We start from the raw sequence: 144,179 nt of genomic DNA on the forward strand, positions 1-144,179 counted from the left end.
CAAATTCAAACTGCAGGATTCCTGCCTGTTCAGGGAAATGCTCTCAAGACTCTTGTCTATACCAGTTTCTGCTAATTATTATTATTTATTTTGCTTTTATTCATGACCTCAGCTGTTCATTTACTATCTTATTGATTTAACAACCTTTACTCTAATATGTAGGCATCCTTACGGCCTCACTCCTTTTTATTTACCATGGAAGCTATGAAAACTCGTGCTGATTGTATCAGAAAACTCTGCTGTGTTTCCTAAGAGGGTGCTGGGGCCCACACTGAACCACCGAATTGTCTGTTTTGATGGAACTGACTCATTCTTTAAGGTAAACTTCCATTCCTTTTAGTGAGATAAGTAGATTTTGCTTATTTTTTAAAAATTAATTAATTGAACTACTGGTTGTTTGGATGGATTGACTTGTGTTTTGGGTTTAGGATTTAAGTCTCTGGTTTCCCATTTTATCAATAATAATCAGAAATGTCTAGGTAGCAGTCATCACGAGGAGCTCGGTGGGTTTTATTTAACATTTAGGAATTCACTACTTTCTCTCATTAGCATTCTTATGCCCCCGTGAAATGCGCCTGCCGTTTAGGCACAGGGTGTTGAACAGGACTCCAGCGTCAGGCTACTGATTCTGTTCCTTTCTACCTGGCTGTTGAGCCTCAGTTTCTTCATCTGTAAACCTTGAGTAATATCCATTCACAGAGTCATGGGGGATGTAGCAGATGCAGAGCACCGATAACTGTCTGGTAGAGGGGAAACACTCACTAAATTCTGGCTATCTTCCCTATTTTCATCCTATAAATGGTGTAAAATAGATGGAAAGTCAGGAAAAGATGTCCATTTTGACCTCACCAAGAGCCATTTCTTTCTGGGACTCCTCTGAATCCCCTTGGACTGTTTGGCTTTGCTCCAGGCTGCTGGGTTTCACTCTTCTGACTCGTTTAGGATTTTGCTGTTGGTGGCAGAAACATTGCAGAACCCCCTGCTGTTTGGGAACTATGAGCAGTAGGGTTTGTAGCAAGGGCATCAAAAGGTGAAAACCACTGCCAGGCCAGGTAGAGGTGCCAGGCCCTGGGCTTTGCTCTGGGGACTGCAGCCCTTCTGCCTCCTACACCAGGGAAAAGTGTGTTTCCACCCCTCATAGTAAAGCAGATAAACTCAATAGCCCTCAGAGAAGGCTGCTCCCAGCATCCCTAAATACAAGAAAATCATGATTTCTTGTACCGATAAAGTACCAGGAAAAGTAATAAAGGAATAAACAGAAGACAAAAATCTCCTGTTTTGATGGAATTGTTATAGCCTAAATTTGCTGATGAGCACATCTTATTAAGAGGAGCATGGAGTAGTGGAAACGACACAAAACCAAACATTTAAAGGAAATAGACCATGCAAGTAGCCACTCAGTGCACTCCCTTCTTTGAGACTGAGTCTCTATACCTGTAAAATTAGGTGCTGATTTATGATCTCTCAATTCTTATTGCTCTGACATTCCTTGACTCTAAAGCACAAGAATGTGTTTGTGTTACGGCAGGAGGTCTCTCTGGAAAGGCTTTATTAGATCAATGGTGGAACCCATTCAGCATCACCGTTGGCAGAAACCATGATGAGTATGATTTAGCCTGCTTCCCAGAGCTCCTGCAAAAGATGTTCAGTCAAATTCCTGGGGCATCTGAACCAGTGCCTGGCCTTAGGTTTAGCCTTCTTCCAGAGCTGCTAAGTGGTACCTTTGTGACCTGTGTTAATCATGAGTTTGGCACTTCGGGAAGCATATTAGCTCACTGATACCTCTGTACCAAGACCAGGTTTGCTTTGTGAGAATAAATGGACATGGGAAAGAAATATATTCTTCATTTCATGCAAGTGTATGAATCACTGTCTGCCACATAAGTATGGAAGATATCAAGATCAAATTGTGTCCCTGAAGCATCAATCGGTCAACCCATCAATCAGTCAATCAATGTATGTGTATGTGTGTGCATATGAAGAATTCTAAGTACATAATTAGACAATATGGTAGATATTAGACCAGCTCCGTGTCAGCAGCATGCCTAAGGAATTAGACATTCAGTCCTACTCCGTGGGATATAAACCAAAATACGTTGACACTTACCCTGTGCATACACTCTAAAAATACAGGGTTTTTTTTTGTTGTTGTTGTTAGCATAAGAGTGGCCTAGAATTTCTCTCTAGATCCAAGAAGACACGACTTTCTTATAAGGAGATAGAGCTTCTGATAGGATTATATTAACTTTAAAAACACAGGGCAGCCTCTTAAGAAATGCCACAGGGAAAATCTGTTTCAGATGGGGAGTTGACACTACAGATTTGCAGAGGAAAATTGCCTTCATCTAAGTTGCTGTATGGTTACCACTCTCCCAACACACACACACACACACCACACACACACACAAGCTCAAACACAAATGAACATGCATACACATGCATGTAAATGTACACATATGTTCACATACATACTTGCTTAATTTGCATCATTGTATAGCAGCCAAAACCAGGCTTTGGCAGTAGACAGACTTAAATTGAAATTCTATGACCTTGATTTGGTTAGTCTCTTGGTAAATCCAGAATGTCAATAGTATTTACATTATAGAGTTGTTAGAGTGCTATGTAAGATATCACATTGTATTAGGGTTCTTCAGAGAAACAGAACCAATGGGATGTGTGTATGTGGAGAGAGAGAGAGAGAGAGAGAGAGAGAGAGAGATTAATTTAAAGGAATTATCTCATGTGATTGTGGAGTCTTGGCAAGAACAAAATCCACAGGGTAGGCTGACGGGCTGGAGACCAAAACAAGAGGTATATAGTTTGAGACTAAAGGCAGTTCGCTGGCAGAATTCTATCTTGCCCAGGGGGTTCAGTCTTGGTTCTATTAAATTTTCAACTAATTAGATGAGGCCCACTCACCTTAGGGAGGGTAATCTTACCAGAAGTCTACTGATTTGAATGTTAGGTTTCATATAAAAAAATACCTTCACAGGTACATCCAGAACGATACTTGACCAAATATTATGGGCACTGTGGCCAAGTTGACACATAGATTAACCATCATGTACATGTGAATAACTGCTTAACAGTGTGCCTGACACATAGTAAATACTCATGAAGTGTTAGCCATTACTTTAGGTTGTCACAAAAGGGCTTCATTTGACAGCAATTTTGTCTCAGACTATATAGGACTACCAGAAGAATCAGAACCAAAAGATGTAACTTGAATTAGAATTGTTAAACTCCTTGAACTCATAGATTAGAGTTTTTTCAGGCTTGGCCTGCAGCGTTATAGCAGACTGAGCAGGATAAATTGGAGTTTGGGGTTCCCTTCCTGTCTTTCTGCTACTAATTACTCTCTCCAAAGGTTTTTAGATGTAATTGGATGTCAGTTTTCTCTTTCACTTGAACCTTCTCTTGCAGTTTTGGACTTAGGTCTCCAAACAGGCTGAAAGTTTGGTTTTTTTGTTTGTTTTTTTAAATATGATTGCACTCACTCAAAAATATCAAAAGATAAGGTAATTAGCCAAAGTGATGATTACATCTTAATACTCTTGGAAATTACCTTGAAAATATGTAGATAACAATTATATCCCTGTTTTTTTCACTTTTGTTGAATCGGATCAACAAGAGCAAAAATAACCATTGAAAATTGTTGATCTTGTAATTTGAGCTTTTTGAAGGTAATGTTCAGTAACCTGTTCAACTAATCAAATCACCGAAGCGGACATCTATTTCTAAGGCAGCTGCTAAAAGTAAGAAATTAATTATTGAAAAGCTTATCTTGGGCTCTTTTCATCATTGTGCGGTACATCTCTTTATTTTTAGCTTTTTGGTAAAGAATGATGAAAGTGACTATTTTTTCAGAAGATTTGATATCGACTCCCCCCCAAAAAAAAGCATTCCAAGGCCTTCTTATCAAGTGTCTGTACAACAATAGAGCAAATCAAATTCACCATTTTTACTGTACTCTTAGCATAGCAAGATCTAAATCACTTTATTTAAAAGAAAATTATCAGAACCTTTACATAATAAAGACTTTGTTGATGTGTAGACTTGACATGAAAGGAAAAAATATGGCCAAATAGTATATATTCTGTGGATAATGCTTTACATATGTGGATGATGGTCTTCAGGATGAGTGAGCAGTTCAAGCTTAAAATTAGGCCCTCGAATGGAATTAAAGAAAAAAAAAATTAGGTAATTTCTCATGGGTAATGAATAGCTACAACGCATGGCAGAGTAATCACAAATAACACGTTTCACATGCAGGACAAATTCTTAATTGTGCCACTCTTAGGTCTTCTGGAAAGATGTGGCAGTGTGGAACTTTACCAGCTCCTGTTCAATCTGCCCACTGGGTAACCTGCTTGGGCCTGATGGAATCTCCTACTCAAGGGAGAACCAGCTCAGAGAACTATTACGATGAAGATCCCATGGGCTCTAAGAATGGGGTAAGCAATGTTTTTATGTAGAGCTGCTAAAAATGGAGTGAGCCAGAGGATATAAGGATGCTTGAGGAAGAGAGTTGGGGTGACCAGCTCAAAGAAGCCTTATTCAGGTGGGGTGGGTGTGGCCAAGTAGCAGAAAATACTTTCCAGGGAAGTTAAGATTGAGGGAAATAATTTTCCAGGTGGCTAGGTAGCATTGCATAGAATGATATAAGGGTTGGAGAGTTCTGGATCTAAAGTATTTTGGGTGCCAGTGCTGTGAAATTGACAGGTTGCAGGGATGAAGTGTGCAGTGTTCGATCAGACACAGTGAGAACCTAATCTTACTTTAATTTATACTTACAACTTTAAAGACCATCAATAATTCATGGTTTTCATCATCATATAATCCAGAGAGACACTAAATTTTTTATAGTTTCCCTAGTTCAAAGGCAGAAGAAGTAATGAGTCCATTTGACTTTTTAAACAATGTGAAACTATAACACATTCCATAATTCATTTTTTTAATGTGTAGTTTCATATATATGTGAAGGTATGTAGTTTCATATAAGTGAATATATATTCTATTCATATAAAATGATATATGAATATAATATATATAAGATACAAATATATTTCAATATGTAGTTTCATATATATATTTCAGGTAAATACTTGTTCTGATGTTTTGCTTGCTTTTTCTTCTTTGGGAACACGAATTATACATATGTTGAACCTTCTCTTTCTACCTATTATATTTGGTATTTTCTCAAAGTATTTAATATTTAAATTTATTTTATATTTTTATTTAAAAAGTTTTTTGTCAGCTTCTATTTCCCTTGAAACATTTGTTTGTGTGTGTGTGTGTGTGTGTGTGTTCATTTTGGTTTAGACTTCATTTTTTTAAAAAATCTGTTTTTTATTGATTTCTAAAACCCATTTTTGAATTTTACTGTTTATCATTTATGTTGTACTTCCATATTTTGTATGTTTTTTCTTTATATATTTCTATATATTTGGAAATATTGGGTTGCAATTTTCATCAATTTCTAGGCAGATCTTGCTGGCATGACTTAATTGTAGGGATGTTATTCTAATCCTTATTCTCTTTTGTTATAATACCTTTTAAAAATATTTCACTGCAGATATTTCTGTTGATTATTTTTTAATTACATTCTTTTATCCTGTTTCCTTTAGAAGGGAGAAGTTGGTCATAAATGCTCTTTTAACCTCTTCTGTTATTTTGTGAAGTCTTAAACCATATTCTCATACCTGAGAGATTTCCTTATTATTTTCTCCACTTTTATTTGGACATTCTGTCTTTCTTCTTCTATTGCCTCGGTTTTGTTCAATTTCAAATCAATTTCCAAAAAGTTTCTCTGTGGCTGCTGTTTGTCCCGGGGCCTCTGGCAGATTGGTTTAGAGAATTCTTAATACCCAGATGGCTTCAGTCCTTCAGACTTTACCACAGACTCCTTCTACTCACCTGTGAGCATGTAGAACCACTCCTTAGTTCAGAAGGTTGGCCCACTATTGAGACTCTACTGATAATTTTAAGGTTTTCTGATACTTTGGTTCATCAGACTCAGTTTCTTCCCTGTTTCCTCCCACATGGATGTTGATACCATGCAGGCATTACAGTTGGTGATGTTTTTTGCCCCTTCATATTATTGAGTCATGGGGATACTTTGCTCCTTGTCTTTAATGTAATTTTTTATGGGTTTTTGGTTTTGTTTTCCTAGTTGCTTTGATTTTATGATGAGGTTCCAGGAGATTAAAAAACTATACCACCACTGCTATTTTCTCAGTGTTGACTGAATATATCAATATCTTATGCAAATAGTGTTCTGCAGAACACTTATTGGGAAATAATAATGTCAGTTACTTCAAACTTATTTTTCAAAGTGATCTTTCCAAGCTCTTTATTTTCTTGGTGAAGACTTCCCCAACTACCCTAATTGCTTTCTGGGAGTTAAGAGGCCATTACAGAAGAGAGTTTAGAAAATAGATCTGTATTTGGATCTTGGTTTTACTCTTTACAAAATGTGTAAGGTTGGGCCACTGTTTGAGCTGTGCCTCATGAAATAATAAAATGAGATTATTTCCCTCAAGTTTCTGGCATAAGGTGTGGAATGTACGAGATATTCAACATATTTTATATTGTCTCTTTCATGTTGTACTCTTTCCTTTCAATATTATTATGATTGCTTTCATACCTGAGTTAGATTGGATGCCTATGAGGGCAGAAAATGTATCTGTCTTATTCTTTGCTCTATTCTCATAGACTTACATAGACTGGAACACAGCACTCAGAATATATTGAACAAATTAACCGAACTTGTAATTATTTTGTAATCTTTCTTCTCTTATACTAAAAATAACAGCTTATATTTAATGAGTGCATATTAGGTTGCTAGAGCTGTTCTTAACATGTTGTGTGTAGTTTCTTATTTCAATGTCACAATGCACCTACAAGGTAGGTACTGTTATCATCTGTACTAGATAGCTGAAGAAATTGGGACCCAGAGAAGTTGAGAAACTCACCTTAAATTAATAAATTGCCTAAGCATGTGGTTAAATAGTGAATTCTTTAGATGCAAGGTGTGTGTCTTATTATATTTTGTATATACAGTGCCTAAGTTAGAATATGCCTGAATCCTTGCATAAATGTCTGAATGGATCAATTAGTGGAATACAGTTCCATTACAATAGAATATATTGGCTGGGTCTTAATGATTTTTTTTAAATTAATTAATGAATTTTTATTTTTTGGCTGCGTTGGGTCTTTGTTGCTGTGCACGGGCTTTCTCTAGTTGCGGCAAGCGGGGGCTACTCTTCGTCGTGGTGCGTGGACTTCTCCTTGCGGTGGCTTCTCCTGTTGTGGAGCATGGGCTCTAGGCACGTGGGCTCAGTAGTTGTGGCATGCGGGCTCAGTAGTTGTGGCTCGTATGCTCTAGAGTGCAGGCTCAGTAGTTGTGGTGCATGGGCTTAGTTGCTCCGCAGCATGTGAGATCTTCCCGGACCAGGGCTCGAACCCATGTCTCCTGCATTGGCAGCCGGATTCTTAATCACTACACCACCAGGGAAGCCCAATGATTCTTAATATTCTTAATGCATCAGATTATGATTTTCTCATGATATTGCTATGAATAGTTAGAATTTTTACCTGAAGGTTATAACGTGATGCCTATTTGATATAACTTTGGGTAAACTGAGCAGGTACTAAGCCACTTTTAAAATTGCAGTGTTGAAAATTGCATAATCTTTATTATGAATTACTAAGCCCTACCTCATTAAAACTACTAAAGTATAGTAATGATAATGAGAGTCATATCCTGCATTTCTGTGCTGTTTTGTACTCTGCATTGTTCAAAGGAGCAGAAACTTACAGTAAGATGAATGACATAACACAGTGGTAATCTTATATAGGAAACAAGGTACAATTAGCTCAAACTTGTATAATGTGGTACTAAATGGGGCATAGCCGAATACGTCGTGCAAGTATTTAATATGAGGAAAATTTACTCTGTGGAAACTGTGGGCATTAAAAACTAATATTTCTGATTAAAATTTCCTCTCCCTTTTGTACCCCCAGCCAGCTAGTACTCAGCCAAGTAGAGGTGTTAGAGAGAAACAAAAAGGGGTGGGGAAGGTTTGTGCACAAGATTTAATCATAGACAAAAGTACATTTAAACTTCTTTGAAATTTCTTTTGTGTGTTATTTTCTGATGTTTTCAAAATAAAACAAGTGACAGGTATTGTGGGTGTTGTGGAGATGGAATTTAATGTTAGAAAGGAAATAAAATATATGCAGTGAATAACCAGCCTGCTAAATACAGGCCTTGGAACTCAAGAGTGGTACTGTAGTGTATGTGATTTTTCTATAGAGTTATTTGTCTAATCCCCATAGGTCAAATCTGTGACCTTCGTCCCTAAACTGATTAGGTAGTAATTAGATATAAAAAATAGTGAGATTTGAGATTAAACTGAAATAAAATTTCACTCATTTGCATGCTTGGTCTCTTTAAATAATCCATGCTAATTTCTCCATGGTATAATGGTTATTTATTTTTTTGCCTCCCCAGCATGCATTTCTCTCTAGGACCATGGTCTTCCTTTTGGATGTCTCCCTTTCTTCATTAAACCATTTGTTTAGGTGGAATTAACCTCACTCTACTTCCAGGAGTTGACAATGATTTAGTCTACACCATTTGATGTACTCCCTCCTTTTAACCTAACCAATTGCTGTATACAAATCAGCCAATGAGTTGTGAGATGTATGTTGAATCTTTTGAGAAAGAGGAGCTTCCTCTCTTCCCTTAGGTGCTAAGAGGTTAGGATTTGAGGTTGAGAACTTCTATAGTCATTTTTCTACCCTGAAGCAAGAGTGGGGACAGCTGTGTTGAGCCTGGTTTTGTTAAAGGGGAAAGTTTGTAGAGCCTGAAGGCAGAAGAGAGAATCAGAGAGAAACCAGGCTCCTAGCTAATGTAATTAGAGCACCTAGATTTTGTGAGCCAATAAATTCTCTTTTTTCAGTTGAGACTTTTACTTGCAACACAGAGTCCTTCATGATAGTTACGGGCAGTATGAAGGAATATCATATACAATGACCAGGAAACCAGGGAGAATCAACCTCAGTGGAGATAATGTTTTAGGTGAAAATCATCTTGATATTTTAAATTCTGATTGGTTAACTCACAAGGATGTAAGTTGAAGTAGCATAGTGTGTAGATGCCTACACATCACAGAAGGAAAGAGTAGTGGTATACTCTGCATTGAATGAAGTAACACAAAGCCTTAAGTTTGCATGCCATTCTTCCCTTTGTTTGAGTATAGACACATTTTGTGAGTAGTAACATGTCTGTGTAAAGACGTGATGTGTCTCTTTAAAATAGATGGGATAAGAATAATAGAATCTCTGGCTAATGGTTTTTCAGTGCCTAAGAAAGTTTGGCTGCAAGTAAAAGAAATCAAACTCAAAACAGCTTTGTTATCTTATATAATAAATTAAGTGATTCCAGGTTTAATTTATTCAAAGACTTGGTTATATGATCAGGGACCCAGGTGCTTTTCATTTTTTCTCTCTGCCAACTTTACAATGTTGGTTTGTTTTCTTAGGTTAGCTTCTCTTGTGGCCCTAAGATGGCTTGTTGCAATTCCAAGCATCTTGTGCAGATAATTTCATCCAGAGATAGGAATAGAAGTCTCTCTTTATATATCTCTATTTAAAAGTAAACAAAACTATAGGCTCTCAGCAGAATCACATTCATGGTTCAGAATGGTGTCACATACCTTATTTATAAACCAATCACCAGCAAGAGAAAATAAATTATCTTGATTGGCATAGACAGATGCACATTTATTCCCCATGCTGGGGAGAAACTTCTTCCCTCATCAGTGGCCATATGGAAAGGAACTGCTCTTTAAAGACCTGGTTCTGCCTGCAAGGAACAAGGCGAGGCAGAGATAATAGATTTGTTTCTATCACAGGGTTTTGGCCTACTCGGTAAAAATCATTTGAATCTAATTTCTCTCTGGTTCTGTGGCAACAGCCTCAGTTCAATTTTCTTTGATAACTGCCTATCACTTGCTGCTGAAATTGAAAAGAAGCATGCTTCTTGTGACAGTTTTGTTATACACTTGTATTGTCCCAGAAAGCACAGGAGTACAATCTTTCCAGAGCATATATTGCTTTAATCCAATCACATTCTAACTGTCCCTTTTGTCTGGATTGATAGTAATGAGGGAAGAGGTTCAGCCATACTAATCATCATAAACCAATTAATTAGCAAATTCCATTTTGCAACTGACCCAACAATTCCCTTATCTTCCCCTCCCCCTTTGATAAATGGGACGGTTATTTGAATATATTGACTTAATCTTTTTTCTTTCTTTCTTTCTTTCTTTTTTTCTGAATCATTGTACCTCCTTTGCTAGGCAGGACTCACGAAGAGATATAACTTAGAAAGTAGTCAGAATTGCTTAGGAAAGATCTGCACTAACACTTTAAAAACACTGAACATGAATGTATCTAAATAAAATATGATTTAATTCTCCTCTACATATTGATATTTCTTGTCCTTGGCAGGAAGACTGGCAATGTTCCCCAAGGTAATTTTAAAGTGATGAGCTTACAAACCCTATTAAATATATACTTGTCCTTGGCATTCTTATGGCCATCATATATTACAGTAGAGATATTTCTCAAATAAATGTAGTTAAGATCAGATTTCTATCAATATGTATGTACTTAAAACAAGGTTGACCTGGCATCCTGGCTGCAGATTTTGCTGATGTACCTGAAATAATCATATCTACTTGTTTATATAAGATTTGAATTTGATTAGAAAGCACCCGATGTTATTCTTTCAAATGTGCTGGCTTATATCCCAGGTTCTTTCAGAGTAGTATATAAATGGCAGTGAGCGGGCCTTAGTTTAGTCAACTGGTTAGGCTTGTTGAGTCTGGAGGGTCAAGGGATGTGGCTAGAGACTGAATATTTTTGTTGCCCAAAATTCACATGATGAAACCTAATTCCCACTGTGATCGTATTTGCAGGTGCGGCCTATAGGAGGTGATGAGGTCATGAGGGCGGAGCCCTCGTGAGTGGAGCTAGCGTCCTTATAAAAGAGATGCCTCCATGCTCTGTTGCTCCTTCTGCCACGGATGGAAACAGCAGTGAGAAGACAGCCAGCTGTCTCAGAGCCAGGAAGAGTGATCACACTAGACGCCTAGTCCACCCTGTTGCCTTGACCTTGGGCTGCCCAGCCTCCAGAACTGTGAGAACTAATTGTTTGTTATTTAAGGCAGCCAGCCTATGGTATTTTTGTTATAGCAGCTAGAACAGATTAAATCTTTCACTTGAGCAACTCATCTGTTCACAGGAACTAGGGCTACCTGTTGCTAGTAGATGTTGGCCAAAGGAAAAATATCTGCATTTGAAAGGCTTTACTACTTTATGTCTTCTTTCTTCTTTTCAGTGACCCTCGATGCCCAAATTTACCCTTTTTAGATCTCATTATCTCCAGTAGTTCTTCCCAAACTTTGATGTGTACTTGAAGCACTTGGAGATCGTGTTAAAACAATTTTAATTCAGTGGGTCCGAATGCGTTCCAACCTGAGAGTTTGCATTTCTAACAAGCTCCCAGGTGATGTTGATCATGCTGTTCGATGAACCACACTTTGAGTGGCGTGATCTAACACCCCTGTACCCTTCCTTTTTCATATTGAAAAGAGAAGGGTAACTTTCTTATGGAAGTTCCACATCCCACTCCCTCAGAACTTTGCTAAATGACTAATAGTTATGTAGGCATTAGAGGTGGGACTGTGCTTATGTTCAATTAATGCTTTGAGTCCTTGAAGTTTCCTTTACTTACATTCAGTAGTGATTTATGATATGGTTACGGAGAGTTGTTTTTGCCCCAGTAAAGGTCTGCTGCTGCTTAAGGTTTGTTCATACTCTACTTTCTCTTGTCCCCAGAGAAGAATCATGTGAACAACACAATAAGAAAAAAGGATATTATAAACAGATGTAGACATAGTATGTCGTAGTAACTTTTAACCCTATCGCCACATTGCAATGCTCCAGAGAACTCAAAAAATAGAACAGCTAGATAAAATATAGGATGCCCAGTTTACTTTGAATTTCAGACAATGACTTTTTTTTTAGTATTCGTAAGTCCTATGCAATATTTGGGACATACTGTATAATCTTGGTAATGATTAGTTGAAATGAATTGATTATATTAATGGCTAAAAATCATTTTGTCTGACTCAATCTAAATGATCTAGCCAAGGCTAGAATTTAGGCTGTTTTAAACATGTCATCAATTGGCTGTCATGTGTGAACCCTACACTTTTAACGAGCGTGTTTCCACCTCCTCAAGGCGAGTAAATGGGTTTGACAATAATTTCGTCTACCTCTTCTCTAGTTCTTTGCAACTTAATTGACTTGTGGCTGAAACCAATTGTTAGTTCTGACCAATTGTCAGTTGAGGCAGTGATAGAATATAAAATCCTACTAAGATTTGCTACATCAAAATATCTTAAGTTGGGCTATGGCCTACATTCCCAAAATACAGAGAATTCAAGTATTTGGGGGGAAACTCCTTATGGTGTTTTGAAAAACCCTGAAAAATCATCTACTTGTCCTAGATTTCTTTCCTCCAGAAACTTCTATAGGTATCAAGAATCTGTGTGGGATTGTTACGCTGGGAAGAAAAACTTTTCCTCTATCAATGTAGGTCTTGTGGTTGGCGTCCTATGAATTAACTGACAATGGGCAGATTAATAGGAGAAAAGTTGAATACCAACGTGGGACTACTCAGTAGTGAGTAACTCGAAATAGACAGAGTTAAGGGTTTATGTATCAGCATAACAAAAGGGGTGGTGGTAACTAGGACTTCATTGGGGAAATATGGAAGGCTCTATGGGGCCTTTTCATCTTGTTGCTAGTGAACAGTCTCCTTAGCTGGAAGCTCTCCTGTAGTGGAGGGGGGTTTATGGCAGCTAACCCTACACCTCTCCTGCTGAGGATCAATCTCCCAAATAGGAAACTCGGGCTAGGCTGGGGGTGACAGTAAGGGCAGCTGTATTTTCAGGATCCTCTGCTTTAGTAGATATGGGAAGTTCCCATAAAATTTCTTTCTGCTGATCCCTTCAGTGACCTTACATTATGAGCAAGTACACTCTTAGGATGACCACAAAAGAATATTTCAGGTAACAGATCTTAATTAAAAAAGAATTCCAGAAGTTAGATATTATGTAGTGTCCAAAACACTGTGTGGGAGGTAACTTTAGGGATGATGTAAGGGACAAAGAAAAGGATGGGAGAAAATGCCATTTTCTCCCTTAACTTTCAGGGTGTATTTATGAGGCTTTAAGGATGTATAGCAGGTGTGAGGGACTAGATAATCAATGCATTCTGAATGAAAACCAGATGGTACTAAATGGACCCTTGCAGCTGTACCCTATTTCATTTCTATCTCCAACCATCCATGGCTTTCAGCAAGCACAATTTATGAAATTAAGTAGATCTAACACAGAATTATTGCAGCTATGATTTAAGTTTGTATGAAGATGCCTCCTAATTACAAGAGTCCTTGGGTATTAAGGAAGGTCTGAGGCAAGAAGCAGTAGGAAGAGACATTTGGATATAAAATTTAACTGGAAAGAAATATCTCTCCATTTAAAATGTGGTTTATTTATTCCTTCTTTATTGCCTTGCACTAAAGTCTTAGGAGAAGCTTTGGCAATAATTACAAAACAATACATATTCTTACCCTACATCTGTACTATCATAAAAAGATCCTTTGTTTACAATGTAAAGTAATATTTTCACATAAACACTTTATCTTTTCTAGCAGCATATCCAATAATGTTTTAGCATATTTGTAGAAGTACACAGGAGATAAAGGAATGTTCTAAACAGGTAGGGACAGCTTGGTGGAATTGTAAAAGTTGACTTTAGCCTTATTCACCTTGGTAGGAAAAGAGGGAAAAGAAATCACCTTCTCCCTGTAATCTGATTGCACTATCATAGGCTGTTTTGCTGTTCATTTTATAAAAGTCAGATTTAAGTGGGACATATAGACTAGATGAGAAATATTTTATTAAAAAATTATGAAAAGGTTAAAATTTGAATTGTAAATCATTGGAAAACTATCAAATTACTGACAGTATTTTGGATCATGTATTAAGATGTTTACTCTTGAAGGTAGGGTATGTTCTAGTCCTAAGAACTCTTTGTATACATCATGTATTATCTGTTGGGGGTTTGATCTTTGAGTAATATAATCCTGCAAGTGTAATCTTTTTTTTTTACCTGAGTAATTAATTTGTTCTCATTAACCTACTCCATACCCCCCAATTTGACCAGATTTTCTTAGTATTTTATTGAGACAAGGTTTTTTTTCCTTTCCAGATTTATACCACTTTTGGGGTATGATGCCTCTTTAGACTTAGATTTTTGTTTAACTCTATCATTTACATTGTATTTACAACTATTTACATAGCTTTATATTGTATTGGATATTAAAAGTAAGTACAGGGATCTAATAGACAGCATAGGGAACATAGTCAATAATATTGTAATAACTTTGTATGGTGACAGATGGTAACTAGACTTACCATGGTGATCATTTTGTAGTATATAAAAATATTAAATCACTAGGTTGTATACCTGAAATTAATATACAGTTGACCTTGAACAACACGGGTTTGAACTGCACAGGTCCACTTATACACGAAGTTTTTTCAATAAATATACAGTCAGCCCTCTATATTCATGGGTTTTGCATCCTGGGATTCAGCCTACCATGGATGGAAATTTCCTTGAGCATCTGAGAATTCTAGTATATGGGGGACTTTTGAACCAATCCCCAGCAGATACTGAGGGATGACTGTAAATCAATTATAGTGCAATAAAAATAAAGTACAGGAGGATTGTGTAGGTTATGCAGATACTATGCCATTTTAGATTAGGGACTTGAGCATCCACAGATTTTGGTATCTGCAGCAGGTTGAGGAGGTGGGGTGCAGAATAAATCCCCTGCAGATACTGAGGGATGACTGTATAGCCTGATGCTGTGATTCAGGGAGTTTTTCAAACAGAGGCCCATTTTAAAGATTCTGATTGAATTGGGTTAGGGTACCAATTAACCTGAGAATCAGGACTATTAAAAGCTCCTCAGGTGAGTCTAATAGTGTGGCCAAAATTGAGAATCAAATAGATGATTAAGAACCCAGGCTCTTGGCAATCCGCATAACTGTTCTCTCCCCAATTTCCTCTTCTGTAAAATGGGGAAAACAATAGAGCCCATTCCATAGGCTATGAAGGGATTAAGTGAGGTGATATATGTAAAGCACTCAGATCTTTGTCTAGCGCACGAGTGCTAGATATCTGTTGGCCTTGTTGTTTGGTAGATTACAAATCAATTGTTAAAATAGCTAATCTTTATTAAACATTTGTGCTACACATCATTCTAAGTGTTTAATTATTGTTTCATTGAACCTTTCCCACCATGTGAGGGCGATACTGTTGTTATTCCCTTTTTACAAATGAAGAAACTGAGGCACAGAACTTTCAGTAATTCTCCCAAGGCCTAAAATTCCCAAGGATTTTCCAAAGATTAAATCTCACGTGGTCTGAATTAATAGTAAGAACCATAAATCAAATTACAAAATAAAATGTGCTCTGCTAAGTACTAGACAGTTAAATATTTCAAATGCAATAACATAAATGATTTAATATCAAAACAGCTCCTGAGTGCACCAATTACCAAATCTGTATATAAACACCTTATCCCCCTTCTATTTCTTGCCTTGATATAAGAATTTTCAGACTACTACTGGCTTTTGACAAACATTTTATTTCCAGACAGTTGACTCTATGTACTTACCATATTTCCACCACTTTCTCTTCCTTCTGTTATGTTACTAGAGATATGTGCATGAAAATATTCAGCTCATATGAAATCTTATTTATTTCTTACCTTTCTCTTACCTATCTTCTGGGGACATAATGATTTCTACAGATGTGAAATTCCAAACAGAGGGCAATTTCTTCAAGTTGATAACAATACAAAAAACATTTGCAATAAAGTTTTTCCGCAAATGTTCATCCTCATGTTGAAAGAAAGGATAGTTTCATGGAGTTGTTACTGAATTGGTCATATGGAACGCCTCTTGTGCCCTAGCCCAGCTGAGGCCCCGTGCCTTGGCCAGGAAAGTTCGTTTTCCCATCTGGATTCATATAACCAATAACAAAGTCAATACTGAGGCGCCAAGAGCACAGTCTTTATTCAATGGCCAAAGAATGGGGAAACGGGAGCTTGGTTCGCAAATCAGCTTCTCACTGAGGGGATGATTAAGGGAAGATTTTAAGGGCAAGGTTAATGAGGGGGAGGCATATGCATTGATTTCCTGGGAATAGTTTTCCTGGAACCGGGGTGCCACCTCTTTTCTGCCCTTGTATGGGCCTTTGGCATCTGGATCAGAAGTGGGCTGAACCATCATGGTTGGAGGAGGGGCAGGGGAGATCTTAATATTCCAATGAGATGGTAATGAGCTGCCGGGCAACTTTGTCCCACTTTTGGAGCTGAACCAGCTTGCACCAGTTTCCTTGTGGTTAGACTCTCTCATTCCGTGCTGTGAACACGGCTAGAGGATATGGTTAGTTGTGGTTTTCTGTAAGTTCACCTGGAGGGAGGGGCAGGGATAGGGTTCTGAGGCAACAGAGTAGACGAGGAGATGTTTGTCAAATTTTCTAGTGAATATGCTATTACAACTGCTATAGGCTTATTTTCCAGGGTCTAAATAGTTTATTTAAATTTTCCTGTGTTTCAGTTACAGGGAGAGCCTTCATTCCCTTCATTTCAGATTGAGTTTAGAGTGTTTTCTTATGAAGTCTCCTTTCCATAGCAGTAATGACTCATGACAATTTCACTCTTCTTTGGCCTTCGGTGATCACACTTCCAAAGTCCCTATTTCAACAAATTTAAAGGATATTTAAAGCTTTCTGGTGCTCTTTGGGTTAGAGTTGGTCCTTGAATGTTGTACTTTTGACTTCGGTACACTTGGCACATCCATATTCTTTATTGAAGCTCTTTTTGGCTCTGATTTGACTTTTATATATTGGCTCATGCAGGATGGCACCAACTGTGGAATCAGTTGTTCAGTTTCAGCTGTGTTGCTTAAACTTTATTTGCGTTTATTGCATCTTGTCTTTGTTTTATTAAAATGGGAGGGAATGGAAAAAAATCAAACAGCTAATATTAATGGTAGTATGATAGAAATAAAGAATGAAAACATTTGGCATCATGATTGTGGTAGATTTTAGCCTCAGTCTTATTCAATTATGAAAAAAACAAAATTAAAGAAACTATCAGAAATGCTGGAAATCTATCATGAATAAGCAAGAAAAGTTTATAGGGATTGCAGACCGCTCTTTATTCCATATGGCACAGAGCCCTTCCTACCTGCTTCTAATCATGCAGTTTCTTTGGACATTTGCACTTTTGGTATGTACACATTTTCAGGAAAAAAACACCTAGAATGGTGTTCAGCTCTTAATTAAAGTTTATTGACTTTAGTTGACTGTTGCCATAAGCTGTCTGTAAGAAAAAGCCTTAGAATTTATTATGCAGAACAACTCAATGGGTATTTATTAATCAACAGCTATGTGTCCAAAACCAGGATCTCCAGCCTCCAAAGTGTGAATGGACAGTTAAGAGTGACCAGGTAGGGCTTCCCTGGTGGTGCAGTGATTGGGAGTCCGCCTGCCAATGCAGGGGACATGGGTTCAAGCCCTGGTCCAGGAAGATCCCACATGCCGCAAAGCAACTAGGCCTGTGCACCACACTACTGAGCCTGCGCTCTAGAGCCCGTGAGCCACAGCTACTGAGCCCACGTGCCACAACTACTGAAGCCTGCATGCCTAGAGCCCGTGCTCCACAACAAGAGAAGTCACAGCAATGAGAAGCCCGTCAACACAACTAGAGAAAGCCTGTGCGCAGCGACGAAGACCCAACGCAGCCAAAAATAAATAAATAAAATAAATAAATTTTTAAAAAAAGCAGTGCCAGGTAGTTTATTATTGGACATTCTAGATCAGGGATCTCTTTCTCAAAGCTGTCACTTCAATACCCTTTGCTACCATTCCACACTGCCTTTCAGTCGTTCTAGTGAGGATGCTACAGGGAGGACAAATATTTCCCATGCTGAAACAAACGCTATCATTTTCTCTCAATCTTTTCTACAGTACTTGGGAAACAAAAAACTAGAAATATTTCCACCAAACTACAAACTGATTTCATATGTCACTAAAGCTTTCTGCCTTTTTCCATCAAGATGACATGGGATCATAAGAGAATTCTAGCCATACACAAAATCACAAAGCAACAGATTATCAAAAATCGCACTGCTGTTAATATTTTTATATCCTTCCAGATATATCTATTTGTATGTATGCATATAGAAACAGATGTGTGTAGAGATAGGTATATATAGATATATTTTTTAAATTAAGTTTTTTCACTTGAATTTGGCAGAGAGAAAAAAGCATTTGAAATGGAAAAAAAAAACTAATGAACCTTAGATTTTTTCCTTCCAAAAAAAGATTCATTCCTCTAAGTTTTCTATATGAATAAGAAAAGAATATTAATTGGTTGGGATCTCTGTGATCTTTAGCATCAGTGTCTTCTCTACTCTGAAGGAAAGGTGATTAGCGTTCTTACACTTTTACTTCTCCACCTCACGTCATACTAGTTTGTGTTAGTTATAATATTTAAACTGTTAGAATTTATAAAATTTACCATCTGTTCTGCAACCACAATTCCCCAGATGTTCAGTCATAGCAAAACATTTACTAGATTTAATGGTCATCACCACCCCTATTAGGCATTTTCATTATTTTTATTGATCGCCTGGTTTGCTGGATTCCATCCTTTTTTTTTTTTCTAAAAGAATTCATGGGTACTATATTTCTAGCATTCTGGAATGTTTGAGATGTCTGTCGTCTTTATATTTGAATGACACCTTGAATGGGTAGAATATTCCTGAGTGAGATTTTTTTCTCCTTTCAGAAATGTGTCCCTAACAACTTTATTTTCTGTCATTGAATGTGGTTGTAGGGAAGTCTGAGGCCAGTCTGATTTCTCTTGTTAGTGATTTGCTTCCCTTGCCTGTATACTTAGAGAAATTTGTCCTTTATTCATGAAGTTTGATAACTTAACCTGGTCTATTTCCCAGTGTTTCTCGCTACTAACATTTTGCTGTTGTTGTTATCACATGCTCTGATGAGGTGCTCACTAAATTCTTGATCTCAGGGGAGATTTCCTGTAATATATACACACATAGGTATTTATCCCCAATTTATATCATCTTTTTTCTAATTGCTTTAATCTGTATCATTTTTCTCTGCATATATGTTCGGCCTTTTATCTATAACATTAATTACACTTTCAGACACCCCAGTCTCTAAAATTTTTTTTCTTGTTTATTCTGATAGGCTTACTTTAAACATTTCCTTAGCTTTGCTGTCTGACTTTTTGTGTAATTCTGTGGTTAAAGTCAAGTCATCTTTGATCTCTTTTTATTTTTTAAAATTTATTTTTAAATTTATTTTATTTTATTTTTGGCTGCGTTGTGTCTTCATTGCTGCACGCAGGCTTTTCTCTAGTTGCAGCGAGCGGGGCCTACTCTTCGTTGCGGTGCTCGGGCTTCTCATTGCAGTGGAGTCTCTTGTAGTGGGGCACAGGCTCTAGACGTGCAGGCTTCAGTAGTTGTGGTATGTGGGCTCAGTAGTTGTGGCTCACGGGCTTTAGAGCACAGGCTCAGTAGTTGTGGTGACGGGCTTAGTTGCTCCATGGCATGTGGGATTTTCCTGGACCAGGGGTTGAACCCGTGTCCCCTGCATTGGCAGGTGGATTCTTAATGACTGCGCCAACAGGGAAGCCCCCGATCTCTTTTTAAACTTTGTAAAAATCTTCGTCTCATTCTTTTAAAGTTCATCTAGAATTTTAAGCATTGCTTAAATTTACTTCCTTTCCTTGGGCTATGTTTTTCCTCAACTGTCTTTATCCGTATTTTGTTCATTATATTTCCCTTTCTCCTTTCTTTCCTCCTGTCTCCCTTCTTTCATTTTTCCCTTCTCCTCCTTATTCTTATCTTTTTTCGAGTTCTTTATTTTATTTTTATTTTTTTGTGGTGCGTGGGCCTCTCACCACTGTGGCCTCTACTGTTGCGGAGCACGGGCTCCGGACGCAGAGGCTCAGCGGCCATGGCTTACGGGCCCAGCTGCTCCGCAGCATGTGGGATCTTCCCGGACTGGGGCACAAACCCGTGTCCCCTGCATCAGCAGGCAGACTCTCAACCACTGCGCCACCAGGGAAGCCCTCGAGTTCTTTTTTTTAATTGAAGTATTGTTGATTTACAGTATTAGTTTCAAGTGTACAACATAATGAATCGAAACTTTTATAGATTATATTCCATTTAAAGTTATTATAAAATATTGGTTATATTCCCTGTACTATACATTACATCCCTTATTTTATACCTACTAGTTGTATCTCTTAATCCCCTCCCCCATCTTGCCCCTCCCCCACCCCCTTCCCACTGGTAACCAATTGTTTGTTTTCTGTATCTGAGTCTGTTTGTTTTTGTTATATTCATTCATTTTTTTAAAAATTTAGACCCCATATATAAGTGAAAACATGCATATTTGTCTTTCTCTGTCTGACTTCACTAAGCGTAATACCCCCCATGTCCATCCATGTTTTTTTATGGCTGAGTAATATTCCATCCTGTGTATGTGTGTGTGTATACACAGATATAGGTGTGTATGTGTGTATGTGTATATATATATATATATATATATTATTATACACCAAATCTTTTTTAGCCATTCATCTCTTAATGGACACTTAGGCTACTTCCGTATCTTTGCTATTGTAAATAATACTATTATAAACATTGGGGTGTATGTATCTTTTTGAATTATTGTTTTCATTCTCTTCAAATATATACCCAGGAGTGGAATTGCTGGGTCATATGGTAGTTCTATTTTTAGTTTTTTGAGAAACCTCTATACTGTTTTCCATAGTGGCTGCACCAATTTACATTGCCACCAGCAGTGCACCAGGGTAGTCTTTACTCTGCATCCTCATCAACACTTCTTACTTCTTGTCTTTTTAATAATAGCCATTCTGATGGGTGTGAGGTGATACCTCACTGCGGTTTTGATTTGCATTTCCCTGATGATTAGTGATGTTGAACATATTTTCATGTGCCTGTTGGCCAACTGTATGTCATTTGGAAAAACGTCTATTCAGATCTTCTGCTCAAAGTGGATTAAAGACACAAGTCTGAGACCAGAAACCACAAAACTGCTAGAAGAAAACATAAGCAGTACACTCTGACATAAATAAGTCTTAGCAATATTTTTTTGGATCTGTCTCCTCAGGCAAGGGAAACAAAAGCAAAAATAAATAAATGGGACCTAATATAAAAGCTTTTCCAGAGCAAAGGAAACCATCAACAAAACAGACAACCTACTGAATAGGAGAAGATATTTGCAAATGATATGTCTGATAAGGGGTTAATATCCAAAATATATAAAGAGCTCATCCAACTCAATAAAAAAAAAAACCTGATTAAAAATGTGCAGAAGACTTTGTTCTTTCTCTTTTTTCCTCCCTCCCTCACCAACCCTTACCAAACTCCATTTCTCATCTCTGCGTCCAGGTCTAGTATGTTTGTATGATTGTCATGTTCTGTCTTATCAAGCTTTACCATGGACATCTCCAGATCTTCAGTTTTCCCTGATGTAGTTTGGGTAAATTTACCATAATTGCTTTCTACCTTTTTTAAGGATCAGTTTGTCTTTGGCCCACTGAATGTGCTTGCCCGTGTGCTTTCTCTCATATACATATGAGAGATACTATATATTTCCTATTAGTTGTATTTCTCCAGAGAACCCTGACTTAAGACAGATGTATAACATAAAGCTTAGGCATTAGCTAAGTACATTTCTATTCTCTAGGATACTTTGTCTTAATCTTTGGTAATGGGTTCCTTAAGACTATGACTATTTTCTACTATTTTTCCCCCTACTGTACCTGATGCAGCATTGGGGCCTCTAAGAAAAGAGATGTAAATTCAAAAAGATTATTAAAAAAAAAATTGATGTTCTTAGAAGTATTCCCTTTGTTTTTATTCTAGATTTCTAAAGGAGTGGGCCCGTATGATAAGAGAAACCTTTTTTAAAGGTAAGAGAAACCTTTTTTAAATTTTTTTCCTCTCTACCTTCAAGCAAATTTTATCAGTGCTGATATTTTAGTCTTGAAGGATTATTAGGAATATGTTTTCAAAAGCTGAGTAGTGCTTTCCTTATAGAGGAAATAGCATGTGTGAAATCAGTGGTAAAATAGAGCCAGTTGTGACGAGGCCAAGAGAAATAATTCTTAGGCTGGATTGGCGGCCACTTGCACCCGAATCTCCCAGAGTGAATGTTAAAAATGCAAATTTGGGGGCCCTATTTTAGACCTATGCAGTCATCATAGCAGAGCATGCTGCCTAGGGTTTTACATAAAAACAAAGGAGATTCACATGAGAGTAGGTATTACTCAGTTGCTCAAGTTTGGGAACAATTGCATTAGAATTCTGAGATTGTATAGAGTAATTTGGAAGGAGCTTGATTATGAAGAGCTCAGTTTGCCATGGTAAAGAATGTTCAGCTTGTCCTGTGGGCTATGGAAATCCACGGAGGGGTCTCAACAGATAAGAGATTCTCATCAAATTTGCCTTTTGAAAAGCAGGATGTACAGACAAGGACTGGAGGGTTCTCTCATAAGGCTTTTGGTACTTTGATGTTTTTGTTTCCTTCTATTTTATTTTAAAAATACGTATAATGTTAAAATATGTATTATATATTTTTTATAAACCTTGTCAAGTTATCCTAATTTCAAGTGGTGCAACAGACATGGGACAAGAGATAAGTAGGCTTGAATAGGTGAGGAGCAGAGAGCAGAATCTCAGGCAAGACAAAGAATCATCAAAGATAGTTTCTAAACTAGTTTAACATCCCCACTACAATGAAAGAAGATCCATCTTATATGTGAAGAAATATTTTGGGAATGGTATATGTGAAAAAGAAAGTCAGAAGTTACAGACTGGGAACAAAGGGTTGCCAAATTAAAGTCAAGAAATCTTCTGAAACTTAGTACCAAACACGAGCAGGGGATTATAGGAAAAAAGAAGAAAAAACCTTATTGGATCCCACATACCTAGTGTTACTTTTGCTAATGAGCAGTTGATCTAATTCCTTCAAATGCTACTTGTATTTGTTTCTCTGCAAGCTGAAGAGGAGTTCATCAAAGCTCTAGCAGGAATAGTCTTGGGGGCAATCAAGCTAGAAAAGGATGAACACTCCTTTGCAAGGAGTTATGAAGTTAGTGTGTCTGTGAGATAATAAGACAAGATGTAAAACCATGCTTTTCACCCTCATCTAAACAAAATGTGTTGCTATCACATTAATTATGTACTTGTATTCTTGACGGAGAGGGCATGTCAGGAAAGAGTGTGTTTGGATTAGTAATAACCATTCATAATCCACTTGAACCTATCTTCATAAAGTTAACTACGTCTTTAGATGTCAAATGCAATTCTTTTCTTTTTCTACAACCAAAAGTCAGCTTACTTCTCTAGGCTATTAGCTCTAGCACAATCAGTGCCACTGATTGGATGGGATTTCTTTGTATTTCCTCTCCCTAAGAAACAATTGATTAATTGTTGGTATGATCTATTTTCTGTTATTTTTCTAAATCATCTTAGAAATCTCTTTTGCCAAATATTTAGGTATTGCAGGATTTACTAAATTTACAGAGATAGTCTCCTAACAGTAAAACACTTGAATCAGCAATTCAAATACTAAACCATATTTATCAGGTATGCTTGAAAAATCTAACTTCCAGCTATAGTCAAAATTTAGCAACTAACTCCAGACATTAATGTACAAAAGAAAGTTATCAGTGACAGTAAAGAAAGAAATACATGAGCTTGAAGGTTGGAAACTAAAACTAAATCTAAAAACGTGTGGTGTTTGTGAAATTTCTTTATCGTAGAAGGGAGCTCTCTAGGTAGTTGCAATTTGAAAACTGACATTTCACCTTATACAGAACAATTATAGTAGAGCTAACTCCAAAAATTCTTGGTAGAAAGAATGGAAAATGACACAAAATTATGTGCATGTTCATTACTTTGAGTATTATTTTGAATTTAATATAAAAATGACAATAGATTGTAAGTAATAAAGCAGTCAAATATAGCAGTGACTTTTTTGACAAAGAAACAGTTTCAGCACTAGAAGCATATTTATTAAAAATATATGCTACATTTGGAAGTAGAGTGAAATGTGGAAAATGCTTCCCTGTGTGAGCTGGTGAAGTCTAATTCATATCGAGTCCCCATCTTCCTTCACGTTGCACTGAACTGGTAGAGATGTATTCCCAGTCCCAATGTAGCTTACACTTAACACACTCCATAACTGAGTCTTGATTCGTTTCTTTGTAGGATTACTTATAATTGCAGAGGGACTCAGTCATTTTGTGGAGACCTAAACAAGAAACCATGCATCCGATTGAATTAAGCAAAATGTGCAATGGCAAGAAAATTAAGTGTAAGAGTTAAACAAAAAAATGGATAGAACATTTTATTAATGCTGTGCATGCACTCTGGGTTTAGGTCATTGTACAAATGACAAACTTAATGAGTAACACCATAAACGTATGAGAAAATAGAATAATTGGCTGCTGGAAGATAGCTTTCCCTGGTATATATCCACATCTTTGGGCTTAAAATTGAATTTTTCTAAGAAAGACTGCATTTTGAAGTGAAAGCAACATCTTTATCATCCAATGCATGAGATGTTGCATTCACTGTGTGAAATTCTATGTGTCTGTTGGAGGTCAAGACTGGCACTCTATGCGCATAAGTTTGAGCAATCAGTCTTGAGAACAATGCCTCTTTTCTGTGATTCCTGCCATCTGCTTTCAGTGGTAAGGTGTTCTGCAACTTTCTTCCATTCTCACCAACATGAGAAGAAAATAAGGCTTTAAGTTAACACTTCCTGCTCCTTCTTAACCAGTCTACTTAAAGCCACAGATGGAATGAGTATCTTTTTACTTGTTCATTTAGCATATGTTTATCGATGTACCATGGATGATGTTCTGTGCTGGGAACTAGGGTCACTGACATGAAAGGCTGCCTCAAGTTCTCACAGGATCTAAGAGCACGAAGGAAGCTCATGGAACCAGCTTCAACCTGGACTGCAGGTGTGGTCACCTTTGTTGAGGCCAAGTGATGATGCAGCCATTTGACTTTATTTTGCTTTTGTTTGTTCCTTGAATACAGCTTTATCTAATCCCATTTTTGTGGAATCACTCTTTAAGGCTAAGTTGGAGTCACTAGAAAGTATAAGACTGCCCAGACCCTACACAAAAGATAAAATGCGCCATGTGAGGAGTCAGATAATACAAGTCACAGGAATGCATGTAAAGCTATCTGACCTGGTGCAGTTCTGATGGAGACATTCCATTCTTTTTCTATTATTTATTTTACTAGGCAATCAGCATTGCATGTTTAGCTGAATTAATTCATATTTTTCAGGTAAACAAAAGCCAATATAGTCCTAAGCATAATTGAATAATTGTATTAGATTCTTTTTCCAGTAAAAAAAAAAAAAAAAAACAACACACACAAAACTGGACATCACAATAAGGTAATTCTTTCCAGATGTTGACCAATAGGCCACAAAGAAATGTGAACCTTGAGAGAAGGCAAGTGCTGGATGAGAGCACCACATTTTCTTGTTCTCTCCTTGGGGACATTTTCTAGCACTGTCCAATATGGTACCCACTAACCATATGTGATAATTAAAGTTAAAATTAATTAAAATTAAAATTATAAATCCAGTTCTTCAAACAGGTCACATTGCTAGTGCTCAATAACTATATGGGTAGTAGTTTCCATATTGAACAGTGTAGATATAGAATATTTTCATCACAGAAAGTTCTTTTGGGCAGTAGTATTCTAGCCATTGACACAGGGAGTTGAAGTCTAAGCAGAACACAGGATTCACTTTTAAAGTGCAAGGTAGTAAGTTCTAGGGTAGTATTTGTCGAGCATTGTACAGAAAGAAGAGAGCTGGGTAGAGAGGGACCCCCAGATGTATGCATGAGGGAGAATTGCTCGAGGACTGGGCTGTGCTGAACATACACAGAGCAAGACTCCATGAAGAATGTGAACAGAGACACCAGAGGTCCTACAGTGCTGGGAGACCTTAGAATTATATCCCAACCAGGTTCTTGGTGAGAACCTCAGGCATTCAGTTGAGGCTATAGAAAATCACCACTTTGAGAGTAAGGACCACAGTCTACAGTAGGGGCTATGCTCTCAGGACTAAGGACATAATCAATATAGATCCATATTAATAAAGAATAAAAAAATCTGACATGCTAAACACTTTAGGTGTGAAGGCTAGTGATGTTTGCAACTCACTTTGAAAAGCATCAAAATGTATGAATAGATGAATATATGTAATCAAATGAACATAGCAAAGTGATGACAATTGTAGAATCTCGAAGGTGGTTTATGAGTTTTCTTTGTGTAATTCTTAAGCTTTGTATATGTGAAATTTCCATAATTGCTGAGGAAAGACAAAAGCATGAAAGGATGAAAATGATTTGCTAGGAATGTAGCTGTCTGACTGAAACACAATACGGTCTGAATGAAGACCATTATGACCCAGATGCCCCCAATGTATTATCCATATTACCAAGTATACAATAAAAACTGGTAAGCATGTGAAGAAGCAGGAAAATATGACAAACAGTCATCAATATAGATAGACCATCTGATGGGATTAGAAAACTAGGAATCTACAAAACCCACTGTAAGTGTGTTTAAGGAATTCAAGGAAAAGAAACTAGAAAAAACAAAATCTCTATTAGTATTAGTAGGGGAATGAGTAAACAGATTGTGGTATATTCATAGAATAGCACTACATGTAACAAAAAGGATAAACTACTGACAGACGTTCTTGAGACTTCTCTGTGGGGTTATATTGGGGAGAAGGGTTATTCAAACAGGAGCACATAATGTGTGAATCCATTTATATTAAATTTGTGAACAGGCAAAAGTAAGCCATTGTGATGATAAAAACAACGCTTTTCTTTGGAGGGTGGAGATTGAGAGGAAGGGCTATGAGGGAACTTTCTGGGATGATGAAATATTCCACATGCTCTTTGCAGAATTATTGGTTATGTAGGTTTATACATTTGTCAGAACCATCAAATTGTGCACTTAATATTTGTGATTGTCACTATATGTAAATTCTGTCATAAAGTGAAACCACATATGCATGTATATGCTAATAACGTCAGGTAGAAAAATTGATTTTTTCTTGATTTATTTAGGTAATCTTTTCAATATTCAAATTCAATGGCATTTCTTATCTAGTATTTCTTTTTAAATATGCTACATCATAACTGACAAAGTGATCTATGCAAGGAGATCCATATTGATATAACAGTGATGTTGACATTACTGTACCCTTACTATATGCCTATGGAAAGTACTAATAACATTACATGCATTATATCCTTTAGTCCCTTCCAACTTTATAAAATATATTCTCATCTTACAGATTAAGAGACTGAGGTAAAGATGTTGTTCAGCATCACACAGCTAATAAAACAATGATGCTGATATGAAATCCCCAGTTTTCTGATCCTCAAACCCATACTCTTAACCTAGTAATTTCATGTTTTCATTTTTTATATGTACCCCTTCAATGAGGCTGAATTTACTTTGTATGGAATGAAGTGAGGATTTTATATTTCTGTAGGAGAACTAGATTTTTCATCCAACTTTCACATCCTGTTGATTTTTTAAACACTGAGGACCCCAGGTGACTTCCTTTTTTCTTGGTAGCAGGACTACAACTAGTGTCTACACTGAGTGAAGACAACATAATAAGAATTCAGTTAAAGGTTGGTTATAGTAATAATGATATAAAACTATCAATAACAGGCTTTTGGGTAGTGGTAAGCATGCACCTTTACTCAGAAGCTATTTTTCTGTTTTTAAGAGCTATCTCAATGTGATGGGATCTGCACATTTTATTATTATACGATTCCATTAGATGAAATTATGGTCAAATAAAACTGCTATGTCTTGTTTTCTTAATTGGAGGTCAATTTTCTTTAAGTATTTTAGTACTTAGGAAAGATAAGTTCTTTTGCTTATCTGGCCATAATCTTTTGCTCTGGCCATAAATCTTTTGTCTTTCAGTTTTCTCTAAAAAGTTATTGTATTTGTAACTGGAATACCTTTGGGTGATAAATTAGTCTCAACTTCTTACCTTTTTCCAAGATTCTGACAGAAAGTGAATGTTTCTAAAGATGTGCTTCAAGCTCTTTGAGACTTAGTTCATCTAGAAAATGTCCTAAGTAGAACATGCAGCTGTTGGTAAACACAGTCTACCAATCTGACTTTCTTCCACTAGTCACACAATCTTGGTATATACAAAGTAGCTAAATATTTGCTTAAAAATCAAATGCTTAAGCTATGGGAGCATCTGTAAAGAGTAGGAAGATTTTGAAAATTTTTCTCAAGGAAACCTTTATTCAAATTCTGTACCTTTTTCCTGATATTACGTTGATAAAATTATTTTATCTTTTGGAGCCTCAGTTTCTTTATTTGAGAAATGGGAACCAGCATTACAGGGTTTTGTCAGGATTAAATCACATAAAATATGTGATATATTTGATGGCAAATGAATGTTACCATACGTTAAAATATGCCATGATGTTTTATTACTAAAGAAGCAGAAGGAACAGTGTTTAAGAATATGAAATTCAATCTGGAAACAGGCAATAAACAAGTTATGTTTATCAAAAGCTAATGACAACTTCTGTACTTCTTCATGTAATAAGTGTCAAATTCTCGCTTTAGCTTTCAGAACTCACTGTACTTTACACGCACTTTATGTGTCTACCTTTTTTTCCCCCGTACCCAAAGACTCCAGCTGTCTGCCATTCTGTTCAAACCTGAAGTTTTCCCCAGGTTTCTTTTATTCATTCATTTACTCAAAATGACTAATTAACTCATTGACTTATTCATCCATCTGGTCATCAAAGCATCTGTTATAATCCAGCAACTCCGCTAAGCAATATGGATAAAAACAGTGAAAAAGATAAAACCAATTCCTGTTTTTATGGAACTTACACTACTAAGAATGAAAAGAGATAGCTTGACTGTATTTAATTATGTAAGTATTTGCCATGAGGGAGAAATTCCGGATGTTATGATTACAAACACCAAAGGGAATTTGCGTACTATCAGGACTGGCTACAGAACTTGCAGAGACCTATGCAAAATGAAAATGCAGGGCACCTTGTTAAAAAACCAGTAAGAATTTGAGGGTAGTGACAGACCAAGCATAGGACTCTTGGCAGCTACACAGGTTGCATGCCCATGAAACCAGCTCTGCATACTATGGAGGAGCAAGGAAGGATTTCTTGAGGCGGTGTTTATTTTACTGGAGATGTGAGGATGAGCGTGTGTTAAGTAGACAATTTTAGACTTGCGTTTTCATTTGCTATTCCCTGTGGGGCCTAATGTATTATTTCCTCAAGAGCCATCAGCCTCTTGTGTTTATGCCAAGGAATGATGCAACTCTTTCAGTCTTGGTTAGGATGTTGGTGGAAGAGGGATACAGTTATCTCTTGCCAGGTTAGTTTCATCTCCCATATGAATCAAAAAGCAAAAATTAAGGCCAGAACTTTGACTCATAATTTTTAAAAATCAAAATGTATCAATAATCCTTAGTCATTCTTAGATATTTATGGGAGGACCCTGGGCTAGGAATTTGGAGACCTGGGTTCTTGTCTTGAATCTGCCTCTGACAAGGTATTCTTTGGATCATAGCTTCCTAATCTGGGAAAAAAGAAATATTTAAGTTTCCTATCAGTCTGAAGCTTTAAACTACTGACAATAGCATTTTCTAATTTTGTTAAAAAATACAGTAGTTCATTTTATCTTGGTCTACTTTCTTGGAACATAAAGTCACAATGTTGGCTGAATCACTGACAGCATAAGTACAGCAATAGCTATCAAAGGCCGCCTTCCACACGCCATCTCTTTTCTTAAACAACCACATTAAATCCCTAAGGTGACCAGTGCTATTCCATTCTTCTGTTAGTTAAAGGTCACCTCTACTAGCAACCAATTTTTGTACTTCCCTAGGGTAGCTGCTTAAGACTACATTCACTGTCCATATTAACTTCTCTACTTCACCTGTTAAATATCAAGGTAATTAAAGATTTATAGAGACATTGAGTCACTTTATTCTCAAGAAGACATTTTATTTAGACCAAGAACTTTCAGACAGTATAGTTTCAGAAAGGTGAAACTAAAACACTTTGACTTCTGAAAACTTTCTTCCTTGTTAAGTTTATTAATGCATTTGGACAATTTTAATACGACGTACATTTTCTATTAACCTCGATAGTTTATGCTGTGATAACAAAGAATCCCCAAATCTCAGACTTAAAACAACAAAAGGTTTATTTCCTTTAAAGTCCCCTGTAGATGCTCTGTGGTGACCTACGTGGGAAGGAAATCCAAGGAAGAGGGGATATATGTATACATGTGGCTGATTCACTTTGCTCTACAGCAGAAACTAACACAACACTGTAAAGCAACTATACTCCAATAAAAAAATAAAGTCCCCTGTAGGTATGGACAAATGTCCTCCATGACGTCGCTCAGCAGTACAGACTAACAGAATCTCTACCCACTATGTAGCTGTACCATCTAGATAATGGGAATTCCTTGATATAGCAGAGAGAAAAAGCAATTGAGGGTCTCTTGCTGAAATTATTTGACCTGAAAGCAACACGCATTATATTTGCTTATAAGCCATTGACTAGAAATAGATGTACAGTCCAGTCTGAATGCCTAGGTTCAGGGAAATGTAATCTTCTGTGTGTTCAGAAGAAGTAGTAAACCTTGTCTCTCTAACATTTCCATACAATAAGAGGCTATTTATCAAAGAAAAGTCTGTTTTGTTTTTTTAGAAGTAAGTTTAGACTAAAGTATTTTAACCAAGATGGATTCCAGCATTTGAGACGAACAAGAACACACACATCAGTACTTCCAACTCTAAATTTGGTGTCTTTGGTTTAAGATCATGGTGTCTAATTTAGTTGTCATTATTTGTGTATGTTTTTCTATTTTTGTATTGCCATTATTCCTCCTTCATTATCTCAATGTTGATTGATTTCCTACTGTTTGTCAAGAGACCATAATTAAAGCATTATCCTGTTCTTCAAGGAGCTTACAATAATCTTTGAACATCATTTAGGCCCATAAATAAACATACTTCTCAAAATCACACATCCTAAAGGAGTCATATTCAGTTGTAGCCATACACAAATTGGCTTTTTGATAGCACGTCTTAAAATTTTTAGTTAGGCACAAATTATACTTTCCACACTTTACAGTATATGAATATATCATCTCAGATGAATATTTGCCAAGATATTAGAGCTAATTCAGAGATCTTGAATGAGAAAATAAGCTATTAGCATTATTCATAGGTAACTCTGCAACCCAGAGCCAAGAACAAGTAGGATAGTTTTATATCAGGGCAAAATTTCACAACTAGATATAATTCTGCCAATACTAAATGTGGTATCTGAAGCACATGAGGTACTTTTTGATTAGCAGTATAGACTCCTATCTCTTTAGGAAATCAGAAATATGGAATACAAGCTGTTTAGGGATTTGCGTGCAAACACATCTTTGCATTATTCAGTTTATTATTGTTTGAAATCTTACCTAAGCCAGCTGTAACTTGAAATAGGCTGTCTATGGGATGTATTAATGCACTTCCTCTCTGTTTGTTCTTTTATTGTGTATCTTCGTAATAGCTACCCTGGAGCAGGCACTTTTATAGGCATTCAATAGGCAATTGGAAATACAATTCCTAACTTTTTCGAACTTTCTGTCTATTGGAGGAAATAAAAATTTATAACATAGCATAGAAAGTTCTATGCTAGAGGTAGTAGAGGCTGCTGCAGAAGCTCAGAACAGGGAAACTTCTTCATGGAGAACAGGATGTGGGTGTGTGTACTTACGTGTGTGCATATGTGTAAGAGATGGTCATGGAATGCATATAACTCAGCCAAATTAATGCGGGGAAAGAGGAAGGTGTCCACAAGAAAAAACAACATGTGAGAGGCCTTGATGCATGAAAGAGTAGGACATGGTCAAAAACTGAGAGAAATTCAGTGAATATTGTAGAATGTGAAGGGAGGATTGCAAGATGGGAACACAGAAACAGAGGCAAGATCACAAAGGCTTTTTTTTTTTTTTAATATCTTTATTGGAGTATAATTGCTTTACAATGGTATGGTAGTTTCTGCTTTATAACAAAGTGAATCAGTTATACATATACATATGTTCCCATATCTCTTCCCTCTTGCGTCTCCCTCCCTCCCACCCTCCCTATCCCACCCCTCCAGGCGGTCACAAAGCACTGAGCTGATCTCCCTGTGCTATGCGGCTGCTTCCCGCTAGCTAGCTATCTACCTTACGTTTGGTAGTGTGTATATGTCCATGCCTCTATCTCGCTTTGTCACAGCTTACCCTTCGCCTCCCCATATCCTCAAGTCCATTCTCTAGTAGGTCTGTGTCTTTATTCCTGTCTTACCACTAGATTCTTCATGACATTTTTTTTTCTTAAATTCCATATATATGTGTTAGCATACGGTATTTGTCTTTCTCTTTCTGACTTATTTCACTCTGTATGACAGACTGTAGGTCTATCCACCTCATTACAAATTGCTCAATTTCGTTTCTTTTTATGGCTGAGTAATATTCCATTGTATATATGTGCCACACCTTCTTTATCCATTCTTCTGATGATGGACACTTAGGTTGTTTCCATCTCTGGGCTATTGTAAATAGAGCTGCAATGAACATTTTGGTACATGACTCTTTTTGAATTATGGTTTTCTCAGGGTATATGCCCAGTACTGGGATTGCTGGGTTGTATGGTAGTTCTATTTGTAGTTTTTTAAGGAACCTCCATACTGTTCTCCATAGTGGCTGTACCAATTCACATTCTCGCCAGCAGTGCAAGTGTTTCATTTTCTCCACACCCTCTCCAGCATTTATTGTTTCTAGATTTTTTGGTGATGGCCATTCTGACTGGTGTGAGATTATATCTCATTGTAGTTTTGATTTGCATTTCTTTAATGATTAATGATGTTGAGCATTCTTTCATGTGTTTGTTGGCAGTCTGTATATCCTCTTTGGAGAAATGTCTATTTAGGTCTTCTGCCCATTTTTGGATTGGGTTGTTTGTTTTTTGTTATTGAGCTGCATGAGCTGCTTGTAAATTTCCGAGATTAATCCTTTGTCAGTTGCTTCATTTGCAAATATTTTCTCCCATTCTACGGGTTGTCTTTTGGTCTTGTTTATGGTTTCCCTTGCTGTGCAAAAGCTTTTAAGTTTCATTAGGTCCCATTTGTTTATTTTTGTTTTTATTTCCATTTCTCTAGGAGGTGGGTCAAAAAGGATCTTGCTGTGATTTATGTCATAGAGTGTTCTGCCTGTGTTTTCCTCTAAGAGTTTGATAGTTTCTGGCCTTACATTTTTAGGTCTTTAATCCATTTTGAGCTTATTTTTGTGTATGGTGTTAGGGAGTGATCTAATCTCATACTTTTACATGTAGCTGTCCAGTTTTCCCAGCGCCACTTATTGAAGAGGCTGTCCTTTCTCCACTGTACATTCCTCCCTCCTTTATCAAATATAAGGTGACCATATGTGCGTGGGTTTATCTCTGGGCTTTCTATCCTGTTCCATTGATCTTTCTGTTTTTGTACCAGTACCATACTGTCTTGATTACTGTAGCTTTGTAGTATAGTCTGAAGTCCGGGAGCCTGATTCCTCCAGCTCCGTTTTTTGTTCTCAAAATTGCTTTGGCTATTCAGGGTCTTTTGTGTTTCCATACAAATTGTGAACTTTTTTGTTCTAGTTCTGTGAAAAATGCCAGTGGTAGTTTGATAGGGATTGCATTGAATCTGTAGCTTGCTTTGGGTAGTAGAGTCACAAAGGCTTTTTAAAGTCATTTGAACCTAAATCCAAAAGGCAGTGGCTCTGAAAGTCACTGGAAAAGTGTTTGAAGGAGTAGGGTTATGTAATCAGATTCGTGTTTTGGAAACATTCTGGGTACGGTGGATTGGAGAAGAGAAGAGTGAAGGAAAGGAGATCAGTTGAAACACATTAGTGCAGAAGAAGAATGATTACCCTGCACTGGAGTAGAGGTTACAAGGAGACCTTCAGGAGACAGAATGAGCTGGACTTAGTGATTGATTTTCTGCAGGGGTAGAGGGAAAGAAAAGCAGAATTTAAGAATGGCTCCCAGGGTCCTAACATGGGCAGCTAGGTAAATGGTAATGAGCTTACCCATATGAGGGCAATGGGAGTATATGGGGATATGAGGAAGGATGGGTAAATATAATAAGCTTACTTTTGAACAAATGGAGCTGGAGGTGCTTCTCATAGCCAAATGTCCAGAGGCTCAGTGAGGAAGGTTTGGCAACACCATGTGATTTGGTAATCTTCAGGATGGTTCTAAATCATACCTATTCCCGATTAAAAGAATTTCTTGTTCTTAGTTGTTTTGCATTTTTAGTGAAAATTTCAATTCTCATTTAATATTTTTAAAATATTAAATGTAAACATTATATCTCTGTTTAGAAAAACAAATCAGCAATCATAATAAATCCACAACCAGTAAAAACACATAAGTTTTGAGTATAGCTTATTGAGATATTTCTCAGTATTGGTATTCAGAAATACATTAAACTGATAAGTGTTGTTTCAGGGTGATGTTGTCTTTTAGATTTCCTAAAAAGAACTCATTAAGGTGGTGATAATAACATGACCCCATTATAACTGATCTGGTAGAAAGTAAAACAATTTATCTAAGAATGACAAACTCTTCTGCTTTGGTAATGTAAAATGTTTTATTATTTTAGTTATTTAAATGAGCTTGATACTTGATGTCTCTTATGTAAAAAAAAAAGAAATTCTGAACAAATATTACAATAGGCTGTTAATATTATAGTATTACAGTGATATTTAAAGGTCATAGAAATTTTGTAGGAAAATCATAATATCTTTTGTTTAAACAGAGAAACCTAGGAACAATGCCATAATAAATACAATAAAACAAGCAAATGAGAATACTTTAAGCTTCCTTAATAGTCATTGTCATAATAAAATGTGAATCTTATATTATGGAGGTGGTAATATGGTAGCCTTGTATACTGTACACAAGACCAAATACATCTTGGGTCAAAAAGAGGCAGCCACAGTGGAGGAAGGGAGAAGAAATGTATCGTTATTTAGTGATCTAATCTAACTGGACATTTAAATATGCTCAAAAGATATATTTGAACAACTGGCTTTATACAGAGGTTTATCTAGTTATGTAACTTATATTTGTAGGAGTTATCTATTCCATTGGCTTCTGTTCATTTTATTTAAGAAACGTCTTTACACATTAATGTATTAATCCAAGTCCATCTTGGATCCATGGAAAAGTACAGAAGTGAAACATTGTCAGAATCAAGGTCTCGCAGTTCCAGAATTCTCCAGCAGCTGCTGTGGCATTCGCTGAGAACACAGCATCTCAAATAATTTGCCCTTTGATCTTCTTGACCTTCTCAGTATGTTTAGTTTCGATGGTAAAAGTACTACATTTTGTAAAGAAACATTTGTGTTGATGGCTATATTAAAATTAAATTAAATTCATCGTGACTCTAAAATCTGCCTTAGCTGGATGGATAGGTCCTGGTTGGTTTTCAAACTCAAGGTGGAATTTTTATTCTTCTTTCATGACAGTAAGTAAAATTTGCATGAGTCGAATGCATTTTTTGTTCACTTTATGATGAAAAGAGTAGCTCACAAATTAACATATTCAGTGTGTTCCTTTTAAATATTAGGTTCTTTCAATCAGTAACTGCAAGCCCAAACTGACTATTTTATAGCACATGACAAGACCCTTGTAATACAAATGAGCTTTGAGGGCTGGTTGGAGAATGGAGAGAAATGTTTATGTACAGTATTTAATAGTCTTGGCTTATTTTAGAAGGTTTTGTGATAACTGCACTGTTATTGGTAAAATAAAAGAGACTGATTCAAATATCCTGTATAAATTAAATTCTTCTGTATAAATAAACTATGTCAAATATAAGATATAAATAACAGCTATTTAATTGCTAATGATTCTTTGAATCAGCAATCTGATCAGGGTAACTCTTTTCCCAATCTGTCCTGCTGTGCCTACCCATGTAGCTGCAGTCATCTGGCAGATTGATGAGAGGTTGATGGATCTAGGATGATCTCACTCACCTGTGCAGGTACTGATGCTAGTTGTTGGCCCTAGTGACATTAATGGCCGAACTTTCTTTGCCTAATCTGTGCTTCATCACATGGTGAATGTTAGGGTTCCTTAGGAGCAGCAAAACAGGGCTAGCCCCAATGTGTAAGTTTTTTCAAGCCTCTGTGATTGAGTCACTTTTTAAAAAAATGTTCCATATGACAAAACAAGTCAAGGAATGGAGAAACAGACTCCACTTTTTTACTTGGAAGAGCTTCAAGGTGATATTGCAAAAGGGCACATATACTGGATGGGAAGAGTTTGCAGCCATTTTAGTACTCAACCGCAGTCCCTACTAGGACCTAGCATCTCAGCATGTGTGAGTCCAGTTTTTACCCATCTTTATCAACACTAGGTAGTGTTAATTTTCTTTTTTTTAATTATTTTTTATTTTTAAATATATATATATTTTTAAACTTTAAAAAAATTTTTGGCTGTGATGGGTCTTCATTGCTGCACGTGGGCAGTGAGCGGGGACTACTCTTCGTTGTGGTGCGCAGGCTTCTCATTGCGGTGGTTTCTCTTGTTGTGGAGCACGGGCTGTAGGCGCGCAGGCTTCAGTAGGTGTGGGGCACGGGCTGTAGAGCGCAGGCTCAGTAGTTGTGGCGCGTGGGCTTAGTTGCTCTGCGGCATGTGGGATCTTCCAAGGACCAGGACTCGAACCCGTGTCCCCTGCGTTGGCAGGCAGATTCTTAATGACTGTGCCACCAGGGAAGCCCGGTAGTGTTAATATCCAATGTTAGTCAATTGAGTGGCAGTTTAGTCATATTTCATGGTGGTTTTAATTTGCACTTCTCGGATAAGTACTATTGTTGGGAACCTTTTATATGTTTATTGACCATTTGGATGTTCTCTTTGAATTCTCTAAATTCAAGGTCTTTCTCCCATTTCTGTGTTGAGCAGACAAGCTTTTAATTTTTTGGTTTCTCTCTCTCTGTCTCTCTCTCTGTCTGTCTCTCTCTCTCTGTCTCTCTCTCTCTCTCACACACACACACACACACACACACTTTAGATGCATTGCAACTACTATATTCAACCAATTTGTGTCTTGCTTATTAACTCTCCTGTTGCCTTTTATTTTATCCATAGTTATCCATCTGACACAGTATCATTTATTGGACAGGTATCCTTTTGTCATTGACTTACAATGTGTCTCTGTTGTGGTGTGTGTTGTGTGTCTGTGTACTTTGATAAATAAATTAAAATATTTTAAAATGGCAAAAACAGATGCTTTGAATAGGTTATAAGATTTGCCCATTCTGTGTGCTCTTTCTCCTTTTCCAGCTCAACGTTTAACAATCCATGACTCACACTTTATGCAATACTGGACTATATGCGATTTCTCTTCATACTCCCCACCTCATACGATAGTTCACAATTACCCCCAATCCTACAATCTCCTCTGCCCATCTGCCCCCAATTCTAGTCTCTCTTTCCCCCCCTTCTACCTCTAACCACTATTATCAGTTTGGTATAAATCTTTATTTTCTAGAGCTGCCATACTACAAAGTACCCAAAACTAGGTGACTTAAAACAGGAAGAATCTATTGCCTCACAATTCCAGAGGTTGGAAGTCCAAAATCAAGGTGTCAGCAGAGCCATGCTCCCTCTGAAATTTATAGGGGAGAATCCTTCCTTGCCTCTACCTAACTTCTGGTGTTTGTTGGCAATCTTTGGCACTCCTCGGCTTGTAGGTGTATTGCTCCAATCCTGTCTTCAAATCATGTTCTCTCTGTGTCTGTATCTCTTTGCATGCCATTCTTTTTATGACACCAGTCATATTGGATTAGGGGCCCACTCCACCCACATAAGACCTTAACTAATTACATGTGCAGAGACCCTATTTCTAAATAAAATCACATTCTGCGGTGTGGGGCTTTAGGACTTCAACATATGCTTTCATGGCGGACACAACTCAACCCATAACAATATCCTTCAAGATTTTTTCTCATCCTTTATCAAGAATTGATTAAATGACTAAAAAGAAAAATATAAAACATAATGACAACAGTATATGTTTATTATTTGGGGGAAAGGAAGATTCTTTTGAATAAGAAAAAAGCCATTATGAAAAAGGTTGATAAATTTATTCAAAATCAAAACTTCTGTATGAAAGAGAAACTCTGTAACATGTGTAACAGATAGGGTATGTTCATTTCCAGGAAAAGACATCCAAGAATTTAATACAAATTAAGGCAAACAGAAGAGAAATAGGCAAGAAAGATGAAATATCCGTTCACAGGGAAATACAAATGGTTAAGACAATGTGCTTTCTCTCTAGTGTTTACTTGTGTAGTCTCTTCCCTGGGCAGGCCTGTCCATCTCCCTGCTTTTACTCCTCCCTTGCTCCGACACCTACAAGCAATTCTCACTCTGTCTCGCTAACTATTATATCTTTTTGATCATCTCAGGGACAGCTTCCCGAACTTCTCTCACCCCCACCCCATCCTCTATCCCAGGGATGCCCTGTGCACGTCTCTATCATTGTGCTTTTCTTGTAGTAACATGGTATCTTTGTCTTCCTTCTTAGATTCCTAATGCCCTGAGAGCAAGGGTCATGTGTATTTCATACTTTAATGATCAGAACAGACCTTAAACATGAATGAACCCAGATGACATTATGCTAAGTGAACTAAGTTAGACATAGAGAAACAAACATTGTGTGATTTCTCTTTCATATTGAATCTAAAAAAGCAGAACTCAGAACCGGAGAGTAGAATGGCTGTTGCCAGGGGCTGGAGGAGGTAGGAAGTGAAGAGATGTTAGTCAAAGGATACAAACTTTCATTTATAAGATGAATTAGTTTTGGGGATGTAATATACAATATGGTGACTATAATTAATAATACTGTATTGTGTACTTGAAATTTGCTTAGAGAGTAGATCTTAAGTATTCTCACCACACACACACACACACACATACTCACAATGTTACCTGAGGTGATTTGTTAATTAACTTGATTGTGATAGTCACTTCAGAACATTTGCATATCATAAATCATCACATTGTATACCTAAAATATATACAATTTTTGTTTGTTAATTATACCACAATTAAGCTGGAAATTAAAAAAAAATGAAGTGCGTGAATCAAGCAGGCAAAAAAACCCAGAACGTAAATTCTTTGATATAACTGTTTTGACTTAATAAATACATTGTCCACTGTGTTACTGAAAGTCTCATGTAGGGAATAAATACATTTACTTAAATTTTGGTGCCAGAATAATGTACAGAAGTCATTTCATTGGACAGAGAACTGGAGCACCTAACTAACTTCTTACTTCCCCTCATTTGCCAAGAAGTTCTGCATGTAATGCTGCATGAAATAGTTACCAACTTATTCCAGGCAAGATGTATTTCTTAGGGACTTTCTAAAGGAAGTGTTTAAAAATATTTCTTAATATGTGTCTTCCTTTTTACATTCAATTTAGAGTGGAGTGTAGTTATAAACAAATAATTATAATCAAATGTTCTACAGTTCCACAGCTTCCTACATTCTGGATTTTTTTTTTCTTCTGAAAATAGGTATGAGATAGAATTGATGTTCTTATCAGGGTTCTACAATTCATTTTGGCTAGCAAGTGTATTTTAGTATCAAAAGAGCAAAATTAGAACATCAAATGTGATTTATTAATTTTTCAGGTAAAGAGAAGAATAACAAAGCAAATGTGTAAAATGTTTAGCTCTTTTCACTGAATTAAGATGAAAAACATCTGATTAACTCCTTGTTCTGTACCCAAAAAGGAATGATTTACAGACATCTATTTCTGCTCTGAAATTCTTTCTCTCCTCTTCTTTCTGTCCAGGCTAGGAGTTCCGCATCCTAGCCTGGACAAAGTTGGGCATTGTCTCCTAGTGCCCACATAGGTGTGAAATAGACTTGTCAAAAGACAGTCAATGCCTTTTGAAGTCATATTAGCATCATGCAATATTTATTCCTTTATCTCTGTAAACAAAGTAAGTTCCATTGTGAGATCCCTGGGAAATTAAGTTGCTTTGAACATTTTCTAATACTTAATATTGAAGGAACACCTACCTAAAGAGATTTCTTTGTCATGGTGTTTCAGAAGGACTACTGATACTCAAGGAAACACTACCAAATGTCACACATTCCAAAAGAATTGAAGAAATGAATATGTCCCATCCCAGTGTGCACCAAGCCATAAAATATTGAGGCATATGATTCATCAGGGTCATGTGATAGTCACTGCTCCCATGATTGACAGTTGCTGCACCAATTGCAGTATAAGAATTTCCTTCTTGGAAGGACTGTTGGTTGTTGTCGGATTTTCTTTTCTCGTATCTAAGGGAAAAAAGAATGAACACTTCTTCCCTTTTCATCACTAAACTTCTTAATTTCAAGAACTCATTCCAGCTAAGGTATCCAGCTAGGCTACATTGGATGATAAGGCTTACACGAATTCATCTGAAACACCTTGATAAACAATCGTTAATGATGGATGAAGCGAATTTAGTTTTTACCTGACACCAGGAGCAAATCTTCAGGCTGTTAATAAGTGCTACACAAGCTAAACTTCAGTTGGATACAACCAGGAAAATAATGTTGGTATATATAAAAGAGCCAGCATTTTCCTGGAGACATATTATAGAAAAAGAAATCCTTTTTTTTTTTTTTTTCCGGTACGCGGGCCTCTCACTGTTGTGGCCTCTCCCGTTGCGGAGCACAGGCTCCGGACGCGCAGGCTCAGCAGCCACGGCTCACGGGCCTAGCGCTCAGCGGCATGTGGGACCTTCCCAGACCGGGGCATGAACCCGCATCCCCTGCATCGGCAGGCGGACTCCCAACCACTGCGCCACCAGGGAAGCCCATGTCAGCTTATTTATCTTACAACTAGGTCTTACTGAATATATCATTTTTGTTTTTCTAACACACAATGGCAATACCTTAACTGATCTCTACATTTAAGCTTTTCCTAAGCCAACATGCCAGTTCATTATAGAATCTGTTTTTCTACCAATAAGTGTTTGCCCTGAACACAAAATCACCAACAAGGAAACAAAAGCAAACAATAGATACCAATTTAGCATTTCAAATATTTCCAGTATTTAAACAGGGAAATGGCCCTATGTGCCTATAAGAAATAGACAAAATTTCAGAGATTTATGCCAAATACTTTTCTTTGGCTTTTCTTGTTAATAAAAAGTGAAAGGGAGATCTGCTTTTCCTCTTTCTTTGAACTAATGGTGATACTTTTCCAGAATTTTTCTCTTGAAAATTTAGAAAATGACTTTTTAGTTAATATTTCAAATTGGGGCTTAAGGCTTTTTACAAAGAGTATCCCACTATTCATGATTCCAGTTTAATAAAGGGAAGATATATATTTTAAGAGTATCAAATTATATATGTGTGTATGTATTTATATACACACTCAACTAACTACCATAAAAATGATATTTTCTTTTATGTGACTATTACAGATCCTGGCCACCAAGATTATTAGTTTTATTTGTTTCCAATTTCAATCTAAGTTCACAATTTTCTTTATAGAAATAATTACATAAACACATGCTTCCTAAAAATCTGAGATTCCTCAAATAAGAACAAGTGGATAAAAGTTGAATTTAAGAGCGTATAAAAGGTAAGGTCATTTCCAATGAATGCAAGAAAGATCCAGTCTTTCACTGAGTTTATTCTAGCGTAGTGGGACTGAAAATTACAAAATTACATAAGAGACGAGCAGATTATATAAGATGATAAGCACTACAGAAAAGATAAAAGGTAGAACAAGAGGAGGTAGGAAGCTTTTGAGCCGTGAGAAACAGAAATGGGTCAACTGCAGTTTAGAGACTGGAAGCAGCACAACTGCAAAGATGGAATTTTTATCAACTGAGATGATGAAAGGTACAAATACAATACCTTTTTCAGGAAAGAGAAGATCAAAATTTCAGTTTTGGACATGTAACATTTGAAGTGCCTATCAGACATGTACATGGAGATGTGAAGTCACCAGTTGGTTTTATGAGATTGTAGATGAGATTGTCTTTCTAATTTTATCCCAGAAACAAACCCTGAGACAAGAATTCAAGTGCACTTTTATTTGGGGAGATGAACCCAGGAAACACTAGAATGGAAGTGAGGAAGTGAGAGTGGGAAGGGAAGAGGGCCAATGAAGTATACAGCATGTATTTCAGAATACCCAACCTAAAGATGAGACAGCTGGGCCTTTATATGCCAACTCCTGTCTGTAATTGGTTGAGGCAGTTCTGACCTGCTATATGTACAAACGGAACAGGGTCAGAGGCTAGAGAAATTTCTTTCTTTGGTGAACAGACACAGATTTAGGCAGTTGAAGCTCTTGGAATATCTTAAAATAGTAAGGCCTGAGTCGATATGGTTGCAGTGGAGACATCATCTTATTCAGAGAGGGAATAAATCTGGGAGCTCTCAGCAATTAGGAAGCATTAAATGCCATGAGACGGGGTTAGATCCACAAAGTAAGGTGTAAAAATGGAGATAAAGACAAGGACTGCTATAGGAGGTATCTCAATATTAAGGGACCAGATGGAAGAGAAAGGACATCACATGAATCCAGACAGGAATGATCAGTGAGACAGGAAGGAAACCAAGAGAATATTATGGCGTCTTGGAAGCAAAATGAATGAAATATATTGAGAGAGAGTTATTAGCTGCATCCCATAATGCTGACAGGTCAAAAGATGGAAAAAAGACTGGGATTTTACATTGGATTTTGTAACATGAAAGTCATTAGGGACCTTCACAAAGCAACGTCAGGTGTTGGTTGAAGTCATACCAAATAGGTTTTTAGAAAGATTGGGAGAAAGGAGTGGGGAGAGGGGAGGAAAGGGGGAGAGGGAGACTGGCCGACGCATTTGAGGGTGTTGCTTGCAGTGAAGAGAAAAGAAATGAGGCAGTAGGTGGTAGGATTATAGGATTGTAGGAAGGCATTTATAGTGCCTGGCTACACTCAGTAATGTTTGGTGAATATATATTAGAATAAGTGATGAATTAAGTAAAGACCCCTGTGCTTTCAGGAATACAAAGAAGCCATGTGGACTCTCATTCCTCCTGAGACACCCCCTCCCTTGGCACAGTGAAGTTCAAGTTGGAGGTGTATCAATGACCTTTGAGGGATCCTCGAGTGTACAGTCTCTCAGAGCTCAGAGATGAGGGGTAGTAAGGTACTAGGAATGGAGGCATGAGCACCTTGGAGATTCCTGTAGAGGCTGGAAGAGACCACTGTGGATACATGCCAGTGTTGGGACACTGAGGGTGGAGGCCCGGTGACGGGAGAGTGGGCCAACAGATGAGTCAATGAGGCAGTTGTCTCTGTAAGAAAGGGTAGGTACAAGGCATTGGTTTGGGGGCTGAAGAAGAGCTATAGCTTGGTACCTAACAGAGGTGTCTCCATTGCCAAGCTTAGGGACAGGTGCTCTGTTGTGTCATCATGGAGAGCCAAGACCCTTGATGCCCAAATCTGCACACTGGCCACATCTGGCTAAGGGAAAGGCTGGCCTTTCCCTTTAGTGAAGTATGGTAGACGAATCAGAAAAGCTCACCACGTGGAAGCCAGGAGTGAAGGAAGAGAATTGCAAATTTCAAAATGGAGTACTTTGGCATTTACAGTCTGGCCAGGATGAGAGATCAGAATAAGCCTTGCAAAAGGAAGTGAGGGTGAGTGGAAAAGGGGCGATCTTATTGCGTAGTCATATCCCGCTGTGTTCTTCCATCTATTTTTAGAGTAATAAAAGAGCTTGAGGACAAGGAGACCTGGTTCTAGTGTTTTTAGTCTTCACCTCGATTCTTATGTGGCCTTTGGGGAAGTCATACAACTTCTTTGTTGCTATAACATAGAGAAGAGGAAAGGGAGAGGGAGGAAGAGAATTTTCTTCTTTTTTTAATATGAGATATATAACAACATGCTTATATGATGATGGAAATGATCTCATGAAGGTGAAAGTTATTGTTCTTTTTTTTTTTTTTTTTTTTTTTTTGCGGTACGCGGGCCTCTCACTGTTGTGGCCTCTCCTGTTGCGGAGCACAGGCTCTGGACGCGCAGGCTCAGCGGCCATGGCTCACGGGCCCAGCCGCTCCGCGGCATGTGGGATCTTCCCAGACCGGGGCATGAACCCGTGTCCCCTGCATCGGCAGGCAGACTCTCAACCACTGCGCCACCAGGGAAGCCCCTATTGTTCATTTTAATATATGCTGCAAAGTAACTGACATAAGAGGCAATTTTAGAAAATTTTATTAGACTCTTTTTTGAACTAAACATTTTTATTATCAAATCAAGTTACTTAAACCTTAATTTCCCCCTTTCCATCCTGCCTGCCTTGCTCCCTCCCTCCCCTGTCTCTTTCTTTCTGTAATATTATATTCAGTGCATACGATGAGGCAGGACCTTTAGTAAGGACTGCTGCGTAAAAGAACAACTATGCCATTTCCTTAAGGAGTTTGAAGTTCTTTAAGAACAGGAAGCAAGCAAACAACTGAAATGAGTGATTTGTGGTCTGAAAGCCAGAGGATGAAAAACAAGTCCATTCAGAGTACAGGGACTATAGAATTTCTTCCTAGAGGACATTACTTTTTAAACAATAATATTTAACACTAGATGGGAATTACTATTGATCATCTGTCAAACCAGATTTCTTTCTGCAGTGTTTCTGGATAAATGGAACATAGCTAATATGGGTTTTGCTTCGAAGCATCTGCTGATCTCCCATTGTAATTTGTATCCAAACTTAATGAGATAATGTGATTTGAATGACCTCAGTTTGCAAAAGACAAAATTATCATCTTCCTGTGCAGCCTTGACTGTAATGCCATGCTCTCAGGATATGAAAAGGTATATTCCACAGAGTAGCATTTTAAGTAAAAGCATCAAATTATAACCAAACAACTTCCAGAGAAGTCAGGCAAGAGACTGCACCAAGAGTCAATTAAAGAAATCCTTGAAACCCCTAGGTACTTTCAAAAATTTCCCAAACAGCCCTTTTGTGGAATGGGGATGATCTAAATGACTATTGTTTCACACTCAATTTATTGTGCATAGTTTATTGGCATTCCATACCAATTAGATTCCAAAAACGCTTGTGTGCAGCCTGGGAGAGGTATAAACAAACTAAGTGCAGGTTTATTGTACTGTATGGTAATTGGAGCTTTGCACCTCACACAGGCCTCATCATGGATGTGCCTAGTTTCGAAAAGCTTGCATTTTGAATAGACCTCCCATTCTTTTTAGAGGTGGCATGGACATGTACTTTATTATTGTCAGATATGAAATATGTGGTTTCAAAAAGTAGTAGGTTCAGAGAAAGAGAGGCTTTTTAAAAAAATCTCGATTGCATGGGGACGACGAGTTGGTGATCTAGAAGGCTTGTGATCATAGCGCAGATCCTAACTATTGAATATTTTTCAGTTCCCGATTGTAATGATATGGCCAGGAAATTAGCGTGTTGTATTAGTTTGTGGCATATTTGCCTTTAAGTCAAATGCTAATAATCTATCCAGCTGGTGCCTTAACTAAAATAACTATGTAAGTTCTAATAAGTACTTTTATTAAAAGTAATATTGTATTATTATATCAAAGCGCATAAACTTTTTGAGAGATAGGTGTTTGCTCATTTTGCTTAGTGCTCCTTACTATTGTTTTCCCAATGCCTAGTACAATTTTGAATAGTGGAAAGAGTAGAAATTTTGCCTTGTTTTTAGTCTTTGAATAAAGGCTTTCAATGATTTGCCTTTTCTTTTTTTTTTTTTTTTTTTTTTTGCGGTACGCGGGCCTCTCAATGTTGTGGTCTCTCCCGTTGCGGAGCACAGGCTCCGGACGCGCAGGCTCAGCGGCCATGGCTCACGAGCCCAGCCGCTCCGCGGCTATGTGGGATCTTCCCGGACCAGGGCATGAACCCGTGTCCCCTGCATGGGCAGGCAGACTCTCAACCACTGCACCACCTGGGAAGCCCCAATGATTTGCCTTCAAGTGTAAGTTAGCTTTAGGTTTTTCATAGATATCCTTCATCAATTTAAGGACATTTCCTTCTATTACTACTTCATTGAGAACTGTCTTCATGAATAGGTGTTGAATGGTTTCAAATGCTTTTACTCTATCTGTCGAAATGATTATATGGTTTTTCTGCCTTATTCTATTAATATGGAAATGATACTGGTTTCCAATCAATAGAGGAACCTTGTATTGCTGGAATAAGCTCTACATGGTTATTATGTATTACTCTTTGTACGAATTTCTGGATTCACTTGCTATAGTTTGTTAAGGATTTTGTGTGTATGTTTATGAGGGATATTGGTATGTAATTTTCTATTCATATAACGTATTTATGTATTTGCCAAGTTTTGATATCAGAGATTTAGGAGAAAACTAGCCTCCATTTTCCGAGGCTTTTTGTGTTATGGATATTTTGTCTTCCTTAAATAGTCAACAAAATTCACTGCGAAAGACACTTAAGCCTGAAGATTTTTTTGTGTGTGAAAAATTTTAATAACAAATTTAAATTCTTTAAGAAATATAGGGACCCTTGGATTTTCTGTTTCTTCTTGGGTCAGGTTTGGTAACTTGGTTTTTCAGAGCATTTGTACATTTCCATGTATGTTGTCAAATTAATTGACGTGAAGTTGTTCACAATATTCTCTTATATTCTTTTAATGTCTGTAGGATCAGTAGACAATAAATATTTGTTGAAATTTGAATAAAAGAATAAACCACAGAAATTTACCCAACTGTTTTCTAACTCAACCACTGACTTTTAAACTTTTTTTTTTTTAAGTAAAAGGAAACTCATTTGACTGGACAGAAAACTTCCTCAGAAACTTTAAAATAGGTTAGAAAGGGGACTATCAATGTGGATAAAAGGCAGATAACTTGAGAAAACATGAGCTCCTTCAGCTTCCTCCCCTCCTCACCCTATCCCAATCCTCCTCCTGTGACAACCCAGGAGATGCTTCCCCATATATGAAAACTTAGGAGTTCAGTTGAGCACATTTTCATTTACCTAAGTAAATGAAATGACATAAGTCACTGAACTACAAATAAATGCAGAATGAAATTTTATTCATCTTCACATTCCTGACAGTACTAAGTGTAGTGCTTTTCATGTACTTTTTTTTTTTTTTTGCGGTACGCGGGCCTCTCACTGTTGTGGCCTCTCCCGTTGCGGAGCACAGGCTCTGGACGCACAGGCTCAGCGGCCATGGCTCACCTGGGGCACGAACCTGTGCCCCCTGCATCAGCAGGCAGACTCTCAACCACTGCGCCACCAGGGAAGCCCATCATGTACTTTTCAGTATGTTTCGTTAATGACTAAATTGAGACAAGTGTCTTTGACCCATGTCAAAGAAGTAAAAATAATTTATGAAATAAGCCATCCTTTGTGGCATACATAATATCTAAGTTAGTTTCCTTGTATAATTTCCAGTGTTTAAAGAGAGCCCAGTGTGGTGAGTCTACTTTGATATTTATATCTGTATGAAGAATATTGGATGGAGTAGAATATTTATGCCTTGAGGTATGACCTATATCCATGCTAATTTCCAGACTGTAAAACCAAGCCGTAATTAGACAAGCAGGGGGGCTATTAGGGTTTCTCTTTCTTCTCATAAATTTCTGATGTAATCAGTTTGTTTATTGAATGGGAACCCAGAGTTTGCTGCATTATTAATGTCCTGTCTCATGCTTTGTATCTCAGCGTGAACCTTCTTTCCTTTAGACATATGACAATGACTGAAGAAAATGCTCCCAGTTGTAACAAACAAGATATTTTACGCTTACCTTTCGGCATGGTTACAAGTTTGGCCGTGTTCCTTAAAAGAGTTCATAAAGATATTTCCGGCTCTAAAAGATACTTTCATTTTCATGAGGACTATCAGCTTTCCTTTAAGTTCTCTTCATCCTCTATGACAAAGAACTATTCTTTTTGAGCTCTAAAACCGGAGTCAAAGATCCCCCAAATTTATTCATCTTTCTTTTCTTTTGACTCTATTCTCAAAATGAAAGGTAAAGTGAGATTTTCAAGTATTCTGCAGGTTAACATAAATAGGCAGTTTCAGACGACAAAACGTGTAGTAAATATGTGAGAGAGAGGTCCCTTCTACCTAGTCTATGCTTTTGACATGTTAGCTCTATTTTAATTCAAGTATATCTGAGAGACCACCTTGCTGATTCAACTTTTAAAAACTAAGCTCCAGAAAAAAATGTTGGCTGATTTCCTCATCCTTTTAAACCATTTCCTCCCAGAATACTAAATGTGAGGGAAGAATTAAAAGAGCCAGACAAGGCAATTTTTGTAGCAGGCTTTTACTAGATCAGTAGAAACAAAATTTCACACCAAGTTCTGTAAGCAATGACAGAGTAGAGTCATTAAAGAACTTAATCAGTGTTATTAATTCATGATTGACCTTATAATTAATGTAAATACGATTATAGTGGTAGAAATACTATTTGCTAACGTGTCTCCTCTATCCCTAAAAAACTTCCCTGATCTTCCCTTTCCATTCTATTCCTTCTTTGCTTCCTGTCTCTCTGGTTTTCTCTTTCCCTAATTCTACTCCCACCCCATTTTAGGAAATAGATATGAATTACTGGAAAGGAATCCAGGTTCTTCAGAAATGCCAAGACTTTTGTCTTTGGAGAGCAGAATCTTTATATCACTGGTCAATACCATGGTACCGGAAACCTGAAGTTATGTTATATGGCTTTACTTTAGCTATTTATCACGATTCTGCAATATTCTCCCAAATCATATGAGTCTTTTCCAAAGAAAATCTGGGGGACCAGAGGAATGCTACCTGTACTTAGCCTGTATCAGTAAGTGTCATCTGCACTACTGATACAAACTCTTCAAACTCTGGGTGGATTCAAACTCTTCTCTGATTTCTCTTCCCCTAAGACACGAATCTCCTTAAAGGATGTTTCTCACTGCAGAGCCTCTGTTTCTGCCAGGTAGGCAGCAGTCTGACCCTGACAGCTCCTAATGAAGAGGTTTGTATATTTCTTCACTGATTTGTACCGATGTGATCTAGTCCCACAATCAGTTTTTCTTCTCTTTAAGAAAAAACATTCCTGACCTTGACGGTAAATAGTCAGCCAGCAAGGGTTGTATAGGGAGATATTTATATGGGAAAGGAGGCACAGGTATGTGTGGATGGGAGATATGGTGAGGGTACGTAAAGCACCTGATCAGATTTATCAAGCAGATGAACCTCATAATATTTTTTCCTAAAATTAAAAAGTAAAACATTTTTCTCATGGTGAAAGTATATGTTTAATAATTGTCAACAGGCTGTAAGATGGCCCCAATTTCCTTTACATCCTGTTATTCCTGACCCATGTAATCCCCTCCCCTTGAGTGGAGGTGGGACCTGTGACTTGATTCTAAGCCACAGAGTATGGCAGAAGTGATGAGATTGCACTTCTGGGATTACATTATGCAAGACTAACTTCTGTCCCAGTAGCAGACTCTCTCTATCTCTCAGCTGCTCAGTCTGATGAAGCAGACTGTCATGGTGAGATGCTCTATGGAGAGGTCCACATGGCAAAGAGCTGAGGGTAGCCTCTGGCTGTTGGCTCACAAAGAATTTAGGCCCTCAATCCAGCAGTCCTGATTGACCTGAATTCTGACAACAACCACACGGTCTTGGAAGTAAATCCTTCCTCGATTATCCTTTCAGATGAGACCCTAGTCCTAGCTTATGCCTTGATTTCAGCCTCGCTACAGACTGAATCAGAGGACTTGGTTAAGTCATTCCTGAACTCCTGACCTATAGGAAATGTGAGACAATAAATGTAGGTTGCTCTAAGCCACTAAATTTGTGGTATTTGTTTAATGTCAAATTCCACTTGTTCATCGCTGATATATAGGAAAGTGATTGGCTTTTGTATATTAACCTGTTTCCTGCAAACTTTCTATAATTACTAATTAGTCTCAGAAAATGTTTTGTTTATTCCTTTGCATTTTCTACATGGATAATCTTGTCACTTGTGAACAGATAATTATATTTCTTCCCTACCAATTTGTATGTATTTTATTTCCTTTTCTTGTCATGTTGCAATAATTAAGACTTCCGGTATCATGTTGAAAAGATGTGTGAGAGTGAACATCCTTGCTTTATTCCTGATCTTAATTGAAAAGCTTTAAGAAGCTCCCTTTCTATTTATAATTTGCTGAGAGCTTTTTATTATGAATGAGTGTTGAATTTTGTCAAATGCTTTCTCTCCGTCTATTGATATGATCATGAGATTTTTCTTCTTTAGCCTGCTCATGTGATGGAGTACATTAACTGATTTTTGAATATGAAGCCAGGCTTGCATACCTGGGATGAATACCACTTTGGTCAAGGTGTAATTTTTTTTTATACACAGAATTGATTTGCTTATATTTTGTTGAGGCATTTTGCATGTATGTTCATGAGAGATACTGGTCTATAGTTTTTTTTGAAATGTTTTGTCTGGTTTTGGTATTAGAGTAGTGCTGGCCTCATAGAATGAGTAAAAAGTTTTCCCTCTGATATCTCCAACTATAATCGTGGATTCATCTGTTTCTCCCAGCAGTTTTATCAGTTTTTGCCTGTGTTTTTAGGAGCTCTGTTTTAGGCACGTACACTTTAGGGATTGTTTTGTTATGTTTCCTTGGAAAATTTACCCCTTCCTCATTGTAGAATGCTCCTCTTTATCCCTGCCTTTTTGTTTGTTTGCTTCTTTGCTTTTAAGTCTGCTCTGCCTGAAATTAATATAGCTACTCCTACTTTCTTTTGATTAGTGTTAGAATGGTATATATTTTTCCATCTTCTTACTTTTGACCTTATATATATCTCTTTGAGTTTCTTATGCATAATATATAGTTGGGTCTTGTTTTTTGATCAGCTCTTGACAATTTGTTTTTTATTTTGTGTATTTAGACCATTAGAGTTTTAAAAGACTATTGACACAATGGGGTTAATATCTACCAAATTTGTTAGTACTTCTTATTCATTCCCCTTATTCTTTGTTCCTATTTTTATCTTCCATTACTTTTTAGTTTTGTGGTTTCAACAGGGCAATATAAATAAAGAGAGTGTGTCTTTTAGTAAGCCTGTGCCTCCTGACTGTCAACTTCAGAGGGCTTCCCTATCTCCTTCTCCTTCCCCCCAGTTAGGATAGGATGGCTACAGCGGCATGGCGTTGAGTATTTCCCTTTCCCCATGTGTAAGTCTAGAGTGGGCTAGAGTGGAGTGTTCTCCTTCCCTTAGGTAGGTTAGGCTCTGAAAAAGCCCCAATAGTTTAGGCTCTGATAAAATAATTCCTCTTGAGGGAGACCTTGTTAAGAAGAGGGGAATGCTTTGGTGTCTTTCATTTGGTGTTTTTTCCTCCCCTGCTGAAAGCATGACAAGATTTTCCTCCAGTATTCACTATGAGAACCTGGTCACGCTCCAGGAGGTAAAAGTCACGCAAGTGTGAGGGTCCCCTGTGACTGGGTCCCCTTGTCGTTTTTAACTCAGACTTGTCCATACTAAGCTTCTAGGAGTGTCAGTTACAGTTGTTTCCTACCGCAGCACTAGTCCTCAGGGGGTTTTTGCTTATGGGGTTTGCTCATGTGATTCTCTATCCACATTTCTCTCTCTCCAGTTTGGGGGCGCAGCTCTTTGCCCTGTGACCTGATATACCTAAGAATTGTTATTATTTTGTTCAGCTTTTTCTTTATCGTTAGGACATAATAGCAACTGCCAAGTGTCCTCACATGTCAGAGTAGAAAACTGAGGGAGGGGCACTTTCCCAAAGATGTGGAGTAGGGGAAGGAATCTAATGACTGTTTCCAAGACGGCTTCCATTCAGCGCTCTTTAAGTTAGCCCCCTCTCACTTCCATTTCAAGGGTATCTTACGTGCTGACGTGCCTGAGCCTCTAGAGGGTTCTTTGATAAAAATTGATTTGCTTGTCCGCTTTCCCCACCAAAGATCTAGGATTTGGCTCTCAGCCTACAAAATCAGTTACCACACATCCATCTACTTTCCAGCTTCCATGTTTTGTGGATAGTGTCTTCTTTCTTTTTCTCTCAGTCCTGTGTCTTTAAAAATTCTCTTCAGTGTAAATTTAATAAAGGTTCAGGAAGAAGCAAGTTAAATGGGTATATGCAATCTGCCATTTTAACTGATTCCTTGAGATCCCTTGGAAGAATTCCTCAAGTCTGTTGTCAGTGAAAACGGAACAGTTGCTCACAATTCTCTCCACAGGCTTTTCCCTTGTGTTTGGGAGAGATTTACTAAATTGCCCATCATACCCTCTTCTCTTGGTGAAATATAATAATAAAAATCTTCTTAAGATTTTCAAGGGTGGTTCCTTGAATCATCTTTGTAAACCATCAACTAAACATTTTTATAGTTCTCAGATGCCCATCAGTGAATGGATGGAGTAAAAAGATGCATATATATGCAATGGAATATTATTCAGCCATGAGAAAGGAGGAAAATCCTGCCACTTGCAACAACATGGATGGACCTCGAGCACATTATGCTGAGCGAGTTAAGCCAGACAGAGAAAGACAAGTACTCTATGATATCACTTATATGTAGAATCTTAAAAAAAAAAAAAGAGTAAAATGGTGGTTACCAAGGGATGGGGGTTGGAGAGATAAAAATTGATGGTGTTTAAGGGTACAAACTTGTAACAAGTGCTTAAGTAGCCATAGAGATTTAATGTACAGGTTATTGAACATAAACAATAGCCTTGTACTTTAAGTATGTAATGTGATAAATACCATCACAATGGCAACCATATTACAATATATAAACACATCAGACTAAGAAGACATACACTTAAACTTCCACAATATTACATGTCAAATTTATCCAGTTAAAAGAAACCCAAACCTTTGTATGAAGGAGTTCTTCCAAGGGAAATGGAAAAAATAAGGACATACAAATAGAACTTTAAAATCTTTAATGTACCAGATGGGTAAACGTTATAAGCATGAACTTCAGGTCAGGATTTTATTGCCATGTAATCCTTTAATATTTCCTTAGAGTTAGGGATTTGAAAGGCAAACTTGTAAAGATAATGAAGTTAAGGAAGCCTCCTCTTTTTGAGTCCTTCCAGTGATCCAGAAATCTGAAGATTTCTCCTCTGTTCTGTAGTTTCACCTCTTCTCTTCTGTCTGTGTCTTTGGGTCCATGTATTTCTAGGACTGCATGTTCATACAGACAGAGAGAGAGAGAGAGAGAGGAGGAGAAAGAGAGAGAGGTCTTAATTTGGAACAAACTCAAAAGTCTGTACCTGAGATCCTTTGTGATTGATGAATATGACACTCAGACAAATGGCTGCTACAATAGAACCTAAGTTGAGGAAAGGGGGGGTGGTCCCTCTGAAAACAGCGAAAGGACCACATGGGTGTATTTCCTGATATGAGCCTTTGTTTCTTACTTTGAGAAGGATTGAGTATAGAGTCTACTCAGTGATGAAGGACTTAAAAACTTTCAGAGCAGGAAAAAATAAATCCTGGCACGAAATGCTTTATAATAGCCACGTTGGGGGATAAAGGTGACAGTGGGGATGAGGATGAAGAGAAGTTTAGGATTAGGGCAAAGTAACTTCAATTCTTAATTTTAAATACACTCTAAAGTAAATACAGTTATTGGTTAGTTATATTATTTTTCAAATATAGAAGAAATCTGTTTTTCCTAGCACTTTAGCAGTCCCTTTGAGGATAATGATTGTATTTTTGTCATGGTGATTACGTGCCATGAAAACAAGATATTCATCCATGAAACTTCTGAAAAATAAAGTTAGGTAATATGTGAATGAACAAAAATGAGGCAGTAACAGATGTAAGTATTGTAGAAGTCAAAGAGTTGAGATGTAAGGAATTTGTGATAATCGGGGCCATCTCCAGGGAGATGTGAGATTTAAAAGATGCCTTTAAGAGTCAATGGCCTGGGAGGAAAGTCCAGATCAGCAGGTAATGAGAGCTAGATACAAGGATGGAGGTGAGTTAAGAGGGGCCAGTGGAAGAGTGACTTTTAAAAAACATGCACAGTTTTATGGTGCACCTTTAATAACAAATAAATGTTGGTGGGGATATTCTAAGTTTCCTGAAACAAACAAAACAACAAACAACAACTAAATTATGAGTTTGAGCATGTCCAATTCCATCACTCATTGAAGACAGACTGTAGGTCACTCACTCTCCAGTGACCAGCAAAATGTCTCTTCCATAGATGGTTGTCAGAAAAAAAAAAACTGTAATAAAATAAAATAGGAGGAACTGATCCCTGCTTAGCACTTAGCATTGTAAGTGCTCACAAGCTATGTGTCAAGTAATTAGAGTAATCAAGATACAGTCACTGACTTTAATTAAACTTCACAGCACTGAGTGAGGAGTAATAAATTTATGGGAAATAAAAGTGGACGGGATTTAGGGCCAGTCTGAATTGCATATTGATTCAGAGGATAGTAAAATGTACGCGTATGGACACATCAGTAATTAACTAGTGTAAATCCTTTCCAATAAGTCTTCTCTCTCAAACACATACTCACAAAAAATACAGGGAAAAAATGCCCAAACATCTTATTAGTTTCAGTCATGAAACTAGACATCTGGGAACTTCTGAAGAGCTGCAGGTAAAGCACTGCACGGCCATGCTTAACGTAATGAAGAATGAACATATTAGTTTTTACTTAGAATTAGAACCAGAAGTCTAAATCCTGGAAATAAAGGGTCAGGCAGACCGAGGATGTTTCTCGTTTATCCTTTTAAAAAAATCCCTTGAAAAAGAAACTAAGAGCTTTGTTCTAAGAGAATTGAGTTGTCTACTCATTCATTCACCAACCATTTATAGAGTGTCTGTTACGTGCTAAGCCTAGGAAACCACTAGGGAAATACGAAGTTCTTATTCTCATGACACAGAGTCTAATGGAGGAACAGAGAGGGAAAAACAAATCTTGTGTAAACTGTGTTTAGTACTAAGATGGAGAAAAAGAAAGATGTGTTTGCATGTGGGGGGCAGGGAGATGCTTACTTATGATAATGAGGGAAGACCCTTTAGAAAAATAACCTTTAGAAAGATACTAAAAGGTTAAGAACTTGGCAACTAAAAGAACAGGGGACTGGTAGAAGGAGGGAGTAGAGAGGAGAGTATTCCAGGTAGAGGGAACAACATGTGAGAATGTCCTGCTATAGGAAAGAGCATGGCATATGAGTCACTTAACAGGACGCCATAGGTTTGTAGTGATGTAGGCAAGAAGAGAGAGAAAATGAAGTGGAGAGAGAGGAAGCCTGCAAAACCTTGATCAAGGATATGGATTTTAATGAATATATAATAGAAGACAATAAAATATTCCAGTCAAAGAAGTGACATTCATTCATTCATTCAGCAGATATTTATTGAGAGCCTTGATCTACATCTGGATGGATAGGTTCTAGGTCCTTGGTATACACTAGTGAGATAACTCACACACACATTCTAACTTAGGTTAGACATGCGCTTATATCCTAGTTTGTGTATGGGGGGTGGAGACAGACAATAGCAGGCATAGTAAATCATTAAATTTTATGATGTATCAGAAAGACTGAATTCTATCGAAAAAATACATTTCAGAGCCAAATAAGGAAGGTCAAGATGCCAGAGGCAGGGAGATGTGGAAATAACCTACAATTTTAAATAGAACAATCAGGGCGTGCTTTGTTGATTAGGTTATGATTTTAAAAGATTACTTTCCTTCAACTATTTGGATTTTTGTTTTAGGCTATGACACTGAACTAATGGAAACACATTTTGCTGTCCTTGACACTACACAAACTCTGCCTTTTTATCAAGATTTTATGTAAATGTGATTGTATGTAACTGGGACCATTGCTTTACAGACACTCAGCATCCTGTTGGATTTTGCACTGCTGTGTTCCATTGACCGAGCCAGTGTTATGGTTCTGTATTTGTGTTTGGTTCTTGCCACACCATTTGAATGTGACAAGAATTTGAAATATATGCTTTCAGTACCTTTGTAGGAAAAAAGTTTTGTTTTTATAGACTAGGTCTCAAAAAATTGGCTAATTCAGGGAAATAGTAGCAATGGGGGAAGTCAATTGTTTGGACATTTCAGTATCTTTTATTACTCTAGATTGGCTGTGTAGTCATGAATTCAAGCCTGATTAAGAAACAGCAAGACTGCTCTGAAGAAACTTTAAGCTAGAAATAGTTCCCTAAATTTGGATCAGTTCCTATCTTGAAGTCAGTGTCTGGTTAAGAACTTAATTTTCCATATTATTTGGTTCCTCCTTCCCAATTTCATGTGCTTATTATGATTTTTACAATATAGAAATTATTCCTTGGATCTATTTTAAATGTTTGTGTTGTCATGGTATTAGAGATATTTGAAGTGAAATTCTCTCTGATAGGATTTATCCATTTAAGCCTAGCTTGAATTTTAAGTCAATAAGTGGCAAACATTCTTTATTAATTAATTCATTCACTCATTCAACAGTCATTTATTGAATTTCCATTATTGGATAAGTTCAGGGCTAGGTGATCAGGAATAGAGATAAAAAGACAAAATCCTTTACTTTAGGAGGCCTACTCCAAGGAAGAAATAGAAATTCTTTTCTTCTAGAGATCGTTTTCCATTGATCATGTGAAACCCAATGCATTCCAAAATTTTTAAAATGATGAATGAAGGAAAAAAGAAAGAAAATATATGTGACTGAAGCAGGGAGGAGGGAGGCAAGATCAACTCCAGGGTCAATGCTCTTGGTTAGACAAGTTTTACTCTATATAAGCATGCTCAACTAATAGGGTGACTGTGGGCTGAAATCCAGTTCATGCTCCACTAATGGAGTGCTACACTTTGACCCACTTTTGCTTCCCTTGCGAGAAAGGGTGCCTTCTTCTAATCTTCAAAAAGTTCTGAAAGGTTAGTGGTGACCATGATCAGCTCTCACGTTTGATAATATTGATGGCTAATATTTACAGCCTTAACATGTGACAGGCAACATGCTTCATGCATAATCCCTCATCTATTTTATCTGAACAACCCGATGAGGGAGACACTCTACTGTCCCTGTTTTGCAGACAAGAAAACCGTGGCTTATAGAGAATGTAACTTGCCTAAGGATAACCGGCTGGTAGAGGCCGATTTGAAGCTAGGCTGTTTATCTCCAGAAGTCACATATTTTAACCACCGCGTTGAAGCATAATAAGCACAAATACGCATAAACACACTAACTTGAATTTGATTATCATTTGCAGTAAAGAGTCTTTATGCAACATCTGTAGACTAGCAGAGGATTCAAATGGCCAGGAATCTTGTATTTGGAATTCAGGAATACTGAGCAGGGATAAATTGCTGTTGTGGAATTCTTGGTTACACTGCTCTATTAATTTAATAGCAGACTCTGACTTTATTACAGTAAATAACATATTCATGAAAATGTTTAAACACTCATGAATGAAGAGAAGAGGCATTAGAAATGCACTCTGCTGGCATAACTAACAAAGTAGTGAAGTCAGTTCTCTGCATTAGGGAATTCTGGGGAGGTGATCTGCATGTGCAGTCTCAGACTCTTTCCGTCTGTTTTGTGTTGGGCATTCAAGCCTGCCTTCCATTACCATAGAGGCCAACTAAAGAGAGCTATCTATTTGCGAGAGGAAAATCAGCAGCCTCTCAGTGGAATCAAACGATTACAAAGTAATGTAGGCCTTCACAAAGAAAAAGTTTGTTCTGGATTGGTTTAGGCTAATCCACACAGGGAAGTGCTGAGCAGTCCTTCATTCCTGTTGCATGAGCGAGACAACTGCATCCTGAGCAGGGAACTGAAAATGCAAGTGTTTTATGAATGTCAGGTAAGGCCTGATGGGCTCTGCAGATAATTTTGTTTGCGATTCTAATTTCATAGGCTTCAGATCATCTGCTCTAGTGAAGGATAGCTCCTGGGTGTTCCTGACATCAGAATTTTGGGCACTTATACCAATAAGTTAAAAGATACAATAGGGAGTTATTTTCAGAAATGAAACATTATTTTTAGTTAATTATTAACTCCTTTTGGAGGTCTTTGAACAGGAGCCATGATGTTAGTGCGGCTTTAGGTGCACAATGCTTTCTATGTGGCAGTGAACATTGAGGTTGTTGTAACGATGTGGACCATAAGAACCCAGGTGATAACAGTGGTAATGAGAGGGGGGAAGACAGATGGGAGAGAAATAATATCACACATTGACAGGACTTGACTACACTTAATTGAATATAAGAGGCAGTGGAGAAAAAAGAGCTGGTCATTTTCTGCTGCATACATTCACTTATTTAAGAAGTAGGTATTTAGGACCTATTAAGTCTCGGGCATAGAGCAGTGCTGAGTATACAATGATGAAAATATAAAACCCTTGCTCACGTGATGGTTATCTAGGTAGAGATACACAGAGTACCCAGGACTAAGTCTATGATGGAGACATCTGACTGAGTCATGCAAATAAAGGAAGGCTTGCTTCAATAAGTAAGTCATATACGAGCTGAGGTGTTAAATATGAGACAGGGGTTAACTTGGTGAATAACGGGAAGAAGATTGTTTTAGGCTGGGAGAAGTCCCAGTATCAGGAGAGAGGATGACGTAGAAGAGGAACTGAGAGGCCAGTGTAGAAAATGACAAAAGAATATAGGCATGGGTGGAAAGAAATTAGGTTTAAGAAATAGGTAGAGGCTGGTGGCAGTCATTAATACTCAAATATCCCAGTTATCCAACTTAACATGTATAATTTTGCATTTTCCTGCTGTCCTGAAATGAGATAGGGAAACTACTTCATAAATCAAAATAGTACAAGATAATATTGAGAAATGCTTTGGAAGACAGTGAGATTAAAATTCAGCCTTGTGGCAAGAATCAAATCAAGCCATTACACCCATGGTGAAAACTTTCAAATGGATTAAAATTCCTCTGAGCAGAGGTTTAGCTGAGAATGTAACCTCTAGAAAATCCTTCCAATTCAAGAAAAGTGGCTCAGAGAAAAGGAACCAAGGGTGTTGTTCTTCCAGCTAAATTAAAGCCTGATAGCTGCAAAATAATTTCTGTTAAAAGACTCTGTGTGAGAGAAAGAGAGAGAAAGAGGCAGTGAGAGGAAGAGGAAGATGAGGCGAGGGAAGGGGAAGAGGAGGTGGAGGGGGGAGAGGGGAGGGGGGAGGGAGAGAGGGGAGTGGGGGGAGAGAGATGGGAAAAAAAAAAAGAAAACCCAAGAGGTTTATTGAGTAGCTCTGTTTACAATAGCCAGGTCATGGAAGCAACCTAAATGCCCATCAACAGATGAATGGCTAAAGAAGATGTGGTACATATATACAATGGAATAGTACTCAGCCATAAAAAGGAATGAAATTGGGTCATTTGTTGAGATGTGAATGGATCTGGAGACTGTCATACAGAGTGAATTCAGTCAGAAAGAAAAAACAAATATTGTATATTAACACATATATGAGGAACCTAGAAAGATGGTACAGATGAACCGGTTTGCAGGGCAGAAATAGAGACACAGATGTAGAGGACAAACATATGGACACCAAGGGGGGAAAGCGGCAGGGGGTGGGGATGGTGGTGTGATGAATTGGGCAATTGGGATTGACATGTATACACTGATGTGGATAAAATGGATGACTAATAAGAACCTGCTGTATGAAAAAAATAAATAAAATTAAAAAATTAAAAGAAAAACACTACGGAATTTACTGGAATCAAAGAGGTGAAAGTTTTGAGCTGCACTACCAAACAGTCTGAACAACAACAACAGCGACAACTACAAAAAAAACAAAAGCAAAGAGCCTGTTACTGTTGGTCCTACCTTTTATGGAAAGGAAGCAGGCTGGAAAATACCTCAGTGGCCAGGGTGAGCTTCTATTCTAATTCCTTCCAATGTGAAACTTAATGAAAAATAGAAGTTCCCAGAGGCAGAGTCAAGGACAACAAAGAACTGTAGCCTGGGCAGCTTTTCTCAATTAACAACATTTGTGTTTAATCAAGGATCATTTCTATCATAGGGTAAGTGTCCTGGCAATATCTGACCAGCAGATTTCACAGTTGTTACAAAGCAGTGATTTGTGTATGGCTCGTAGTCTTCTGCCTTCTGAATGGAATTGTTTGCTGTGATTATCCTGTCCCAGTCTTGCCACTGCATTTTTGGGTATGTGTGGGTCAAATAACATATTTCAGTTCATAGGTCTTTGTACCAAAAGGACCCATGTCCAAACACAATGAGAGACTACTGGACGAGAGTCAAAGATATTGGAGTTTGAGGTGGATGCAGTGATTGTATGGGACTTGGGTTTTCTTCTCTGGGGAAGAAGGATGATAACAGATGTAGGAAAGAGAATGAACTGAATATTTGACGATTCAGAGTGGACTGCAGAAACTGTTGGTCCTGTCCATCAAATATTTCCACTTCTCCTGATCACATGGTGTGATTATATTTCTTCACTTCATGAAGTTAAGTCTGACCGTATATTTGATGTACACTGGTTAATGAAATGGGAGTCATTCACCATACCCTCCTTGGAAATAACCAGCACAGCTTCAGATGTTTCCTTCAGAAAGGATTATGTGAAACCTCAGCCAGCCCACAGTGGATGTATAGTAGGAGGGAGAAAGAAATCACTTTTTAAAAATAATTTAAGCCTGAGAGATTGATAGGATGTTTATTACTGCAGGATTACCTAGATTATCCTGGCTGATACAGGGCTACATTATATAGAAATTTTTAATCAATATGAATTGCTTTTATCTTTATCCTAAGAGCAACGGAAAACAAATAATTTTAGATACGGTAATTAATATTTTCACTGCCATATTGTTAGCCAACTCATCTTTGGTAAGGTCAAGTTTATGCATTACCTCTATACCTGATGCTCTGGACAATTTGCATATAAGCTCACTGAACAAGCCCCAGGTGACAGAAAAGATATCCACAAAATTGATTTGGTATCTTTTCCTCCAATTACTGAGATGTTTCTCTACAGTGTGTGCCCTCAGAAGAATACTCGTATTGGATGTGAATCCCCTCACATGGTGCTCATTAGAGAAGGTTCATTACATACCTATTCCCTAGACCTCCAATTTTCCAATCTTGTCCTTTTCAGATGCCTAACTTTGCAGTCATACCATAAACCTTTACCCACGGACCATCAGCATTCCATTTCACTGGCAATGAAGTGACCACTGTGTTTAAGCACAGTCAAGTTTGGCATTTAACCCCAGATTTCCACCTTAGAGGGACCTCTCATCATACCAAGTACTACATTGGTCATGGTTCTGTCAGGAAGGGGTAAACCACTTTATATAGTTTAAGCAGAAAGGGAGTAAATGCAGGAAATGGTCAGAAAGGTGCGGGAAGACCTGGAGTAACAAATGGGAGAATATTGTTGACCAAAGACCAAGAAGCTGCAACTGCCCTTTAAAGGAAACCATGAGGGGACACTTTTAGCAAAATTACCACCAATGATGCTACTTGGAAATATACTATTACTGCTGAGTAGGAATACAGAAGTCTGTCCTACTACTGAATTTCCTGAAACTTCCACTGATACAGCTGGAAGCTGTTATGTGCCATTGTAGACAATTTCCCTGCTGATACTGTAGCTGCTGTCTTAATTGCCCCCATAATTAGAATAAAATGGCCCCTCCTTTTTTGTCACCTTCTATTCTCCTTTCAGCGCATCTCATTAGACGAATCCAACAAAAACCTGGATGGTTGGGGGAGTCTGGTATGCAGTTTGTAGGTATTTAGCCCTGGTGATACAAGAGCACATATATAGAGAATGGGAAACTGAAAGCCAGGGGGCACTTTTGGGCACAAAGGTACTGTGATCCCATTTCAACTTAATGGAGATCACCACTCTCTTAATTTTCCTTCTGATCTTGGGTGGCCTTGGCCTGCAGCGGCTTGAAGCAGGATTTCGGTTCCCTGGCCAGAGACTGAAGTCAGGCTGCAGCGGTTAGAGCACCGAATCCTAGCCACTAGACCACCAGGGACCAGTGGCCAGTGACAAGGCCCTGGCTTGTTGGCTTTGTAGTAGTAAAGTTTCACAAAGAGACGGAAAGTAGTGAAACAAGTAGAGTGTTTATTAGGAGGAAAAAGAGTATGTGTGGATAGACACATGGGTCGGCTCAGAGAAAGAGCTGCGCCCTCGTGGTTGTTTGAATCACTTATATGGGGCATTTCTTCCGGGTTTCCTTTGGCCAATCGCCTTGCTTTGCCTGGTTCCGAGTCCGTATTTGGTTTATCTCAGGGTCCTCCCAATGTATGCATGTGCATCTCTTAGCCAAGATGGATTCTAGTGAAGAGACCTATGGGTAGGTTGACATCACTCCCTTTTTGTCCTCCCAATGTATGCATGTGCATCTCTTAGCCAAGATGGATTCTAGTGAAGAAACCTATGGGTAGGTTGACATCACTCCCTTTTTGACCTCCAAGGCGCCTCTCTGTGCATGTATAGTCGGGAAGGACTCCGTGACCTCGAAAATGAGAGTACGTGGTCTCTTTTATCTGGGCAGGGCTCAGCCTCTGTTATTATTCTCCTGCTATTTTCTTCATCTTGGAGTATTTATCACCAGGAGACAAACTCCAGCTGCTCAGCCTGGGGCCCATCTACCTCCTGCCTCATTCCTACTTCATTAGCTGTTTCTCCTCAGTTCTCTTTGCCACTTTCTTCTCATCATCCTGATCTCCAATTATTGTAGTGTGCAAGGCTCAGACCTCAGATCTATATTCTTCTTTTTATACATTTATTCTCAAGGGTATCCTCTCTAATCTCATGATATAAGTCTGTAGACTGACCATGTATTATCTTCGGTTCCAAACCCTCCTCCAAATTCCAGACTTCTACATCTAATCATCCACTTGAACAGTTCTCAAGACAGACTAACTGGTATTTAAAACTTAGCACATACCAAAACAGATCTCTTGATTTTTCCTTTTCCCCTACCACCCCCCCCCCCAAACAAACAGCAGTAGCAACTTAATAACTGGTAGTGTCATCTTCCCAGTTGTTGAGACCAAATACCTGATGGTAATTTCTGAGCCCTCTATTTCCCTAACACTGTACATGTCATATATCCAGCACAACTTGTCTGCTTCATCTTCAAGATAAATTAAACATATGTCTCCCTTGACTTCTCCATCATGACCATTCTAGTCGCAAGTATCATTTTTTCTGGACTACTTCAGTAGATCCATAACTGGCTTTTTTCTTTCACCCTTAATATCCCCTACAGAGTCTATGCCACACAGCAGCTGGAATAACCTTCCAAAAATTTAACGAGGTTAAGTAAATTTTCTGATCAAATTCCTTCGAAGGATCCCCATCTCACTCAAAATAAGTTCCTATGATTGTAATGTGGTCTAGAAAGCCCTGCATCTTCTGTCCCTTTGCCACCCTTCCTGCTCTGATTTAATGTCTTACCAGTAACTCTCTATCACTCAGGATGTTTCAACACATTACTTTCTTGCTGATCTTCAATGTAATAAGCACATTCAGTGCTTTTGTACATATTCTTTCCTCTCCCTGGAATGCTCTTCCCTCAGGTGTCTTGTTCCATCAATTTCATTAGGTATCTGCTCAAAATCACCTTATTAGAGAAGCTTTTCCTGACTATTGTACCAAAAAAGCTTTTCTCGGTATGTTCTGTTTCCTTCCCCTGATTTATTTCATACCACTTACCACTCCTCTCCTTTTTCTGTATAACTCTTTGTTTATATAACTCTATATCTTTGTTTATTGCTTGTCTCCTGCCACTAAAACATTTAGCTTCGTGACAGCAGGTACTTGGTTTTATTCACTGATATCTCCCAGTGTTTAGAACAGTGCCTGGCCCTGGGTTGGTATTCACCACATACTTGTTGAATGAGTAAATGGATGGATGGATGAATAAACAAATGCAGTATGAAAAAATGGACTGGACTGGAGAGATTCCAGTGTGCTTACAACTTGGGATGGGAAATTGTTGATGTATGATGGTAGCTTGGACGAGGGTGCTGGTGGTATAGTGGAGGGAGGGCAGCAGATGCTCTCAAGGGGTATTCATAGAATATCAGACAGCATTTCTTGGTCAGTTAAATGTAGGTGGCGAGGAAGAATTCAATGTTAAGGATACTACCTAGATTTCTGGCTTGTGCACTGGATTAATGATGGCACTATTCTCTGAAAAGAAGGAATAGAAGGGAAACTGATTTTAAGGAAAAAATCATGAATTCAGTTTTGAATGTTTAACTATATGCATCCAGACCCAACCTTTCTGAGGAGCGATTGCCTGAATAATTCAAATCCCTAGATTCATTTCACAACACTTAGAATGAAGAAGATATTTACGTTGCTGATCTCTAGGGTTCTTAATGAAAGTATGAATAATTACTAGAGGGGGTAAGGACTAGAGTTCCTTACCCCCACTATAGGAACTATATTTCTTCTTGTCACCCAAGGTGCCTTCCTCTCTCAAGTCTGCTGCAAGGAAGTATTGATATCTAAAACAATTCACTTACACCATAATGTGAATTTGAGTCCATGCAGCATCATTATGAAGTCAGCCTCATTTCTGACTGTGTAATAGAAGTCTCCACCCCTGTCCCCACTTAAAGAGATTTCAAGCAAGAGTAAGCAGGCAGGCCAGATTACTGCAGGAATAGTAACCTATCTGTTATACACGATATTATATAGATCAAATGATAATCTAGACCTTTTTTTTTTTTTTTACATAGGATAAATTCTGGGTTCATTTGATAATGTCAGAAAGTTGAGTAGCTAAAACATTTTAGCCTCATTTCCATTTGCCAAATAAATGTATCCTCAGCCCCAAGAATTTCAAGCCAGAATAGGCAGGTAGGTAAAATCATTATAGGAATAAAGACCTATCTACTATCCATGAGATTTTATCGATCTTCAGGGTAATTTAAACCCATTTTTTAAAAAATGGGATAAATCCTAGGTTTATTTTAATAATCTCAGCTATGTAAATGGCTGGTTGCCTGGGAGATATATTATAGCTTCTGTAGGCATGTCAAGAAAAGAAATTGCTTAGCAATAAAAACTTGAACAGGATGAGCACTGATATAGTGAAGCTTTTATGATAAATCTACCTTTGCAATGTCTTTCTGAAATAAGGAGTTGCATCCCAAAAGAGGTATTTATGCTGCCTATGACAACCACCACTGATTAAAATAGCAGAGTAGAGAAAATTGAGTTATTTAAATGTTAATTATGCCCCAAATAAAAAAGTGTTCACATGACAAAAAAGGAAAGAGTTCTTTTTTTCCCCACTTTAAGCCCATCTTTTTTTTTTTAACTGCCAATAACACCTCAATTTATTTTTATTTATTTATTTTTTTAAACATTTTTATTGGGGTGTAATTGCTTTACAATGGTGTGTTAGTTTCTGCTTTATAACAAAGTGAATCACTTATACATATACATATGTCCCCATATCTCTTCCCTCTTCTGTCGCCCTCCCTCGCACCCTCCCTATCCCACCCCTCCAGGCGGTCACAAAGCACCCAGCTGATCTCCCTGTGCTATGCGGCTGCTTCCCACTAGCTATCTACCTTACCTTTGGTTCTGTATATATGTCCACACCTCTCTCTCGCTTTGTCACAGCTCAACCTACCCCCTCCCCATATCCTCAAGTCCATTCTCTAGTAGGTCTGTGTCTTTATTCCTGTCTCACCCCTAGGTTCTTCATGACATTTTTTTCCCCTTAAATTCCATATTTATGTGTTAGCATACGGTATTTGTCTTTCTCTTTCTGACATACTTCACTCTGTATGACAGACTCTCGGTCTATCCACCTCATTACAAATAGCTCAATTTTGTTTCTTTTTATGGCTGAGTAATACTCCATTGTATATATGTGCCAAATCTTCTTCATCCATTCATCCGATGATGGGCACTTAGGTTGTTTCCATCTCCGGGCTATTGTAAATAGAGCTGCAATGAACATTTTGGTACATGATTCTTTTTGAATTATGGTTTTCTCAGGGTATATGCCCAGTAGTGGGATTGCTGGGTCATATGGTAGTTCTATTTGTAGTTTTTTAAGGAACCTCCATACTGTTTTCCATAGTGGCTGTACCAACTCACATTCCCACCAGCAGTGTAAGAGTGTTCCCTTTTCTCCACACCCTCTTCAGCATTTATTGTTTCTAGATTTTTTTGATGATGGCCATTCTGACTGGTGTGAGATGATATCTCATTGTAGTTTTGATTTGCATTTCTCTAATGATTAATGATGTCGAGCTTTCTTTCATGTGTTTCTTGGCGGTCTGTATGTCTTCTTTGGAGAAATGTCTATTTAGGTCTTCTGCCATTTTTGGATTGGGTTGATTGTTTTATTATTATTGAGCTGCTTGTAAATTTTGTAAATTAATCCTTTGTCAGTTGCTTCATTTGCAAATATTTTCTCCCATTCTGAGGGTTGTCTTTTGGTCTTGTTTATGGTTTCCTTTGCTGTGCAAAAGCTTTGAAGTTTCATTAGGTCCCATTTTTGTTTTTATTTCCATTTCTCTAGGAGGTGGGTCAGACAGGATCTTGCTGTGATTTATGTCATAGAGTGTTCTGCCTATGTTTTCCTCTAACAGTTTGATAGTTTCTGGCCTTACATTTAGGTCTTTAATCCATTTTGAGCTTATTTTTGTGTATGGTGTTAGGGAGTGATCTAATCTCATACTTTTACATGTACCTGTCCAGTTTTCCCAGCACCACTTATTGAATAGGCTGTCCTTTCTCCACTGTACATTCCTGCCTCCTTTATCAAAGATAAGGTGACCATATGTGTGTGGGTTTATCTCTGGGCTTTCTGTCCTGTTCCATTGATCTATCCTTCTGTTTTTGTGCCACTACCATACTGTCTTGATTACTGTACCTTTGTAGTATAGTCTGAAGTCAGGGAGCTTGATTCCGCCAGCTCCGATTTTCGTTCTCAAAATTGCTTTGGCTATTCGGGGTCTTTTGTGTTTCCATACAAATTGTGAAATTTTTTGTTCTAGTTCTGTGAAAAATGCCAGTGGTAGTTTGATAGGGATTGCATTGAATCTGTAGATTGCTTTGGATAGTAGAGTCATTTTCAATATGTTGATTCTTCCAATCCAAGAACATGGTATATCTCTCCATCTATTTGTATCATATTTAGTTTCTTTCATCAGTGTCTTATAATTTTCTGCATACAGGTCTTTTGTCTCCTTAGGTAGGTTTATTCCTAGATATTTTCTTCTTTTTGTTGCAATGGTAAATGGGAGTGTTTTCTTGATTTCACTTTCAGATTTTTCATCATTAGTGTATAAGAATGCAAGAGATTTCTGTGCATTAATTTTGTATCCTGCTACTTTACCAAATTCATTGATTAGCTCTAGTAGTTTTCTGGTAGCATCTTTAGGATTCTCTATGTATAGGATCATGGCATCTGCAAACAGTGACAGCTTTACTTCTTCTTTTCTGATTTGGATTCCTTTTATTTCCTTTTCTTCTCTGATTGCTGTGGCTAAAACTTCCAAAACTATGTTGAATAAGAGTGGTGAGAGTGGGCAACCTTGTCTTGTTCCTGATCTTAGTGGAAATGCTTTCAGTTTTTCACCATTGAGGATGATGTTGGCTGTGGGCTTGTCATATATGGCCTTTATTATGTTGAGGAAAGTTCCCTCTATGCCTACTTTCTGCAGGGTTTTTATCATAAATGGGTGTTGAATTTTGTCGAAAGCTTTCTCTGCATCTATTGAGATGATCATATGGTTTTTCTCCTTTAATTTGTTAATATGGTTTATCACATTGATAGATTTGCATATACTGAAGAATCCTTGCATTCCTGGAATAAACCCCACTTGATCTTGGTGTATGATCCTTTTAATGTGCTGTTGGATTCGGTTTGCTAGTATTTTGTTGAGGATTATTGCATCTATGTTCATCAGTGATATTGGCTTGTAGTTTTCTTTCTTTGTGACATCCTTATCTGGTTTTGGTATCAAGGTGATGGTGCCCTCGTAGAAGGAATTTGGGAGTGTTCCTCCCTCTGCTATATTTTGGAAGAGTTTGAGAAGGATAGGTGTTAGCTCTTCTCTAAATGTTTGATAGAATTCGCCTGTGAAGCCATCTGGTCTTGGGCTTTTGTTTGTTGGAAGATTTTTAATCACAGTTTCAATTTCAGTGCTTGTGATTGGTCTGTTCATATTTTCTATTTCTTCCTGATTCGGTCTTGGCAGGTTGTGCATTTCTAAGAATTTGTCCATGTCTCCCAGGTTGTCCATTTTATTGGTATAGAGTTGCTTGTAGTAATCTCTCATGATCTTTTGTATTTCTGCAGTGTCAGTTGTTACTTCCCCTTTTTCATTTCTAATTCTATTGATTTGAGTCTTCTCCCTTTTTTTCTTGATGAGTCTGGCTAGTGATTTATCTATTTTGTTTATCTTCTCAAAGAACCAGCTTTTAGTTTTATTGATCTTTGCTGTAGTTTCCTTCATTTCTTTTTCATTTATTTCTGATTTGATCATTATGATTTCTTTCCTTCTGCTAACTTTGGGGTATTTTTGTTTTTCTTTCTCTAATTGCTTTAGGTGCAAGTTTAGGTTGTTTATTCGAGATGTTTCCTGTTTCTTAAGGTGGGCTTGTATTGCTATAAACTTCCCTCTTAGAACTGCTTTTGTTGCATCCCATAGGTTTTGGGTCGTCGTGTCTCCACTGTTATTTCTTTCTAGGTATTTTTAAATTTCCTCTTTGATTTCTTCAGTGATCACTTCGTTATTAAGTAGTGTATTGTTTAGCTTCCATGTGTTTGTATTTTTTATAGATCTTTTCCTGTAATTGATATCTAGTCTCATAGCGCTGTGGTCGGAAAAGATACTTGATACAATTTCAATTTTCTTAAATTTACCAAGGCTTGATTTGTGACCCAAGATATGATCTATCCTGGAGAATGTTCCATGAGCACTTGAGAAAAATGTGTATTCTGTTGTTTTTGAATGGAGTGTCCTATAAATATCAATTAAGTCCATCTTGTTTAATGTATCATTTAAAGCTTGTATTTCCTTATTTATTTTCATTTTGGATGATCTGTCCGTTGGTGAAAGTGGGGTGTTAAAGTCCCCTACTATGAATGTGTTACTGTCGATTTCCCCTTTTATGGCTGTTAGTATTTGCCTTATGTATGGAGGTGCTCCTATGTTGGGTGCATAAATATTTACAATTGTTATATCTTCTTCTTGGATCGATCCCTTGATCATTATGTAGTGTCCTTCTTTGTCTCTTCTAATAGTCTACTTCAAAGTCTATTTTGTCTGATACGAGAATTGCTCCTCTGGCTTTCTTTTGGTTTCCATTTGCATGGAATATCTTTTTCCATCCCCTTACTTTCAGTCTGTATGTGTCTCTAGGTCTGAAGTGGGTCTCTTGTAGACAGCATTCATATGGGTCTTGTTTTTGTATTCATTCAGCCAATCTGTGTCTTTTGGTGGGAGCATTTAGTCCATTTACATTTAAGGTAATTATCGATATGTATGTTCCTATTCCCATTTTCTAAGTTGTTTTGGGTTCGTTATTATGGGTCTTTTCCTTCTCTTGTGTTTCTTGCCTAGAGAAGTTCCTTTAGCATTTGTTGTAAAGCTGGTTTGGTGGTGCTGAACTCTCTCAACTTTTGCTTGTCTGTAAAGTTTTTAATTTCTCCATCAAATCTGAATGAGATCCTTGCTGGGTAGAGTCATCTTGGTTGCAGGTTTTTCTCCTTCATCACTTTAAATATGTCCTGCTACACCCTTCTGGCTTGCAGAGTTTCTGCTGAAAGATGAGCTGTTAACCTTATGGGGATTCCCTTGTGTGTTATTTGTTGTTTTTCCCTTGCTGCTTTTAATATGCTTTCTTTGTATTTAATTTTTGACAGTTTGATTAATATGTGTCTTGGCGTATTTCTCCTTGGATTTATCCTGTATGGGACTGTCTGTGCTTCCTGGACTTGATTAACTATTTCCTTTCCCATATTAGGGAAGTTTTCATCTATAATCTCTTGAAATATTTTCTCAGTCTCTTTCTTTTTCTCTTCTTCTTCTGGAACCCCTGTAATTTGAATGTTGGTGCATTTAATGTTGTCCCAGAGGTCTCTGAGACTGTCCTCAATTCTTTTCATTCTTTTTTCTTTATTCTGCTCTGTAGTAGTTATTTCCACTATTTTATCTTCCAGGTCACTTATCCGTTCTTCTGCCTCAGTTATTCTGCTATTGATCCCATCTAGAGTATTTTTCATTTCATTTATTGTGTTGTTCATTGTTGTTTGTTTCACCTTTAGTTCTTCTAGGTCCTTGTTCAATGTTTCTTGCTTTTTGTCTATTCTATTTCCAAGATTTTGGATCATCTTTACTATCATTATTCTGAATTCTTTTTCAGGTAGACTGCCTATTTCTTCTTCATTTGTTAGGTCTGGTAGGTTTTTATCTTGCTCCTTCATCTGCTGTGTGTTTTTCTGTCTTCTCATTTTGCTTATCTTACTGTGTTTGGGCTCTCCTTTTTGCAGGCTGCAGGTTCATAGTTCCCGTTGTCTTTGGTGTCGGTCCCCAGTGGCTAAGGTTGGTTCAGTGGGTTGTGTAGGCTTCCTGGTGGAGGGGACTAGTGCCTGTGTTCTGGTGGATGAGGCTGGATCTTGTCTCTCTAGTGGGCAGGTCCACGTCTGGTGGTGTGTTTTGGGGTGTCTGTGGACTTATTATGATTTTAGGCAGCCTCTCTGCTAATGGGTGGGGTTTTGTTCCTGTTTTGCTAGTTGTTTAGCATAGGGTGTCCACCACTGTAGCTTGCTGGTCGTTGAGTGAAGTTGGGTGCTGGTGTTGAGATGGAGATCTCTGGGATATTTTCACCATTTGATATTATGTGGAGCTGGGAGGTCTCTTGTTGACCAGTGTCCTGAAGTTGGGTCTCCCACCTCAGAGGCACAGCACTGATTCCTGGCTGCAGTACCAAGAGCCTTCCATGTACACGGAGTCAACCAAAATTTTTGGAGCAGCTGCTAGATGCCTGGCCCTGTTTGGCATTCAGCAGTGATCAAGCCAGGAAGAGTCCAGCTTTCATGAAGCATGTAGTGGGGAGGAGAGACGGGTGCAACTTGGGTGAGGGATTTCACCTTGCTGGGCCTCTGTTTTCTCATTGGCCCGCCGTCCGCACGACTGTCACGGCTTCGGCCGCCGGGGCCCCTCCAGAGCTGGCAGCCTCAGTGAGGCCGCCCTCCCCTCGGGCTCTGGGCCAGTTCCGTGACGGCAGAGGGAAGAGACCCCGAGCTGCGGGAGTTCCAGCTCTCAAGCCCAAGTATTTATTAATGTATTTATTTAGCATCTATCCATTTGACAAGTTTGAGGCTGATGCTATGGGAAATACTGAACCTGAATGTACTAGGTTTGCTACAATTGAGAGCCTCTTAGTTTATTACATGATAGGAAATATTTCAATAATTCAGGCGTCTTGGTAGGAAATCCTCAGATGTGTTCCTCTTGGGCATGTGTTATGGGCTAAACTGTATATCCCCCAAAGACGTGTTAGAGTTCTAAGCCCCACTACCTCAGAAAGTGAGCTTATTTGGAAGTAGGGTTATTGCTAATGTAGTTAATATGATGTCATGTAGGTATATGGTAGGCCTTCCACCCAGTAAGACTGGTGCTCTTGGAGGAGGTGAGACACAAAGACAGAGAACACAGGGAGAAGATGACCATGTGATGATGGAGGCAGAGACTGGAGTGAGGCATCCAGAGTCAAGGAGTGTCACGTATTGCTGGCAATACCAGAACCTAAGAGAAAAGCATGGAACAGCGGCCACCCTAGACCTTTCAGAGGAAACACAGCCCTGATGACACCTTGTTCTCAATTTCTAGCCTCCAGAACTGTGAGATATTAACTTTTGTTGTTTTTAGCTTTCCCAGCTAGTGATTCTTTGTTACAGCCGCCTTAGGAAACTAATTCAGAATGGCTGACCACACATGGGGCAAACAAGATATAAAGCGGTTTAGAGATAAGAAGTTAGACAAGAAGTGCCATGGAGAAAACTTATAGGACAACTGGTCACCACCTATTGTCAAGTTAGATGGATTCTACACCCCTATAGACCAATCACTGCAGAACACAGTGCATTTCACTCTGTGGGCTACTGAACACAAACCGACTTGTTAAGTCATCAGTCACTCGCAAATGTATAGTAATGGAAGCAAAAGACAACATGTTATTTACTCAGAAAATGCTCTCTTGAAATTGAACAATGGGAAAGTTAAATAACAGCTTACGTGTTCCTGCTTCCCAGTCTTCTGCTTGATTTCTCATTCTTATGTGACTGTACCACTAAGAGCCTCATGGATACCATCAATGGCTGTAATATGGCTGAAGGGAAAATGCCCAACTATGAAATAAGAAGGAAAAAAAAAAACCCTAAAAGCACTGGCACAAAACAAGCTCCACTGGAATTTATGTTTCAGTGATTACCAAATCTATATTCACGACTCTAGTTACACAGTCTAAAACCAATTGGGAGAAAAATGAAATATGCCATAAACCATAGGAATGTTTTGTCTCTGTAACGTCAGGTATCTGAGTATTTGATGGTATCTACTGCATTTTTTGTATTCTTCACTAAGTTAAATTGGCAACACTGAATCAAGTCCTGAAAAGTAAATTCAAACCTGGAATTCTAAATGCATAACAGGATTGCTTAGAGAACTCTACGTATATGCACACACCATATATAAAGCGGCTAGCATAGGGCAACATTATATATATTGAACAATGATACTGAATATAGACACTGAATGTATATCTATATCTATCTATAGATACAGATGTATATTATCTATCTTAATGCCAGCCACACTAGATTACAACTTCTGTCTGTGCTTTCCGGTCTTGCCTTTTAGAGTTTCTCCCTGCAAATGTACAGTAAGTATTCAGATAAAGATTCAGTGTGACTCTTGTACAGATTTTTTGAGTTCTTTATGTATCTCCATTTCCTCTGCTACCCTGTTCTTCAAATACTTTGGGCTTTTTCTCCTCAACTTAGTGAGACCACCATCCTTTGCTTGGTACAGCCTGCCTATGCCTTCGTCAAGAAACTGTCTTTAGGTAGAAAGCTCAGGCAATCTGAATTCTCCATTGGTTTTGTTCTTACAGGGATCACGGTTCTGCTCTGCCTGATGTCCAAAGACTGAACATTGTCATTTTGTATATTTTATTCAGTGTCCTAGTGATTCATGGTGAGAGAGCAAATCCCCACCAATTATTCCTTTGTTTCCAGAAGTAGAATTCCATAAGCTACTTACTTACATAAGATGTATTCAACCTCTTTTAAACTTCCTTAAAATACAAATTTTATGTTCCTTTACAATCTCCAAATTATTAGATCTTTTATGCTCAATGGCTCTTTTTTATTATCTTTATCCTTTTTTGTTTCATTTTTATTCTTAAAAGTCTGGCTCACATTAAAAACAACAGCATACTAATGTGTTTGTTGGGGCTTACTGCTGGTTCATACCTGGCTACCCAATGGGTCTCTTGAGTGTGATGGCTGCAATTCCCTGATGGTATCTGAGAATTTGGCAATAAGACTACTTCTAAATGACACTCACACTATAATTAAGGAGAGCATTATTCTGTGACAAGATCCACACCAGCAGTTTATTTCTTCCAAGTCAGCTTTTCTCCATTTCTTTAGGGAGTATTTCTCATGTTTTGGCCTGAGGATAAACACTCTGCTGCCTACTCAAAATTTCAGAAGTAGTAGGAGGGTTATTTAAGCAGCGATCCTGTAAGATGATAATAATAATAATAATTGGAATAATTGAGTAAAGGAATAATAATAATTATATTTAAATATATTATTTAATACTAATTAAATGCAAATTAAACATTAATAATTAATAAAAATAATTTTGTAAATATATTATTTAATAATTATTATTGAATTATTCCTTTTTATTTCTACCCAATCTCCATTCCTACTCTGGAAACTTGATAGCTTTGAGGTTAGAGACTCATTTGCTATCACCAGAATAAATGGCTCCCAAGTCCACTGAAAAGTTCTCCTTTGTGTTGTAGGCTGTATAATTCCTTCACTATATACTTTATTTCCTCTGGGAGTAATTTGAAATCTTTTGACTGCTGAAGTCTGCTCCCTCATTTTTAATACCACTGTAGATTGACTAAGTTATTATTTTTTATCTTTCTTTTCATTTTATAAGGATTTAACAAGGGTAGACATAAACAGATATTCGCAATCTACTCTCTTTTGTACATGCCCAAGGTTTGTTTTGTGTTTTTTTTGAGGTCTTTTTGCCTTTTAAAAATTCCTTATCTCTTCTTTCATACAATGATACAAAAATATTTGTCTTACTTTCTAGCCAGCAATTTTGAGACTAAATCTAAAGATACAATATATATGAAAGTGTCTGTAATTGTGAACAACTGAGTAAATATTTGGGCACAATGCTCCTGTTAAGCACATTTTTTAAAAGGAAGGAAAAATAAACAAAGCATGATCCTCTACAGAGTTTGACAAGAAATTGTCATTTGTATTATCTTTCATTGGTAGGTATCAAATTTGTGAGGCTTGGGCTCAGTGAGTTTGGGTGGTGTTTTGTGCAACTACACAGACAGAGCTCACAAACCGTGCAGGCTGGTCTTTAATCCATGCCATTAAACACCATCACTTTGGGCATTCACTTGTGAGTGACTGACTGCCATAATGAAAATTCTGGAGTGTCTGGAGTCTGGAAAGACTCCACTCCCTTTTGCTTTCTGATGGTCTCTTGAATATGACTGTGCCATTTTTGGCAACATTCTCCTGTGGACCTGGCATAGGAGGTAACTCTCCCTATAAATATAAGAAATGGGGAGTCCCCTCTGTTTAAAAGTGAAGGTAGTTTAGCCTCTAAGGAAAATAATTCACTACTTAAATGAGAATAAGTAAAAGAGTACCTTTTACTCAGTTCTCTTTCATTTGAGTAGGTAAAAGGTAAGGAAAAGTTTCCAGCCTTCGGACTATGTTTCCTTCCAGTTACTGTCATGATTTCCAGCCATCAAAAAGCACTAAATAGATCTTACATGCTCTGTAATTTTATGAGCCATCCAAAAATCATCATTACCAGTGAAACAAGTTACCTTTCTTTTTTTTTTCTCCACAACCCAGCTCCAGAATTCAATTTCATGTAGAATGTTTCAAAACTCAGTGAACCTTTAGCCCAGAATTCATGTTGGAAGTGATAATTTCTGATAACTTGTGTACTCATTATTTTCAGTCTTCCATGCTTTTGCTGATTTTATATTAATTGCCAGAAATACTGCTGTAAGCTATATCTACATCATCCTTGAGATTCTTGCCCGCTTTTACATGTTAGAATTGTTCACTCCCATCCATACGGCTTTTGAAAAATTTCAAGCTTGGAGAGTTATAGAAAGGATACTTATTAATAAGAAAACATCCTCCAAATTTCACGTTCTTCCACCCAGTACTATTTATTTTTCCCATCTTAGAATATTACTGAAGAGTTTCAAATTAAAATAATATGTATTTCTTATAAAATTTATTGCCAGGAAAACAAATGCTTTATCGTTTCTACATCTCAAGGAAATGAATTAAAAGTTAGTTCCCAAAGGGAAGTGAGCCCAGTTGGTAGCTCAATTGGTAGTTCTCTCCTCACCCAATATGAGCAATGTTGATCAAAAATTTTACCCACACTATGTTGAGAAATATATATTCCCTTGTTACTAAGCAGATAAATCTATATACACACATACATATAAAAAATTAAACATGTTCCTGAAACAAACTCACCTTTATAACATACGTTTTATCCTATTTTTGTCTATCACATTTTAAAAAATGATGTTTGTGACCCATATCATTACCAGTGACCTAGCATCTCAAGACCCTTTGTAATGATAACAAATTGCCACTGTGTCAGCAAGGGTTAGAAAATTCTCGCCCTTCATTTTGGCCACTAGAGTGTGAATACGGGGCTTAGTCTGTTCTAATTAGATCTTTCCAAGAAGGGGATATTGAACCTTTATATTGTTAAATTTGAAATAGTATATATTTATAGAATTGCGTAACATGAATAACTTAATGATTTATCGTGGTAATACCTGTACAAACAATACCAAGGATAAGAAACAGTAACATGGAGATTTTAAAAATTTTTTATTTTATACTGGAGTATAATTGATTAAACATGTGTTAGTTTCAGGTGTACAGCAAAGTGATTCAGTTATGCATATACACATGTATCTATTCTTTTTCAAATTTTTTCCCACTTAGGTTATTACAGAGTATTGAGCAGGGGTCCCTCAGAAGTCCTCCCATCCCTGCACAACCAATATCTCCTCCATTTTCTCCAAAGCTAAATGCTATCTTCATTATTCTGACATTATTTTTATTTGTTGCTACCTAAGCATTTAACTTTAAATACGATAATTAGATTTTACCCTTTAAAATTTTATCTTACTGAGTATTGATATGTATTCTTTCATGTTTTCTTTTGTTCACCATTATTTTTATAAGATCCATCTTTTTTTTTTTTTTTTAAGATGTTGGGGGTAGGAGTTTAGTAATTTATTTATTTATTTTTGCTGTGTTGGGTCTTCATTTCTGTGCGAGGGCTTTCTCTGGTTGCGGCGAGCAGGGGCCACTCCTCATCGCGGTGCACGGGCCTCTGACTATCGCGGCCTCTCTTGTTGCGGAGCACAGGCTCCAGACGCACAGGCTCAGTAGTTGTGGCTCACGGGCCTAGTTGCTCTGCAGCATGTGTGGGATCCTCCCAGACCAGGGCTCGAACCCGTGTCCCTGCATTAGCAGGCAGATTCTTAACCACTGCGCCACCAGGGAAGCCCTAAGATCCATCTTTGATGTTGCATGTAGCTATAGATCATTCATTGTCCTTGCTGTATCATGTTCTATACCCACAATTTACTTTTCTATTAATAATTACAGGACATTTATATTGTTTCTAGTTTGGTGCTATTACAATTAATAGTAGTATGATTATTCTACATGACTCTTGATGTGTATGTGTCACACATCTGAAGTGTATACACCTAGCAGTGGAATTGCTTGATCGTAAGGTTTGTTTATGTTCAACACTAGTGGAAAATGATAGTTTCCCAAAGCAATTGTTTCAGCTATTTGCCCATCTGGAATGTATGAAAATTCCAGTTGACATACATTCTCACCAACACTTAGTATGAGCAGAGTTTTTATTTTTAGTCAAATTGTTTCATGTGTATATTAATCTCATTTTGGATTTAATTTCCTTTCACTGATGACTAATGAAGCTGAGCATCTTTTCCTATATTTTAAAGCCATTTGCAAATTGTTCTATCAAATTCCTGTTCAAGTCTTTTGACCTTTTTTAACTGGGCTGTCTGTACTTTTGTAATGGATTTGTGAGAGTACTTTATAAATAGATTTTAGTTATGTCTCATACCTTGTCCCACCTCCTTTTTACTATTAATAGAAAAATTAGTTTTAAAGCAAATGTTTATCTTTCCCTTTATGTTCAATAATTTTTGTGTCCTTTTCAAGACAAGATACCTCTCTTTGATCACAACCCTCTCCATCCTTTATAGAGGTACCACTGGCTGCCGTGGTAATTATATCCCTGCTTTTGAAAAAAAATGTATATATACTTAAAATATCTGTATGTACCCCTACATAATTTTTAAAACTTTACTTGTGTTGTATATTATGTGAAGTGTCATACTTGATATATTCTTTTTTATGTATTGCTTATTTTGATCAATATTTTATGTATAGTTGTCCATATATTTCCATTGATCAACTCCTGCCCCCATGACCAGCGCCTAGAAGACAGTGGCCTGCAGGGGGACCAGGGACCAGCTCTTCATGCAGGAGAAAGCCCAGCAGCTCCTGGGCTGCCTGAAGCCCAGCCACACATCTCAAACCCTCATCTTGTCTTAGGGGCTTGGCAGTCACGAGCCCATTCTCATGTTTACAGGGGGCTGGGGTACCAAGTCTAGGCTGTGAATTTGAGAATCACACAAAGATGACTGCCTGCAGGGAGCCTTCTGCCGCCAGCCCCTCCCCAGACTGCTCAGGTGGAGACAGAGCAGGGCCACCCACTGTCCTGTCTCCGAGTCTGTCTGCAGCTGCGGGCGGTTCCTGGTGCTAACAGAACAAAGTGCCACTTCTGAGCTGGCCTGGCCCACCCCCCAGTGCCACAGGGAGCCCCGTTAGCTTCTCCCAAGCCCTGGTCAGGCCTGGTCTCATCTCAGATGCCTGCTCAGGACAGGGATGTGGCCAGCATGCTCCTCCCTTCAACCTGTTGGTACATTTTCTTTTTTTTTTTTACATCTTTATTGGAGTATAATTGGTGTGTTAGTTTCTGCTTTATAACAAAGTGAATCAGTTATACATATGTTCCCATATGTCTTTGCTCTTGCGTCTCCCTCCCTCCCACCCTCCCTACCCCACCCCTCCAGGCGGGCACAAAGCACCGAGCTGATCTCCCTGTGCTATGCGGCTGCTTCCCACTAGCTATCTACCTTACGTTTGGTAGTGTGTATATATGTCCATGCCTCTCTCGCGCTTTGTCACAGCTTACCCTTCCCACTCACCATATCCTCAAGTCCATTCTCTAGTAGGTCTGTGTCTTTATTCCTGTCTTACCACTAGATTCTTCATGACTTTTTTTTCCCTCAAATTCCATATATATGTGTTAGCATACAGTGTTTGTCTCTCTTTCTGACTTACTTTACTCTGTATGACAGACTCTAGGTCTATCCACCTCATTACAAATTGCTCAATTTCGTTTCTTTTCATGGCTGAGTAATATTCCATTCTATATCTATATATGTGCCACATCTTCTTTATCCATTCATTGGATGATGGACACTTAGGTTGTTTCCATCTCCGGGCTACTGTAAATAGAGCTGCAATGAACATTGTGGTACATGACTCTTTTTGAATTAAGGTTTTCTCAGGGTATATGCCCAGTACTGGGATTGCTGGGTTGTATGGTAGTTCTATTTTTAGTTTTTTAACGAACCTCCATACTGTTTTCCATAGTGGCTGTAACAATTCACATTCCCACCAGCAGTGCAAGAGTGTTCCCTTTTCTCCACACCCTCTCTAGCATTTATTGTTTCTAGATTTTTTGATGATGGCCATTCTGACTGGTGTGAGATGATATCTCATTGTAGTTTTGATTTGCATTTCTCTAATGATTAATGATGTTGAGCATTCTTTCATGTGTTTGTTGGCAGTCTGTGTATCTTCTTTGGAAAAACGTCTATTTAGGTCTTCTGCCCATTTTTGGATTGGGTTGTTTGTTTTCTGTTATTGAGCTGCATGAGCTGCTTGTAAATTTCCGAGATTAATCCTTTGTCAGTTGCTTCATTTGAAAATATTTTCTCCCATGCTGAGGGTTGTCTTTTGGTCTTGTTTATGGTTTCCTTTGCTGTGCAAAAGCTTTGAAGTTTCATTAGGTCCCATTTGTTTATTTTTGTTTTTATTTCCATTTCTCTAGGAGGTGGGTTAAAAAGGATCTTGCTGTGATTTATGTCATAGAGTGTTCTGCCTGTGTTTTCCTCTAAGAGTTTGATAGTTTCTGGCCTTACATTTTTAGGTCTTTAATCCATTTTGAGCTTATTTTTGTGTATGGTGTTAGGGAGTGATCTAATCTCATACTTTTACATGTACCTGTCCAGTTTTCCCAGCACTACTTATTGAAGAGGCTGTCCTTTCTCCACTGTACATCCCTGCCACCTTTATCAAAGATAAGGTGACCATATGTGCGTGGGTTTATCTCTGGGCTTTCTATCCTGTTCCATCGATCTATATTTCTGTTTTTGTACCAGTACCATACTGTCTTGATTACTGTCGCTTTTTAGTATAGTCTGAAGTCAGGGAGCCTGATTCCTCCAGCTCCGTTTTTCGTTCTCAAGATTGCTTTGGCTATTCGGGGTCTTTTGTGTTTCCATACAAATTGTGAATTTTTTTGTTCTAGTTCTGTGAAAAATGCCAGTGGTAGTTTGATAGGGATTGCATTGAATCTGTAGATTACTTTGGGTAGTAGAGTCATTTTCACAATGTTGATTCTTCCAATCCAAGAACATGGTATATCTCTCCATCTATTTGTATCATCTTTAATTTCTTTCATCAGTGTCTTATAATTTTCTGCATACAGGTCTTTTGTCTCCTTAGGTAGGTTTATTCCTAGATATTTTCTTCTTTTTGTTGCAATGGTAAATGGGAGTGTTTTCTTGATTTCACTTTCAGATTTTTCATCATTAGTGTATAGGAATGCAAGAGATTTCTGTGCATTAATTTTGTATCCTGCTACTTTACCAAATTCATTGATTAGCTCTAGTAGTTTTCTGGTAGCATCTTTAGGATTCTCTATGTATAGGATCATGTCATCTGCAAACAGTGACAGCTTTACTTCTTCTTTTCCGATTTGGATTCCTTTTATTTCCTTTTCTTCTCTGATTGCTGTGGCTAAAACTTCCAGAACTATGTTGAATAAGAGTGGTGAGAGTGGGCAACCTTGTCGTGTTCCTGATCTTAGTGGAAAAACCCCAAAGTTAGCAGAAGGAAAAAAGGAAAAAGAAATGAAGGAAACGATAGCAAAGATCAATAAAACTAAAAGCTGGTTCTTTGAGAAGATAAACAAAATTGATAAACCATTAGCCAGACTCATCAAGAAAAAAAGGGAGAAGACTCAAATCAACGGTACATTTTCTTGAAAGAATGAAAGTCGTCTTTCTCCTGTGGTGGGGGCAATATTTTTATATATATATATATATATATATATATATATATACACACACACACACACACACACACATACATATATATGTATATGTATATATATATATGTGTGTGTGTATATATATATATATATATATGTATATATATAGTTGTCCATATATTTCCATTGATCAATGGTATTCCACCACAGATATATAATTTCTTCTTATTTTTACTTACAGATAAATAGGTCTGTTTCTGGGATCTCTATAATTTGTTTTCTTGGCCTGTTTTGTCTCTTTTTGCATCAATATCACACCGTATTAATTCTTTTAATTTATAATAATACGTACTGTTACCTGGTAATGCATGTTCTCCAAGTTCTTCCACTTCAGTATTATCTTGACTATTTATGCGCCTTTGCATTTTCATATAAATACATTAAATATAATGTATTTAGTCTTTTAATTCATGAATACTGTACACTGCTTCATTTATTTCCATCTTTTAAAATTGGTTTTATAATGTTTTGTTTTGTCATGATGCCTTGCTTTTAATTAATTTTTCCCTAGGAATTTGATATTACCTGTGATATCTCGATTGTCTCATAGAGCAGTTTAAATTATATAATTAATTATAGCTAGTATATGGAAACAAAATGGATATTTGTCTATTGACCTTATATTCAATAAGCTTGCTAAATTTATTTGTTGGTTCCAATAGGTTTTCTCTAGATATTTTTATTTTTCTATGTACACGTTCATGTCATCTGTATTGGTAGAAGTTTTAGGTCTTCCTTTCCAATCCTTATGCCTTTTATTTTGTTGTTTTGTTCTTTCTTGAATCACTGCTGTAGCTAAAATTAATGTTGAAATGTGGATTGCAAACACCCTTGTCTGTTATTGACATCTGGAGGAAGGTAATATTTTACCATTAAATGTGATGTCTGCTATAGTTGTCTGTAAATACCTTTATCAGATTCACATTGGGAAGTTCACTTGTACTCCTAGCTATAACTCATATTGACATAAAGTAATTCACATATTTATTTTTAAAAATCCATTTTTACATACTTTATCTTTTAACTATAGCATTAAGTCCATTTTCATTTCATGTAATTTGAAATATCTGACATATTCTTGATTTTTGTTTATCCTACCTGTTTTTTTTTTTTTTTTCTTATTTCTAGCTTTATTTTGGGTTCATATTTCTAGTGGCTATAGAAATTCCTGCACGCTACTCTAAGCCGTCTGTAGCCCTGGGAAGTGGTCTGCATCAGCTTCTGTGGCTCTTCTTTCACGTGAGTGAGAGTCCTGTTACAGTCCCTGGTTTCAAACACTGAGCTGACCTCTGGCTATCTCACATGGATTACTTAGTTTCTGTTGCCCCATAGACCAAACTCCCAGTTTCCTCCACCTGATTCTGAACGTAGAGGCCAGTATGTACACGGTGTAAGCTTTGCTCACACTTGGTTTCTTTTGCCTTTTGATACATATAAATGTTTATGATGTTTTTGTCCCCATCTTTTACATTCTTTCAATATTTTATTAATCATTTCTCTATCTTTGTATTTGGAGAAGAGGGTGGCTTACAACATACAATTTCAATTCTTAACTGGCATTTCTCACTCAGTTTCTACTCTCTGGATTTGCAGCAGCAGTCCAGACTAGAGATGATGATGGCTTAGACTAAAGTGGTGGCAGTGGACAGAACCGTCTTGATTTGAGATATCTATTTTGTATCAAATTTTATAAAAGTTTGTGATTGAATGTGAGTGGTGAGATACCTAGGAGTTGTAAAAATATGTCTTCCTTTTTGAGCAACTGAATAGATTTAGTATCATTATTGAAGTAGGAGAAATTGGAAGAAAGACTTTGCTTTAAGGGGGCTACAGTTCATATTTCACTTCTGGACATGTTGAGATAAAGTATCTGTGGGACACAGAAGTGGACATATCCAGCAGGTATTGGAAACATGAGAGGCTCAGTAGAAAAACCTAGTCTAGCAACAAAGTTGGGAGCTGTCAGCGTATAAATGGTACCCAAAACCATTCTCTCCAGTTGGTATTTTTGGCTCCAGTCCATTTGATTGAGTTTGCAGAGTCAGTCAAATGTATGTACTAATTCTGACCCTGTTAACTGAGCTCCCCACCTTCTGTACACAGGTCTTACAGCCACCTCCTCCATTTCACACGGTTCCTGAGCTTTCTTTTACTTAGCTATTCTTAACATTTAAAGGGTAAAGGACTTTAGAATGGCTCATAACTAAATCCAGTGAACACTGGTTGACTTATGAAGAAATGGGTATAGGACAGAACAGAGGGGGTTATCCAGATAAATATTAGGCTGGAATTTTGTCTGATTCATTATGTCTTCCAACAGCACTTGAGCTATCATTTCACATGCATATTTTTCTTTTAAATAGACAAAGTTTATGTAAAACCTTCTTTCATAATTTAAAGCTTTTTCAGAAATCAGATCTGTCATAAATATAAAGCCATATTCTCAAGAATGCAATGACTTAATTTGTGAAACTGAATAAACTAAAACTTCATTTACTGATTCTGAAGAGGCTTAAAATAAGATATACTATTCTGTGTCTCCTTATATTCAGATCCTTATTAGTGAAAACTGACAAAATTCATCTAATCAAATGGTAGGTCAGTTTTCATAGCAATATTTAAGACATAGAGTTATACTCAGAACTCTAGAAAAAATTTCAGAATGTATGATTTTGAATTCCGTCGTTACTAGTGCAATCATATTATCAATGTGTGATAGGCAAAATGATGTGGAACTCTGTAGTTACCTATAAGTGTTGGGTTGGCCAAAAGGTTCGTTCGGGTTTTTCCATAATACGTCATGGAAAAACTCGAACGAACCTTTTGACCAACCCAATGTATTTGACACTTTCAGCAGCCCTCCCCCAAAACAGAAAAGAGAACGAAGAATCAGAAAATGAAGATTTGTACCAGAATAGAAACACTAGTATTTGAGGAAAAAATGCATCTGGTTCCATACAGATGAATAAAATCTTTGATTCATAACAGTGTAGTGCTTCAAACACAAGACCCCTCTGTTATCTATACTACAAGGTACAATAATTATTTCCAAATAAATCTGAATTAGAAAAGTGAAAAATAAGGAGACTTTCTGTTTTAAAACAACGTCATGAAAAAAACCAAAAGTATCTTAATAGGAAAATTAACAGGCAAAGTCTTATCAGGTTGATTTCCTGACCTGACTTTCTGTCTCTGATATGAGGAGCTGCTCCTTGGCTCACTGGGGCTGCACCTCATTGCCTTCTGCTGAGTCTTTGCTACCAAAAGTGAAGTAATTAAGAGAATTTATTTAGTAAGTGCCATTATAATGAACAATCAGCCTCTGGATGCTGTGTTTTAAAAATTCAATAAGCTGACTTTTACTGCACTATTTTAACTCTGTTAATTAAAATAAGTGCCATTTGAGGGAAATGAGAGGTGGTTGATGGAGGTAACTGGCTTTCTGTTCTTCTTCCCTCTCCCATTCCTACCCTGGCCTATGTGAAGGGGAGATGGGCCAGAGTTGTAATAGGGATGCAGGCTACTTAATAAATGTTGAATTACATTCAGCCCTGTTCATTAGCTTAGGAGGTATTGTCAGCCAGTTAATAGAACATTAATTAAAAAGCATATTATTCAATGAGGTGAGGATCATTTTCATGTGGAAGGTTTCTGCCTATCTTTGAAGTCCAGCTAATTATCATCTTTTCATAAAAGACCAAACCTTTGTGTCATTTAATAAAATGTCTAATGACAGCAGCATGTCTAAAGGAACAATAGTGGAGGGGTGGCAACCAAATTGGCAATGTGGCTGGAAGTTAAAGAATGAAAGTATTTTTAAGTGAACTTTAAAGCTCTAAGTAAAAGAAGAAATGTGCAAGCTGAAACTATTTTCTGTTATTTTTATAGAAAATGTGCCTATAAATACTAGGCAGTTTTTGCATTTGACTAGTAGAACAATTCTTCCTTTACATTTATTTCCCAAGACATTCTATTTTACTATATTTGTGCTTTCAGAAATTCAACAAAAATGCTGCTTTCTAGATATTTTTAAAGTTTATGATACTGAAAGGAAAATACATTTCAATAAAGTTTTAAATATATTTTACATGCCTACTAAGGGAAGGACTAAATTTTAATTTTGTTCCCAAAATTGTGCAACTTGTTGCAGAAATAGAACAAGATCCTCTATCCTGTGGTGACCTACACTCTTGAAATTTTGGAAAATATACACTTCATTAGAGGTGTACTAAATTAATAGCAATTTTGACAACTTAATTTTTAAGGAAAGTTTGCTTTTAGTAGTTCATCACTGTTCAAAGTACTATACAATTAGTAGCCATGGTAAAAATAATGCTAAATTTTAGCTGTACGTATGTATAAGATAGTTATTATGCTTAATATGTACCAACACTGTCTCAGTGCTTTATAATCAATCATTGCCTCATTCAGCATTTCCAATGTCCCCATTATACAGATTAGAGAACTGAGGCAAGCTCATCCAAGGTCACAGAGATGGTACATGTCCCAGCCTGGATTCAAATCAGGCCTGTCTTTACCCCAAGCATACACTTTGAACCACCACACTCCACTGATTTAAGAAAAAAAAAAACACAATAAAACTGAAAAATTTTTACAAAGGAAAAATTTTTGTAGCTACTATCTAACCAGTTACTGCGGTTCTTTGTATTCCAAAAATTGGTCATGGTGTGAAATGATGAAATACATTTTTATAAGAAAGTGGAAACATGAGTATGAGAGGAAAAATATTCTAGAGTCAGATATAAAAATCTTAGTGCCAGATTGTCAAGCGGAAATATATTTTTTGAAAGACAGAAGAAAAAAAATACTAAAAATGCAACTGACTGTTTCTCTACAAATAACCCAGAGATATAAGTTCATCACATACAAGTACTAGTATGTAAAGTTCATGTCTTGTGAATTTAAGAGCTCCAGAGCTCTGCGTATTCCCAGATGTGCTCACCCTTCTGTCCTCTCTGGCACTTACAGCCTCATCACCACCATCTGCTCTGATGACGTGAGGACAAATACCAGCCTGCCCTCCATCCCTGTCTACAGCAGTCTCAGGTGCCCATGTCATCCCACACCCCCAGATTTTCATATTGTTCCATACATTTCCTGTTATCACCCATAGCAAAATCCTTTGTATCATCAAGCTCATGTCTGTTTCCTGCACCTTCTTTCTCTCATGGGACTCTCTCTCCTAAGGATACTGTTTCCCTTGAAGCTCTCTTAAGACATGATTATTGGTCTGCAAAACTCCTTATTCCTGGAATTAGGGTAAGTGTCCTTTGGGTCTTCGTTGCTGTTTTCAGATTCTCCCTCCTCCCCAAACCCTCTAGTTTTTAATCTCATAATCTTATGTCCTCAGAGATTTCTAACAACTACCTTACTCACTACAGTCACCTTTAGACCTTTGGATTACTCAAATTCATTCTTTACAGATTTTCATTCCAGGCTCATGGTCACTCTCTCCAATACTATTGCAGTATTAATTCGGGTGACTTCAATATCCATGTACATGACCCTTCCAATACCATGGCTTACCGGATCTTTAATTTTCTTTCTCCTGATTATTTTGTGCCACCCCCCCACCTTCGCTATTCATTTCTGTGGCTATACACTAGGCTTATCATTGACAACCTCAGTTCCTCTACAATCTTAATTTCAATCTCAATTTCAACCACCTCATCTCAGACCACCACATCCTGTCTCTTCCACTTCGCTCCTTCAAGGACCTTAATTCCAACATTTCTTTAACTGAATCAGGACTTACAATCTATTACTGCTCTCTACTTTTCACTTTTCCTTCCATGACACTCTTATTTTTAAACCAGTTTCCATCCATCCTCCACAATCATCATCACACGCTTGTCCCTCTCACCTTTCATCACATTTAACCTGAAAGATTCCAACGCTAATGAAAATCCCTGCTTACATGTACCTGATTGTTGCATCAATCAAGTGGCTGATCACTGCAGAGGAAAAACCCACACACGTGCTGACAGGTTTCATTTTAAATTTATGACACTAACCACAAATTTTCCCTTAGTGGAGCCATGTAATTGTTATATGTCCCTGCTTCATTCACTCCTCCATTCTAGATAACTATTTTATTCTTTGTCCTCAAACCTCCAAATTTTCCTACATGCTCCTCCTTCTAAACTTATGATTTGCCTTTGTACTTCACTAAAAAAAATAATTAAAAAGCCATTTTTCTGCTCCCACTATCACATCTACGTACCTCGCTGCATCTGTAACCAAAATTCTTACGTTTCCCTCATTCCCAGAAGTGGGCTCTCTGTGTTCCTAAGGCAGCCTCTTTACTTGAACACTTTTTTCTTTCCTTTTTCAACTATTCAAGGCCATGGATCCAATAATAAATCTGTTCCTTGTGTGATCAATTTTCTCTTTCAACTGGAAAACAGAAGTATAGTTTCTACACAAGCTGTGGTTTCTGCTACCAAAATATATATATTTTTATAAATACTGAGACAAAAATAAAAACCCAAGGTACCTTTTGCCTACACACTGCATTTGAGCTACCACTCCACTGCCCTGTGCTCGCTGAGAACGAAACAACACAGAGTTGAACATAATTACTGTTTCCAAGTCCTATCCTCTCTTTCTCTCTTGAACCTACTTCAATCTGGCTTTTGCTACTACTATTCCAATGATATGGCTCTTGTCAATATAACCAACGAATTCTTTGATTAATTCCCAGATCTGTCGGCAGCACTGGACACAGTTGATCCCTCCCTTCTTCTCCTTGACAAACCTTCTTCCCCTTCACAAACCTTCACACACCTTCTTCAGGGCTGCTCTAATCCCCTTCTTTCCTTCTACCTCATTCACCCTGCTTTCGATCTCCACTGCCAGATCCTCATTCATAATTCTGTGCTCTCAATGTTGAGTTGCTCCATCTCCTACAGTCCTACGGCTTTAAATAACATCTGTTGGCTTTCATTTCTGAAATCAATGTTTTCTGTCTGAGCACCTAAACTAAACTCTAGATTTGAATAATTAAATTCCGAGTCGATGGCTCCATCTAACTGCCCTCTCATACTTAACGTGTTCAAAACTACTCTTCTAATTCCCCCACCAATCTCAGTAAATGGCACTGCCACCTGTCCAGTTACTCAGGCCAAAATATTTGAAGTAGCATTTGAAGTAACTAAATACACTATATTTACTTTAAAAGCAAGTCCCATGGGTCTACCTTCAGTAACCACAATCAGAATATCTCCCTTCCTTTCTTCACCACTAACATTTTTGTCTCAGCCACCGCCATCTCTCAGCTGAATTAATACAGTGGCTCCAACTGGCTGTCCTGATTCTGCCATTTCTCTTCTCTAGTCAACCCAGCAGCCAGGATGATATTTGCAAAATGTAAGTCAGCTCATTTCATCTCTAAGCTCAAACCACCTCCCACCTCTTGGTTTCTTATATCATTCACTGAATAAACTAAAGTCCTTACGTGGCTTACTGAGCCCAATATGACCTGGCCCTATGCTACCTCTTGATTTCTTCTCATTCCACATTCCTTCTTGATCAGTCCACGTCAGTCCCACTGAAATCCCCCATAATCTTCAAATGGGCACATAGGTTCATACCTTAGGGTCTTTGTACCTGCTGTTCTCTTGGCTTGAAATGATTTTTTTCCCCCGTATAATCTCAGGACTTTATCTCGCACCTCCTTCAGGTATTTGCTCAAATATCTTCACATCAGTGAAGCATTTCCTCAACATCTTATTTAAAATTGCAATCCTCTTGCCATATCACTCTCTATCTGCTTTATTTGTTGCACTTCACCAGTTCACTATTTGATAAACCTTGTATTTTATCTTTTAAAAAACTGTTGGTCTCCCTTCTATTAGCATTTATAATTCATGAATCAAGTATCTTTCTTTTGTTAACTGTTATATTCCCAGTACCTAAAACAATGCCTGATAGACAGAAGTTTAGTAAGTATTCATTTAGTAAATATGATGGTACCAGTCAGTTCAAAATTCCTTTCTGGGACTATCACCAACAGTACGGATGAGAGGTGGGAGTAGAAAGACACTGAGAAGAGAAATGTTCTATCTCTCGGTAATGTTACCTAGAGAGTGAAATGAGTGCCTAGATACAAAAACACAGTTTTGTGGAGCTCTGCTTTAACAGCCCAGAAATGAAATAAAAATTTGAATTTTCAATGAAATTTCAAAAGAAAAAATTTCGAATGAATTTTCAAAAGAAAAGAAATCTTTTTACAAACTAGTTTTGGGCCAGCAGCAGTGTTTCCCCAAAAGTATTCTATTTGAAAATATTATAGGAACTTTTACCAGGCGTTAACTACGAGAGGGATTCGATAGTACACAGCCTTGAGAAAAACTGATAGGTAAATATCTATAACCATGTGATAGTTACTGTGATTATATATACATATATATGCTATGGAAAATATAAAAATATATATTATATATATGCTATGGAAGAGCATGAGTTTTAAAAAAAGATAGCATTCCACAGGGAGGGATGGCAGAACATATTCTAAAATACTTACTTTTTCTTCTTACCAGGTCCTTCCCTACCAGCCCCTCCCTGAAAGGAGGATTATCGTTCCTTCCCCACTGATGTTACATTTGGCCACACGACTTGCTTTGTACAGAGAAATATGAGTGGAAGTCGTGTGTTCCACTTCTCAGCAGAAGACTTAGGAGCCATCCTATGGTTCAGCCATCTCTGTTTTAACTGTTCCATGAGACTGTCGTGAACCAGACAAGAAAAAGAGGTATTTATTCCTTCAGTGTTCGTCTTAGATGTTCAAGCTGAGCCACAGCTTACATACAACTGACCCATGATAGACACAAACATGAACACAAAATTTTAAAGTTTTGGGGGGAGTGATCAAGATGGTAGAGTAGTAGGACATGATGCTTACTTCCTCCCACAAATACATCAAAAATACATCTACATGTGGAACAATTCTCATAGAATATCTACTGAATGGTGGCAGAAGACCTCAGACCTCTGAAAGGGCAAGAAAATCTCCATGCAACTGGGTAGAACAAAAGGAAAAAGAAAAGAAAAAAAAAGAAACAGGACAAAGGACTTAGGATAGGACCTGCATCCATGGGAGGAAGCTGTGAAAGAGGAAAAGTTCCTGCATCCTGGGAAGTCCCCTCACCAGCAGAGAGAACAGCTGGGACAGAGGGGAAGTTGGGGAGCCTCGGTGGAGAATACAGCAACTGGTTTGAAGCAGCTAGAACGGAGGAAGACCTGCACAGAAGGTCAGTGCCACCACTCTGCACTCCCCAGCCTGAGACACACGTCTACCGGTACAGGCGGGAGCTGGGTGCAGAAGCTCAGGCTTTGGAGATCAGACGCGGGGAGAAGACTGGTGTGGGCTCCATGGAAACAGCCTGAAGGGGCTGGAATCTGGTGCAGCTGTGCCTGAGGGTGTACACAGAGGAAGCCTGGGCCACCTTAGAGGCCAGGCTCCATTGTGTGAGCAGTGCACAAGGAGAGGGGCAGGGCAGGACCCGCTTTTACAGCCTTTTTCCCTCAGCGAGCTCTCAGGCTGCAGAATACCACTGACACAGCTCCAGGAATGGTCCCACACCACCGCCCCTGCCCACTGGGCTTCAGGAGCCACTGTGAGCCACCCAGGAGCGGTTGCAAGCTGCTGTCACTGCCCCCCACCCCCCCAGACTACAGGAGCAGTCTCAAGCCACCACCACTCCCATCACATGCTCTGGGGGTGCATGTAAGCTGCCACCACTGCCGAGAACCCCAGGACCAGCCACTGCATCTGCACACCCTCTGTCAAGGGGATAACAGCCAGCACATGCTGAGGTAAGAGGCAACAGGCATCCATACTAAAAAGATCCTTCACACCAAAACTATTAAGCCCACATAAGCTACACAGGGATGCTTCCACATATAAATAGACCTCCAAGACCACAGTAGATAATTGCTTCTCCTAAGCACACAGAGTAAGAGAAATATAAGTAAAATGAAATAGCAGAGGAACGATTCCCGGTTAAAAGACCAACAGAATTCCCCTGGAAGAACAAACAATGAAACAGACCTCTGCAGCCTAACAGACACCAATTTCAAAAAGGAGATAATGAAAATATTGAATGAATTATGAAAGGCTGTCAGCAGAACGGCAGAGTACTGTAAAAAGGAACTAGAAACTGCAGAGGAACCAAGAAAAATTAGAAAACTCATTTGCCAAGATGAAAACTGAACTAAAGGCAATGAATAGCAGAATAAATATTGCAGAACGAATAAGTGACCTGGAAGACAGAATGATGGACATCACTTAATCAGGACAGCAGACAGAAAGGCAAATGAAAAAAAAAATGAAAGCAATATAAGAGACCTATGGGGTAATAAAAAGCATGCCAATCTACACATAATAGGGATTCCTGCAGGGGAAGAAAGAGAAAAGGGGATCAAAAATGCATTTGAAGAAATTATGGCTTAAAACTTCCCAAACCTAAAAAAGGAAGCATATCAAGGTACAGGAAGCACAGAGGGTCCCAGACAATGTAAACCCAAACAGACCTACACCAAGAAATAATATAATAAAAATAGCAAAAGTTAAAGACAGGATTCTAAAGGCAGCAAGAGAAAAAGAAAGAGTTAATTAAAAGGGGACCCCCATAGGCTATCAGCTGATTTCTGTACAGAAACACTGCAGGCCAGAAGGGAGTGGCAAGATATATTCAAGTCCTGAAAGGGAAAAATCTTCAGCCTAGGATACTCTATCCAGCAAGATTATCATTTACAATAATATAAGGAGAGAGGAAGAATTTCTCAGACAAGCAAAAACTAAAATACAGCAATACAAAACCTGTCCTAAAGGCAATAGTGAAGGGTCTTCTCTAAATAGAAAAGAATATATAGGAAAGAGAAAATCACAATGGTCAAGCAAATCACCTAAATAAGGCAGTACAAATGAAATTTCTGTCAAAGTGATAACCACAACAAACAGCAAAAGAATGAACATGAAGATGTAAAAGAGGACATCAAAATCATAAAATGTGGGGGAGGAGAATAACAAAATGTAGATTTTTCTTCATTTCCTAGAATGTGTATGAGCCTGTATGACTACCGGTCTAAGGCAAGGAGATATAGGATGGGGTTAACATACTTGAAAAACAGGATAACTACATATCAAAAACATAGAATAGATTCACAAAAACCAAGAAGAAGAGGACATAACTGTAATACAAGAGAAAATCATCAAACCACAAAAGGAAAAACAAAGAAAAAGGGACAAAGAAGAAATATAAAATGGGAAAACAAGGTTAAAATGGCAGTAAATACTATCTATCATGAAACAGGAGGGAAGTGGGGGCAGGGTACAACCTTTAAAAGAATGACATAGGACAAGACAAACTGTTTAGAACCAAATAGGTCCAAGATGGCAGACTTCCACTAGAGTCAACTTCCACTAGACCTTGAGCCTCAGTATATGCTCATTGTAATACATCAGCAAGCTAAATGACACACCCACAGGTGCCATGACTGTTCCATAAAGGTCAAAAAGTGGGTGGTGGCCCAGTTCCTGGAAAGTCCCACCCCTTCCCCAAAATAGCTGGAATACTCTTCCCACTCATTAGCCTATGAAATTACCCACCCCTATAAAAACTAACAACCCCATACCCTGGGGCCGCTCTTGCCTTCTGAGATGGTCCACACTCTGTGGAGTGTGTTTCTCCCTAAATAATCTACTTCTTACCTATCAAGAAAAAAATTACCTTAAATGTCAGTGGACTAAATGCTCCAATCAAAAGACACAGAGTGGCAGACTGGATTAAAAAACAAGAGCCTACAATATGCTGCCTACAAGAGACCCACTTTAGGGCAAAGGACACACATAGATTGAAAGTGAGGGGATGGAAACAGATATTTCATGCAAATGAAAATGACAAGAAAGCATTTGCCCTAAAGTGGGTCTCTTGTAGGCAGCATATTGTAGGCTCTTGTTTTTTAATCCAGTCTGCCACTCTGAAAGCAAGGGCTGCAATAGTCATGTCAGACAAAATAGACTTTAAAACAAAGGCCATAAAGATAAAGGAGGACACTATATAATAATAAAAGGATCAATATAAGAGGAAGATTTTATACTCAACAACATATATGCACCTAATATAGGAGCTCCCAAATACATAAAACCAATACTAACAGACAAAATGGGAGAAACTGACAGGAATACAATAATACTAGGAGACTTTAACACCCCACTCACATCAATGGACAGATCTTCTGGACAGAAAATCAGTAAGGCAACAGAGGTCCTAATAGAACAGTTAGACTTATTTGCTATTTTCAGAACATTACATCCAAAAAGGAAGAAAAAAAACAAAACCAGAATACACATTGTTTTCAAGCGCACATGGAACATTATCTAGGGTTGATCACATACGAGGGGGGCACAAAACAAGCCTCAACAAATTTAACAGTACAGAAATTATCTCAAGCATCTTTTCTGACCACACAGTGTGAAACTAGAAATCAACCATGGAAAAAGAAATGAGAAAAGAATGATTACATGGAGACTAAACAACATGCTTCTAAAAAACAAAGGGTCAACAAAGAAATCAAAGAGGAAATTAAAATATACCTTGAGAGAAATGACAATGAAAACAAAACCATACAAAAATCTATAGGATGCAGCAAAAGCAGCTCTTAGAGGGAAGTTCATAATGATACAGGCCTTCCTCAAAAAAAGAAAAAAATCTCAAAAAACCTAAGCTACCACTTAAATTATAGGGGGGTGCCGGGAAGATGGCGGAAGAGTAAGACACAGAGATCACCTTCTTCCCCACAGATACACCAGAAATACATCTACACGTGGAACAACTCCTACAGAACACCTACTGAATGCTGGCAGAAGACCTCAGACCTCCCAAAAGGCAAGAAACTCCCCACGTACCTGGGTGGGGCAAAAGAAAATCAAGAAAAAACAGACAAAAGAATAGGGACGGCACCTGCACCAGTGGGAGGGAGCTGTGAAGGAGGAAAGGTTTCCACATACTAGGAAGCCCCTTCGCGGGCAGAGACTGTGGGAGGCGGAGCTTCAGAGCTGCGGAAGAGAGCACAGCAATGGGGGTGCGGAGGGCAAAGCGGGGAGATTCCCGCACAGAGGATTGGTGCAGACCAGCACTCATCAGCCCAAGAGGCTTGTCTGCTCACCCGCCAAGGTGGGCGGAGCTGCGAGCTGAGGCCCGTGCTTTGGTCGGAGCGCAGGGAGAGGACTGGGGTTGGCTGCGTGAACACAGCCTGAAGGGGTTAGTGCACCACGGCTAGCCAGGAGGGAGTCCGGGAAAAGGTCTGGAGCTGCCAAAGAGGCAAGCGACTTTTTCTTCCCTCTGTTTCCTGGTGTGCGAGGAGAGGGATTTAAGGGCACTGCTTAAAGGAACTCCAGAGACGGGCTCGAGCCGCGGCTATCACCGTGGACCCAGAGACAGGCACGAGCCGCGGCTAAAAGTGCGAACCCCAGAGACGGGCGCGAGCAGCGGCTAAAAGCGTGAACCCCAGGGATGGGCACGAGCCGTGGCTAAAAGCTCGAACCCCAGGGACGGGCGCGAGCCGCGGCTAAAAGCGCGGACCCCAGAGACAGGAATGGGACGCTAAGGCTGCTGCTGCCGCCACCAAGGGGCCTGTGTGCGAGCACAGGTCACTATCCACACCCTGGGAGCCTGTGCAGCACTCCACTGCCAGGTTTCCGGGATCCAGGGACAACTTCCCCGGGAGAACGCACGGCGCGCCTCAGGCTGGTGCAACATCACGCTGGCCTCTGCTGCCGCAGGCCCGCCCCGCACGCCGTGCCCCTCCCTCCACCTGGCCTGAGTGTGCCAGAGCCCCCGAATCAGCGGCTCCTTTAACACCGTCCTGTCTGAGCAAAAAACAGATGCCCTCCAGCAACGTACATGCAGAGGCGGGGCCAAATCCAAAGCTGAGCCCCTGTGAGCTGTGAGAACAAAGAAGAGAAAGGGAAATCTCTCCCAGCAGCCTCAGAAGCAGCAGATTAAAGCTCCACAATCAACTTGATGTACCCTGCATCTGTGAAATACATGAATAGACAACGAATCATCCCAAATTGAGGAGGCGGACTTCGCGAGCAAGATCTATGATATTTTCCTCTTTTCCCCTTTTTGTGAATGTGTATGTGTATGTTTCTGTGTGAGATCTTGTCTGAATAGCTGTGCTTCCACCATTTGTCCTAGGGTTCTATCCGTCCATTGTTATGTTTTTTTAAATTTTTTTCTTAATAATTTTAATTTTAATAACTTTATTATACTTTACCTTCTTTCTTTCTTCTTTCCTTCCTTCCTTTCTTTCTTTCCTTCCCTCCTTTAGACAACGAATCATCCCAAATTGAGGAGGTGGACTTTGAGAGCAAGATTTATGATTTTTTCCCCTTTACCTCTTTTTGTGAGGGTGTATATGTATCCTTCTGTGTAAGATTTTGTCTGTATAGCTTTGCTTCCACCATTAGTCCTACGGTTCTATTTGTCCCTTTTTCATTTCTAAATAATTATTTTTTAATTCAATAACTTTATTATACTTTGTTTTTTTTTTTTACTGTATCTTCTTTCTTTCTTTTTTCCTTCCCTCCTTTCTTCCTCCCTCCCTCCCTCCCTCCTTCCTTCCTTCCTTCCTACTTGTAACTAATTCTAATTTTTCTCCCTTTTATTCTGAGCTGTGTGGACGAAAGGCTCTTGGGGCTCCAGGCAGGAGTCAGTGCTCTGCCTCTGAGGTGGGAGAGCCAATTTCAGGACACTGGTCCACAAGAGACCTCCCAGCTCCACATAATATCAAACGGCGAAAATCTCCCAGAGATCTCCATCGTAACACCAGCACCCAGCTTCATTCAATGACCAGCAAGCTACAGTGCTGGACAACCTATGCCAAACAACTAGCGAAACAGGAACACAACCCCACCCATTAGCAGAGAGGCTGCCTAAAATCATAAGTCCACAGACACCCCAAAACACACCACCAGATGTGGACCTGCCCACTAGAGAGACAAGATCCAGCCTCATCCACCAGAACACAGGCACTAGTCCCCTCCACCAGGAAGCCTACACAACCCACTGAACCAACCTTAGCCACTAGAGACAGACATCAAAAACAACGGGAACTATGAACCTGCAGCCTTCAAAACAGAGACCCCAAACACAGTAAGATAAGCAAAATGAGAAGACAGAAAAACACAGCAGATGAAGGAGCAAGATAAAAACCCACCAGACCTAACAAATGAAGAGGAAATAGGCAGTCTACCTGAAAAAGAATTCAGAATAATGATAGTAAAGATGATCCAAAATCTTGGAAACAGAATGGAGAAAATACAAGAAACGTCTAACAAGGACCTAGAAGAACTAAAGATGAAACAAGCAATGATGAACAACACAATAAATGAAATTAAAAGTACTCTAGATGGGATCAATAGCAGAATAACTGAGGCAGAAGAACGGATAAGTGACCTGGAAGATAAAATAGTGGAAATAACTACTGCAGAGCAGAATAAAGAAAAAAGAATGAAAAGAATTGAGGACAGTCTCAGAGACCTCTGGGACAACATTAAAAGCATCAACATTCGAATTATAGGGGTTCCAGAAGAAGAAGAGAAAAAGAAAGGGACTGAGAAAATATTTGAAGAGATTATAGTTGAAAACTTCCCTAATATGGGAAAGGAAATAGTTAATCAAGTTCAGGAAACACAGACAGTCCCATACAGGATAAATCCAAGGAGAAATATGCCAAGACACATATTAATCAAACTGTCAAAAATTAAATACAAAAAAAGCATATTAAAAGCAGCAAGGGAAAAACAACAAATAACACACCAGGGAATCCCCATAAGGTTAACAGCTGATCTCTTAGCAGAAACTCTGCAAGCCAGAAGGGAGTGGAAGGACATACTGAAAGAGATGAAGGAGAAAAACCTGCAACCAAGATTACTCTACCCAGCAAGGATCTCATTCAGATTTGATGGAGAAATTAAAACCTTTACAGACAAGCAAAAGCTGAAAGAGTTCAGCACCACCAAAGCAGCTTTACAACAAATGCTAAAGGAACTTCTCTAGGCAAGAAACACAAGAGAAGGAAAAGACCCATAATAACAAACCCAAAACAATTTAGAAAATGGGAATAGGAACATACATATTGATAATTACCTTAAATGTAAGTGGACTAAATGCTCCCATCAAAAGACAGATTGGCTGAATGGATACAAAAACAAGACCCATATATATGCTGTCTACAAGAGACCCACTTCGGACCTAGAGACACATACAGACTGAAAGTAAGGGGATGGAAAAAGATATTCCATGCAAATGGAAACCAAAAGAAAGCTGGAGTAGCAATTCTCGTATCAGACAAAATAGACTTTAAAATAAAGACTATTACAAGAGACAAAGAAGGACACTACATAATGATCAAGGGATCGATCCAAGCAGAAGATAAAACAATTGTAAATATTTATGCACCCAATATAGGAGCACCTCAATACATAAGGCAAATACTAACAGCCATAAAAGGGGAAATCGACAGTAACACATTCATGGTAGGGGACTTTAACGCCCCACTTTCACCCATGGACAGATCATCCAAAATGAAAATAAATAAGGAAATACAAGCTTTAAATGATACATTAAACAAGATGGACTTAATTGATATTTATAGGACACTCCATCCAAAAACAACATAATACACATTTTTCTCAAGTGTTCATGGAACATTCTCAAGGATAGATCATATCTTGGGTCACAAATCAAGCCCTGGTAAATTTAAGAAAATTGAAATTGTATCAAGTATCTTTACCGACCACAACGCCATGAGACTAGATATCAATTACAGGAAAAGATCTGTAAAAAATACAAACACATGGAGGCTAAACAATACACTACTTAAAAACGAAGTGATTACTGAAGAAATCAAAGAGGAAATAAAAAAAAATACCTAGAAACAAATGACAATGGAGACACAATGACCAAAAAACCTATGGGATGCAGCAAAAGCAGTTCTAAGAGGGAAGTTTATAGCAATACAAGCCCACCTTAAGAAGCAGGAAACATCTTGAATAAACAACCTAAACTTGCACCTAAAGCAATTAGAGAAAGAAGAACAAAAAAACCCCCAAAGTTAGCAGAAGGAAAGAAATCATAAAAATCAGATCAGAAATAAATGAAAAAGAAATGAAGGAAACTATAGCAAAGATCAATAAAACTAAAAGCTGGTTCTTTGAGAAGATAAACAAAATAGATAAACCATTAGCCAGACTCATCAAGAAAAAAAGGGAGAAGACTCAAATCAATAGAATTAGAAATGAAAAAGGAGAAGTAATAACTGACACTGCAGAAATAAAAAAGATCATGAGCGATTACTACAAGCAACTCTATGCCAATAAAATGGACAGTCTGGAAGAAATGGACAAATTCTTAGAAATGCACAACTTGCCAAGACTGAATCAGGAATAAATAGAAAATATGAACAGACCAATCACAAGCACTGAAATTGAAACTGTGATTAAAAATCTTCCAACAAACAGAAGCCCAAGACCAGATGGCTTCACAGGTGAATTCTATCAAACATTTAGAGAAGAGCTAACACCTATCCTTCTCAAACTCTTCCAAAATATAGCAGAGGGAGGAACACTCCCAAATTCCTTCTATGAGGCCACCATCACCTTGATACCAAAACCAGACAAGGATGTCACAAAGAAAGAAAACTACACGCCAATATCACTGATGAACATAGATGCAATAATCCTCAACAAAATACTAGCAAAGAGAATCCAACAGCACATTAAAAGGATCATACACCATGATCAAGTGGGGTTTATTCTAGGAATGCAAGGATTCTTCAATATACGCAAATCTATCAATGTGATAAACCATATCAACGAATTGAAGGAGAAAAACCATATGATCATCTCAATAGATGCAGAGAAAGCTTTTGACAAAATTCAACACCCATTTATGATAAAAACCCTGCAGAAAGTAGGCATAGAGGGAACTTTCTTCAACATAATAAAGGCCATATATGACAAGCCCACAGCCAACATCATCCTCAATGGTGAAAAACTGAAAGCATTTCCAGTAAGATCAGGAACAAGACAAGGTTGCCCACTCTCACCACTCTTATTCAACATAGTTTTGGAAGTTTTAGCCACAGCAATCAGAGAAGAAAAGGAAATAAAAGGAATCCAAATCGGAAAAGAAGAAGTAAAGCTGTCACTGTTTGCAGATGCCATGATACTATACATAGAGAATCCTAAAGATGCTACCAGAAAACTACTAGAGCTAATCTATGAATTTGGTAAAGTAGCAGGATACAAAATTAATGCACAGAAATCTCTGGCATTCCTATATACTAATGATGAAAAATCTGAAAGTGAAATCAAGAAAACACTCCCATTTACCATTGCAACAAAAAGAAGAAAATATCTAGGAATAAACCTACCTAAGGAGACAAAAGAAGTATATGCAGAAAATTATGAGACAGTGATGAAAGAAATTAAAGATGATACAAATAGATGGAGAGATATACCATGTTCTTGGATTGGAAGAATCAACATTGTGAAAATGACTCTACTACCCAAAGCAATCTACAGATTCAATGCAATCCCTATCAAACTACCACTGGCATTTTTCACAGAACTAGAACAAAAAATTTCACAATTTGTATGGAAACACAAAAGACCCCGAATAGCCAAAGCAATCTTGAGAACGAAAAACGGAGCTGGAGGAATCAGGCTCCCTGACTTCAGACTATACTAAAAAGCTACAGTAAGCAAGACAGTATGGTAGTGGCACAAAAACAGATAGATCAATGGAACAGGATAGAAAGCCCAGAGATAAACCCACGCACATATGGTCACCTTATCTTTGATAAAGGTGGCAGGAATGTACAGTGGAGAAAGGACAGCCTCTTCAATAAGTGGTGCTGGGAAAACTGGACAGGTACATGTAAAAGTATGAGATTAGATCACTCTCTAACACTATACACAAAAATAAGCTCAAAATGGATTAAAGACCTAAATATAAGGCCAGAAACTATCAAACTGTTAGAGGAAAACATAGGCAGAACACTCTATGACATAAATCACAGCAAGATCCTTTCTGACCCACCTCCTAGAGAAATGGAAATAAAAACAAAAATGGGACCTAATGAAACTTCAAAGCTTTTGCACAGCAAAGGAAACCGTAAACAAGACCAAAAGACAACCCTCAGAATGGGAGAAAATATTTGCAAATGAAGCAACTGACAAAGCATTAATTTCCAAAATTTACAAGCAGCTCATGCAGCTCAATAACAAAAAAACAAACAACCCAATCCAAAAATGGGCAGAAGACCTAAATAGACATTTCTCCAAAGAAGATATACAGACTGCCAACAAACACATGAAAGAATGCTCAACATCATTAATCATTAGAGAAATGCAAATCAAAACTACAATGAGATATCATCTCACACCAGTCAGAATGGCCATCATCAAAAAGTCTAGAAACAATAAATGCTGGAGAGGGTGTGGAGAAAAGGGAACACTCTTGCACTGCTGGTGGGAATGTGAATTTGTTCAGCCACTATGGAGAACAGTATGGAGGTTCCTTAAAAAACTACAATTAGAACTACCATATGATCCAGCAATCCCACTACTGGGCATATACCCTGAGAAAACCAAAATTCAAAAAGAGTCATGTACCAAAATGTTCATTGCAGCTCTATTTACAATAGCCAGGACATGGAAGCAACCTAAGTGTCCAACAACAGATGAATGGATAAAGAAGATGTGGCACATATATACAATGGAATATTACTCATCCGTAAAAAGAAACGAAATTGAGCTATTTGTAATGAGGTGGATAGACCTAGAGTCTGTCATACAGAGTGAAGTCAGAAAAAGAAAGACAAATACCGTATGCTGACACATATATATGGAATTTAAGAAAAAAAATGTCATGAAGAACCTAGTGGTAAGACAGGAATAAAGACACAGTCGTACTGGAGAATGGACTTGAGGATATGGAGAGCGGCAAGGGTGAGCTGTGACAGGGCGAGAGAGAGGCATGGACGTATATACACTAACAAACGTAAGGTAGATAGCTAGTGGGAAGCAGCCACATGGCACAGGGATATCGGCTCGGTACTTTGTGACCGCCTGGAGGGTTTGGATAGGGAGGGTGGGAAAGAGGGAGAAGCAAGAGGGAAGAGATATGGGAACATATGTATATGTATAACTGATTCACTTTGTTATAAAGCAGAAACTAACACACCATTGTAAAGCAATTATACCCCAATAAAGATGTTAAAAAAATTAAACAAAGATGAACAAACAAAACCTAAAGTCAGCAGAAGGAAGGAAATAATAAAGATCAGAGAGGAAATAAAATAGAGATTTAAAAAATCGAAAAATGTCAATTAAAAAAAGAGCTGGTTCTTTGACAGGGTAAACAAGATTGACAAACCTCTGGCCAGGCTCACCAAGAAGAGAGAACCCAAATAAACAAAATAAGAAAGGAAAAATGAGACATAAAAACTGATACCGCAGAAATACAAAAAGCCATAAGGGAATGCTATGCACAACTATATGCCAACAAATTTGGCAACATAGAAGAAATGGATAATTTTCTAGAAACATACAGCCCACCAAAGTTGAATCAAGAAGAAATAGGTAATTTGAACAGACTGATCACTAAAGGTGAAATAGAATCTGTAATTTAAAAATGACCTACCGACAAAAGTCCAGGACCATATGGCTTCACAGGCAAATTCTACCAAACATACAAAGAACTTATACCAATCCTTCTCAAACTTTTCCAAAAACTGAAGAGGAGGGAACACTCCCGAAGACATTCTATGAAGCCACCATCATCCTGATACTAAAACTAGGAAAAGACACCATCAAAAAAGAAAATCACAAGCCAATATCTTTGATGAATATAGATGCAAAAATTCTCAACAAAATATTAGCAAACCAAATCCAACAACACATAAAAAAGATCATATGCCATAACCATGTGGGATTCATCCCAAGTTCACAAGGATGGTTCAACATACACAAATCAATCAATGTGATACACCACATAGACAAAAGACAAAAACCACATGTCATCTCAATAGACACAGAGAAAAGCATTTGACAAAATTCAACATCCACTCATGATAAAAACTCTTACCAAAGCGAGTACAGAGGGAACATATCTCAACATAGTAAAAGCCATTTATGACAAACCCACAGCCAACATAATACTCAACAGTGAAAAGCTTAAAAGTGTTCCTGCTAAAATCTGGAACAAGACAAGGATGCCCACTCTTACCACTTCTACATAGTATTGGAAGTCCTAGTGACAGCAATCAGACAAGAAGAAAAAAATAAAAGGTATCCAAATTGGAAGCGAAGATGTACCACTGTCCTTATATGCAGATGACATGATACTCTATATAGAAAGCCCTAAAGACTCCACACAAAAACTACTAGAACTGATCAATGAATTCAGCAAAGTAGAAGGATACAAGATTAACATACAGAAATCTGTTGCATTTCTTTACACTAACTATGAAATATCAGAAAGGGATATGTAAAAAAAAAAAAACCTTTCAAAATCACACCCCCCAAAATAAAATACTTAGGAATATTTTATTCCAAGGAGGTGAAAGACTTATACACTAAGACCTATAAAACATTAATAAAGGAAATTTACTAATGATTCAAAGAAATGGAAAGGTATCACATGCTCTTGGATTGGAAGAATTAATATTGTTAAAATGGCCATACTACCCAAAGCAATCTACAGATTTAATGTAATCCCTATCAAATTACCCATGACTTCTTTCACAGAACAAATGGTCCTAAAATTTATATGGAACCACAGAAGACCCAGAATTGCCAAAGCAATTCTGAAGAAAAAGAACAAAGCAGGAGGCATAACCCTCCCAGGCTTCAGACAATACTACAAAGCTACAGTAATCAAAACAGCATGGTATTGGCACAAAAATAGACATATGGATCAATGGAACAGAATAGAGAGCCCAGAAATAAACCCACACACCTACGGTCAATTAATTTTTGCCAAAGGAGGCAAGAATATACAATGGGAAAGACAGTCTCTTCAACAAGTGGTGTTAGAAAAGATGGACAGCTGCATGTAAATCAATGAAGTTACAACACACCCTCTCACCATACACAAAAATAAACTCAAAATGGCTTAAAGACTTAAACCTAAGAGATGACACCATAAAACTCCTAGAAGAGATCATAGGCAAAACATCCTCTGACATAAATTGTACCAATGTTTTCTTAGCTCAGTCTCCTAAGGCAATAGAAATAAAAACAAACACATGGGACCTAATCAAACTGACAAGCTTTTGTACAGCAAAGGAAACCATAAACAAACAAACAAAAAAGACAACCTACGGAATAGCAGAAAATATTTGCAAATGATGTGATCAAAAGAGCTTAATTTCCAAACTATACAAATAGCTCATACAATTCAACAGCAAAAAACCAAACAACCCAATCGAAAAAAGGGCAGAAAACCTAAATAGACACTTCTCCAAAGAAGAAATACAAATGGCCAAGGGGCACATGAAAAGACGCTCAACATTGCTAATTATTAGAGAAATGCAAGTCAAAACTACAATGAGGTACCACCTCACACCTGTCAGAATGGCTACCATTAAAAACTCTACAAATAACAAATGCTGGAGAGGGTGTGGAGAAAAGGGAACCCTCCTACATTGTTGGTGGGAATGTAAGTTGGTACAGCTACTTATGGTAAACATAATGGAGGTTCCTCAGAAAACTAAAAATAGAATTACCATATGCCCCAGCAATCCCACTCCTGGGCATATATCCAGACAAAACTCTAATTCAAAAAGATACATGTACTCCTGTGTTCACAGCAGCACTATTCACAATAGCCAAGACATGGAAACAACCTAAATGTCCATTGACAACTGAATGGATAAAGAAAATGTGGTACATATATACAATGGATATTACTCGGCCATAAAAAAGAACAAAATAATGCCATTTGCAGCAACATGGATGCTATTAGAGATTATCATACTAAGTGAAGTAAGCCAGAAAGAGGAAGACATACCATCTGATATCACTTTTATGTGGAATCTAAAATATGACACGAATGAACCCATCTATGAAACAGAAACAGGCTCACAGACATAGAGAACAGACTTGTGATTGCCAAGGGAGAGGGGGTTGGGGAAGGGATGGAGTGGGAGGTCCGGGTTAGCAGATGTAAGCTTTTATATATGGAATGGATAAACACCAAGGTCCTACTGTATAGCACAGGTAACTATATTCAGTATCCTATGATAAACCATAATGGAAAATTATTAAAAAAATGAATGTATATATGTGTATAACTGAATCACTTTGCTGTACAGCAGAAATTAACACACTGTAAATCAACTGTACTTAAATATATATATATATTATATATATATATATATATATATATATATATATATATATATATAAATAAAGTTTTGTTATAAGCCTCTACGATTTGGGGTCATTTGCTACCTGTGGAATACATAGCCTAAGCTGACCAATACAAGAAAATTTTGAGACAGATTTACATTTTAGATGAGATTTGATGTGTAAGGTGTTCACCACATAGGCCTAGAGTAGATGAAAGAAGAACTGGAATGCCAGGTACAGAGTGCAGATTTGCAAATGTCTGGAGGCAGAAAAACAGTGGTGATTTTGAGGAACTGCACGTACTTTGGCATGTCTGAAGTTGACACATACACACAAAACAGCTTTGAAAAATGGGCCAGGATTATATATCATGGTCAGTTTTTTATATTATGTTGTCTTCAGACTTTATCATATAGACCTTAAGAATTTTAAGCAGTGAGGGTAGTGAAAATGGTTTTGTCATTTGAAAAAAGATCGTGCTAGCCCCAGGATAGGTAATGGATTGGGATTTAGTGAGAGACTATTTGGGAAACACATATCAATTCAATATTAGGAAAACTTGTATCATGACAGTAGTGATGGAGATGAAAGATAAATTGTAGTGGCATTTTGGTGGTAGAACAATAAGACTTAACGAGTTATTAGAACCAAGAGGAACAAGTAAGGAAAAGAAATAGAGGAGCAGAAGGAAGGTGATTATGTATGTTGAAGAACTCTAAAAGGTTGTATCCATCTTTACAAAGGTTAAGAAAATATTTCTACTACACTATTAAAGAGGAAGCATGGGGGTAGGGCAGGGTAGAGTGAAATGTGAATTTCTTCTTTAGATGAGGCTGTTTGATGGCAGATGGAGGGAATGTGTTGGCCGAGTGGCAGTGTATAACTGAGTCAAATTCATAGGTCTACAATTCCTTGTTCATATTGTTAGCAACTGAAAAGTACTTTTTCACACTAGGCTGTACCTAAAAACACAATGCAGGATGACCAACACTTTTACTAATTTAACCTCATTATCCAGTAAATCAGTTTCTCTGCATGGCTGGAATCACGGTAACCACCATCAGTGGGGCTGTAGTCTGCCTTGGATAACTGGGTTGTTTTAGGCATGTAGACAAATGCAGCACCTTTGAATTAAATACTTTAATATACTACGCAATTCTTTCTTAAAAGAGAATTTGTGGCAGAAAATAATCAGGAGAAAACTTAAATTGATGCTATAAACTTCTTCTCCCAATGTTTGTTACCAAAGACACTGCGTTAATGCTTATGGAGTATCCAAAGTTGTTTTGCTATTTATTATCAAATTTTGGAAGGGTCACCCACTTCTCTGGACCTCATACTTTAATCATCACGATTGTTGGTAGCAGAAAAATTTCAGTTCCTTTAGGTCAGGGTCTTTGTTTTGCACACTGAAGCATCACCAACAGCAAAATAGTACTTGACACTTAGTAGATGCTCAATGAATATGTGTTGAATGAAGAATAAAACTACTATAAAATTATGAAGTATTTGGATATGCAATATATGCATTGGAATTCATTTTTGCATTTAAATGTAAGAAGATGGGACTATTTGGAAGAATTTAAGATATACCGTAAGGAGTGAGCATTTCCAAGGAAAGTTGATACATTATATTATTACATCTTTTTTTGTCATAAATTGGAGTAACAGCAGAAATTGTCAAGAATGGAGGAGAAATCAGAACTTCTGGCTGTGCTTTTACTGTACGTACTTTTAAACTACAGAGCTTGAGATGAATTTATATCAGCCAACTGAAGGAAAAATGCTTTGCTTTGTTGATAAATAAGGAGTAAGATATGGATTTATCTTTAACATGATGCATGCCTGAGAGGGATATCCAAATGGTGGTTGCAGGCTGTTGGATGGAGTCTTTTATATGTACTAGTTAGAACCAAGAAAGGCTAAGAGAGCTCAAAAGCTATTTGACTTGATGTTTAACTTTGAAAAGGGAATTTACCAACAGAGAAATCACTGGAGACATGAAGAGAGAAGGTCAGAGTTAGTTGAGGTATGTAATGGAGGAGAAATGGGGAAAAAGGGAAAAGGTGCTTTTTTAAAGAAATGAACTAATAGTGTGATAAATTCAGGGGAAACTGGAGCAAGAACTGGGCAGCAAATAATATGGGGGACAATGAGCGTAAAGAACTGGGGTTTTCTCCTTCTGTCTAGAGAAAAATTCCTAACTTGGCAGTCACATACACTAGTCAATTGCATCTATTCATATCTTCTCTCCTCCCGTAATCCTCTTTTGCTTTTCAAGCTCTACCCTACTCCACAGTTAAAGACTGTTTCACTTTTCATTCCAACTACTACTTCTGTTCTCAGCAGATACTTTATTATTGCTCCCTGGGATGGAATCAACTTTTTTACCATCTCTTCTCTGAGCCACATTTGGTGACTAGTTTCTGCGGCTGTTTTAATAGTACTCTTCTATGCCCATAGTTTTTTCTAATAAAACATACAAACTCAGGAATTAATTCAAACAAGGACATTCTCATAACATGAATACACTTGGCCTTGTTTGTACCCTCGTTCTTCAGCTAACACCTGGGAGAATTTGATCAGATTGGGTAACCTCCCCTGTGTAGGCTGCTGCCATGGCTTCTGGCACTTTATATTTCTGTGTTCCTCTGGGTATAGATCAGATTCTTTACCTAATTATCTGAATGTGGTTTTTGTGGTTTAAACCATCTGATGTGTTAGTTTAAGCTGTGGAGGTCATGTTACTCACATTATTCATCCCACACACAAATAAAGACTTTTTTCCCCTCCTACCAAAGTCAAAATCAGGTCAAGTTGTGCGATATGAACAGGTGTGGAAAAAATCACAATGTACGTCTTCCTTCTTATTTTGGATTTAGAGGTTCTACAGCAGAGAGGCTATAAAAATACATGAAGATTTATTGATGTGGAAGTATCTTGACTCCTGCAATATGAACTTTGGGGATCTACTTCTTGTTGGCAACTAAAATATGAAAAATCAAACTGAAGTCACTCTGAGTTCACTTTGAAAGAGAAATGTGTAAGTACCTCAACCTCACAGGGTTATTTTGGGTGTTAAATGTAAGATGTATAGAACAAAATGGACTGTTCAACATATGACAGTAAAACAAAAAACCCAACCATGAAGCTTGAAGATGTTTGTAGAATGAAGAGTTCTTTGGTGACAGAGGTAGATTCTGTAGATATGAATCCCTGCTAAGTCAAACCTGGAATTCAGAATTTGGGTTTCCTGCTAAATGTTGACCTTTTGGGGTATCTGCATATCTATTAGTGTGGATAAGCATGCGTTTTGTTTGTTTTTCTTGTTCTGGCTTTGTTGTGATTGTGGTTATTTTGTAGTTATTTTTTTTTTCTGACCAAGAGCAGATATAAATAAATATATGTATAAATAATAATAATGTGTATGTGTGTGTATATTTATATATATGGAGAGAGAGAGAGAGAGGGGGGGAGGACAGAGAATTATACACAAGACAGAAGAGAGCAGGAGGGTGGAAATACATACCTTGTTCCCCTTACCTGGACCCAGGAATAATTGTTCAGTACCTCCAAAAAGAAGAAAAAAGTCAGAAACTAAACAGGTCAGTCTCATAGAGGACTTTGTGAGAACTGAAAGAAAAACAGTGCTGGTTTAGCACCCTGGGAATCACCAGGGTGCTAAACCAGAGCAGTTAAACCAGGTGCTAAACCAGAGCAGTGCTCTGGGTGCTAAACCAGAGCACTGCTTTTCTAGGCAATTAGCTAGGGTAGCTGACTCAGCAGAACCCTGGCAGGAAACTGCAGCTACTCAAGGAGCACTGAAATGCCTGATGGGTACAGCAGATCTCCAATGGAGACCTGGCAGGACAACAATACCCAGATGGCATAGATATATACTGATCACATGTGCAATATCCCTTGGGGACTGTAGGGAATATTTGAGAGCACAGTTATTACAGAGTTTGGCACTTTGGGTGAGAAGATGAGGTCCAGAGCTGAACTAGAGCAATTTGCATTGCCCTTCTAGCTATACAACCCCATGGAAAAACTTCAGTGACAAGTACTAAATTTCTGTCACTTGCTTTACCCAAAGGCCATCACTTAGAAAAAGCATTACCAACAAGTGTCATGTTAGGCAGTCCCTACAAGAACACTGAATTCTGATATATCACTACAGGCACATCTGCATAAATGTACAGGTTCATATGGAACTAACATTTCACAGGAACTCCACAGCTTGAGAACTAGAAAGAGCCTTTAGGTAATTCAATCCAGGTGATTTTCACATATATTTGAGCTGTGGAACTTTTTATCAAAAATGCTTTTCTGTTCAACATACGTTTACTGAGCACACATGCGTGTGTAAATATAAACATGAATAAGATGGTGCTTATCTCAGAAATGTTTCTGTTTGCTAGAGGAATCTCTCCTCTTTTACACATGCACACCCCACAAATTTACAAATATGAAGGAGTGATATAATGGGCAGAGGGGAAAGGGTGGGAAAGGATGGGGAACAAGTGGGAAAACAGGAGAAGGGGAGGTTTCACGGGAACAGACGTATTTCTTGACCTGGGGTTTGAGGAATGGGGAAAATTTTCAAAAGCAAAAATTGTTAAATAAGTCATTCACGGCATAAGGATAGATGAGCAAAGGCACTGGCTTAAAATATGAGGGACTGTGGGAAAGTATTTGGGGTGCAACATTACGGACCTGAAGTCTGACTTTATTTTCAGGACAGTGTGGGTCCATTTTGAGAAGGATATTGATAATGAAAGCTGTGCTTTGAGGAGGCTGTTCCAGCATCTGAAGATGCCCTTCCCCTGGTAAGGGCAGGGGAGTAGGAGAAGGGACAGCGTGTGACTGGAGCCTCACCCAACTGCTCTCTCCCCACAAACCTGCAGTGACCCTTGAGGTGGCTACAAAAACTAAAAGCCTCCACAGACAGGACTGAAAACCTTTTGATGAGTGTCTCTCCCGCTTTTTTACAACTAAATAAACAGGATTGGAGTTCATGAATGATTTGCATAAGATCATATAATCATCAACTGCTGGGCATTGCTCCCCAACCCTCAGCTATAGATTTCGGATAGCTGGAAACTGCTTCAAGACATTTTTCTCCTGGTTCACTTCATCCCTTCATGACCTGATTTTCCTGGAAACAGTCTCAGTCGTTCATGAAAATATCAGTCCTGTAGGTCAGAGTTCATAGACAAGGAGACTGGCAGACTACTGGTTACTGCAGTGTCTATACATTCTTGACCATTATTATATTAATTGTCACTGTTATTATTTGTAAGGATGGAGGCTGTGTGTTTTCAGAATGATAAAGGGTCTTGACATCTAATTCTTTTTAAGATCCAGAGGTTGGAAATGTATAGTTGAGGAGACATTTGGATTTTAACAACTCCTTTTAGAATGAAGTATTCGGTAATATCCTATCTATACCCAAGGTAAGTGCAAAATTACACTATGATGTAGCTTTGTAAGTAAGCTGCATTCTCTTAAAGATCAGATGGGCACTGCGCACACCCACCTGAGAGACAATCCATGAAACAGCAACTTCTAGAGTCCCTGGCAATGAAATTACGGGATCCCGTCCTGATTGAGGTCAGAAATGTATGGGAGAAGCTGATACAATTGAAAAGAACTCTGATTTTGCTGGCTATTACTTTAGCCTCGGAGGGGAGAAAAAGGGTTTTCCTTGATCCTATTAGGGTCCATGGCTGGGTATGAAAGTAAACTGACAGACTACCAGGAGAAAACCATACATATTTATTTAAATAAGTTTTATGGGACAAGGATCCTTCATAAGGAAATGAAGAACCAAAGAGACAGACTTTGTATTTTTGTGCTAGGTTTGACGAGGAGTGGATAGTCATGGAAGAATATGATAGGTTAAGGAGTATTAGGTCATTGTAATAAACTGGGGGAACCTTAGAAAGACTTATTTGTTAGGATTCTTCTTTTATGTCCCTACTCCCTTCCTCTGGGTATAGGGAGGGTCCCTCTCACATGAGGATTTTATGATCCATTTCAGAGAAATAGGGTAAGGGAGGGATAGGAGAACAAAGAGACCTTTCTGCTTCTACCATTTCCCCAAACTCCTTCAGCTTAAGACATTCAATATGCCAAGCTGCCCTATTTTGGGGTTGTATATCCTGAGCCCCAACTGCCTCTTCATTCTTTGAGTCTCCTCCCTCTGTGTTGCCCCGTTGGGACTACTGCTATAACTCCTAGGGAGTATTCTGGTGCTTAACTGGGAAGGCAGTGGAAGTATTCTTTACACCATGGACATATTAAAGGGCTTACTGGATGGATTGAATTTAACAGTGGTTAATAGCTGGATAGGAAAAAAGTCTCAGTAGGTTCACTGTAATTAAATGCATTAGGAAAAACTGTAAACTAGGTATCCACTTGGTGCATGGCTAAGGGACACAAGTGGTTATTAGATCATCGTTAATTTCCATCCCTCACCGAGATCCTAAGAGTCTACCTTGGGCTTTTAGTGACTCACTATTAGTTCTTCAACTCTCCTGTCCTTTACCCTGCTATGCCTGCTCCCCCAACCCAGAAACCTACTTAAGTCGACATTTCAACATAGTTTCCCTCCTGGCTAGCAGAGGTGTTTAGACAATTAAATGAAACCTACCCCTGCAAAAGTATCCTCTAAAGAAGATACTGACAATTTAAAAGTTTTAGTAATTAAGACTGTTTTAAGATCCGAAGGAATAATTCCTAAAGGGCACTTTGGGTACTGTGGAAGAGGGAGGAAGGGGTTTTGAGGGGACTTCATGGCATACCTCATCCCGCATGTAGCCATCTTCCTGTCTAGAAGGTTAACTGTACAGCGGAGAATGAAACTGAGCCATGATTTCTTTTCGGTGCAGTGCCTCGTTACATATTTTTCCCTTAGGCTGAGTCTTCAATTTTATGCAGAGCCAGGTGTTTTCCAGCGGGTTGAAGTAACAAATCAACCCATTTGAGCTTTTGAAAATACTAATTTGCCTTCGGATATCTTTAATCCAGCTGTATATATCCCCCTTTCACAGCATTTCTGAATTTAAACACTATCCAAAACAACATGTGGCAGTTTCTCTAATTACTTATGATTAACAAAAAAAGCCAAGTCGGCCCCTCAAGGCATCAACACTTTGCCATTTTCCTGGAGAAATGAATGCTGCAGAGCAAAGCAGCTTGAAAATGAACGCGCGGCACAACACAGGACAGTAGTGCAGGATCGCATTTCTTTCCCGCACTGTATCTCAGAAATGTTTCACACAACAGGAAAAGGGGGGAACAAACAGCAGATGGAATCAGTTATAACAGCCATTGAAAACAATGGTGCAAAGACATTTCTGGGCGGTAAAAACCTCATCAAAATTGTCAGTCACTGAGTCTGTGGCGGAGTGAATGAGAGAATAGATGAAGAGCAGAAATAAAAATAGAGCTGTTTTGATATGGACCCTAGAAAATGACAGAAACATGGTTGAAAAAATTGAGAAGGGTGTGTCAACTGTTAGAAGTACCATGTGGAGTTTCTCCTTAACAAAAAACCATAGTAGAGAAACACATTTATTTTGAAAACCTATGGTAATATTTTTTCAGGTCTTTCCTTAAGAAGTGATTTGTAATTTGTTTTCCCCTTAATGAGTAATTTATTCTTACTGAATTTGGGGGAAAATATTTCTCCTACTTGGTGGAAAGAAGTTTACCCTATTTGTCTATCAAAAGCTGAAGGTACAGAAGTGAATGCCAAAAATCAGCCTGGCAGCTGACTCAGGGCAAAATGTAGCAAAAGGCTTAAAGTGGATAATTAGCAGTTTTATAATTCCTGGAATAAGGACTCTTGGTATATTTTACTGTATAATTTTTCCAAGTTCAGCAAGGTTGCTCTTGTAATTCTAGAAATGATCTCTACTGACCAGCAAGTCTTTCCCCTTACCTTTGAATAGACCTGGTTTCTTTAACATTTGCCACACTCCCCAATCACTTAGTAAAATTCTATTCTTGCATCTACAAAGGACCACACTCCATCTTCAAGGTGCATAAGGGTTTATGGGGTACCCAGGGGAAGAAATACCCCGTGAAACTCTGTTCTCTAAAATATTATTTATTTGCCTTGCAAATACTTCCATGGTCATCATAAGTGATGCGCTGTCATAAACTTGTCTTGTCAGAGACGAGAATCTTTGACATGTTTAGCGACATTTCATAGGATTAAAGGAAACAAAGCTTAGAGAGTTCTCATAGCATAGCCTCATAAATGATAAGGATAAATAGAAATGCCATCAGTAGCAGCTATAGAGGACGTTGAGCTGTATGACTTAGGCACTGTAATGGCTTCCTTGCTTTTGTGCAATGTTTATATCCTTTTTTTTGAACAGGGGGGTTGAGCCCCCAAAGTGAAATAAAGTTGACACAGGAAATGGTGTGGATTAAAATCTGACAAGTATCAAAGAACGCTGATTGAGGTGAAGAGGAGCCTCAGGCAAAGGGTAAATACTGCTAAGAACTTTAAGACCAAACAAAATAAACTTAACCGTTCTTAAGTTACAAAGTGAAGCAGACAGAACATCTAAGATCTGAAAGAAACTCATTAAAGTAGCACTTAAAGTTAACTTTGAGTCAGGGCAAGTGTAAAGATTAAATTTTTTCTGCAAACAGAGTATACTCTGCAATAAGGAAGTGACCAATCCGAACATGGATGCCTTGAGACAAGTATGGAATAGGACCACTGTCCATTCTGGTGTGGGATACGGCAGAGGATCACACTTGGAAGAAGAGGATCTCCATGGAGACCAGAAGTTTTCCTTTCACCATCCTGAATGCGAGACTATTACCTGGGCCGTATTGAATTGTGCTTGTGGCACGTTCAAATATAGAACTAACTGTAGAATTGGTTTCTTTTATTGAGTCGGTTGAGCAGTTTTTAAACATCCCTTGCAGGCTTCAAAAAGCCCTAAATTATTCATTATGTTATGGTACTAGTGTACCTAATATGAATAATGTTACCTGACATTTATTTTGCACTTATTTGGCATCACTTCAGGCACCCTGCAATCGTCAACTTTTACTCCTCACGGAAACCTTTTTGGGATATGATTAGCCTTGTTTTAAAGATGGGAAAACTCAGGTACAAAGAATGTAAGAAATTTTGCTCAGTAGCAGAGAGAGAATCTGAGCGCCCGCAGTGGCTGCTAGATTTTACTGTCGGAACCTCTACGCTGTAGTGCCTCAAGGTGTGTAGTGATCTGATGGGTTGTCCCTTTTATTCTCACTCTTTTTAATTCTTTCTCCCTTTCTTATTGCTCCCTCAGTATACTTAACTCCTTTTCAGAAATCTGCTGGTTCTGAAAAGCATTATGACTAGAAACAGCTGGGCTGGTACACATGTCATTCTCTTCAAGCCAGGATCTTCTCTCATGACTGGTTAAGAACACTTTTCTCTAAAATGTGATAAATGTACCAGGTGGGATAAATGAACATGATTTTAGTGGCAATGGAGTAATTTTTAAATTTAGTTTCATATTTATCTTAATGTGTATTAGAAACTTATAACCAGCACATACATACCTTTTGAATTCACTGACACTATTACCGAAGATGAGACATCATAGTATTAAACGTAAACAAAGAAAAATGCTTAAGTAATATTTGTACCAATGGTGCAGAGACATTGCAAAATAAGTGTAGGTGTTACAAGAAATGACTAAAAAGTAGAAAAGGCCTAACTTAACCTTTGGTCCCATGTTCATTCCAGTGTGTCCCTCCCTCATTACCAGGACCACTTACCTTTAGACATCTCTTGTCCTGACTCTCAGCTGGCTGTCAAACAACTCCCACAAAGGTGCTAAGGGTTAAGCACTGCTGTCTAAAAGCATCTGTTTTTATACCTCACATTCTTGCAAAAAGGATTTAGAGTAGCTTAAGATAAAAACCGAAAACACAAGACAGAAACAGCTAAAGACCACACACACACACACACACACACACACACACACACGTACGTGTCAAACTACCATTGGTTAATTAATTTTCCAGATTCTGTTCGTGATCCCTTCTCCTTATACTTTAAGCCTATGCTCTTAGAACTCCATGATTTTGCTATTCCTCTTGCCAGGAATTTCCTTGTCCACCTACTAAGACTTAAATTTTAGATTTCGGCTCAAATCTTGCTTCCTCTGGTTCCCTTGGCCAAGGTTAAATTCTCCTTCCTTCATGCTTGCATACCTTTCTACCTATAGCCATCATAAAAATCAACACACTGCACTGCAATAATCTGTGTGTGTCCCTTCCTCCCCTGTGAGGATCCTGAAAGCAAGAGGGAAGAGATATGGGAACATATGTATATGTATAACTGATTCACTTTGTTATGAAGCAGAATTATACTCCAATAAAAATGTAAAAAAAAAAAAACATGCTCTATTAGGAGCTTCTGCAGTCTGCCACATTGGGGGAAATAGTGATAATAACTAACTTATTGTACAAAATTTTTAATATATTAACTTACTTAATATTTCCAGTGACCTCAAAATGTATGTTCCAGTATAATCCCCATGTTATACTGAGGCACTGTGATTATCTAAATTGCTTAAGTTTGAGACATAAGAAAATGGCACAGTTTAGATTTTTAAATCTAAACAAACAGTAGGGTCAACTTGCTTAATTCTACTTTGACCCTCAATAACTATAATGACAGAATTGTTAAAGAGTCCTGTAATAACATTTAAAGAAGTGACTCATAGTTAAAAAACTTAATATACAATAAAAATTGACCATGATATTTGAGGGGCCACGAGCCTATTTCCCAAACCAGGGAGTAAAATGAAGATGTTTCTCTTTGAAGACAGGCCCAGAAACTGGTCACTGCCATGTACCTTTCAGTAGATGGGTGACAGAACAGATTTTCTTTGGAACTTTAAATCTCTTCCTACCCCATCCCTACTTTAGGGCGATGATTTCCATTGAACATCAAAGACTTGAGAGAACTGCAAAGGAGGTATTCAGAAGAGCTGAGAAAATTATGCCATGAAATTAAAGAGGTGAGCAGGAATTGAAACGAACTGTACAACTAGAGCAGCAAGGAACTGTATTTTCAGGGGGAAATGAAGAACGGAGACTGTAATGAGAGCGGAGAAAGGACCCTAAGTTCTTAATAGAAAATGAAGATATACCAGTCAGGACATTATAGGTTATATGCTAGTAGCAAACAACCCCCATATCTCGGTATCCTAATAAAAGTTTATTTCTCTCTCCTGTCCAAAGTGGGTGGACAGGGTGTTCTACTCATTATGGTCACTTAGGATTCAGGCCAACAGAAAGGCCTAATATCAAAGGGGGCAGGGAATTTGGGGGAGTGGAATAATATCAATTGCCCAGGAGGTGGATGGCAAGAAACATCTGGTGAATAGCACTAATTACTACTCCAGGAGTTAATGATAGTTTCTAGTCCCTGGGGTTTCTGTGTGTATTTAATGAGATCATGCTTAGAGAGTACCAGTCACATAGCAAGTGTTAGCTATTAATGACAGTAATAAGCAGACCTATTTTCTCACAAGTTTTTTTTCCCCTAACGAGGAAAAATATAATAGAACACATTATACACAGCATGTCAAATTGGCACTCAGGCCGATCAAATTTAATTTGTGATTGGAAGTATTATCCCTAGGCCTTTTAACACAATTATAAATTGACTCTTGGCCACTGAGGACTAAGTTTTTTAAAGGCCTAAAGAATATCATAATAAATGTACCATATTTGCTAGGTTTAAGGTACTTTTTACTTCTTAACATTTTAATATTTCTTAGTCTGTGTTGTATTTTATAATCAATAGAATGTAAATACAATACACCTTTTCCATTTAAAAATTTTTGTTCCTGAAAACCTGCTAATAAATGATTGGTATATCTTAAAAATTTTGGTGTTCTTGAACTAAGAAAAAAAAGAGTTGAAAAAATGAGTTAATGTCAAAAGAAATGAAGTAGCTTTCACTACAATGCTCCTTATGAAATGATAAGCCCATGCAGGATTTGGACTTCAGATGTGTAACTATGTGCATTCGATCATTCTTTCCCTTCTTGTTATTATACCAAGTTTCTTTGCTTCACAAGAAATGCGATGCAAAAATGGTTATTTTTGCCATACTGAGAAATGTCTCCCAGTGGAATTTTTTTAAAAGGTAGCTATTGTGTTCTGAATCATCAGCTGACAGCAGCAAAGAAACTTAGAGTGCAGCAAAGAAACAGCTTCCTCTCACTGGTGTGCAAAAGGGAAACAGCAGGGATTTCCACATGCAGTGTCAGTCTAAGTAAATGACACCTGTTATAAAATTGTATCTGTGACCAAGACATCCATTAATGGATTCAGGCACACCTCAACTACAGAAGGCAGCTGCCTGATATAGCAGCAGGGTTCGCCAGCTACAACAGAATCAGTAACAGCAGTAATTTCTGAATTACATCAAATTAAAACTGCAAACCTTGTGGCTGACTTAGAAGCTTCTTTAACATGCCCTAGCCTAAGTTTTCTCACTGTTAGTTGATTGAGGAAACACTGAAGGGGCTGGCTTGTCCAAAGAAAATCCAAATGCATAACAATTGACTGTGCTAGGGGAGCACACCTAACCTGGAAGATACCAAAGCAACTGCTCTGCTCTGTGGGTAAGATGAAGGCCAGGCAGCTCCACATCACGGTGGGTTAGTGAACAGGGAGACATCGCCAGCACTTTTGTCTGTGACTTTTCTGTTGCCTCACTGGGAAAGAAACTTTTCGGACCATTTAAGTCTTAACCTAGGACAATGAATCTCAAATGTTGTTGTGCAAAACATTAGTCTGGGGAATTTATTAAATTTCCTAGGGCCTACCCTTGGACATTCCAATTCACTGGCACTAAAGTTGAGTCTCAGGTAGAAAGTAAGTGAGCTCTTCTGTGATGAACAAGGCCCCCCAGTCAGATTTATTGGTTCTTCAGCAGGAAATCAACTGTGAAGCTAACTAAAATTACTCTTGGTTTTGTTCCACCCTTAGAAGGTCACAAGACTCAGTGGCCATAGGCATTTGTGTTTAAAAAAAATGCAAAGATGATTCTGATGCATACTTTATAAGGGATGGTTATAAATGAACAATCCATATTATAGAACCAAGTTATATAATTCATGAAAGATCATGGGTTACGTGACGTGAATCATCATAGAACAAATCAGAAGACCAGCTAGTATTACCGAAGCTCTGCTATTTAACTCTTTCTTGGTTTGCAGTGTAGTGTCATAATTAAGAGCCCTAGTTTTAGGGAAACAGATTGCCTGGGTTTGAATGCTGGCCCAATTATTTTCTAGATATGTGAAACTGAGCAGGAAACTTCTGCTTTATTTTCCTTATGTATAAAGTGGATAACATAAGGTCATTGTATTAAGAGTGTCAACCAAGAAAAATAATTAGAACACACCTATCACAGAGCAGATGTTCAATGATTCTTAGCTGTTGATACTACTATGTGACAGACACTTGATTGTATCATTGAATTCTTAACAATTTAATAATGTAGAAACTGGAGATCAGTCAAGATGGTGGAGTAGAAAGACCCTGAGCTCACCTTCCTCTCATGAGCACACCAAAATCACAATGATTTGCAGAACAGCCATTGATGAAAAAGACCAGAACCTACCAGAAAAGATCTTCTACAAACAAAGACAAAAAAGGGACCACAAAGAGATGGGTAGGAGGGGTGGACTCACGATATAATCAGGTTTCAGGTGGGCCACCCGCAAACTGCAGAATAATTATATTGCAGAGGCTCTCACACAGGAATGAGAGTTCTGAGCCCTACACTGGGCTCCCTGGCTTGGTGGTCCTGCACCAGGAAGACAAGCACCCAGGGTATTTGGCTTTCAAGGCCAGTGGGGCTTAATTTCTGGGGGAAATAGAGACTGCACTCTTAAAGGGCACACAAAAAATCTCACACTCTCCAGGACCCAGGACAAAAGAAATAACTTGATAGGAGACTGGGCCAAACCTACATCTTGGAGAGTCTCCTAGAGAGGTGTGTATGGGGGGGGGGTGGTGCTGTGGCTCACTCTGGGAACACAGACACTGGCAGCAGCCATTCTGGGGAGCTTATTCGACCACATGGACAATGGTGCTGGAGGCTGCCATTGTGGAATTCTCCTTCTAGCTCATTAGTGCCTAGACCTGGTCCTACCCAACAACCTGTAGGCACCAGTTTGGGGACGCTTCAAGCCAAGCAACTAACTGGGCAGGGATGTAGCCCCACCATCAGCAGACAGGCTGCTAAGACCTCCTGAGCCCACAGCTTTGTCTAGACACAGCCCTGCCCACCAGAGGGCCAGGACCCAGCTCCATCCACCAGTGGAGAGGAACTGGCTCTGCCCTCCACAAAACCTCCTCTAGCCTCTGGACCAGCTTCACCCACAAGGGGGCAGATGCCAGATGCAAGAAAACCACACTCCCACAGCTTGAGGACCCAGCCTGTGCACAGCAGGCCAGACACTGCCCTGGGACCAACTGGCTCACAGCCTTGCCCACTTGCAGGCCAACACAAGCTTCAGGACACCCCGGACCTCTGCATCACCTGTGTCAAGAACCACCCCCCCCCCCCCCCAGCAATCTGACAGCTCTGGGATGCCCGGGTCCTGCAGCCAGACTCCAGGTGCCAGCTCTGCCTGCAGTAGTCTGGCACCAACCACCCCAGGACCTGGATTCACCCAACAGTGGGCGGGCAACAGCCCCAGAGTCTTCTGGACCCAACTCTGCCCAAACAATGAGCCAGCACTAGTCCCAGAGCCTCCAGGGGTTCTGCAGTAATCTGCACCCTGGCTAGGTCTTACCAACCAACAGCCGGCAGCCTCTGCACAAGGCAGGGTCTGGCAACCAACCGGACCAGGGTCCAACCAAGTCTACCAGACTGTACACGTAGTCAGCCTACCAAAACAGAAGGACGCACTCAGCCCTCACAGGGGTAACACCTAGAGCATATAGCTTGGGTTAGGAGAGGGCAGTACACTGCTGGGACACATAAGATATCTCTTATAAAAAGCACTTCTTCAAGTGGAGAAATATAACTAACCTACCACATATATAAAAATAAAAATAGCAACTTAGGCAAAATGAGGTGAAAGAGGAACATGTTTCAGACGAGGAATGAAATAAAACCCCAGAAGAACAACTAAGTGAAATGGAGACAACCTACCCAAGAAAGAGCTTGGGGTAATGATCATAAAGATGATCAAAGAACTCGTGACCACCTAGAGGGGTGGGAGAGGGGAGGGAGAGAGAAGCAAGAGGGAGGAGATATGGAGATGTATGTATATGTATAGCTGATTCACTTTGTTATAAAGCAGAAAATAACACACCACTGTAAAGCAATTATACTCCAATAAAGATGTTAATTTTTTTTTTTTTTTAAATAAAATAAAGGATAGCTAAACAGATAGCAGAATCACACCGTCAAGCCTAATACTGGTCCACTTTGGCATTATTAACCCTGGGAAATGCATCACTGCTTTGAAAAAATAGAGAAGACATGTTTATTAAAGTCTAAAAATAAACTCTTAAGAAGTGACCACTTAAAAAAGTTAAAAAAAAAAAAAAGAACTCAGAAGAATAGATGCACAGATCGAGAAGTCAGAATTTTTTAACAGAGAGTTAGAAAATATAAAGAACAGCCAAACAGAGATGAAGAATACAATAACTGAAATAAAAAATATACTAGAAGGAATCAACAGTGTACGAAAAGATACAGAGAAATGGATCAGTGAGCTGGAAGACAGAGTAGTGGAAATCACTGACACTGAAAATAAAAGAAAAAAGAATAAAAAGAAATGAGGACAATTTAAGAGACGTCTTAAATTGATCAAGTGCACTAATATTTGCATTACATGGTCTCAGAAGGAGAACAGAGAGAAAGGGACTGAGAACATACTAGAAGAGATAATAGCTGAAAACTTCCCTAACATGGGAAAGGAAACTTTCACCCAAGTCCAGGAAGCACAGAGTCCCATACAGGATTAACCAAAGGAGAAGCACAACAAGATACACTGAAATTAAAATGATGAAAATTAAAGATAAAGAGAGAGTATTAAATGCAGCAAGTGAAAAGCAACAAGTAACATACAAGGGAACTCCCATAAGGCTATTAGCTGATTTTTCAACAGAAACTCTGCAGGCCAGAAGGGAGTAGCATGATATGTTTAAAGTCATAATAGGGAAAAACCTACAACCAAGAATACTCTACCCATCAATGCTCTCATTCAGATTTTATAGAGAAATCAAAAGCTTTACAGATAAGCAAAAGATAAAAGAGCTCAGCACCACAAATCAGTTTCATAACAAGTGTTAAAGGAACTTCTCTAAGTGAAAAAGAAAAGGCCACAACTAGAAATAAGAAAATTATGAAATGAAAAAGCTCACCAGTAAAGGCAAACATATAGTAAACATAGGAAGACATCCACACACAAAGCTAGTAGGAGGGTTAAAGTAAAAGTAGTGAAATCATCTATATCCACAATCAGCAGCTAAGGGATACAAAAAGCAATTCAATGTAAAATATGAGAGCAAAAGCAGTAATCATGAGGAGAGGAGAGTATGAATGGAGGGTTTTTAAAATGCATTTGGAATTAAGGGAGCAGCAACTTAAAACTACCACATTTATATACAGAGTGCTATGTAAAACCTCATGGTAATGACAAACCAAAAATCAATGATATACCCACAAAAAAGAAAAAGGAATCCAAACATAAAACTAAATAATAAAATAAGAATGGAAAAGACCTACAAAAACAAGCCCAAAACAATTAACAAAATGGCAACAGGAACATACATATCTATAATTACCTTAAATGGAGATGGACCAAGTGCTACAATCAAAAGACAGAGTGGCTGAATAGATACAAAAACAAGACCCATATATATGCTGTCTACAAGAGATTCACTTCAGATCTAAAGACACAAAAAGACTGGAAGTGAGAGAATGGAAAAAGGTATTCTACACAAATGGAAATCAAAAGAAAGCTGGAGTAGCAATACTTATATCACACAAAATAGACTTAAAAATAAATACTGTTATAAGAGACAAAGAAGGACCCTATTAAATGATAAAGGCATCATTCGAAGAAGGTATAATAATTGTAAATCTGTACCTAACACAGAAGCACCTCAATATATAAGGCAAATACTAACAGCCATAAAAGGAGAAACTGACAGTAACAGAATAACAGTTGCAGACCCTTAACACCCCATTTACATCAATGGACAGATAATTCAGACAGAAAATCAATAAGGAAACACAGGCCTTACATAACACATTAAATCAAAAAGACTTAATTGACATATATAGAGCATTCTATCTGAAAACAGCAGAATACACATTCTTTTCAAGTGTACATGGAACATTCTCCAGGATAGACCACATGCTAGGCCACAAAGGAAGCCTCAGTAAATTTATGAAAATTGAAATCATATCAAGCACCTTTTCCAAACACAATGCTGTAAGACTAGAAATCAACTACATGAAAAAACTGCAAAAAACACAAACACATGGACACTAAAAATATTCTACTAAACAAACAAGGGGTCCCTAAGAAATCAAATAGAAAATAAGAAAATACCAAGAGACAAATGAAAACAAAAACATGACAATACAAAATCTATGGGATGCAGCAAAAGAAGTTCTAAGAGGGGAGTTTATAGAGATGCATGCTAACCTCTGGAAACAAGAAAAATCTCAAACAACCTAACCTTACACCTAAGGGAACCAGAGAAAGAAGAAACAAAACACAAAGTTAGAAGGAAAGAGATCATAAATATCATAGCAGAAATAGAGACTAAAAAAATAGAAAAGATCAATGAAAGTGAAAAGATAAACAAAACTTATAAACCTTTAGCCAGACTAATCAAGAAAATATGGAAGAGGGTTCATATCTACAAAATCAGAAATGAAAAAGGAGAAATTACAACCCACACCAAAGAAACACAAAAGATAACAGACTACTATGAACAACTATACGCCAATAAAATGGACAACCTAGAAACAATGGACAAATTCTTAGTAATGTACAATCTCCCAAGACAAAATTAGGAAGAAATAGATAATATGAACAGATCAATTACCAGTAATGAAATTGAAACAATGTTAAATAACTTCCAACAAACAAAGGTCCAGGAGCAGATGGCTTCACAGGTGAGTTCTACCAAACATTTAGACAAGAATAAAAAACATATCCTTCTCAAACTATCTGAAAAAACTGCTGAGGAAGGAACACTTCTGAACTCTTTCTATGAGGCCAGCATCACCCTGATACCAAAACCAGTCAAGGTTATCACAAAAGAAGAAAATTACAGGCCAATATCACTGATGAACATAGATGCAAAAATCCTCAACAAAAGATTAGCAAACAAATCCAACAATACATTTAAAATGATCATACACCATGATCAAGTGGGATTTACCAACCAGGAGTGTAAGGATTTTTCAATATCTGCTAAGCAATCAATGTGATAGACCACCTTAACAAACTGAAGAGTAAAAACCATCTGATTCATTTGTCAATGGACACTTAGGCTGCTTCCATGTCCTGACTATTGTAAATAGTGCTGCAATGAATATTGTGGTACATGTCTCTTTTTGAATTACGGTTTTCATAATTTAAAAAGAGACATGCCCAGTAGTGGGACTGCTGGATCATATGGTAGTTCTATTTTTAATTTTTTAAGGAATCTCCATACTGTTCTCCATAGTGGCTGTATCAATTTATATGCAAGAAATATGACTCAGCCATAAAAAGAAACAAAATCGAGTTATTTGTAGTGAGGTGGATGGACCTAGAGTCTGTCACAGAGTGAAGTAAGTCAGAAAGAGAAAAACAAATACCGTATGCTAACACATATATATGGAATCTAAAAAAAAAAAAATTGTTCTGATGAACCTAGGGTCAGGACAGGAATAAAGATGCAGACATAGAGAATGGACTTGAGGATATGGGGAGGGGGAAGGGTAAGCTGGGACGAAGTGAGAGAGTAGCATTGACATATATACAATACCAAATGTAAAACAGCTAGTGGGAAGCAGCTGCATAGCACAGGGAGATCAGCTCAGTGCTTTGTGACTACCTAGAGGGGTGGGATAGGGAAGGTGGGAGGGAGGTGCAAAAGGGAGGGGATATGGGGATATATGTATGCATATAGATGATTCACTTTGTTATACAGCAGAAACTAACACAATATTGTAAAGCAATTATACTCCAATGAAGATGTAGAGGGGTGGGTTAGGGAGGGTGGGAGGGAGACACAAGAGGGAGGAGATATGGGGATATATGTGTATGTATAGCTGATTCACTTTGTTATAAAGCAGAAACTAACACACCATTGTGAGGCAATTATACTCCAATAAAGATGTTAAAAAAAAACATGATTATCTCAGTAGATGCAGAAAAAGCTTTTGATAAAATTCAGCATCCATTCATGATAAAAACTCTCCAGGAGTGAGCATAGAGGGAACATACCTTAACATAATAAAGGCCATATGTGACAAACCCACAGCTTACAGCCTATTCAATGGTCAGAAGCTGAAAGCATTTTCTCTAATATCAGGAAAAATACAAGGATGCCCACTCTCACCACTTTTGTTTGACAGTATTTGAAGCCCTAGCCAAAGCCTTCAGAGAAGAAAAAGAATTAAAAGGAATCCAAACTGGGAAGGAAGAAGTAAAACTGTCACTGTCTGCAGATGACATAATGCTATACATAGAAAATCCTAAGGACGCCACCAGAAAACTACTGGAGCTCAATGAATTTGGCATAGTTGTAGGATATAAAATTAATATACAGAAATCTTTTGCATTTCTCAACACTAAATATGAAGTATCATGAAGAGAAATTAAGGAAACAATCCCATTTACCATCGCATCAAAAAGAGTGAAAGACCTAGGAATAAACCTAACTAAGGAGGAAAAATACCTGTACTCAGAAAATAATAAGACACTGATGAAAGAAACTGAAGATGACACAGGTAGAAAGATATATCATATTCTTGGATCAGAGGAATTAATATTGTTAAAATGACCATACTACCCAAGGCAAACTACAAATTCAATGCAATCTCTATCAAAATACCAATAGCATTTTTCACAGAACTGGAACAAATAATTTGAAAATTTGTATGGAAATGCAAATGACCACGAATAGCCAAAACGCTCTTAAGAAAGAAGAACAGAGATGAAGAAATCAGACTCCCTGACTTCAGACTATACTAAAGAGCTACAGTAATAAAAACAGTATGGTACTGGACCCAAAGCAGACACATAGATAAACTGAGCAGAATAGGGAGCCCAGAAATAAAACCCACACACTTATGGTCAATCAATCTATAGTGAAAGAGGCAAGAATATACAATGGAGAAAAGACAGTCTCTTCAGTAAGTGATGATGGGAAAACTGGACAGCTACATGTAAAAGAATGAAAGGAAAACAGTCTCCAACACTGTATACAAAAATAAACTCAAAATGGATTAAAGACCTAAAAGTAAGACTGGAAACCATAAAACTCCTAGAGGAAACCATAGGCAGAACACTCTGACATAAATTGTAGCAATCTCTCATTGGATCTGTCTCCTAAAGCAAAGGAAATAAAAGCTAAAATAAACAAATGGGACGTAATTAAACTTAAAATCTTTTGCACAGCAAAGGAAACCACTGACTAAATGAAAAGGCAACCTACTGAATAGGAGAAAATACTTGCAAATGACATAAATGATAAGGGGTTAATATCCAAAGTATATAAACAGCTCACACAACTCAACATCAAAAAAACAAACAACCCAATTGAAAATGGGCAGACACTTGAATAGACATTTTTTCAAAGATGACATGCAGCTGGCCAACATGCACATGAAAAGATGCTCAACATCGGTATCATCAGGGAAATGGAAATCAAGACCACAATGAAATATCACCTCACACCTGTCAGAATGTCTGTCATCAAAATGAACACAAATAACAAATGTTGGCAAGGATGTGGAGAAAAAGGAACTCTCATACACTGTGGGTGGGAAGGTAAATCGGTGCATCCACTGTGGAAAACAGTATGGCAGTGTCTCAAAAAACTAAAAATAGAAGTATCATATGACCCAGCAATTTCACTCCTGGATATACACCTGAAAAAACCCCACTAATTAAAAAAGATACAGGCACCCCAATATTCATAGAAGCATTATTTACAATTGCCAAGACATGGAAGCCACCTACGTGTCTATCAACAGATGAATGGACAAAGAAGATGTGGTATATATGTACAACGGTATACTACTCAGCCATAAGAAAGAATGAAATTTTGCCATTTTCAACAACATGGATGGACTTGGAGGGTATTGTGCTAAGTGAAATAAGTCAGACAAAAACAAATACTGTATGATATCACTTACATGTGGAATCTAAAAAATACAACAAACTAGTGAATGTAACAAAAAAGAAGCAGACTCACAGATATAGAGAACAAACTAGTGGTTACCAGTGAGGGGGCAATATAGGGGTGGGGGAGTGGGAGGTACAAACTATTATGCATAAAATAAGCTACAAAGCTATACTGTATAACACAGGAAATATAGCCAATGTTTCATAATCACTATAATTGTAAATATAACCTTTAAAAATTGTAAATGTACTTTGTAAATGTTTTTCTTTTTTATTAAAGTATAGTTGATGTACAATATAGTGATACTGTACATCAACTATACTTTAATAAAAAAAGAAAAACAATGCAGAAAGTACATTTCAATTTCCTCATCTCATTTCCTCATCTCCCTTTCACAGATGAGGAAACTGAAACACAGAGATCACCAATCCAAAATCACAATATGAGTTCCATACACTTAGCTACTACACTAATGTAGAGCTGAAGAGAATTATAGGGTTTCTTAAATCTACCCCACATTTTTCTCAACGTCCTTCGATGGGTTAGTGGCAGTGTGGGCAATGGTTGACAGTAGAAGGTGACTGCATGTGGTTTTGGGGTAAGACTGAGGAGGCTCCTCTAGTATCTTCTTGTAGTGTGATTGTGGGCAAGTCACTTAGTATTTCTGTGACTCAGTATTTAAATAACCAACATTATCAGGATACTAATATTTGCTCCATGAGTATTTTCTGTGGAATAAATGGCAATGTGTGAATTTCCTAGTAGGTACTCAATAAATATTCATTGACTTCTGATTCTGATTGGCAGGATTAGAAAAAAATCGTTCATTATGTACATAGTTCTACACTAGGTGAAGTAGATAATATAAAAATAAAAGATGATGAACACTTATAAAATATAATATCAAACACAGTTCCTGCTTTAAGCTCATCATTTTGCACTGATAAGCACATGGGTAGACTCCTGGTACCTCTAATACTTCATGTGAAACTATGTCCCCAAAATGGACAACTGGATCAGTGCCAGGCTACTGACACAACTGGAGCCAATCAGATTCTCTACCCTAGAATCTGGAGTCAGATTAAAGGTATGGATTTTGAGACTATATTAATTACAAAATTTGGGCTAGCCACATACACAGAAAAGCTTACAAATCAGATCGACCAATAAAAGCAAAATGAGGTAGAAGAGATCAAGATGGTGGAGTAGAAGGACACGGAGCTCATCTCCCCTGACAAACACATCAAAAATATATCTACATATGGAACAATTCTCACCAAAAACCAACTGAAAACTGTTAGAGGTTTCTTATACAACCAAAGCTGTAAGAAAGGTCTCCATGTAACTGGGTAAGAACAACAACAATAAAAAAAAGTCATTGGGACAGGACTAGTGCCGCTGGGAGGAAGCTGAGAAAGAGGAAATGTTCCCATCTGTGCCCTGGGAACTCCCTTTGCCAGTTGGGAGACCTGTGGTGCAGATAGGTAGCTGAAGAGGCCTGGCCTCCTTTGTGTGAATGTGATGGTTTGGTGGCAATCAGAGTGGAGAGATACCAGTGCTGATGGCTGCCAGGCTGCTGCATTTCACAGCCCAAAACATGCTGGGAGGGGCTGCTGGTACATGTAGAGGCTAGACGCTGAAAATTGGACTTCAGCGGACAGATCCTGGGAAAGGACTCAGTCTAGCTGTGCAGGGATAGCACAAAGGGCTTAGAGTGCGGTCCAGGCCACCATTGTTAGCATATGCAGGGAAAGGCATAGGTCTTCCATAGGATCCCCAGTATCAGCGCAGGCAGGATGGGGTGTGGGTCCACAGTAGGAGCCACATTGACAGCTGCACATGACAGTGTGTGGCTCTGCTAGTGGGCGACTTTGTGAGCAAGCACATGGCAGAGGGCAGGGCTGACATCACTGAAGCCTGTTATCAATGCTCTCAGAGTGGGGGCGGGTCCAGCAGCAGTGGACCCATCGGTGTGTGCAGGTGGCATCACACAATGGCACATTCCCAGCAGACTGCCTCTAGGGAGGAGTACACAGTGGGTTTATCTCCCAGTGGGAGTGCTCCAGTCCCACATACTTCACACCAGAGCCTAAAGCCAGACATGGGGTGGACAGGCGCTGGGAGAGTCCTACCATAGAGGCAGCCCAAGTTTTAGGTGGCGGCACAACCTCCTCGATTCCTGAATCCATATCATCACCACCCACAGTGCCAAGCTAACACTAGGTCTGGGAGGAACACAACAAAGAACAGGATGCAAACTTGGGCTACTTCCGAACAAAATGGAGGATGCCTGCACGGATGGCACATAGGTTCACTGTGACCACATGGGCCTCGCTTGCTTCAGCACTCACTTCCTTGGGGATAGAGAACACACTTAAGGGCAACAGAGCCTTACTGAACTGGAACCTCAGAGTTTTTACTTCAAGAACTGAGGAGCAGACCCTGCCCCTGACAGAGCTGTGACAGCCACAGAACGAAGAGGAGACCCCACCCAACATCCAGTGCAGGCTCTGGTCACCACAACATAAACCACACCTCCTCATCAAGGGGATAATGGCCAGTACACTCTGAGGAAAGACGTGGCAGGCATCCATACCAAAATCAGCCCTCTCACCAAAAATACTGGGCTCTCACAGTGATGTTCCCACATAAAAACAGCCCTTCAAGACCACAGGAGATAACTGATTCTCCTAAATTCAAAGAGACAGAGAAATTTAAAATGAAAAAGTAGAGGAACTACTCCCTATTAAAAGAAAAAGGGAAATCTCCTGAAAGAACAAACAATGAAATAGACCTCTTCAGTCTACTAGATGCCAAGTTCAAAAAAGAGGTAATAAAAATGTTAAAAGCATTATGAAAGTTTATGGATATACCATTTTAACAAAGATCTAGAAACTATAAAGAGGAACCAATCAAAATTAGATAACTCAATTGCTGAGATAAAAACTGAGCTAAAAGCAGTGAATAGCAGACAAAACAATGCAGAACAAATAAGTAATCTGCAAGATAGAATAATGGAAGTCACTCAATCAAAACAGCAGACAGAAAGACAAAAGAAAAAGATGAAAGCAACATATGAGATGTACAGGATAATATGAAATTAGCCTATGCATAAGAGAAGTTCCAGAAGGAGAAGAAAGAAAAAAGGGAATCAAAAATGTATTCAAGGAAATTATGGCTGAAAACTTCCCAAACCTAAAGAAGGAAACATATATCCAGGTACAGGAAGCACAGAGGGTCTCAAACAAGATGAACCCAAACAGACTCACACCAAGACATATAATAATTAAAATGACAAAAGGTAAAGATAAAGAGAGGATTCTAAAGGTGAGAAGATAAAACTAAGTCAGTTACAAGTGAACCCCCATAAGGCTATCAGCTGATTTTTCTACAGAAACTTTGCAGGCCAGAAGGGAGTGGCATGATATATTTAAAATCCTGAAAGGGAAAAACGTACAACCTAGAATACTCTATCCAGCAAGATCATAATTTAGAATAGGAGAAAATAATAATTTCTCAGACAAGCAAAAACTAAAAGAATACAGTGACACTAAAGCTAACCTAAAAGAAATATTGAAAGATCTTCTCTAAATAGAAAGAAGAATCTATAGGAAAGGGGAAAACACAATAGGAGAGGCAAATATATAAAGTATTGAAGATCGCTTAAATAAGCTAGTATATAGATTAAAAACAAATTTTTTGTACAAGCAATTATAACTACAATTAACAACAAAAGGATAAACATAAAGATGCAAAATAGGACATCAAAACCACAAAATGTGGGGGAGCAAAGTAAAAAATGTAGATCGTTTAGAGTGTGTTTGAACTTATACAACTATTCGTCTAAAGCAAATAGGTATAGTTATGGGTAAACATACTTGAAAACCAGGGTAACCACAAATCAAAAACACAATAGATTCACAAAAACCAAAAATAAAGGAACTCAAGCATAATACAAAAGAAAACTATCAAACTACAAAAGGAAAAACAAAAAGAAGAAGGAACAAAGAAGAACTAGAAAATCAACTGGAAAACAAGGCTTAAAATGGCAATAAATACATACTTATTAATAATTACTTTAAAAGTTAATGGACTAAATGTTCTGATTGAAAGAAACAGAGTGACAGGTTGGATAAAAAAGCAAGAACCTATAATATGCTGCCTACAAGAGACTCACTGTAGTGCAAAAGACACAGATTGAAAGTGAGGGAAGGGAAAAAGATATTTCAGGCAAATGGAAATGACAAGAGAGCAGGGGTAGCAATACTCATATCAGACAAAAGAGGTGTTAAAACAAAGTTCATAAAGAAAGATAAAGAAGGAAACCATATAATAAAGGGATCAATACAAGAAGAGGACATTATACTCATTAACATATATGCACCCAATATAGGAGCACCTAAATATATAAAAACATACAAACATACATAAAGGAAAAAATTAACAGTAATATATTAATAGTAGGAGACTTTAACACCCCACTAACATCAGTGGACAGATCTTCCAGACAGAAAATTCATAAGTCAACAGATCCTAAATAGCACAATGGAATACCTGAACTTAATTGATACCTGCAGGACAAAACATCCCAAAACCCCCAAGAATACAGTCTTTTCAAGCATGCATGGAACATTCTTTAGGATAGGCCGCACACTAGGACACAAAACAAGCCTCAGCAAATTTAAAAGGACAGAATTATTTCAAGCATCCTTTCTGACCACCCTATTATGAAACTAGAAATCAATCACAGAAAGAAAAATGGGGTAAAAAACGATTACACAGAGACTAAACAACATGCTACTGAAAAAACAATGGGTCAGTGATGAAATCAAAGAGAAATACAGAAACTACCTCAAGACTAATGACAATGAAAAGCACAACGTTAGATCTACACGTGGAACAACTCCTACAGAACACCTACTGAACACTGGCAGAAGACCTCAGACCTCCAAAAAGGCAAGAAACCCCCCACGTACCTGGGTAGGGAAAAAGAAAAAAGAATAAACAGAGACAAAACGATAGGGACGGAACCTGCACCAGTGGGAGGGAGCTGTGAAGGAGGAAAGGTTTCCACACACTAGAAAGCCCCTTACGCGGGTGGCGGAGGGGGAAAGTTCCAGAGCCGCAGAGGAGAGCACAGCAACAGGGGTGCGGAGAGCAAAGCGAGAGATTCCCGCACAGAGGATCGGTGCTGACCAGCACTCACCAGCCCGAGAGGCTTGTCTGCTCCCTCGCTGGGGTGGGCGGGGCTGGGAGCTGAGTCTCGGGCTTCGGTCGCAGTGCAGGGAGAGGACTAGGGTTGGCGGCATGAACACAGCTGGCAGGGGGTTAGTGCGCCACAGCTGGCTAGGAGGGAGTCCAGGGAAAAGTCTGGAGCTGCCAAAGAGGCAAGAGACTTTTTCTTCCCTCTTTGCTTCCTGGTGCGCGAGGAGAGGGGATTAAGAACGCTGCTTAAAGGAGCTCCAGAGACGGGCGAGAGCCGCGGTTAAAAGCGCGGAACCCAGAGACAGGCATGAGACGCTAAGGCTGCTGCTGCTGCCACCAAGAAGCCTGTGTGCGAGCACAGGTCACTATCCACACCCCCCTTCCGGGGAGACTGTGCAGCCCGCCACTGCCAGGGTCCCGCGATCCAGGAACAACACCCCGGGAGAATGCATGGCATGCCTCAGGCTGGTGCAATGTCACGCCAGCCTCTGCTGCCGCAGGTTCGCCCCGCACTCGGTGCCACTCCCTACCCCCGGCCTGAGTGTGCCAGAGCCCCCGAATCAGCGGCTCCTTTAACCCCGTCCTGTTTGAGCAAAGAACAGATGCCCTCCGGCATCTACACGCAAAGGCGGGGCCAAATCCAAAGCTGAGCCCTTGGGAGCTGTGAGAACAAAGAAGAGAAAGGGAAATCTCTCCCAGCAGCCTCAGAAGCAGCGGATTAAAGCTCCGCAATCAACTTGATGTGCCCTGCATCTGTGGAATACATGAATAGACAATGAATCATCCCAAATTAAGGAGCCATGTGGATGAAAGGCTCTTGGTGCTGCAGCCAGGAGTTAGTGCTGTGCCTCTGAGGTGGGAGAGCCAACTTCAGGACACTGGTCCACAAGAGACCTCCCAGCTCCACATGATAACAAACGGCGAAAAACTCCCAGAGATCTCCATCTCAACACCCAGCACCCAGCTTCACTCAATGACCAGCAAGCTACAGTTCGGGACATCCTATGCCAAACAACTAGCAAGAAAGGAACAGGGCCCCATACATTAACAGAGAGGCTGCCCAAAATCATAGTAAGTCCACAGACACCCCAAAACACACCACCAGACGTGGACCTGCCCACCAGAAAGACAAGAGCCAGCCTCATCTACAAGAACACAGCCACTAGTCCCTCCACCAGGAAGCCTACACAACCCACTGAACCAACCTTAGCCACTGTGGACAGACACCAAAAACAAAGGGAACTACGAACCTGCAGCCTGCAAAAAGGAGACCCCAAACACAGTAAGATAAGCAAAATGAGAAGACAGAAAAATACACAGCAGATGAAGGAGCAAGATAAAAACCCACCAGACCTAACAAATGAAGAGGAAATAGGCAGTCAAAGAATTCAGAATAATGATAGTAAAGATGATCCAAAATCTTGGAAATAGAATGGACAAAATGCAAGAGACATTTAACAAAGACCTAGAAGAACTAAAGATGAAACAAACAATGATGAACAACACAATAAATGAAATGAAAAGTACCCTAGATGGGATCAATAATAGAATAACTGAGGCAGAAGAACGGATAAGTGACCTGGAAGATAAAATAGTGGAAATAACTACTGCAGAGCAGAATAAAGAAAAAAGAATGAAAAGAACTGAGGACAGTCTCAGAGACCTCTGGGACAACATTAAATGCATCAACATTCGAATTATAGGGGTTCCAGAAGAAGAAGAGAAAAAGAAAGGGACTGAGAAAATATTTGAAGAGATTACAGTTGAAAACTTCCCTAATATGGGAAAGGAAATAGTTAATCAAGTCCAGGAAGCACAGACAGTCCCATACAGGACAAATCCAAGGAGAAATATGCCAAGACACATATTAATGAAACTGTCAAAAATTAAATACAAAGAAAACATATTAAAAGCAGCAAGGGAAAAACAACAAATAACACACAAGGGAATTCCTATAAGGTTAACAGCTGATCTTTCAGCAGAAACTCTGCAAGCCAGAAGGGTGTAGCAGGACATATTTAAAGTGATGAAGGAGAAAAACCTGCAACCAAGATGACTCTACCCAGCAAGGATCTCATTCAGATTTGATGGAGAAATTAAAACCTTTACAGACAAGCAGAAGCTGAGAGAGTTCAGCACCACCAAACCAGCTCTGTAACAACTGCTAAAGGAACTTCTCTAGGCAAGAAACACAAGAGAAGGAAAGACCTACAAAAAGGAATCCAAAACAATTTAGAAAATGGGAATAGGAACATACATATTGATAATTACCTTAAATGTAAATGTACTAAATTCTCCCACCAAAAGACACAGATTGGCTCAATGGATACAAAAACAAGACCCATATATTTGTTGTCTACGAGAGACCCACTTCAGACCTAGAGACACATACAGACTGAAAGTAAGGGGATGGAAAAAGATATTACATGCAAATGGAAACCAAAACAAAGCTGGAGTAGCAATTCTCATATCAGATAAAATAGACTTTAAAGTAAAGACTATTACAAGAGACAAAGAAGGACACTACATAATGCTCAAGGGATCGATCCAAGAAGAAGATATAACAATTGTAAATATTTATGCACCTAACATAGGAGCACCTCAATACATAAGGCAAATACTAACAGCCATAAAAGGGGAAATCGACAGTAACACATTCATAGTAGGGGACTTTAACACCCCACTTTCACTCATGGACAGATCATTCAAAATGAAAATAAATAAGGAAGCACAAGCTTTAAATGATACATTAAACAAGATGGACTTAATTGATATTTATAGGACACTCCATCCAAAAACAACAGAATACCCATTTTTCTCTAGTCCTCATGGAAAATTCTCAAGGATAGATCATATCTTGGGTCACAAATCAAGCCTGGGCAAATTTAAGAAAATTGAAATTGTATCAAGTACCTTTTCCGACCACAACGCTATGAGACTAGACATCAATTACAGGAAAAGATCTGTAAAAAATACAAACACATGGAGGCTGAACAATACACTACTTAATAACGAAGTGATCACTGAAGAAATCAAAAAGGAAATAAAAAAATACCTAGAAACAAATGATAATGGAGACACGATGATGCAAAATCTATGGGATGCAGCAAAAGCAGTTCTAAGAGGGAAGTTTATAGCAACACAATCCTACCTTAAGAAACAGGAAACATCTCGAATAAACAACCTAACCTTGCCCCTAAAGCAGTTAGAGAAAGAAGAACAAAAAAATCCCAAAGTTAGCAGAAGGAAAGAAATCATAAAAATCAGATCAGAAATAAATGAAAAAGAAATGAAGGAAACTATAGCAAAGATCAATAAAACTAAAAGCTGGTTCTTTGAGAAGATAAACAAATTAGATAAACCATTAGCCAGACTCATCAAGAAAAAAAGGGAGAAGACTCAAATCAATAGAATTAAAAATGAAAAAGGAGAAGTAACAACTGACACTGCAGAAATACAAAAGATCATAAGAGATTACTACAAGCAACTCTATGCCAATAAAATAGACAATCTGGAAGAAATGGACAAATTCTTAAATAGGCATAACCTGCCAAGAATGAATCAGGAAGAAATAGAAAATATAAACAGACAAATCACAAGCACTGAAATTGAAACTGTGATTAAAAATCTTCCAACAAACAGAAGCCCAAGACCAGATGGCTTCACAGGCGACTTCTATCAAACATTTAGAGAAGAGCTAACACCTATCCTTCTCAAACTCTTCCAAAATATAGCAGAGGAAGAAACACTCCCATATTCCTTCTACGAGGCCACCATCACCTTGATACCAAAAGCAGACAAGGATGTCACAAAGAAAGAAAACCACAGGCCAATATCACTGATGAACATAGATGCAAAAATCCTCAACAAAATACTAGCAAACAGAATCCAACAGCACATTAAACAGATCATACATCATGATCAAGTGGGGTTTATTCCAGGAATGCAAGGATTCCTCAATATACGCAAATCAATCAACGTGATACACCATATTAACAAATTGAAGGAGAAAAACCATATGATCATCTCAATAGATGCAGAGTAAGCTTTCAACAAAATTCAACACCGATTTATGGTAAAAACCCTGCAGAAAGTAGGCATAGAGGGAACTTTCCTCAACATAATAAAGGCCATATATGACAAACCCACAGCAAAGATCGTCCTCAATGGTGAAAAACTGAAAGCATTTCCACTAAGATCAGGAAAAAGACAAGCTTGCCCACTCTCACCACTCTTATTCAACATAGTTTTGTAAGTGTTAGCCACAGCAATCAGAGAAAAAAAGGAAATAAAAGGAATCCAAATTGGAAAAGAAGAAGTAAAGCTGTATTTGCAGATGACATGATACTATACATAGAGAACCCTAAAGATGCTACCAGAAAACTACTAGAGCTAATCAATGAATTTGGTAAAGTAGCAGGATACAAAATTAATGCACAGAAATCTCTGGCATTCTTATACACTAATGATGAAAAATCTGAAAGTGAAATCAAGAAAACACTCCCATTTACCATTGCAAAAAAAGAAGAAACTATCTAGGAATAAACCTACCTAAGGAGACAAAAGACCTGTATGCAGAAAATTATAAGACACTGATGAAAGAAATTAAAGATGACACAAATAGATGGAGAGATATACCATGTTCTTGGATTGGTAGAATCAACATTGTGAAAATGACTCTACTACCCAAAGCAATCTACAGATTCAATGCAATCCCTATCAAACTACCATTGGCATTTTTCACAAAACTGGAACAAAAAATTTCACAATTTGTATGGAAACACAAAAGACTCCGAATAGCCAAAGCAATCTTGAGAACGAAAAACAGAGCTGGAGGAATCAGGCTCCTGACTTCAGACTATACTACAAAGCTACAGTAATCAAGAGGGTATGGTACTGGCACAAAACCAGAAAGATAGATCAATGGAACAGGATAGAAAGCCCAGAGATAAACCCACGCACATATGGTCACCTTATCATTGATAAAGGAGGCAGGAATGTACAGTGGAGAAAGGACGGCCTCTTCAATAAGTGGTGCTGGGAAAACTGGACAGATACATGTAAAAGTATGAGATTAGACCTCTCCCTAACCCCATACACAAAAATAAGCTCAAAATGGATTAAAGACCTAAATGTAAGGCCAGAAACTATCAAACTCTTAGAGGAAAACATAGGCAGGACACTCTATGACATAAATCACAGCAAGATCCTTTTTGACCCACCTCCTAGAGAAATCGAAATAAAAACAAAAATAAACAAATGGGACCTAACGAAACTTCAAAGGTTTTGCACAGCAAAGGAAACCATAAACAAGAGCAAAAGACAACCCTCAGAATGGGAGAAAGTATTTGCAAATGAAGCAACTGGCAAAGGATTAATCTCCAAAATTTATAAGGAGCTCATGCAGCTCAATAACAAAAAAAACAAACAACCCAATCCAAAAATGGGCAGAAGACCTAAATAGACATTTCTCCAAAGAAGATATACAGACTGCCAACAAACACATGAAAGAATGCTCAACATCACTAATCATTAGAGAAATGCAAAGCAAAACTACAATGAAATATCATCTCACACCGGTCAGAATGGCCATCATCAAAAAATCTAGAAACAATAAATGCTGGAGAGTGTGTGGAGAAAAGGGATCCCTCTTGCACTGTTGGTGGGAATGTAAATTGATACAGCCACTGTGGAGAACAGTATGGAGGTTCCTTAAAAAACTACAAATAGAACTACCATATGACCCAGCAATCCCAGTACTGGGCATGTACCCTGAGAAAACCATAATTCAAAAAGAGTCATGTACCAAAATGTTCATTGCAGCTTTATTTACAATAGCCCAGAGATGGAAACAACCTAAGTGTCCATCATCAGATGAATGGATAGAGAAGATGTGGCACATATATACAATGGAATATTACTCAGCCATAAAAAGAAATGAAATTGAGCTATTTGTAATGAGGTGGATAGAACTAGAGTCTGTCATACAGGGTGAAGTAAGTCAGAAAGAGAAAGACAAATACCGTATGCTGACACATATATATGGAATTTAAGAAAAAAAAATGTCATGAAGAACCTAGGGGCAAAACAGGAATAAAGACACAAACCTACTAGAGAATGGACTTGAGGATATGGGGAGGGGCAAGGGTAAGCTGTGCCAAAGCAAGAGAGAGGCATGTACATATACATACTACCAAACGTAAGGCAGATAGGTAGTGGTAAGCAGCCGCATAGCACAGGGATATCAGTTCGGTGCTTTGTGACCGACTGGAGGCGTGGGATAGGGAGGGTGCGAGGGAGGGCGACACAAGAGGGAAGAGATATGGGAACATATGTATATATATTACTGATTCATTTTGTTGTAAAGCAGAAACTAACACACCATTGTAAAGCAATTATACTCCAATAAAGATGTTAAAAAAAAAGCACAACCTTAAAAATTATCTTTGTGATGCAGCAAAAGCAGTTTTAAGAGGGAAGTCCACAGCGATACAGGCTCTCCTCAAGTAATAAGAAAAATCTTAAATAAACAACCTAACCTACCACGTAAAAGAATTAGAAAAAGAACAACAAACAAAACCTAAAGTCAGCAGAAGAAAGGAAATAATAAAGATCAGAGAGGAAATAAGTAAAATACAGATCAAAATAACAACATAAAAGATCAATAAAACCAAGAGGTAGTTTTTTGAAACGATAAACAAAATTGACAAACCTCTAAGCAGGTTCACAAACAAAAGAGAGAGGACCCAATAAACGAAATAAGAAATGAAAGAGGAGAAATAACAACTGATACTGCGGAAATACAAAAAAATCAGAAATACAATGAACAGTTTACATGCTAACAAACTGGGCAATGTAGAGGAAACGGACAAGTTTCCAGAAACATATAACCTGCCAAAATTGAGTCAAGAAGAAGCAGATAATTTGAACACACCAATCACTAGAATTGAAATAGAATCTGTAATTTAAGAAACAAAACAAACAAACCAAAAACACCCTGCAAACGAAAGTCCAGGACTGGAAGTCTTCACTGGGGAATTCTACCAAACATACAAAGAACTTATACCTATCTTTCCCAAACTGTTCCATAAGATTGAAGAGGCAGGCACACTCCCAGAATCTTTACAAGAAGCCACCATCACCTTGATACCAAAACCAGACAAAGGTACTACAAAAAAGAAAATTACAGGCCAATATCTTTAGTGAATATAAATGAAAAATTCTCAACAAAAATTTAACCAACCGAATCCAACAATACATAAAAAGGATCACACACCATGGTCAAGTTGGATTTATTCCTAGGTCTCAAGGATGGTTGAACATAAGCAAAATCAATGGGATGCATCACATTAATGAAAGAAAAGACCAAAACCCACATGATCATCTCAACAGATGCAGAAAAAGCATTTGATAAAATTCAACATCCATTCAAGTAAAAACTCTCACCAAAGTGGGTAAAGAGGGAACATATCTCAACATAATAAAAGCCATTTATGACAAACCCACAGCCAACATAATACTCAATGGTAAAAAGGTTAAAAGCCTTCCTGCCAAGTTCTGGAACAAGACAAGTATGCCCACTCTCACCACTTCTATTTGACATAGTATTGGAAGTCCTAGTGACAGCAATGAGACAAGAAGAAAAAAATAAAAGGTATCCAAAGTGGAAGGGAACATGAAACATTGTCATTATATGCAGATGATATGATACACTATATAGAAAACCCTTAAGACTCCACATAAAAACTATCCAAACTAATAAATGAACTCAGCAAGGCAGTAGGATACAAGATTAACATACAGAAATCTGTTGCATTTCTTTATACCAACAATGAAATATCAGAAAGTAAAAAAAAAAAAAGTCCCATTTAAAATCACATTAAAAAAATAACCAAGGAGGTGAAAGACCTATACATTGAGAAGTATAAAACATTTATAGAGGAAACTGAAGAAGATTCAAAGAAATAGAAATATATGTCATACTCTTCAATTAAAAGAATTACTACTGTTAAAATGGCCATACTACCCAAAGCAATCTATAGATTTAATGGGATCCCTGTCAAATTACTAACGACATTTTTCACAGAACCAGAACAAATAATCCTAAAATTCATATGGAACCATACAAGACCCAGAACTGCCAAAGTAATTCTGAAGAAAAAGAACAAAGCAGGAAGCATAATCCTCCCAGATTCAGACAATACTACAAAGCTAGAGTCATCAAAACAGTGTGGTATTGGTACAAAAACAGACATATGGATCAATGGAACAGAATAGAGATCCCAGAAAGAAATCCACACATCTATGGTCAATTAATCTTTGATAAAGGATGCAAGAACACAGAATGGAGAAAAGACAGTCTCTTCAGGAAGTGGTGCTGGGAAAGCTGGAGAGCCACATACAAATGGATGAAGTTAGAACATTTCCTCACACCATACACAAAAATAAACTCAAAATGGTTCAAAGACTTAAATATAAGACCTGATACCATAAAACTCCTAGAAAGAACAAAGGCAAAATGATCTCTGACATAAATTGTAGCAATATTTTCTTAGATCAGTCTCCAAAAGGCAAAAGAAATAAAAGCAAAAATAAACAAATGGTACCTACTCAAATTTAAAAGATTTAGCACAGCAAAGGAGACTGTCAACAAAATTGAAAGATAACCTAAAGACTGGAGAAAATATTTGCCAATGATGTGACTGACAATGGATTAATTTTCAAAATATACAAACAGCTCATACAACTCAATATCGAAAAACAAAAAACCCAATCAAAAATGGACAGAAGAGGACTTCCCTGGTGGTCCAGTGGTTAAGAATCCATCTAGCAATGCAGAGGATGCCAGTTCAATACCTGGTCAGGGAACTTAGATCCCACATACCATGGGGCAACTAAGCCTGTGCACCGCAACTACTGAGCCCACATGCCACAACTAGAGAGCCCGTGTGCCACAACTACAGAGCTCACATGCTCTGGAGCCCATGGGTCACAACTAGAGAGCCTGCGTGCCACAACTAGAGAGAAGCCCATGTGCCGCAATGAAAGATCCAGCATGCCACAACTAAGACCCGATGCAGCCAAAACATTTAAAAAAAACAAGAAGAACTAAAGAGACATTTCTCCATAGAAAATATACAGATGGCCAACAGGCACAAGAAAAGATACTTAACACTGCTAATTGTTAGAGAAATACATATTAAAACTACGATGAGGTATTACCTCACACTGGTCAAAATGGCTATCATCAAAAAGTACAAATAATATATGCTGGAGAAGTTGTGGAGAAAAAGGAACCCTCCTACATTGCTGGTGGGAATGTAAATTGGTGCAACCACTATGGAAAACAGTATGGAGTTTCCTTAAAAATCTAAAAATAGAGTTACCATATGATCCAGCAATCCCACTCCTGGGCATAAATCTGGAAAAGATGAAAACTCTAATTCAAAATGATACATGTACTCCAATGTTCACAGCATCACTATTTACAATAGCCAAGAAATAGAACAACCTAAGTGTCTGTTGACAGATGACTGGATAAAGAAGATGTGGTACATATACATGATGGAATATTACTCTGCCATAAAAAGAGTGAAATATTGTCATTTGCAGCAACATGGATGGACCTAGAGAATATTATACTAAGTGAAATAACTCAGAGAGACAAATATTATATATCACTTATATGTGGACTGTAAAATATAATACAAATGAATCTATTTACAAAACAGAAATAGACTCACACACATAGAAAATAAAATTATGGTTACCAAAGGGGAAAGGGAGGGGGAATAAATTAGGAATATGAATTAACAGATACACACTACTACATATAAAATAGATAAGCAAAAAGGATTTATTGTATAATGCAGGGAACAATATTCAGTATCTTTTAATAACCTATACTGGAAAATAATCTGAAAAATATAATTGAATCACTTTGTTGCATGTCTGAAACTAACATAACATTGTAAATCAACTACATTTGAATTAAAAAAATGAGGTAGACAGACAGAAAGCAGCAGGTTGAGAAGCCATTTGTCAGTAGAGAGAGACAATTTAAAAATAACTGTTTATGTTCCTGACAGCTTACTGTTTGCTCTTCCCACCTGTCTTGAGACCTAGTTGATTATCTTTTACTTGGATTGTCTGAGTTTGCAGAATGTCTTTTCAACAACTTTCATTTTATACATAAACTAGTTTAAATGAGTTTCTATACTTTGACACAAAATAACCTTGACTAAAATACTGAGGTAGGAAAAAGAGGAAGAAACTAATACCTGTTAAACACTTCATTTAATCCTAAAACAGCCATGAAATATAGGCATTATTATCCACATTTTAATGGCAAAGAAACTGAGATTGAGAACATAGAACTTGCTTAAGGTCGAATTTTTATATATGATAGAAACATAAGTCTTTTGACACCATATTCCATTTTCATCACCACCTTACTATACAGAAAATATCCTTATACCACATAATGATGTGCTAAAATGAATAATTCAAGGTCATCTGGGGGAACTGAGAGGGGGCAAAGCTCATTGTATGTAGAAATGGTCTAATAGGGATATTATTATACAATAAAGAATATTTTATAATATGAGGTTTCTAATTAAAGAACAATTCTAAAAATACAAATAAACTCACTTAACAAGTATATGAAGATAGTCTAGAAATTTAGAATAAAAAGTTCCTGGTCTCCACGTTGTCCCCAGCAAATTTTGCTTTGCTTACTTTTCCTGTGAGAAATATTAAAACTTGAAGATTTAACTATATATTTTGGCAACTTAAAAGTCCTTTAGGGCCTTCCCTGGTGGCGCAGTGGTTGAGAGTCCGCCTGCCGATGCAGGGGACACGGGTTCGTGCCCCGGTCCGGGAAGATCCCACATACCGCGGAGCGGCTGGGCCCGTGAGCCATGGCTGCTGAACCTGCGCGTCTGGAGCCTGTGCTCTGCAACACGAGAGGCCACAACAGTGAGAGGCCCAAATACCAAAAAAAAAAAAAAAAAGTCCTTTACATTTTCTTTTTAAATTTATTTATTTTATTTATTTATTTTTGGCTGTGCTGGGTCTTCATTTCTGTGCGCAGGCTTTCTCTAGTTGCGGCAAGAGGGGGCTACTCTTCGTTGCAGTGCGTGGGCTTCTCATTGAAGTGGCTTCTCTCGTTGTGGAGCATGGGCTCTAGGCACGCGGGCTTCAGTAGTTGCAGCACGTGGGCTCAGTAGTTGTGGCTCACGGGCTCTACAGCACGGGCTCAGTAGTTGTGGCACACGGGCTTAGTTGTTCCGCGGCACGTGGGATCTTCCTGGACTAGGGATCGAACCCATGTCCCCTGCACTGGCAGATGGATTCTCAACCACTGCGCAACAGAGAGGCCCTTCTTTTCTTTTTAAAAGATAAATAATTACAAAACGCTATCTAGTTTTTGTTTTTGTTTTGGGGGGTGTGTGTGTGTGTGTGTGTGTGTGTGTGTGTGTGTGTGTTTAAGTTAGAAGATATTTCTTTAAAACAAGCTGTTTTGCACTCTGGAATTGTAGGTTGATTCAAAATATTTACTGCCATGTAATAGTAATGAACATTTTCCTGTGAGAACATATTGCTCATCCTCTAGAAGAGAGGTTTAAATATAATGCATAACACACACTGCTAGGGTGTTAGCATGATCAGGAGAGAACACAAGATCAAAAATAAAACAGAGTCTAGTCTCAATCTTCATTCTACTACTCAATAACTGAATTTAGACAAAGAACCTGAGGTTCAGTTTTTATCTGTACAATACAGAAGAAATACAACTAGGAATTGTTCTTACATCACTGGATGTATTAATCGCCTAATAGATTATTCAGATAAAGTAGCTGCTATGCAATGCCTGCTAGATGATGTAATGGCTAAGTATCCAGGGCTTGCAGCCAGAATAACTGGATTCAAACCCTAGCTCTGCTACTTACTAAAATGTGAGACCTTGAGCAAGCTATGTAACCTTGCTAGCTATATAACCTTGACTTCCTGAAATGCAGGTAATCTTAAAACCAACATTCAATGTTGTTTTGAAGATTAACTGATTACATCCATGAAGGGCATTTAAAATAATGCCTAGCACATAGTAAGTACTCAATAGATAAAGGCTATTTTTATTAGAACAGTGTATTTGCAATCTTCATTGCAAATGAACTTAGATACGTATCTGGTGCCATACAGGAGCCTACAGATATGATGACGTCTATGTGACATAATGATTCACTTAGCAGGAGCAGGGGAGTGAAGAGAGGGGAAGGATGTTAAAGGATAAAGACTGTGGTAGAACTAAGAGAACGTGTAGGTCAGCCCTTGCAAATGGAAAGCAACAAGCAGAGGAAGACGATCTTTGAGTAGAAGGAGATGCCAAGTATATTAAAAGCTGTTGTTGATGTTAACTTCTGCAAGGGTATGTAGAATCTCTAGCGACGGTATTCCTCAGATTATCACAAGAATGACCCCTGCCCTGATGCTCTGCTGCCCTTCTAGAACATAAGGAATAAAGTTTTAGGAGAGCAGACAGATCAACTTATCTCTAAATATCATTACCTCTACTTACCTTAAAAGCAAAAAGAGGAAACTACTTGGAAAATACTGAATGTGAAATACAGCCAAATTATAGAAAATTACTGGGGGCTTCCCTGGTGGCGCAATGGTTGAGATTCCGCCTGCTGATGCAGGGGACACGGGTTCGTGCCCCGGTCCGGGAGGATCCCACATGCCGCGGAGCGGCTAGGCCCGTGAGCCATGGCCGCTGAGCCTGCGCGTCCGGAGCCTGTGCTCCGCAACGGGAGAGGCCACGACAGTGATAGGCCCGCACACCGCAAAAAAAAAAAAAAAAAAAAGATGATTACTTAGTTTACATTTCTTTTCAAAGTTGGTCATATTTCCAAAACATGATG

At 38.2% G+C, this 144,179-nt stretch overlaps 1 long non-coding RNA gene across 1 annotated transcript; it reads left to right on the forward strand.

Moving 5' to 3' along the window:
* The first annotated feature begins 10,994 nt into the window (after nt 1-10,994).
* Nucleotides 10,995-108,020, forward strand: LOC141279272 (uncharacterized). Its single transcript, XR_012333244.1, has 5 exons — nt 10,995-11,209; nt 22,149-22,195; nt 86,169-86,246; nt 89,741-89,952; nt 107,511-108,020. It is a non-coding gene; the product is annotated as an uncharacterized lncRNA (long non-coding RNA).
* Nucleotides 108,021-144,179: the final 36,159 nt, after the last annotated feature.

This window comes from Tursiops truncatus, chromosome 8 (genome assembly GCF_011762595.2).
Source record: "Tursiops truncatus isolate mTurTru1 chromosome 8, mTurTru1.mat.Y, whole genome shotgun sequence".
In the NCBI taxonomy this organism is placed as follows: Eukaryota; Metazoa; Chordata; class Mammalia; order Artiodactyla; family Delphinidae; genus Tursiops; species Tursiops truncatus.